The sequence below is a fragment of the Gossypium hirsutum genome, chromosome D11, assembly GCF_007990345.1.
Source record: "Gossypium hirsutum isolate 1008001.06 chromosome D11, Gossypium_hirsutum_v2.1, whole genome shotgun sequence".
In the NCBI taxonomy this organism is placed as follows: Eukaryota; Viridiplantae; Streptophyta; class Magnoliopsida; order Malvales; family Malvaceae; genus Gossypium; species Gossypium hirsutum.
The window spans coordinates 56089137-56233315 of record NC_053447.1 but is presented as its reverse complement, the minus strand read 5'-3'; the positions used below and the strand labels follow the sequence as shown (position 1 = coordinate 56233315).

Sequence of the window (144179 nt, the reverse complement as noted above, 5' to 3'; positions counted from 1 at the left end):
AAAAACTCCTATAGAGATGTGGACTGGTAAACCTGCTACTGATTATGATTCTTTACATGTTTTTGGTTCCACTGCATATTGTCATGTAAAAGAATCTAAGTTAGACCCAAGAGCAAAGAAAGCATTATTCGTAGGTATAACTGGTGGAGTAAAAGGATACCGTCTCTGGTGTCCTAATATAAGGAAGATTGTTTTCAGTAGAAATGTGACTTTTGATGAATCAACCATGATGAAGAACAAGGATTCACAAAAGGATGACAAAACTAGTAGTACTTTACAGCAGGTGGAGCTTGAAAAGGTTAATGATGATACAACTAATATTGAAGGAACAAACGATGAAGAAGTTTTAACCCAACAACTTCTACAGCAACAAGATTCAATTGCATATAGGAGGCCAAGAAGAGAGATTCGTATGCCTGCTCACTTTGATGATATGGTGGCCTATGCACTTCCAATTGCAGATGATGATGTTCCTTCTACTTACATAGAAGTAAGAAGTAACATTGATGGTGTAAAGTGGAAGCAAGCTATGAATGAAGAAATGCAGTCTCTTCATAAAAATAGGACTTGGGAGTTGGTGACACTGCCCAAAGGAAAGAAGACAATTGGATGCAAATGGGTATATGCAGAGAAGGAAGGATTTCCTGGTAAAAATGAAATTTAATACAACGCTAGATTCGTAGCAAAAGGTTATGCTCAGAAAGAAGAAATAGATTACAATGAAGTGTTTTCTCCAGTTGCGAAGCATTCATCTATTCAGATTTTGCTAGCTTGGGTTGCAAAATATGATCTCAAACTAGTACAGCTCGATGTGAAGACAGCGTTTTTACACGGTGATTTTGAAGAGTAAATCTATATGACTCAGAAGATGAATTCAAGGTTGCTGATAAAGAAAATTGGGTTTGCAAACTGACAAAGTCACTTTATGGATTGAAACAATCTCTGAGGAAGTGGTACAAGCGATTTGATCAGTTCATGAAAGGGCAAAGGTACATAAGAAGTAAATTTGATCATTGCATGTATTTTCAGAAGCTATAAGAAGGAATTTTTATATATTTGCTCTTATATGTTGATGATATGTTGATAGCATCTAAGAGAAAAGTTGAAATTGAGAGATTGAAGACTCAACTCAACCTTGAGTTTGAGATGAAAAATCTAAGTGAAGCTAAAAAGATTCTTGGAATGTTAATATGTAGAGATAGAGCTCATGGAAAAGTTAGCTTATCTCAGAAGCAATATTTGAAGAAGGTACTACAACAGTTAGGCATGAACGAGCAGGCAAAACCTGTAAGTACCCGTTGGCTTCTCATTTCAAGCTTTCTGCACAACTATCTCCTTCGACGAATAAGGAACAAGAATACATGTTACAAGTTACGTATTTTAATGTAGTAGGTAGCTTGATGTATGCAATGGTGTGTACAAGACCCGACATTTCACAGACAGTTAGTATAGTGAGCAGGTATATGCATAATCCTAGAAAAGGACATTGGCAAGCTGTGAAATGGATTCTACGGTATATTTAGAAGACCATGGATGTTGGATTACTGTTCAAGCAGGATATTACACTTGGTAAAGGTGTTATTGGGTACGTTGATTCTAAATATACCGGTGATTTGCACAAACGAAGATCAACCACCGGTTATGTGTTTACACTTGCTAGAGGACCAATAAGTTAGAAGTCTACATTGTAGTCTACAGTTGCATTGTCAACCACAGAAACCAAATACATGGCTGTAACAGAGGCTGTAAAGGAAGCTATTTGGTTACAAGGTATAGTTAAAACCTTGGGATTGGTTCAGGAGCATATTAACGTGTATTGTGATAGTCAAAGTGCTATTCATTTAGCAAAGAATCAAGTCTATCATGCACGTACTAAGCATATCGATGTACGATTCCATTTTATGTGGGAAATTATTGATAAGGAGAAAATTCATCTTCAGAAGATTAAGACTGCAGATAATCCTGTAGGTATGATAACCAAGGTAGTAAGAACAACCAAGTTCAAACATTGGTTGAACTTGGTCAATATCCTGCAAGTTTAACAGCTGAAGAAGGCACTATCAAGTATTGTTGCCAAAGGCAGAAAGAATTGTGTGAAGATAAGATTATCCTAATCAAATCTTCAAGGTGGAGATTATTAGCAACCGTCCATATTTAGAAAAGTCAAAGATATGGGTATCAAAATGTTGGCATTGGAAATAAGAGATTTAAGGCACTGAAAGTGGGATTGAAATTTGGCATGAGATATTTGCAATTTTTGGTCCCTAATTGTATAGTGACTTTGCAGGTTGATCCCTGAATCTCAACTATAAATAGGCTTAACCATTTCTCATTTTCATTCATCCCCCACATTTTCCATTCTCTCCTTAAGGCATTGTTCTCTCTCTTTATTTGTAAATTTTCACTTGTATTTTGGAGTGAAATATATTTGTTAGTGCCCGAGGACGTAGGCAAAATTTGCTGAACCTCGTTAAAATTCTTGTGATCTTTTATTGTTTATTTTGCATATCTTGTGAGTGTGATTGTAGTGATTTATTGTGCAGTCAAATTATGATAGAGGGATATTCTGGCTAGGAAAGACCTGGTACTTAAGTGATCCACGTGATCCACCTCTCTTTTCTGAGAATTGAACTTAGTGTGATATTTCAGTACAATAATTTTACTCCTTTACACACTTTCGCACAACAGACCAGAACTAGAAAATGTACATCATTAACTTGTCCTTTTTTTATAAAATTATATGAAAAAAATAACAATTAATCATTTCATATGCTTATTCATTCCTTATGTTGTAACCCATGAATTCCGAAAATATATACTTCAAAAAAAATTTAAGAATTTTGAGCAAAGGTCTTATAAATATTTTCTCTAATTCATATAATTTGTCTTACATTCTTAAAAAAGTAACATAGAAATAACTTTATTGGCACAATGAAGAAATACTTGAGTAAAGCAGTACGAACAATGGAGGCCTTATGAACTTCAATAAGTTTGTTGGATTGAGGTGTTGTCATCCTCTACCTTCATGCGTCGCGCCAAGGAGCCCGCAACTGATGTGTACATCTGAAACCCTTCATGTCGTCTTGGCGATATTTGGCCTAATAACCACCGCCAGACGTGTGAACGTCTGGTCTAAAAATACTACAGTTAGAAAGCTAATTAATAAAGAGCGTGTCAACAAGTATATGAGTTAAATTGTATTATGGAATAATGTTACAACCAAATACTTCGGGAACTATTCCAAGGATTGTACCTAAGGGATGTTAAATTGAAACAAGACTAATACTCTACACTAGCCAGGCTGAATAGTAGTGATTTAAATTATATTACGAAAAACCAAATTAGATACAATTAATAAAAATAACAGAAATAAACTAAAATTAAAGACAATCAATTTTAACAATCAAAATTCAATTCAATTAAGCAGGTACAAGATTAATCCATTTTAGTGTTCCCAAATAACTTCAGAACTCGAGTTTTATTGAGTTAGCTATTAATTCACAAGCTATTACATCTCATCATCTAACTAATTAATTAATCGACCAATACATGCTTATCTCTTGAAGTTAGTCAATTGCGAGCGGAGGATGTTCTGAAATCGTGCTATTTTGTAAATTAGTTCAGAAGCATTTTCCTCCCTTTATTCTTCGATTTATATTACATTCAACTATTTTATTAATTGAATGTTTGTATATAAATTGGAATGTATTTTGTGCTTCATACTTATTTTAAATGATTTGATTGTTTCGTTAATTAATTGATTAAGTAAAGAATAGCCTAAAATTTAGTTTTTATTCGAGAATACTTAATATACAAGGAAGTGACACCCTAGTAGAAGATCTAGATAGGTGAGACCTAGAGGGTGTCATTTTGAATAGAACTCGTACCAAGTGGTGGGACTAAGAGAGTACCCGTTTGCCTAGCTGAGACCGAGAGGGCATCTTAGGTTGTAATTATCGGTGAAGATGAAACCGAGAGGGTATTCTAAACTAAGGGTAGTAAATACTTAATCAAAGGTCATTGTTGACTTAGTTAATAATTAGGGCTAAAATTGATTCTTGGCTGAGAGGGCTAAAATTGATTCTTGACTTAATATACAGGGAAATGACACCCTAGTAGAAGATCTAGACAAGTGAGACCGAGAGGGTATCTTGTTCAGTAGAACTCGTACCAAGTTATGGGACCAATAGAGTATCCGTATGCCTAGGTGAGACTGAGAGGGCATCTTAGATGGTAATTCTTAGTGAAGATGAAACCAAGAGGGTATTCTTAGCTAAGAGTAGTAAATACTTAATTAAAGGTTATTGTTGACTTAATTAATAATTAGGGTTAAAATTTATTCTTGGCTGGGATGGCTCACGTTGTCGAAAATAGGAATAGGAGAAACGAATAGTTGACTTAGGGTTAGTTTTATTTTTAGGTTAAAATAATTAGTTAATTTTATTATTGTTTTGGATTTACACCACTATGTCATATCTCGACTAGATTAGTACTTAATTTATGTAAACCAATCAGTAATCCTTTGGGTTCGATCCTCAAAATATTTACTAAGTATTTCGTTGTAAACAAAACTATATTACAATTAGACATGTTCACCTTTAGATACCACACTTAACTCTACATCTTTTTTTTGTGCAATTTTTAGCCAAAATATTCACACGTTGGGCTGCGGTCAATCACAACTTAAGGAATGATTTATAAACCATTTAGTTAAATGACTATTATTAACATTCTGATGGCCCTTTTGCATTTTCTTACATTTATATAGTTTTTAGTTAAAAGAACTAAATTTACCATACTTAGGGATTGGAACTTGTGTTTAATGGATTTACAGAAAAAATCTTTACCACTATTTTTACAAACTTCATATTGATATATCTATTTAACTCTTAATAGGTATGGCCAGATGTCAATCATCGTGCAGTACAGGACCAAAGAAAAAGAGAAAATACAAATTAACCTTTTTAGGCTTGGGGTTTGTAATGAGGTTCATCAAGAAGTGTCAACAAGCAAAAAAATTGGTACTAAAGGTGAAATACAAAAAGGTCAACTTTTTGGCTCTGTATGTGTTTCAAACAATGCCTTAGGTCATTCTTGAATATCTCAATATGCATAGACTTAATCAACCAAACAAACTCAAATTCAACCATTTATCATTCATACTAGCATGCTCATTTCCTTGTATTTTCTATATCATTTGGTACATTTGATTGTTTAATACCTATTTATAGTGTAACATATAGAACTTAGTAGTCTAATGATAAAAAAATTTAAAATCACCTACCATCATTCCAAATTTATTTGTAAACACAAGCAACCTATGTACATGCTCCTAACCAATCAATTGTATTTCTACAAGCTCAGGCACACTCAAGACAAGACAAATCAAAAAAAAATAATAACAAGTTTTCTATGTTACCCTCTACACTTTATTTGACACATTTTCCTCAATGTGTAGCCTTTAAAAAAATAAGGAAAGAAGTTACCCGATTGATCGTGGTCACTTCAGCTCCTATTGATGGGTGCTTCCTTCTTTGATCGTGTAAAGCTTGAATTGTTTGTGTCTCATTCATGTTGGGTTCCTATATAGAAAACTCAAACAAAATACAGTAAAAACAATCTACCATTAATCCTACTCCTAAAAGGTCTAAATTAGAATCATCCCAAAAGTTAAAACTAGTCTTTCTAAACACAAAATAAAAATGCTCAATCATCCTCCTCAAAATCCATCTCCTTACTTCCTTCATCCTCTTCACTCTCTTTGCTTTCATGCACCTCTTCTTATTATGCCAAATTCCTTGGCCCAAACGTGTCCGGTGTATAATTGGGGACTAAGATGTTGTTTTGCCTAGCAAATTCTTGAAAAATTGGTCTCAATTATTGCATCCACTGAATCATCCAATCTAACTTTGGATGACCACTGTCATCAACTTCCTGTTGAGCTCTTGCCAACATTATGACGAAGTTGATGGAACTATAACTTCTTGTTTTTGCTTGTTACAAAATTTTATCTGTTTGGCTTGTAGCTCAACGTATTGTTGGAACAAGGTGTCCCCGATGATACTTCAGGAAGGTTTGAACAACTGATCCATGGATGTCATAGGTACACCTACCTTTTTTCATAAGGCCGCCACTAGATAAGGAAACAAAATTCCTAACTTTTGGCCACTAATACATGTCTTCATGTTCTGATGGATCCATTTGCCAATACAAACTTGTTTTTTTTATACAAAATAGCATAGAGTAAAACTGCTTTAAAAGTATTAACATTAAAAACATTTAAAACAAGTATTACTCTTATGCATATAAATTAAATCCACATCTTAGCCTCTGAAAACATAATAGCTTTATGAAAGGACACGAGAATGTTGGTACCTGAGTGATATTTTTGTTCACCGCTTCATCTAGTTAAAAATTTTATAATGTTATCCATATCTATGTCTTAGAAATATTCTAAATCAATTTCATTAATAAAATCATTCTCATAGTATAGAGCATTATAAAAGTCGAAAATAATTCGAGGGCTTACTCGTACCTCTTTCCCTCGTAGAAGTACCGATTCTGACATATGACCTTCAGTGCTCTTAGGTTTGTGGTCCCATAATGATGCATAAATTTTTTGAATAATGGGGACGACAACACTATCTTTAGGGATTGCCTAGAAACATTCCCATCTTTGATATCTAACAAAAGGCCATATTTCCTTACACAGAATCATAGACAGATCAAATCCCCTCTCTTGAATAAAGGTTTTTCCTTGAAGTTCAATAGAATATTTTCCAATCTCTATGTTTAAAAAATTAGAGGGATTTGGAACCGTTGATAGTTCTAGTTCATTAGTTCGTCTAACTTTTCTAAGTCGCATGATATCTAATGTTAATACCTAATAAACTAATTGAGCAATTTGTTTCAATAGAACAATAAAAATGAATATAGGAACCCTTAGCCTTATAGAAGTAGTTGGATTCCTTGTCACGTTCTTGTTTCCTCGTCGTTCCTTAGAGTAGTTTTGTTTTTTCCCTTCACAAGTAAGATTGAAAGAAGCAATTTTGCCAAATGAATCAAAAAGAAAAATGGAAGAATGAGTGTTAGGGTTTAAGGGTGTTGGGAGATTTAAGATATTAAAAGAGTTAAATGATATTTAAATAAGAGTTAATGTGTTTTTAGGTTAAGAAATAGGTGTTTTTGGAGTTTAAAATTGGGTAAATTAAGGGTTAGGTTGTTGGGTTGCGCGAATGGGTCAGGTTAACCCTCCATAAAATTGTAGTGACATCTCGACATCCCTGACAATTTACCGTTATTGCGACATAGGGGTTCCGTCTTGGGACACATCTTTCAATTTGGAAATTTGGGAAGACTGTCCTTTATGTCTCAGTTTAGAAGTGTGGTGTCACGACATCGGGTTTGTTTCTTCAGTTCTGCTGTATTAGCTCAAATTTTCATCTTTGAGGATGTCTCGGTCATGAATGAACATCTATCAAATAAAAGTTAACATCTAAACTCTATAATTAGTTTAAATATACAATAATTTACAATAGTTAGGCCATTCAAATATTTTTAAGTTTTACTGCCAGATTCATCCTACAGTATCATTAGTTCACTGATAGATGATTCTTTTGTTCTGTCAGTATTGATCCATCATCCATCGTGCCATTCCACCTGTGCTCTCTTGTCCCTTTCCCTAAACCTGTTTATTTTTTCTGCATGCATAAAAGGAAGTGTATCCCTTGACTCGGGAAGGTTAGAGATTAATAATTTTTTACATTATTCCCTTAATTTTCTCCTATCTTCCTCGTTTGGTTGATGACCACATTTAAAAGTTTTAGTCTCACCATTGATTTTCATAGTTAATTAATTTTTCTCTAAATCAATGGTTGATATGAAAGTGGCTAAGAAAGGCCTACCTAATAAGATCGATATCTCATGATCTTCCTCAAAATCGAGCACCTCAAAATCTTCTGGTATGGTGAAATTGCATACTTTGACAAACTCATCTTCTAATATACCTCTTCGATGTATTGAAGATCTGTTAGCTAACTGTAGTGTTATGTGAGTCTTTTAAAGGTCCCTAGCCTGAGTTTTTCAAAAATTGACGAGACATTAAATTAGTACTAGCTCCTAAATCACATAGAGCTTTATTAAAATGAACGCTCCCTATCTCTATAGGAATAGTAAAAATTCCGGGGTATTTTAATTTTTAGGGAACCCGTCATATTATAATAGCACTACAGGAAGCTCTTATTGTAATGCCCAAGAATTTGGGCCTAGAAGTATTGGGCCTTGAGAAAGGGAACGGTTAGGAAATTGTGCATAAAAGTATATCTACTTTAGTGGTTAAAGGTCCTGAGAGGAGTTGGAAAAGTCATGGGTTCAAACCTGGGCTTTAGCAAAAATTTTAGTTTTAAGTGGATAAAACCCTGGATGCTTGGATGTAGGCCTTTTAAACTACTGTGGTAAAAATTATCATAAGGAAGCATGTGGTCTAGTGGTTGTGGCGTCATTAAGGTTACAAGGGAGCCTAGGTTCAAGTCTTGGCTCTTGCAATTTATTTTGGTTTTTCTTTTAAGGGAACCTGGACTTTGGCCTTTAGACCTTTTTATTAATTGAAGATAAAATGTAACACAAAATAGCTTGTGGTAAGGAGGCAAGTGGCATGTTGAGCTATTGAAGGGGGCTTGGGTTCGAATCCCATTACAAGTAAAAAAGATATTTATAGTATGAGGCGACAGGAGTTTGAGGTGGTTTTGGAATCTGTAAGGTGAAATTTGAATTGGTCTTGGATGGAATTGTGGAGCAAATCAAGGAGAAGATTGGGGAGACAATCAAGGAATTTTGAATATGGGAGGTTGGTAAGGTGTTGCAACCGAGTCAGATTCTAAGGCTTTAGAATTCGACTAAGGGGAAATAGGGAGCATTTTCGGCAATTTTCTTTGTTCGATTTTGTGGGGTTTTAGAAGAGAGTGCCTAATTTTCTTTGGGTTTTTACCATTCGGGGATTTCCTTTCAGGTTTGCATTTTAGTTATTGAAGTGATCAAAATTTCCATTAGTTCTCCTCCTTACAATTGCCGAATAGGTAACCTTCTTTTAGGTTTCTTTTTCTTTCTTTGCTTTGCCGAAATCCCTTTCCTCTCTCACTCTTGGTTCTGCTTATTCTTTTCCTTCTGAATCCTTTTCCTCTTGGCCTCCCTTCTAAACCGAACATACGCTTCATCTTCTTCTTCTTTGCTTCTCACTCTCTTCTTCATAAGGCTTTTTGTGTACATTTAGTTTGTCATCTTTCACTATTGTGTTTGGCCGAATATACCTGAACTATTCCAACCCATCCCATCGTCATCAATTTTGGGTTCTAAAATCTCTAGAAGGGAAGTGGAGGTTTCCGTTAATATGTTGCATAAAGAGATATGAATGGTAGCGAGTAGTAGCCATTCTAAGGGAGGATCAGGAATGGTGCTAGCTGAGAATGGGAACTAGCCCCTACCCCCAAATTTAAAAAGCGTAAAGTGTTAGTTGTTCGGGATTTTTTGCAGGGGTGCGGCAAGTTTGCTGCACCAATCTCTGGATCAAATCGGCAACCACAACCGACTAATCTAGTCAAGGGAGAGGTAATCTGTTGGACAAGTATTTTTTTCGGTAGAGGTTGTTTTGATAAGTTATTTGGGATTCGATTAACCCAATTGATAGGTGATTAATGGATTGCCTTGATTGAACGTAGGTTGGAGTTCTCGTCAGTCATTCACACATTTTGCAGTAAGGTTTGTATCTGTACACCGTAGATCATTACTGTCGCAAAGCTAAAAGAGTATGCGTAATCACATTGTCTCTTCTCTGAATCGGCAAAAGCTGAAAAGCCAGTGATTGAGGCCACATGGGCGTGCGAACTCTCGTGTGGTAAACTGAGCTCACGAGTATGGGCGTTAGACTATAGAGGCCACCACGAGCATTCTCGTGCTCTTGGGTCGTTATGGGCCTCGTTTGGCAAAAATAAGTCAGGTGGGCCCAATAGGCTCGTGGGCCCACACGGATAAAATTTACGAAAAGTGGAAGAAATTTGATTGAGCTATGTAGTTCGCATAGCCGTCATTGAATTTGGGCCAAATGGGCCACACGAGCGTGTGGGCCCACTTGGGCCGAATATTAGCCATTGGCCCATTTGCACCGTTGTGACCATTTAAGATATTTGTGTCGCTCGAGGCGACTGTAGGCCTTCGAAAGGGTCGTTAAATGACCAAAATACCCTCAAAAGGTAAAATGACTGAAATACCACCAAAGGTTAAAATGACCAAAGTAACCCCGAAGGGTAAAATGTCTGAAATATCCTCAAAGTGTAAAATGACCAAAATACCCCTAGGGTAAAATTACCGTTTTACCCCTAACTGACGAAATGACCGTTACACCCCTAGTGGTAGGTTGACTAATGTATGTATGAAAGTTATATGTCTGATACTGAGCATGATATCCTGCATTCATGTATATTACTATGGCATGTCATCTTGCATGGGTTGGGTTAATATTGACGGAGGAAGTGTATGGCTTGTAGCCGTTCTATTCAAGGTTTACTGCCTTTCTGATTATGATTTTTAGCCATTCTGTTATCTGGTAATGTTGCTACAATATTTATGGCTTTCAGCCGTTCTGTCTATGGTGTCGAGTCGTTTTGTTGACTTAGTGTCGCAACCAGTGCTAAGCTTATTGTGTTGGCTGGGTGGGTCTATTTTATCCCCACATGGTGTGTTGGTTGGTATGGGTGGTCTATTGGTTGGTTTGGGCTGGTTTTCTGTCTGCATATCTGCACCTGATATTGATTCTGTAATGTGCTTAGGTCTACCTGGTATTGTTATTGGGCTAAGGCTTACCTGATACTATGCCTATGAAGGGCTCACGCCCAGTCTGTTTCTGCATACCGTTTATCTAACTGTTTGTATTATAAGGATTACAAACTGAGTTTTTGCAAACTCACCCTCCTGGTTAACTGTACAGGTAATCCCCAGCTTTAGGCAATTTGGAGCCACGAGAGACTCGGAGAGGGCCACACATCTGCACATGTTTTATTCTGTTTTGCTTATTTACTTAAGCTATTTGATTTTGTTTCGGGTTGTAATAAGGCCTCTATAATTTCTAGATTTTAAATTTGGGTTTTGATGTGATTGTGATTTATATCTGCTAGAAGTAGAACATGGTATTCCAAAAAAGTAACTGTTTTTTTAACACTACGTTTTCGCACCTCAATTTCTAAATATCACGTTTTCGTAAATCATTTGAATTAAATTAAGCTTCCACAACAAGGTTTTGAAGGTAATAACTTTTTAATAAACCTCGATTGAAAATAAACAAATGCAAACTGAGGTTTTATACAAGTTTTAAATGACAAGAAGTTTGAAATTTCAAGAAGGGTTTTAATGAAAACATGGTTTTCAAGAAACACTTCAACGTGACATGCCAGATTCGGGCCTAACTTCTAGGCCAAATTTGGGGTGTTACACTTATACTAACTTCTCCACCTACCTTAATTTTCCTACACCTAGACATAATTTCTTTTAAAAATTTGGCGTACTTACGAACTTTTTGTATAGATTCAATTAAGGCCAGGTTAACATTTAATGTTTTGAACAAGTTTAGAAAACTTAGAAATTCATCTTCATCCTACTTTTGTTTTTCATCTAGTCTCGAAGGGAATGAGTTTTTTGTAACGATAGAATCTTTAGTTTTTGCTTCTCTGTCTACGTTGCCGGTGTGGTTACCTCCTCTGGCTCTAGCTCATCTTTAGCCTCTAGGAATTCCTCTTGAGGATCATCGTTTTTCTCAACAATTGTTTTTGGAGTAGTGGTTTCTGGGCTATTCAGTACTTTGCTCGATCGGAGCGCAATCACTTTCACATGTACCTCACCTTCCCTCTGTGGATTATCTTCTATATTGTTGGAAATACCTATGTCAATTTGTCTTTTGATGTCACTCATCATAATCATTAATTGGCTCATTTGATCCTCGAGCTTAGACAATATTCTTGTTGAAGTGGTGCACTTAGACTGCACCTGCTTGACATTCATTCTCGTTGACTGCATTTCTCCCTAAATTCTATCCAGATGTTGACCACATATAGTATGACCACTTGGGTTGACCCTATCCTAGGGTTTCTACAATTAAGGAGGTTAATAGTTAGTATTTTTAGCTTTATTTAAACTGTTATCTCATGCTTAATTTCCTCCCTATCTCAAGTTTGGGTGATCTCTCCAACTAAGATTATATATATTCGAATAATGGTTTCCACCCTTATTCTCGATGTAATTCACATCCTCGGTAGGATTATTAATATTATGGAAGAGTGGTTTGTCTCCTCCATGCATAGACGATGTAGAAGCAACTTTGATATGGTTGAGTCTATCCAATATGTGCTTATACTTATCATCCTCTTAGATAGCTTTGACCGTAGTGGTTTTTTGGCCATATGTGAATCGTTTAACCGGCCATAAACAGGAGTTTAATTTAATATTTTTAATAATTTTGTATGCATCTTCGTACGTTCTATTCATAAGGGCTCCTGCTGCTGCTCCGTCTAATCTAAATCATGTTTTCGCATCCTACCCCTTATAAAATACCTGTAATAGCATCCACTCAGGAAATCCATAGTGTGAGCATTTTTGAATCAACAATTTGAAATGTTCCCATGCAAACTTTCTCCCTCCATCTATCTGAAGACAACAATCTCTCTTCTTAGTGCATCCCGTGTCGTGATAAATTTCGGTGCCTATGAGTCTAACCAAGAAAAGGCATTATCAATCAAAGAGAAGGGGAACAATCAAAGATGAATAGTGTCATCAGTGACCCCCTTATACTTAAAAGTATCATAGAGTTGGAAAAACCATTTTAAATGTTGGTTAGGGTCCTCTGTCTTCGTTCCTCTAAACTACAGATTATTCTAGATCATCTGAATCATTGCTGATTTGATCTCACAATTATTAGCTATAATCGTCCGCCTTGTAACACTTTCTTGAACCATGTCCAGACTAGGTAAGGTATAACCCCTTAGGGTTTTTTCGTTTCAAGACATCTATATGTTTGCAGGTTCCTGTGGTACTGGTGGGTTTTGTAACAGTCCATTTTTAGTGGTGTAGGAAATAGTGGTTTTGAGACCACAAATCCGACGAGTAAGTTCGTATAATTGGTATTAAAATTATACAAGTTAATAGTACTTTTTATATAGGATTTTTATTTTATAATTTTAAATAATTGACTTAAAATTTAGTGTAAGTAAGTGGATTCAAAAGTCAAGTGGTTATTGAAAATGTGGTATTCGGACCTTGTTTTTGAAATATATAGCCGTAAGTATTTTTATTAAATATTTACTGACGTATTATATGTGAATAGAAGTTGGGTCCGGTGATGTTGATTATTTATTACATAATTAAGGAAAAATAATTAAATTGTAAAAGAGGTAAAAGTTAATATCTGTAGATTTAAAATAGAAAAATGTTAATTGCTATAGATTAAATCCACTAACGTTTGGGCTATTTGCTCATTTAGTTCTAATTAGTTTAGGATTAAATTGTAAATAAGCTTGATTAGTTAAAATTTAAAATAATTGAAGGACGAATGGTGTAATCGGACCCTCCATAAATGACCTAATAATAGAAATGATATGAAATTCTCTAGATTTTGGTAAATTGCAATTAATTCCTAATTAATTGAGGATTTACTAATTAATTCATTTTCTTGCATGATCAAAAATGGTGGTTTCGGGCCACAATTTTGATGTGTCAAACCGTAAATATTAATTATTTAATATTTATAGGGTTATTAATGTCATGTTAAAATTTAGATATAAAATTTTATTGTTTAGATTGTTAATTAAGTGAAAATGATTGAATCGCAAAAACTGTAAAAGTGGAGTTCTATAGATTAAAGGCATCAAATGATAATGGGAATGTAAGGCAAGGCCTTTAAATGTAAATATACCATTTCAAGGGATAGTGGACGGTTTTGGTTTCCTTTTTGCTAAAATTTTAAGTGAAATTAAAGGGTAAAATTATAATTATGTTAATAAGTTAAATTTCATCAAAATAAGATGACATTTAATCATCTTCTTCACTTTATTCTCTCCATTTTTAGCCGAAACCCTAGTGTACAAGGAGAAAACCATTCGGCCAGGCTTGTCTCCATAATAGGTAAGTGAAATCACACCCGTTTTTAGTAATTTTTATGTTTTCGAGCTCGTATTAACTTAATCGAGCTAACCTGAGGACCAACTTGTGAAACTTTTAAATGTTTTGGATTATGCCATTGTTGAGTTTGAGTTATTCTTGAAAATTTTTGTAAGAATATTGATTTTGGTTGTTAGATAGGACTATTTTTAAATTAATTTTTAATGATTTTAAGGTTTAAGGACTAATTTGTTTAGGTGATAAAGTTGCAAGAACTTGAAGATAAATAATTACAAATATGGGTTGTATTGAGGTTATTGAATATTCGCCCATGGATGTTTTCAAATAAAAATGGTTAATTTGCATGATTAGGGCTTAGGGACTAAATTGAATAAATATAGAATATTGGGGCCATTTTTGTAAAAATGCCAAATAGAACTTAATTGCATAAAATGAGTTAATTTTACTGTTGGAATTAATTGAGTGGAAATATTATTTTAGATCATGAACGAGTGGAAAACTGAGGGAAAGAGAAATTACTGAATAGTCCCTGTACCTTTGGCATTGCTGCAATTTAGTTAGGTAAGTTCGTACGGTTTAATTTTAGTACATTTTTAAATATATTATAGGAACTTAATTGTATAATATTGGATTACATTGATGTGTGTAATTGGAAATGGAAATAAGGAATTAAAATGACATTGATCATTAATTGAGATACTATGAGTCGTTACTACAAATTAATATTTTAAGTTCATACATTTAATTATGATTCCAATAATCCTTATACTCTTTGTTAATATAATTTTATTGAATGTTATATTATATATCGAATGAGATAAGCAAGCATTATCCATTGATATACAGATTGGTGCTTAGAAGATCCATACCTACTAAATATACTGAAACACATGCATTTTCGATCCATACTTATTGAATCTACTAAAACGTATGTGCTTTTGAGCCAAATCTATTGAATCTACTGAAACATATGTGCTTTCGTCTATTGAATCTACTGAAACATATGTGCTTTCGAGTCATACCTACTGAATTTACTAAAAAGATTGCTCTATCGATTAAAAGAAATCTACTGGTATATTGAATAAAGCTCAAACGAGCATTATCCACTGAATATACTAAAATACTGTCTGATTGTTAATTTATGATAAAGGTTGCGTGTTATGCAATTTCAACATTTAATTTTAACTTAATACTATTTTTAGTTGGAAAGGTTTATCAATATATACAAATGAACTTACTAAGCTTTATTCAAGCTCACCTGTATTTGTTTCATTTTCTAGATTTACGTTTTAAAGGTTTAGAAGATCGAATCAACGCAAGAAATCACACTATCCAGGAGGTCTTTGGTAGACTTTGTTTTGTTGGTATATATGGCATGTACTAGGACTCTTTTGTATGTGTGATATTGAATCCTAGTTGTGAAAGTGGTATCTTTAAACTTATGTTGCTAGGTTGAATAACTAAGAATTTATGCTTGTTTGCTTAAGTTGAAATGAATGATTTAAGTGAAATCAATGACACTATATTGACTTCTGGTAAATGATGAAATGGAAGTAAACTTCACTATGTATGTGTGCTTTGTATATGTTAGTATGGGAGTGTTTGTTCATGAAGTATTAAGGTATCAATGTTGACACACTGGTTAGCCATTTGAATTGATTCTATTATATGTTTTGAATGCCATTAGGGGTGTCTAATGGCCTATAAAATTGTATGCTGGAAATTTTTTATGTACCTAAGCAAATGGATGAAACTTGTGCATGGAATGGGTCATTTTTGGGCTCACATAGGCTGTCACACGGCCGTGTAAAGTACACAGGAAACCCACACGAGCGTGTGCCCATAGCATGTTATTAAACAGTATATGTACAAATCTCACACGGAGCAAACACACGGCCTGCGACACGATCGTGTAATCCAAATCAGAGATGGACACAATTCATGCACATGGGCATGTAAGGTCACACACAAGCATGTAGGTTAAACACACGACCATGTGTGGAGCCACATGGCCTGGGCACATGGCTATGTGACCCCTAACTTGAAAGTCTTTGAATTTTTCTTGAATGTTCTGATTTGTTCCAATTTGGTCCCTGAATGGTCATAACTTATTTTCGACCTTTGAAAGCTCAATTTAAGACCAAAAACCGGATGATCTCTTTTGTATCAAATATTACTTGTAATTATGGAATTGAATTGATTATAGAATGTAAATATTATTAACTATTCCTACTTGACTGGTTACCTTGGGTATCCTATTTGGGCAACGGAAACAAGATATGGATGTTACATTTAGTGGTATCAAAGCTACGGTTTAGTCGATTCTTGGACTGAATGTAATGTGTTTAAAGATTATAAGCTTGTGATAGTGTGATATTGGTTGGTTCGATCTAAGCCATGTTTCATTGTAGATTTTAATGATGTCATTTGATTTTAAACGTGATGAAATTAGTGAAGTTAACAGCAACATTCTAATTGCTGATTATGGTGCAAGTCATAGTATACTAGTTCTACAACTGTCTAAAAATGAGGGTAAGAATATTTTCTTCTAGATTTAGTAAATTTTAATAGAATCCGATCATATTAACCTTGATGAGGAAAAAGGTAAAGGTAATATATTGACTTTTAAAGAAGAAGTAAGTTCATAGTGATTGTTACTCAGTGTAATTCACTTGTAATTTATTGTTGTTTTCTAGTTAATTGATTGATATATATATGTGAAATTGTTTTAGTTATTTATATAAAAATGAGAGTTGCAAGCATTTACGTATATATATATATGAAAATGAGGAGAGATTATTAGTAGTGTTTCTTGAAATTGTATTAAATTTATATGTGTATGAAATGAATTTTAGTATGTATACAGAAATGAAGAAGTCCCCCTAAATGCACATCTGTTCGCCTATTTGCACTTCGGTGCCTCTAAATATATGCGGGTATGTCTAGGCAACCAAAGGGGTTTCTTTTCCTAGTTAAAATTTAATTACTAGAAAGGTACTTTAGGTTTACCTAGTACTGTAAGTAGGGGAGAGGCGCCATCACACAATCTTTGATACTTCTAATTTAGTTTCTTTTTTTCTTTAATTTTTAGTTTACTTTTTATTATGTTCGCTTAATCTGGAAAATCCTATTCCGAAGTTGGTCGATCGTAAGCGGAGGATGTTTTGAAATTGCTCTATTTCATTGATTAATTTATCAGCATTCTAGTCCCTTTATTCTTCTATTTATATTGCATTCGATAATTTTATTACTTTAATGTTTGTATAAATATTAAAATCCATTTTGTGTTTCATACTTTGTAACACCCCTATCCCGTATCCGTCATTCGATTAGGTTACGAAGTATTACCGATTAAACGTAACTTAAACTCATTCATTTCCAAACATTTCAATAACCATAGCATAACCTAATAATATACATGCATATCATCCCTTACTCGAGCCCTCGACGCCTTAGAAACACTTTAGAAACGAATCAAGACTGAAATGTGAACATGGGCACGTAGGTGCTATTCAGGGGCACCGAAGTACAAACAGGGGCACCAAAGTACAAATAAAGGCACATATGTCCAATTTAGGGGTACGAAGTATAAATATGGGCACGTATGTGCAATTCAGGAAACAATTAGGTATAAAAAATTAATCACATAACTATATTGTGAACATACAAGTAGAAATTCAACTACATTTAGAAATGCTATGAACTTACCTTAACAACTAGGCTGAAGAAAATACGATCAAGCTAATCTGTGACTTTCGTCTTCCCTCGGTTTAGGTCTGACTAAGATTTATCTTGATATAAACAAAGAATTATATTTAATTAAACGTTTCAATCAACCTCATACATTCAATTTAATCCATAATCCATATTTATACATAATTATAATTTTGCCCCTACCATTTTAACTTTTCACAATTTAGTCCTTAAGCTAGTAAAAAGATATCTATGCAATCTCGTCCACATATCATAATTGCCAATTTACCTAAGGACTCATATGAACCCATCCAAATCATCAATTCACAATTTCATCATGGTATTTTACTATTTTTACAAAAATATCCCTAAATGATAATTTCATCAAAAATCACTTTAAAAAGTTGTTTATTTAACAACAAAGACTCATATTCTTTCATCAAACTTCAAGAACTATACAATGTCATTCACAGAAAAAACCGATTCTTTAACAATTGATAAGTTATAAAAGTAACATATTTTAATCTCATTCTTAATGCGTTTTTGGATGATTAATTATGCAAATTTGTGAATTTAGGAGTGAAAAACGAGCCAAAATCAAAAAAATAGAGTTGTCATCAGGATCCACACAGCCTGGGCATTTCCACAAGGGTTGGTCACACCCCATGTGCCATCCCGTGTCAATTTTGCACCCTACTTCCTAAATACGTGGGAAAACCCAACTTTTAGGCTTTCTGAGCCTTCTAAAGTCTACAAATACCCATTAGAAGATGACATAAGGGGGCAATTAGAGAAGATCAAAGAAAACACTCGAAGAACGCCATAAGAACCTACTCAGAAGTGGATTTCCATCAAGATTGAAGATCTCCCTTTAATTTCTTTCGAGGTTTTATTGACTTTCTTTATGTCTTGTGGTTATTCTAAGTTTGAGATGATTTCTATTCAGGATTATGAACTAAATTCCCTAGATACGTAGGGTTGATGAAATATATGTTGAATCCTTTTATTTAATTTTTGTTTTTACCCGATAAATACTTGATTCTTATTCTCAATTATGTATGATTATTTCTTGTTTTAATATTTTTGGGATATTAATTCATGTTTAATATGCTTATTTCAGCGGAGGAAAAGTCCTTATTTAAGAGTATATCTTGCATAATTTAGTGGAGTTGTATGCAATCCTAAAAATAGAACAACATAAAACTATCAGATTAGAGTCAAATCTAATAAGGGAATCCATAGATCAAGTTAATGTGACGATAAAGGGGTTTTAATTAGAAAGAGATTTTAATTAATTAACCTAGAGTCTTGTTCTTACTCTTGAAAGAGATATGACAATAATTTAGGGATTTTTGTAATGCCCCAAAATTCTAGTATTTAATTTTCGTATGTTTTGACACATATTTCCTGTTTGCTTTAATTGCTAAGTGATTTGGGTGTGTATGGGAGTGTTTGAGGAGCTTGGGTTCAAGTCTTGGCTTTTGCAGAATTTTTAATTTTTTGCTTTTAAGTGAATTTGGACATAGGCAGGTAGGCCTTATAAATTTTATAGTTAGTTTTATGTTAAAAAAGAGCTTGTGGTCTAGTGGCAAGGTGGTGTGTGGAGTTTCCTTAAGGTCTGAGGTTCAAGACCTATGTTGTGCAATGGGGTATTTATTTTGCTGCTTGAGCCGTGTAAGTGGTAGAGTTGGAGTGAAATACTATCGAAGGAAATTTGAACTGGTCATGGAGGGATTTGGGGATGATTTGATGGAGAAAATTAATGAGGTATAAGGGGAGAGATTTTAGGAGAAAATTAAGGAGTTTGAGAGTGAGAAGGAAGTGTGTGCCGTTTGGGGGGGTTGAAGTCTTTGGAATTCGGCTAGGGGGAAAAGTTGGCATTTTCAGTTTCTGGAAGTACTTTTTGGGGTAGCTTGTAGCCGAATTTGGACTTCTCCAACACTTCCAACTTTTCCTAAATCACTTAACCACTGAAGCATACGTTTAGTTATGTCATTTTCTTGCACGTATAAATTTTTATGTGATCCCACGCTTAAGCCCTATTTTCATCTAGGCCCAAATTTGGGGAGTTACACACACGACCGTGTCCCATCTTGTGTCTGTGCTCGTGTAACTCTCTGACATGGGTCACACGGCCAAGCCACACGCCCATGTATCAAGTCGTGTAACTCTTAGAATGGCCTCACACGCCCGTGTGCTAGGCCGTGTAATTGCTCGACCTGCAACCCTTTGAAACCTACAGGGGACACTCGACCGTGTTTCATAGCCGAGATAGAAGTCTGTGTCTTAGGTCGTGTGGACAAGAAATAGGCCATTTTCAAGCCATTTCCCTCACCCAAAACATGATCTCATATAGAAGCCATTTACACCTATATTCAAGCATTCAAAATGTACAAATTGTCATTTTTATTAACTCCCTTTTTTTTGAAATTTGATTTGGTTAGTTTCCTAACTATGTTTCATTATTTGAATTGTTGAATTTAATTTTGTTCTCCAAAAGATAATACAAAAAGAACGAAAACAAAAAAAAAACATAAAAAAATTGATTCATATTATGTTGATAAGCTCAGTGTCATTCTTTATTTATTGTTGATGTAAATTCTTTTAATTCAATAATTGATTTTTTCTTTTTAGTTTGGTCACTTATCAACTCGATCTCAATTCTAACCAACTTGTCTATCCTTTTCCATACCCTTAACCTAAACTCCATTACAACCTTATAAAAAACTCTTGATTGGTGTTTCATCACATTTTATAATGGTGGAGATTTGATTTTCAAGCAACCATATGGTAATAACATTTCTCGTTCGACTGTTGAGTGCATATTACTTCAACCATAAACACTTTAGGTGCTTTGAGTGATCTTTTATGAGGTTGTTAATTCTTGTTATGTTTGAATTTTAGGTAATTATTGAGATAAGGGAAGTGCCTATGTTTTTATGCTTTAAAAATCACTGCTTAGATTGTTTGTGTTCTTTAATGTCATTTTGGTTGAATTTCCACTGCATGATTATCTTTGGGTTGTCCTAAAACATTATTGGTGAAAACAATAAATTGAGGAAAGTTAACTTGATTGTGGGTTGAGGATTTTGTTTGAGGACAAGGAAACACTTAAGTGTGGAAATATTTGATAATTGTTAAAAGTAACATGTCTTAATCCTATTCTTAATGCGATTTTGGATGATAATAGTGAATTTTATGCTTCTAATCCTTTAAATTCATGTTTTTATACTTAGAAGAGCATTTGGGAGAAAAAAATAGTGAAAATGGAAAATCAAAGCGACCTACATGAGCCGCACGAGCTGACCCCTTCCACATGTCCTAGCCATACTGCCATGTGATAGATCATGTCGATTTCATGATTTGCACTATAAACCTATGTCAAATTGTATTTTTTAGGTTTTCTGAGCATTCTAAGACCTATATACAACAAAGATAAGAAGATAGGCGTGAGTTCTCATAGAATACTTAAGAAAACAACTCAAGAAACACCATTGAAGTCGATGCTGAAATAGGCTTCCATCAAGATTGACGATTCAGATTTGATTTCTTTGGAAGCCATCATGAGGTTATTTGTTTCTTGTGGTTATATTATGTTTTGGATGTTTTTATTTACAAGCATGAATTAATTTTCTAAATACCTAAGGGTGATGAACCCTATTATGAGTTCTATCTTTTGATTTTTTTTACGCAATAAATACTTAGATCTTATTCTCAATCGTGTCTGCTTAATTGTTGGTTTAATATTTCTAGATTATTATTCATGTTTGATGTGCTTAAATTAGAGGAGGAATAGACCCTATTTAAGAGTAGATCTAGCATAATTGAGTGGAGTTGCATGTAATCCTAGAAATAGGGAGGCATGAATCTACCAAATTATAGTCAAAAGTAATGAGAGGATTCATAGATCAAGTTAATGCGATAATAGGGGTTTTAATTAGAAATAAATTTCAATTAATGAAGCTAGAGTCAGTTGCTCTTACTTTCAAATGAGATATTAGCATAATTTAGGGATTTCTACCGATTAAGATACTGTGTGAAGAAATTGTGTAATTTACGTTGATAGTGATAGATGAAATCTAGATGGATTCTTTCCTGGTTATTGTTTCGCTTCTTGGTTGTTTACTCGATTATTTTCCTAATTTGTTCTTTATTATGTTCTTTAGTTAATTTAATAGTTAATTTTAGTTTTAACCAATCACTCCAATTATTCGGTTAAATAATATAAAGATAGTAATTACTAGTACTTTTAGTCCTCGTGAGAACAATATCTTTGTTCACTGTAGCTATACTATTAATTCATAGGTGCACTTGTCTTAGTCAAATTTATAATTAGTTTTACGACGCATCAAGTAAATGACTTCTCACCTATTCTCAATGAACATAGATGTCTACATGTTGCAATATGACCATTCATGCAACATGCACACTTGGTGAATTCTTTGAGAGTGGCGAGCTCACAGCACAATATGGACACATATGGAAATTTCTCGTTTCTTCTTTGCAATTATATGCACATTTGGTGAATATATAAAGCCTTAGTAGACAATTTTATTGTTAAATTTCTCATTTCTACTTTGCAATTATTTCTTTCTTGGTTTTGAAATTCCAACAACTAGTATTAGACCTATCTTCTTAAGGATTGTTGTTCCTTCTATGTTATACATGGCTTCCGTGAATTTCTCACCACCTTCATCATTTGTTTTCAATAGTGAAAACTATCATATAAGGTTTGTGAAGATGAAGACTTACATACAAGCTTATAACTTGTGGAAGGTTGTGAATATTGATGTTGAGCTCGCACCATTAAGGGACAATGCTACTGTTGCTCAAATTAAACACTATAGTGACGAGCTAGCTAAAGTATATAAGGTGATGTCCTATATACAGAATGGTGTCTCAGATGTCATATTCACACGTATTATGGCCTGTGATACTCTAAAATAAGCTTAGGATAAGCTAAAGAAGAGTTTCAAGGTTTTGATAAGACTAGACAGTAAAAACTCATTGATCTCAGAATAATTTTTGAAAATTTAAAGATGAAGGAGGCTAAAATAGTGAAGCAGTACGTAGACAAGATTATGGAAGTATTTAATAACATCATGTTACTTGGGGAAGAGCTCACAGATAGCAAGGTCTTGAGAAGGTCATAAAAACACTTCTTGAGAGGTATGAATCTAGGATTTCCTCACTTGATGACTCAAAAGACCTATCGGCAATCTCTCTATTAGAATTGATAAATGTCTTGTATGTTCAAGAGCAAAGAAAAGCATCAAGGTGAGAGGAGCATGTGGAAGAAGCATTCCAAACCCTATGTATTGATGGTGTGAACCCTCAAAAATATATGATAGAGAAGAATGAGAGGGCGAAACAAAATGGTGAAAAGAAGAAATATTCACCATGTTCGCACTGTAAGAAAAATACTCACCTTAAGAAATATTGCTAGTTCAAACCAAATATAAAATGTAGATCATGCAAGTAGTTGGGACACATGGAGAAGGTATGTAAGAACAAAGGGAGAACCCCTCAAAAGAATGTGCAGACTCAAGCAGCTAAGGGAGACCACATTTAGGAGGAGCAGGTGTTTGCCGCAATATGTTTTTCATCAAAAAATAGTCACGAAAGGTTGGTTGATCGATAGTGGATGCACCAATCATATAACCTCAGACGAAAGCAGTTTCAGGAAGATTGACAGGAGTTTTGATTTTAAGGTAAGGATTGGTAACGACAAACTCTTAGAAGCTAAGGGCAAGGGTGAAGTGGTGATCAGTTCGCCATCATGTACTAAAGTAATTTCAGATGTTCTTTTAGTATCTCTAATAGATTATAATCTCCTTAGTATTGGTGAACTGCTTGAGAAAAAATAAAATGTAATTTTTAAGAATTAAGCCTACATTATATTTGATTCATTGGGAGAGGAAGTTGTAACAATCTCGATTAAAAATATAAGTTTTATGTTAGACTGAAACTTGGCGAACTCAAAGGCCTACACTAGTTCTGTTGATGATGCGAACCTTTGAATAAAATAGTAATAGACATGGTGAGGTGTTAGTTGTTCGAAAGCAGGTTACAAAGAGAGTTTTGGGCTGAGGTAGTGAACACATCAGTCTATTTGCTGAACAGACTACCAACCAAGGCTGTAGAAGAAAATACACCATACAAAGCTTGGTTTGGAAATAAACACTATATTTCTCACTTAAAAGTTTTTGGCTGTGTTTGGTTCTCATATGCCATAGGTGAAACGAAGTAAGTTAAAGAGGAGGTCACAACCAGGTATTTTCTTTGGGTATAGCAACAATATGAAGGGTTATAGAATTTATGATCCTTCCTCCAAAAAAGCTTTGTCAGGTAGGGATGTGGCACGACGAAAATGTGCAAGTGTACACAATCGCAACAAGTAAAGTGACAAGTAAATGTCGAGTTATCGTACCCACATGGACTGTAAAAAAGAATATTTATGAAATTAATGTTAAAACACTTTGGTGATGGAAAATATTTTGGTTTAAAGATGATTAAAAACTAAGGGTTAAAAACTAAGTAAAAAAAATTTAAAAATAAAAAGGTTCTAATGCACGATTTCAAATAAGGTTTAATCATGATGATATAATTGTGTTGGATTAATTACATTCCTTTAACTTAGAATTATTAAACTTATGTTTATACTGCTACAAACAAATTCACGGCAACTCGGTAATTTGCTAACTACTGCTCATACATACTTATTAAATTAATCAATCTCTTAAACAATTTTCAATGTCAATCCAAGCAATTAATGAATCTTCACAAGCATATAAAAGATCAAGTGAGGTAACAGAGTATTTCTACCTTCAAACAGTTTAATCACAATAATCTTGCAAGTTATGCAAGGCATATGTATCGCCAAATACAATGCTAAATTAACTTCAGCTACCTTAGAAGAATAACATGCACTGATTAAGTATTGTGTTGATTAATTACAATTTCAATAAAATTTAATAATTAATTCATTATTTATCTAACAATTAATATTACAAGGATAACTTAGGCATGATTTTACTTAATCAAGCATCTTATCGATGCCTATAACAACACAAACACAATTTCAATAATTCAAGCAGGCAAAATATAATCGACCCAACATGGATTAAATTCAAGCTAGATTGATTAAAATAACCATTTCAATAGAAAAAATATTCATAAACATGTTTTTCAAAACAACAACGAAATTTAAAGAGATAGGGAACAAGAAGCAAATTCGATATTTCTCTGTGGCTTGACTGATTTCTCCATTCTTCGTTCTCCGTTGTCCTCGGCTATCAAGGTGGCTTATGAACACTTTAATTGCTTCTCAATAATGGCTGATGAGGACCTCTTTCCCAAGAGAAGAAATCGGCACTTGAACAAAAGGGAAAATGGGAATGAAAAGTTGAGAGAAAGTGAGAGAGGAGAAGAGAGAATGAGAGTGTGAGGGAGAAGTTGAATGATCAGCAGAGGGTGGCTTTCATAGCTGATTTTGGCTGCTAAAAATATCAAATTCCATCAGCCAAAGAGACCCCCCTTGGCTGGCCATACACATGGCAAAGTTCAGAGATTCAACTTCGCTAAAAATAGCCTAGGGCAAATCCATAAAGCCACATTTTTTGGAGGGGTTTGAATGCAAGGTTGAAAGTTCTTCAAGGGCTTCTTTGCAAGCTTATCTAGTCAGATAAAATGATGATTTGGTTCAGCATATGGACGGTTCTTGGCAGCCCAATTGGTGGCTGGTTCGGTTCACTAGATTCGGTTCACCCAATTCAGTTCAACTGGACCCTTTTTTTCCATAATTAATTAATAATAATTTATTTAGCCCAAATTAAATTAGGACTAAATTAAAATTAATTACATTATGAATTAACACACATTTTTGGACCATCTTAGGCTGAAAATAAATTTTCCTCGATGCTTCAAATTGCTTCTTGGTTTTATTCTTCGAGCATTGTCTGCCGAGCCAATTTTCGCCCTTTGTGCGAATCTGTCGAAAATAGTCAAAATTAATCAAAATTAACTATAAAATTAATTAAAATTCATCATGTTCATATTTTTAACATAATTTAATTATTTTATAATATTTAATTATTTTTCGACAAGAATTTAACCTAAATAGCATGATTTTAAGTCAAAAAGGGCATGTAAAAACACCTAAATTTTCATGTTTCCAGGATGTCATGTTCAATGAAAGTAGAAAATGGAATTGGGACACTATTGAAGCTGAGCAAAGAATATGCGAATTGAGTTTGCAAAATTATGATTATGGCGAGCTAGGGTCGCAATCTGGTGACGAGATAACTGATGTAGACTTCGGTGACACTCCAGTAAGAGGCATGTGATCGATTGGCAAGATCTATCAGCGAGCTAACGTAGCGCTACTTGAACCTATGAGCTTTGGATAAGCTGAAATCATTGAAGGTTGGAAAGAAGTCATGCGATAGGAGTTGAACATGATTCAAAAGAACCAGACCTGAGAGCTCGTTGACAAATCATCACACAAAAAGGTCATTGGCATCAAATGGGTGTTCAAAACCAAATTAAATGTTGATGGTTCACTCAAAAAGCTAAAGGCGAGGTTGGTTTTGAAAGGTTTCAATCAGCAATATGGAATTGATTGGTCGGAGACCTTTGCGCCAGTAGCAAGGTTGGACACGATCAGACTATTGTTGGCCTTAGCAGCATAGATGGGCTGGAAAATTCATCTGTTGGTTGTCAAATTAGCTTTCTTGAATGACTACTTGCAGGAAGAAATCTATGTAGAGCAACCTCCTAGGTTCACAATTAGAGGAAAAGAAAAGAAAAGAAACTATATAGGCTTAAAAATACCTTATATGAACTAAAATAGGGTCTGGGAGCTTGGTATACGAGGATAGATGAGCACTTCGTGAGCTTGGGATTTCAAAAGAGTCTTAGCGAGGCTAACCTAGAGTGAAAAGGATTGGCAAAGTCAGTTGATTGTCTCATTATATGTTGATGACCTACTTGTGATTGGAAGCAGCGAAGTCTTAGTAAATAAGTTTTAAAAGCAATTACAGAACATGTTCGAAATGCCTGACCTTGGAGAAATGAGATACTTCCTTGGGATGGAAATACGACAAGGACATGAAGGAATCATCATAAGTCAACAGAGCTTGGCACTAAAGATTTTAAAAAGGTTCTACATGGAGAAATGTAAACTAATCAGCAAGCCAATTGCACTTGGAGAAAAATTTAGCAGTAGCGAAGATTTTTAGAAAGTTGATAAGAGGAAATATCAAAGCCTTGTGGGTTGTTTGTTGTACTTAACAATAGCACAACCAAATATTGCGTTCACAGTTGGCTTGTTGTCAATATTTATGCACTATTATGTTACTTCTCATTTCAAAGAGACAAAGAAGATGTTGAGATATGTCAAAGGCACAATCGATTTTGGTGTTTGGTTTGCAATGGTGAAATCATTAAAACTTGTTCGATACACTGACAGTGATTGGGATGGATTTGTGGATGATATGCAAAATACCTTCGGATATTTCTTTTCACTTGGATCTAAGGTATTCTCTTAGAGTTCAAAGAAGCAATCAACAGTTGTTCAATCCATAGTTGAAGTAGAGTTTGTAGCTGTAACAACAACATTCAACAAAGAAAATCGGTTGAGAAAACTATTGTCTGACATGAATCTTGTGCAGGATGAAGTAACCCAAATTTTATGTGACAGCCAGTCCACCATAGCAATTGCGAAGAACCCAATCTTCTATGAAAAGACAAAGTATTTCAAGATCAACTATTATTTTTTGAGAAAAGTTGAACAGAGAAAAGAAGTGACTCTGGTTAATTGCAATACTGAAACTTAACTTCGAGACGTTCTAATCAAACCACTTGGAAAGACGAGGTTTGAAAAGTTGAGAAATAAAATCAGTGTTTGCGAGATGACCATTCATGCAACATATACACTTGGCAAACTCTTCGAAAGTGGCGAACTCACAGCACAAGATGCATACATATTGAGGACTGAACTTGGCAAACTCCCCCATATTGGCGAACTTACAAAAAGTGGCGAGCTTATTACTTTGGTGAACTAAGAATACAAATTGGATTTGAAGAGCTTGCATGCAAGTTATGTTTATAGGTCATGTTTTCTTTCTAGAAGATTTAGTATTTATTAGCATAATATATTTGATATCTATTAGTATAAAATCATTGTTATTTCCTTCCATATTTAAGACTTTTTCTTGTTATGAATACCCCTGTTACATTGTTCAAATATAGAGTGGAAAATATGTAAAACTTTAGCAAACAATTTTGTTACTAAATTTCTCGTTTCTTCTCTGCAATTCTTTCTTTCTTAGTATCGAAATTCGAAAAATACATGTTTCTTCTTATATCAAATTTATTCATCTAAAATAAATAAAAGATTAATTCAAAAATTCTTTGGGATATTTTGCTATTGGTGGACCATTGTTTCGATATATTTGTTACAAAATTATGTGAAGCTATTTTAACATATTACAATAGCTGGTTTGCTAGGTATATTTCTTTCCTGAGATACATATGCATGTGCTAATGAAATTTGAAACTAAAGCCAACTTGACCTTTTCTTACATTCTGTACTGAACTTGATCCTTCATTCTTTTTTGCCTTAAACAATGAAGAAAAGTATTCCATCCAGCCTATGCGTTTTACTTCACTTCTAAAGATGACTAGTGAAGGTAACTATGTAATTACATTTTTTAGCTTAGTAGACACCTTACCATAAAAAAATTCATTTGTCTAAGTACAGTGGCTTGTATGGCTTTATCTTGATGTCTCTCAAACTACTCAGTGCCTTCTAGAAATGATGTGTGTTCATTCAAATGCAAACTTATTTCTTAGGCTTTAATTATCTTTCAGATTTCCTCTTGATTAGTTTCTGGAGTATATTGTAAATTGTCAACTTACACTTTTATGGATGAAGTACTATTTTTAATCTTTTAATTGGATGTCTATGTGGTTTGCCATTATATTTGATGTCTTTGACTTGCATCTTATGCATTATTCTTTTGGATTGGATTACTAGTTCTTTTCATCAACATAATGTTGTCATTTTATGTCTTTTAGTTTAGGTTTATGATAGCATTCCCTCACTAGTTCCATTAGTACCATCTAGAGTGATTGGGTTTCTATGCTTTGAACTACTATCAATTTGGAGAGCATCCTTGCATACCTATTTTCTTGCACTCTCAGTATTTCTTTCTGGAACTAATTTTTTATGTTCATTGTTGTAAGATATTCATTCTATAATATCTTAAGCATATTGTGTTGGAAAGTATGTAATTTTTGGACACTTTAACGCATATTGTCGATTGGTAAAGCTAGAGAGTTGAATCATAAAATTATGGTTTTATTATTCTACTTAATGAGACCTTTACAATTGTATATCATATGCTCAAAACGGTTGGCTGATGAATGAGAAATTGATGCTCAATGTAAGCTACATGGGAATTATGTTGAGAAAAATGAAAAGCTTGGATCCCACATTAGTTAAATACCAAGTGTGAGATATATATATGAGAACCCACTTGAAAATTTATTGAATGACTAAGCTTGAAACCCTGTCTTGCACGCAGGGGGGTGCAGGTCCAAACCCGTCGGGGATGGAGGTGCACCCGCCCAACGTGGCTGACGCGAAATTTTCAGTCCGGTCGGCCCCAAAGAGGGCTTGTAGACAGTTTAGCCAAATACATATTTTATTTTTCTCAGCAGATATTATACATAATCTATATTAAAAAGAAAAATATCTCAATTTGATTTTATCCCAATCAAATTGATTTTCAATTTGATTTGATTTTATTCAAATTGATTTAAATGCTCATTTATTGAAAATATTTGTATCTTTATTCATGGAGATATCCAAAATTCCTCCATATTGAATGCCTATAAAAGCCTAAAGACTTCTACACACACACACACAAACACAAAAATAACGAATTTTCACTCTAAAAAATTATTTTCTTTCCTCTCCAAATTTTCAAACATTTCGGTGATAGAAGAAGGCAAGGTTTCTTCGTTGATCACTGGAAAGGTACTACTGTTGTGATCAATTTTTTTTCTCTCCTAGGAGACAGTCGATCAACATTTCTCCAAGTACCAAAGGAGTGGACGAATCTATCTTAAGGAAATTGTGAAAGCAGGCCTCAACATCTAGTAAAACTTGATTCCCTTTATTTGATTTTTGATTTTCCAAAATCTTGTTTATTTAATTTTTTTTAAATATGATGTTTTAAATAAATACAAATATTTACTTAATTTGTTTTATTTAAATCTAGTGTTTTTACATTAATATAAATATTTGCTTATATTAAGTTGTTTTATTTGTTTATATAATAATTTATATTTATATTTCTTCGCTAACGTGTTTTGTCCAACAATCTTAAAATAGGTTTTATCATTTTATAATTCTCTAATCTGAGTCGAACGAGACACCAAGGAAAAAAATTTATTATGTTTGAGAATAAAATTAAAATTGAATAAAATCTATTTCGAGATTTGTTCTCACTGTTCAATGGATTTTATTCCTTTTTTTTGTTTCCAAACAAGAAATAATTGAATAATCTGTATCGGGATTTATTCCTACCGTTTAACAGGTTTGATTTGATTTTGATTTTGTTTCCAAATGAAGATTTAATTAAATAATTGTGTTATGGGATTTATTCCCACCATTTAACAGATTTCATTTTGGTTTTGTTTTCAAACAATATTTAATTAAAGAATTCTATTTCGGGATTTATTCTCACCGTTTAACAGATTTTATTTTGATTTTGTTTCCAAACAAGATTTTATTAAATAACTTTGTATCGAGATTTAATCTTGCCATTTAACAGAACTAATTTTGATTTTGTTTCAAAATTTAAATTCTGTCGTTTACCAAAATCAAAGGGTAATATAAATTGAAAATTAAATTTTCTATTTATTGTGGCCTTAAATTGTGAAAGCTTAAATTGTAGCTTTACAATTTGTGACATCAAAGAAAAAAAAGTTATTGACGGGGAATTAAAAAGAAAATATGAGGGTGCATGTCTAGGATTGGTTCTTTGAAAGGCTTGGTATTTAAGCATGTTAAGTGAACCAACTCTCTTTCAGGGTTACCTACCTGATGCATTGTTTTATTGTGTTTTCGATTAGACCGTATAAACTGTTGTTTCGGGTTTTATTAAATTCCTATCGTCTAAAAAAAGTTAATAACTTTTCTAATTTTTGTTTCATTTCTGAAATCTTAACAGAAATATGGAAACTCCCACCAATTCAACCAATTCACAATCTGAAGCTTTGGTTTAAATGTAATCTTCGATCCAAAACTCAGTGTTGCCAGTGGTGACTGCTGTAAGCCACAACGACAAACCTGTAAAGTTCTCAGGAAAAAAAATTCAAGACTTGGAAATAGAAAATATTGTTTTATTTGACAATGTTGAACTTGACCAAAATTTTTAAACATGACCCTCCTACTGTTAAAGAGGGGAGGTAGATGATGTTACCGCTTTCCCTGGTGTTGAAGCTTAGGAACATTATGATTTCCTATGCTAAAACTACATCCTGGATGGATTGTTGGATGCACTGTATGAAGTGTATAGTGTTAAGAAAACAACTAAGGAATTATGGACATCATTAGACCATAAATACAAAACCGAATATGCTGGAGCTAAAAATTTTTTAGTTGCTAAATTCTTGAATTTTGTAATGATTGATTCTAAATTAGTTGTGAATCAAGTGTAGGAACTTTAACTAATCATTCATAGAATTCTTGCTGAAGGGATGGTGATAAGTGAATCATTTCAAGTGGTAGCCATTATTGAGAAGCTGTCTTCTGCTTGGAATGACTTCAAGAATTACCTAAAGCACAAAAGAAAGGAAATGTCAGTGGAAGATTTAATTATCTGACTTCAGATTGAAGAAGATAACAGAGGAACCAAAAATAGACTCAACAAAGCAACAAATGACAATGGTGCTTGGGCAAACGTCATAGAAGTCAAAAATGACTTCAAGAAGGGAAAACAATCTCAGAATGGGTCTAAACTGAGGCCAAAAGGTTATGTTTCCAAGAAGCAAAAATTTCAAGGGAAATGCTTCAATTGCAACAAGATGGGGCACAAGTCATCTAATTGTAGTATTCCAAGGATAGTTAGAGCTAACGAGGCCAATGTTGTGGAAGAAATTTCCAATGAAGTGTTTGACATGGACTTAAGTGTATGACATACTTAAGAATCATGTTTCTATAACACTCTTAAGTTTACAATGTTTTAAGATGGTGTTTGAATGCCAAAAGCTCATTTTTTCTAAAGGGGGAGTGTTTGTGGGAAGGGGATATGTATTAAAATTAATACAATCTCTGTAAAAGCAAAATTATGAATAAGAATGTTGCTTCTTCTTCTGTTTAAATGCTTGAGTCATTTAATTTATGGCATGGTAGGCTCGGACATGTAAACTAAGATACTTTACGTACAGTAATTATCTTAGAGCACAATCCTTTGTTTCACATTAATTATAGTCATAAATGTGAAACATGTTTTGAGGCAAAATTAACAAGGTCTTCATTTCAAATTGATGAAAGAAGCACAAAACCACTTGACCTAATACATAGCAATGTTTGTGAATTAAAATTAGTTCAAATGAGAAAAGGGAATAAATATTTTATTACCTTCATAAATGATAACACAAAATATTGCTATATATATTTGCTTAAGAGCAAAGACGAAGCTATAGAAAAAATATATTCTCTATAAGTAGGAAATTGAAAACCAACTTAATAAAAAGATTAAGATGGTAAGAAGTGATCATGGTGGTGAATATGTTGAATTATTTAAATAATGTACACAACATGACATTATTCATGAAGTAACACCACCATACTCTCCTCAATCAAATGGAGTAGCCGAATGGGAAAATCGGACTCCAAAGGAAATGATGAACACCTTGCTAGAAAGCTCTAGGTTATCACAGGAAATACCGGGGAAGCTTTTCTATGAACTAATTACCTTTTAAATAAGGTGTCTTGTAAGAAAAGACACAAGATACCATATGAGTTATGGAAAGGTAGAAAACCATCCTACAACCACTTGAAAGTGTAGGGGTGTTTTGCTAATGTAATGGTAAGTCAGGACATATGCATCATCGACACAATATCATTAGAAAACTGATCTCAAATAGAGATATCTCTATTGGTTTTGTAAAATCAAAAGATAACATTGTCGATCCGCTAACTAAAGGCTTAAATCGAGATCAGGTTGACAAAACAGCGAAAGGAATGAAACTAAATGCCATAAAGATAAAAGGCGCTATGTGAAGGAAAATCCTACCTACTTGACTAGAGATCCCAAGATCTAGGTTCAAAGGGAAAACCTACTTGCATAGACCTATGAGGTCATTATGGGGGTGGAAACATGAAAATATACACACATTTTCATGCCCTTTTTAACTCAAATCCATGTAGTTTTGATAAAATTCTTGTCAAAAAATAAATAAGAATTATAAATTAATTAAATTGCACTAAAATTATGAAATTTTTGAATTTTAATTAAATTTATATAAAATTTTGATTAATTTTGATTTTTCTTGACTGATTTGCACAAATGGCGAAAAACGGCTCGGTAGATATGCTAAAAGTGCAAAACCGAGAAGCAATTTTGAAGAATCAAGGCGAAATAATTTTTCAGCCCATGACAGTCCAAAATATGTATATTAATTCATAATATAAATAATTTTAATTTTAATCCAATTTAATTTGGTTTAAATGAATTATTGTTAATTAATTATGAAAAGGGGTCCAGTTGAGCTAAACCAAGAAAACTGATCCAACCGAGCACTGGCCAGCCCAAAACCATCCCACATGCTGACCCAATTAGCTTGTTTGGATGATTATTTGGCTTGATGGCCCTTGAATACTCCTTCAATTTGCATTCAAACCCCTCCACTATTCATGCTTTCTAAGATTTGCCCTTACTTAAAAATAGCATGTTTGAAATCATCAAACATGCCACATGTGTGGCCGGCCATGGGGGGAGTCTTTAGCTGCTGATTTTGGCTATTTTTAGCAGCCTTCTCAACCTATAAATACCTCATTTTCTGCTCACTTCAAACACATCTCAAACCCATTCATTTCTTCACTTCTCTCTCACTTTTCTCTCTTTATTCCCTTCCAATCTTCTTCAATTTCTTCGCCTATTCCTTTGCTGATTTCACATCTTGAAAAAGAGTAATTCAACCACCATTTGAAGCAGCATTCAAGTATTCATGTAAGCCTCAGTTCAACAAGGACAAGCGGAAAAGGAGGAGCAAAGCAACTACTCAAGCATCGGAGAAACATCGAATTAGATTCTTATTCATTATCCTTTTAATTTTATTGTTGTTTCTATGAACATATCTATGAATATTTGTGATGTTGATATGTTTAATTTAATTAATATGACTTAAATTTAATTCGTGTTAGGTTGATTGCATTTCATCTACTTGAGTTATTAAAATTATACTGTGTTGTTATAGGCCTCGGTAAGATGTTTGATTAAGTAAAACCATGACTAAGTTATTCTTGCATTACAATTGTAAGGTAACTAATAAATTAATTATTTAAACAGATTAAAATTGTACTTAATTGACATGATACTTAACCAGTGCATGTTTAATCATCTAAGATAGCTAAGAGTTAAATTAGGAACGGTATCTAACAATACATTAGCCTTGCATAGCTTACAAGATTATTGTGATTAAATTGTTTCAAGGTAGAAATACATTGTTAACTCACATAATCATTTATGTGCTTATGAGATTGAATAAATTGTTTGAATTGGCATAGAGATATGTACAAGAGATTATTTTAATTTCATAGGTATCTATGTGCATTAACACATTTTCTTATTAAAATTTGTTTAATCGGTTGAATTGACATTGAGATATAGTCAAGAGATAAATGGATTTTGGTAGGTAAGTATATTCATAAGTTAGCAAATTACTGAGTTGCCATGAATTTATTCGTAACAACATAAACATGAGTTTAATAATTCTAAGCTAAAAAATGTAATTAATCTAACACAATTATGTCATCTTGATTAATGTCATATTAATTAAAATCATCTTTTGAAATAGCGCACTGGAACTTTTATTTTAGTTTTATTTATTTTACTTAGTTAAAATCTTAGTTTTTAATCACCTCCTCAAATCGAAATATTTTTTCTTCACCAAAGTGTTTTTAATTGCATTCATAAATAATTATTTTCACAGTCCCTGCGGGTACGATAACTCAACATTTACTTGTCACTTTATTACTTGTTGTGATAGTGTACACTTGCACATTTTCGTCATTCCAGGTTTTTGGCGCCGTTGCCGAAGACTGTTTTAAAAAGTCATTATTTGTGAATTTTTTAATTTTGCATTTTGGTTTATGTTTTTTGTTCAATTTTAACTCAATTAATGTTTCTGTGTTTATTTTAGGTGTTTATGAGTATTGACCAAATTATTGGTTCACTCCCCATAGAGCTTGAGATAGAAAGAACTTTTTGACAAAGAAGAAGATAAGCAAGTCATAGAAGGACCGAAGAGATGAACTTCAAAAATCCAAGTCAAGGAAACGGAGCAAACCCTACTCAAAATCCTATCCTTATCGCTGATGATAAGGATAAAGCTCTAAGACAGTATGTCGTGCCAGTGTTTCATGATCTTAATCCTAGTATTAGGCACAACAGTTTGAGCTAAAGCCAATTATGTTCTAGATGCTTCAGACAGTGGGCTGATTCAGTGGAATGCCTACCAAAGATCCTCACCTGCACTTAAGATTGTTCATGGAAGTGCGCGATTCTTTCAAGTTAGTCGGAGTACCTGAAGATGCACTACGATTGAAGTTGTTCTCATATTTTCTAAGGCACAGAGCTCGAGCCTAGTTGAACTCATTGCCACCAAATTTAATTTCCACATGGCAAGAGTTAGTAGAAAGATTCCTCATGAAGTATTTCCCGCCTAACAAGAATGCTAAGTTGAGGAACAAGATCACTACTTTCTAACAAATGGATGATGAGTCCTTGTATGAGGCATAGGAAATGTACAAAGAATTATTACGAAATTTCCCTCATCATGGAATCCCACATTGTATCCAACTTGAGACGTTTTATGATCTTTTCAATGCTTACACAATGATGATAGTGGATGCTTCAGCTAATGGTGCTATCTTTTCTACGTCTTATAATGAGGCTTATGAAATTATCGAGAGAATTTCGAGTAATAATTATCAATGGCCAACCAATCGAGAAGCGTTAGGAAGACGAGTCACTGGAATACATGAAGTAGAAGCTCTCACTTCACTCGCATCTCCAGTATCCTGGATTTCCTCAATGCTTAAAATTTTACCACTAAAGGGTTTAATAGTTTTGTAGCACAACCACCGAATCAATTTGAAAATGTAGCCTGTGTCTATTGTGGGGAAGGGCATTTGTTCAAAAAATATCCATTGAACCTAAAATCCGTGTATTACATGGGTAACCAGAACCAAAACTAAGGAAGGCAATAACTACAATCCAATTCCTATAACACATTGTGGCGAAACCACCTTAATTTCTCCTGGAGTAACCAAAGGGCTGGACCTAGTAACACATACGCCCAACCTAGACTGACCCAACCACCTATTTTTATCCAAAAAGATTAGAAACAACCTCAAGTTGAGGCATCCAATGGCTTAGAAAACTTGTTGAAGGCATATATAGCCAAGAATGATGCCTTAATCCAAAGCCAAGCAGCTACATTGAAAAACCTGGAAAACCAAATGGGCCAGCTTGCAACTGAACCTAGAAACCAACCACAAGGTGCTTTACCTAGTGATACAGAGAATCTGAGGAATCAAGTAAAGGAGCATTGTAAAGTATTGACATTGAAGAGCGATAAGACATTAGAGCCCAACAGCATCGAAGTTGAAGAGGAGCCAAATGATGCTCAAGACTCAGAGGAAGTTCAATTGAGTGTTGAAATTTTAGTTTCACCGGAACCAGAATCTACAAAACCCGATAAGGTAATTTCTGAACTAATCAATTCTGATAAACTTATAACTTCATTAGATGCAGAATTGCCACAGAAGATGAATCAACCAGTTCCAGTAAAGAAGCCTCCACCACCCTACCCTCAAAGACTTCAAAAGCAGAAGCAAGAAGTTTAATTCAATATGTTCCTAGACGTACTCAAGGAACTTCATATCAACATTACATTTGTTGAAGCACTTGAACAAATGTCGAACTACATCAAATTCATGAAGGATATCCTGTCAAAAAATGAAGACTTGGAGAATTTGAGACGATAGCCTTGACAAAGGAATGCATTGCATACCTTCACGACAAACTACCCCAAAAGTTGAAGGATCCTGGATGTTTTACCATACCTTGCAACATTGAAGCAACATATTGTGGTAAGACATTATGTGATTTGGGTGTGAATATCAACTTGATGCCTATGTTAATATTTAGGAAGTTGGGGATGGGTGAAGTTAGGCCTACTACAGTTACACTTCAATTAGAAGGAAAAATCGAGGACGTATTGGTACGTATAGAAAAATTTATTTTTCCTACTGACTTTGTTATTCTAGACTTTGAAGCAAACAAAGAAGTGTCAATCATCCTAGGAAGGCCTTTTCTATCAACCAGAAGGACCCTTATTGATGTACAGAAGGGCGAGCTTACTATGCGTGTTCAGGATGATCAGGTAACATTTAATGTTTTTGTTTCTTTACGATTTCTAGACACAATTGATGATTGTTCTACAGTGTCCAATTTAGAGGAATTAATCTTGGAAAAGGAACTCAACTATGTTGAGGACCCATTGGAACAAATTTTGACATCAAACCCTCCAAATGATGAAGAGGATGATGAATACTTAGCTTTGCTAGAACCTAATCAAAGGGGATTTAATCTATAATCCCGCTTTGAATCTTTGGAGTAAGAGAATAGGGATTTGTTAGAGTATGCCCAAAGATTAATCACAAGATGGTTGTAATAACATACTTGATTTATCATGTTTATTAATATAAGGCGTTACCATTATTATTTCAGTTTTTTTTCTGTGTGTATAAATAAACTGCTTTGTAATAATGTCCTGAGAATAGTATGATTATTCTTAAAAGGTTCTTAGTCAACTATTATTGTTGGATAGGACAACAATAATGCATTAAGACTAACATGTTTTTGATTGATGATAAAGAGTTGTCATTGATATGGAGTGTCAAAATCGATGCATGACTATGTGTGTTACAGAACAACATATTGGACTGACCCGTTATGAGTATGTTTCTTGGATTATTATGTAATTGTCACAACATTACTCATAGTGATTAATATGAATATGATTCTCAAACTTGGGATCATCATAATCCCAACATCGTGAGTTGTATATTTTGATACTGTCATATGTACACATTAACTGGTTGTTCTACAAAGGCTAATGTTGGATATACCACGATCTATGTAGAGGGATATGGTTGATCGATATGGGATAAGTCCCTCCTACATAATAGGAGTAATATCTTAGGCCACTTGATTGAGTGAGACTAGAAATGCATTGCCATGCTCAAATAAGCTGATATGAGATGTCATATTTATTTGTATATCAAAGTCTACTTAAGATATCAAGGAACATCGAATGAATTATGCAAGTGTGACTATTTCATGACTTGTGTTCAATCCAGAGATAAAGGACTTAAGGATTAGTGCATGAAAGGTTAATCATAAAAAGGTTATGTCGAATCATGATTTCTTGTGACTTAGGTAGCAATGATGTATTGCTAGGTGCCACTCATTTTTTGTAACATTGGAATCATTCTAATATTATTGCTAATGTTACAAGAACTTACAGGGCCACATCCTATAATTGAAATGAACGGAATAAAACATAATTGGTTTTGTGTTTGGTTGTCGCATGAATTAAATTAATTATAGAATTAATTTAATTAGGTAATCAAATATCGAACACATTATATGTACAAGGTTGTTGTACACATAATGAGAACATGATTTTGGTTCATATATAAATTCAAATAAATATAGCTTACCGAATTTATTATTATAATTAATGTAATTATAATTTTTTGTTTTTAACATTATTATATTTATTCAATTTTGAGAAACCCTAAAAAAGATTTAGATATAAAATCTTGTTTTTCTTTGCTTGTTGGGTCTAGCAGCCATCAAAGCAAAGTCTTCTCCAAAATAGTTTTGGGAATTTTTTCTGTTCATTGTCAGCTGGGTGGATTACGTAGAGGTCAGAGTCATCAAAGATTGCGGCATGATTGATAGTAGATAGATTACTCGTTGCCGAAGCATCACTGTCTACTCGAAAACACGATTTGGTAATTTTGAAACCCTTATTTCACCCCAATTTGTTCCTCACACATGGATCCATGCTTAGGATCACTGGGTGTTTTCTTTTTTCGCTGCGCCGGAAGGGTGCCGACGTTCCAACAGTGGTATCAGAGCTTGTTGTGTGATACGGACTCTGGTTTAAATACTTGGGTGATGCAATTGTATAAGATGCATGCTTTAATTTTATTAAGTTTCTGACTGTTTAAATCGTTTAAGAATAACAGGATAACCATTCCTTTTGACAATGAATTAAATGTTAATCATGGTGTTATGGCATATTCGCTTTTATGTTATTTCTGTTAAGTATTAACAGATCTCTAATAGTGCGACGGTGGTGTTGATAGTTTCCAGTAAGAGTTAATTGGTTAGTGGAACAAGGGTTGTTCTGGCATGAAACCTCAAGGATTAAAATCCCAAAAACACGATTCTGTTGATAAAAGTTATTAAATCGTGAAGTTTCATTTGAATGGGGTATGCGGTTCGTACCGCGGGGGCTCCGCCCCACACCCTCCGACCGCCTCAGACCCCATCTTCTTAAGGTATGTTTTATAATAAATAAAACTTAGTGGGCCATAAAAGTTGAAAGGATATGTTTTATAATAAATTCACCTTAACAAAATGTTGAATTATGTATACTATTTTTGACATGCACGGTGTTTGAAATGCATAGTTATAGCCCCCGATGGCCCATTTGATAAAATGTTGTAATTTTATAAATACGGCTTGCGTGTCGTGCCTTACTACTATTCTCTTGTATTTCTCTTTTCATCTTACTCCTTCGTATGTAAAACGAGTTTCTGTATATTGTAATTTGCAAGAGTGGATGTAGGCTAGACGAGAAGGAAGATGGGCCAACTAGTGTGGACCGATAGCTTGTGAAACGGCTTACAGCTTTAGGTTTCCTTTTGGTTCTCCCATTGGCTTGGGTTGCACCACCTTAGTTTATGGGCTATAACTATTGCATTTATTTATTGCTTTATGTATTCATGTATGAGATGTTATGGATGTCTAAAGCATGCCAAATTTTAAATATGTTAAAATTTGATAATCATGAACAACATTAATTGATGAGATCAATTAAATGGCTAAATGGACTAAAGTAAACCATAATTGGTGAGATGGAACAACCTTAATAAAATCTCTCTATTAAAATTTTAAGTCAACATAGCCTTCCAATTTTGCCTTCGTTAAGGCCTCGATCAATACTGTGTAGGTTATGCTAAAGCGAAGTACTAGTATTTATCTTGGTTAAACGTGAAGAATAAACAAGTAATATTCGCTGGTTAAAATTGGTTAATGACTTAACTAGGTTATTCTAATAGGATTAGAAACCTAGAGGCAAGTAATTTGGATAAATCATAAGATGATTAGAACAAGAGTTGTTCACCAAACTTTAGGAGTTACATATGATGTAATTAGTAAGTGTTGCTTACCTAGATAACGATAATCTTGAGAGTAAAGCCAAAGCTGACTTAAGAGGAGGTGAAACATGGATCCTTAACCCACTAGAAATACTTTTTGAGAAAGTCTTTTCGAAACTAATATATGAGGGTTATTAATTTTGTAATAAAATAGTGGGAACATCATTTAATAAAGTCCTTTTAATGATTGTTATAAACTATGTAAATTTACACACGCATATTTTATTCTTGTAGATATATTATAGCTGCAAACACTAATACACTCTCATTGTGATTGGTCCTTGAAAAGGACAAATTGAATGGTTTGAATTTCTTTGACTGGTTCCGTAACTTGGGGATTGTCCTCAAACAAGAACTAAAATTATATGTCATTGAACAACCACTTCCTAATGAACCACCCGCTAATGCCTCGAGGGCTGATAGAGATGCTTACAAGAAGCATCTCGAAGACATGGTTGACGTTGGATGTCTTATGCTTTCCACTATGAATCTTGAGCTTCAGAAGCAACATGAGGACATGGTTGCTTATAAAATGATTGAGCACCTGAAAGAACTTTATCAGGGGCAGGTTCGATACCTCTAAGGCCCTATAGTAGGACCTCATGTCCTTAAGATGATTGGCTATATTGAAAGTTGTCTAAGCTTGGGTTTCCATTGAGCCAAGAGTTGGCCACTGATGTTATTCTGCAATCGTTGTCGGATAGCTACGCCAGTTTGTCCTCAATTTCAATATGAATGAAATTGACAAGACTCTACCACAATAGCTCAGTATGTTACGAACTACTGAAAGTAACATGAAAAAGGTTGGACCCAAGCCCATACTGATGGTCCGTAATAATAAGGGCAAGGGAAAGGCCAAAGTTCAGACAAAGCCCAAGGGCAAAGGTAGGCCCAAGCCTGGAAAAGTAAAGGCTGCATTGAAACCTAAAGGTGGGGTGGCTAAGGAAGGAAACTGTTTTCATTTTGGTGTGACTGGACATTGGAAGCGAAACTGCCCTATTTATCTTGAGGAAGTCAAGAAGGCCAAAATAAGCGGAACGTCTACTTCAGGTATTTATGTTATTGATATTAATTTATCAACTACTACTTCATGGGTATTAGATACTGGTTGTGGTTTTCACATTTGTACTTCTGTACAGGGACTACAAAGGAGTAGGACTTTGGCTAGAGGAGATGTGGACTTGTGAGTTAGAAATTGAGCAAAAGTTGCTGCATTAGCTATGGGAACATATTATTTATCTTTGCCTACTGGACTTGGTTTATGTTTAGAGGATTGTTATTTTGTGCCCAGTTTGACTAAAAACATTATTTCAATTTCTTGTTTAGACAAAATTGGTTTTGAGATAATTATTAAGAATAATTGTTGTTCATTTTATCTCAATAATGTTTTCTATGGTTCGGCATAATTGATTAATGGCCTCTATATTTTAGATCAAATGAATCCCATTTACAACAAAATACTAAAAGATCGAAAATAAATTACTCAAATCAAACTTATCAATGGCATTATCGTTTGGGCCACATAAGTGAGGAACGCATATCCAAGCTCCATAAAGATAGTCTCTTAGAGTCATTTGTTTTTGAACAATTTGAAGTATGTGAATCTTGCTTATTGGGAAAAATATCTAAATCTCCTTTTACTGGTAAAAGTGAACGAGCTAGTGATTTATTGGGCCTAATAAATTCTGATGTATGTGGGCCAATATATGCACAGGCTAGAGGTGGATTTCACTACTTCATTACCTTCACTGATGATTTCAGTAGATATGGGTATGTCTATATCATGGGCCATAAGTCTGAGTCCCTTGAAAAGTTCAAGGAATTCACTAATGAAGTACAAAATCAACTAGGCAAAACTATCAAGACACTTCAATCTAATTGAGGTGGAGAGTATTTGAGCCAAGATTTTGATGATCTTTTGAAGGAATGTGGGATTGTCTCACAAATTACTCCTCCTGGTACTCCTCAATGGAATGGAGTTTTCGAGAGGAGAAATCGAACTCTGTTAGACATGGTTCGATCCATGATGAGTCATGTTGATCTACCGACTTCCTTTTGGGGACAAGTACTTGAGACAGCTGCTTTCACACTAAATCGTGTTCCATCTAAATCAGTTTAAAAGATGCCATATGATATGTGGACTGGGAAACATCCCAAGATGTCTTTTCTGAAAATTTGGGGTTCCGAAGCTTATGTTAAATGTCAGATGTCTACTAAGCTTTAACCTAAATTTGAAAAGTGTGTTTTTGTTTGGTATCCAAAAGAAACCAAAGGATATTATTTCTTTAATCCCACTGAGAATAAAATACTTGTAGCTCGGACTGGTGCCTTCCTAGAGAGAGAATTTGTTTCTAGAAAAGGAAGTGGGAAAAAGATTAAACTTGAAGAACTTCGAGAATCACAAAATACCACTGAACCAGATATAAAACAACAGCAAATTCCACAAGAAATTGAGGAACAAGTAACTGCTGTAGAAACACAACCATTGTGTAGATCTTTAAGAGAACACCAAGCACTTGAGAGATATGGATTTCTCATTACAACGCATGGTGACGTTCTTCTTATAGATCAAGATGAGCCTAGGATTATCAAGAAGTGGTGACGAGCCCAGACTCTAAGAAATGGCTTAAGGCCATGAGATCTGAGATGGATTCCATGTATGAAAACCAAGTATGGACTTTGGTTGACCCACCCGAAGGGGTTAAAACCATAGGGTGCAAGTGGGTTTTCAAAAAAAAAACCGACATGGATGGTAATGTACAAACATACAAGGGGCGATTAGTCGCTAAAGGTTTTCTCCAAGTTCATGGTGTTGACTATGATGGAACCTTTTCTCCTGTAGCTATGTTTACATCCATCAGGATCTTGCTCGCTATAGCTGCATTTCATGACTATGAAATCTGACAGATGGATGTCAAAACAGCTTTCCTTAACGACAAAACTTGAAGAGGATGTGTACATGACACAACCTGAAGGTTTTTTCAATCCAAAGGATGCTAGAAAGGTATGTAATCTATAAAGATCCATTTATGGATTAAAGCAAGCTTCTCGAAGTTGGAATCTTCGTTTTAACGATGCAATCAAAGAGTTTGGTTTTATCAAAAATGAAGATGAGCCATGTGTTTCCAAGAAAGTTAGTGGGAGAACTATAACATTCTTGGTACCGTATGTGGATGACATACTAATCATAGGAAATGACATACCTACCTTGTAGTCTATTAAGACTTGGTCAGAAAGTTGTTTCTCTATGAAGGACTTGGGCGAAGCCACTTACATTTTAGGAGTGAAGATCTCTAGAGATATATCAAGACGACTACTAGGTCTAAGCCAAAGTAGATACATAGATAAAGTATAGAAAAGGTTCAGTATAGAAGAATCTAAGAGAGGATTCCTACCTATGAGATATGGTATTTCACTCTCGAAGGAAATGTGTCCTTCAACTCCACAAGAGAGAGAACGCATGAGTAAAATTCCATATGCTTCCGCTATTAGATCTATCATGTATGCCATGTTATGTACCTGTCCAGATGTCTTATATGCCTTAAGTATGACGAGTAGGTACCAAGTAGATCCCGGTGAAGGTCACTGGACCACAGTCAAGAATATCCTTAAGTACTTAAGAAGAACTAAGTATACATTCCTAATATATGGAGGTGAGGAAGGGTTAAGTGTAAAAGGTTACCCTGATGCTAGCTTCCAAACCAACAAGGACGATTCTCGATCACAATCACGTTTTGTGTTTTGCCTTAATGGTGGTGCTGTAAGCTGGAAAAGTTCAAAGAAAAGTACAGTAGCCAATTCTACAACAGAGGCCGAGTATATTGCAGCTAGTGAGGCAACAAAGGAAGTGGTTTGGATCAAGAAGTTCATTACTAAACTAAGGGTTGTGCCTAGCATATCAAATGCTATAGAACTCCGATGTGATAATAATGGAGCCATTGCACAAGCTAAAGAACCCAGATCTCACCAGCGATCCAAACATATACTTAGATGCTACAATCTTATTCGAGAGATTATTGATCGAAGGAATGTAGAGATATGCAGTGTGACTATTCCATGACTTGTGTTCAATCCAGAGATAAAGGACTTAAGGATTAGTGCATGAAAGGTTAATCATAGAAAGGTTATGTCGAATCATGATTTCTTGTGACTTAAGTAGCAATGATGCATTGCTAGGTGCCACTCATTATTTGTAACAATGGAATCGTTCTAATATTACTGCTAACGTTACAAGAACCTACAGGGTCACACCCTATAGTTGAAATGAACAGAGTAAAACATAATTGGTATTGTGTTTGGTTGTCGCATGAATTAAATAAATTATAGAATTAATTTAATTGGGTAATCAAATATCGAACACATTATATGTACAAGGTTGTTGTACACATAATGAGAACATGATTTTGGTTCATATATAAATTCAAATAAATATAGTTTACCGAATTCATTATTATAATTAATGTAATTATAATTTTGATTTTTAATATTATATTTATTTAATTTTTAGAAACCCTAAAAATGATTTAGATATAAAATCTCAGTTTTCTTTGCTTGTTGGGTCTAGCGGCCGTCAAAGTAAAGTCTTCTCCAAAATAGTTTTGGGGATTCTTTCCGTCCATTGTCAACTGAGTGGATTACGTAAAGGTCGGAGTCAACAAAGATTGCAGCTTGATTCGATAGTAGATCAGATTACTCGTTGCCAAGGCGTCGCTGTCTACTCAAAAACATGATTCGGTAATTTTGAAACCCTTATTTCACCCCGATTCATTCCTCACACATGGATCCATGGTTAGGATCGTCGGGTGTTTTATTTTTCCATTGCACCGTAAGGGTGTCGGCGTTCCAACAGGATTATGCTCAACCAAAACCGTCAATCGAGAAGCCACCTAAATTAGAACTGAAGGTACTTTAATCACATTTCAAATATGTTTATTTAGGTAAGGCTTCTACTTTTCATGTGATTGTTTTTGCGGAATTAACCGTTGAACAAGAAGAAAAACTCATACTAGTATTGAAATAATTCAAGAAGGTAATCAAGTGGACCATAGCTAATATTCGTGGTATTAGTCTGTCTTTATGCATGCACAAGATAATCCTGGAAGATGGTGAAAAAGGGACGACTAATGGACAACGAAGACTAACCCCATCATGAAGGACGTGGTAAAGAAAGAAATCATCAAGTGGTTAGGTATGAGTATAATTTACCCCATCTCAGACAGTTCGTAGGTAAGTCTGGTCTAGTGCGTGCCAAAGAAAGGAGGTATTACGGTCATTGAGAACGAGAATAATGAGTTGATACTTACTAGAACGGTTATAGGATGGAGAATTTGCATTGATTACTGGAAACTAAACAAGGTGACTAGGAAATATCACTTTCCTTTTACCTTTTTGAATCAGATGCTGGATAGACTCGTAGAGCAAGACTATTACTGTTTTCTTGATGGATACTCGCGGTATAATCAGACTACAGTAGCATCAGAAGATCAACACAAGACAACATTCACCTACCCGTACCGTACATTTGCATTTAGATGCATGCCATTTGCTTTATGTAATGCACCTGCTACATTTCAAAAATGTATGATGTCTATGTTTACTGAGAAATACTTGGAAGTATTTATGGATTATTTTTAGTATTCAGAGATACAAATGATGATTGCCTAGCTAATCTAGCCAAGGTACTATGGCGATGCAAAGAAACAAACCTCGTACTCAACTAGAAAAAGTGTTATTTCCTGGTACGAGAAGGTATTGTTCTAGGGAATCGGATAACGATACATAGAATCGAGGTAGATAAAGCAAAGGTAGACGTTATTGAGAAACTCCCACCTTCAACATCTATAAAGAGGTTTAGGAGCTTTTTGAGTTACGCCTGTTTCTATAGAAGATTTATCAAGGACTTCTCCAAAATTGCTAAACCCTTATGCAAATTATTGGAGAAGGACACGGCGTTCCAATTTGATGAGGAGTGCTTAAGAGCTTTCAAAGATTTGAAGAGTCAGGTAGTTTCAGCACCCATAATCATCATGCCAGACTGTGATTTGCCATTTGAATTGATGTGTGACGCAAGTGACTTCGCGATAGGAGCTGTCATGGCCAGCGAAGGAACAAAGTTTTTCATCCCATCAACTACATAAGTTGGACTCTAATAGGAGCTCAACAGAATTATACGGTAACAGAGAGAGTTACTTGCTTTTGTGTTTACTTTTGACAAGTTTCGATCCTATCTTGTAGGTACTAAAGTGACTGTTTATACGAACTATTCGACAATTAAGTATTTACTTGCCAAGGAAGACACTAAGCCAAGATTGATTCGATGGGTACCTCTACTTCAAGAGTTCGATCTAAAAATTCAAGATCAAAAGGGAGTAGAAAACCAAGTAGCAGGCCACTTGTCCAGATTGGAGCTGCAAGAAGGGAATTCTCCACTTATACCCATTCAGGAGACATTTCTAGATGAACACATACTGAAGGTAAATCATGTCCATAATACCCCTTGGTATCCTGATATTGCTAACTATTTAGCTTGTGGTTTGATACCGATTGATAAGACGTATCATTAAAAGAAAAAGTTTCTTCACGATGTGAAGTACTATTTCTGGGAAGAACCATACTCGTTTAAAAAGTGTGCAAATCAAATGATCAGGAGATGCATGGAAAAAGATGAAGTACATAAGATTCTATATCATTGCCACTCAACTTTGAGTGGGGGACACTTCAGAGGTACACATACTGCGACTAAAGTATTGCAAGCCAGTTTTTTTGGCTAACACTATTCAAAGACGCATATGCTTACGTAAAGAGTTGTGATTGAAGTCAAAGGGTTGGAAACGTCACCAAAAAGAATGAGATGCCCCGAACAAACATCATTGAGGTAGAATTATTCGATGTTTGGGGTATTGACTTTCTCGATCCTTTCCCTCCATCTTTTGGTCATAGGTACATATTGGTAGTAGTAGACTACGTGTCTAAGTGGGTTGAGGCCAAGGCATATCTAACGAATGATGCTAAGGTTGTGATGAAGTTTTTGCAGAAGTATGTGTTCACAAGGTTTGGAACCCCAAGAGTTATCATTAGTGATGAAGGGTCCCATTTTGTGAACAGATGGTTGAAATGGTTACTCGAAAAACATGGAGTGAAGCACAAGGTTGCCACAGCTTACCATTCGTATACAAATGGGAAAGCTGAACTGGCAAACAAAGAGATCAAAGGCATACTCGAAAAGGTAGTTTGTCCGAACCGATGAGATTGGTCCAAAAGATTAGACGATGCTTTATGGGCCTACAGGACAGCATACAAGACACCTTTAGGGATGTTACCCTATAGAATGGTCTTTGGGAAACCTTGTCATCTGCCCTTGGAGTTAGAGCATAAACTTTGCTGGGCTCTCCAACAATTCAACTTGGATCTTAAGGTTACTAAAGAGAAATGGATGCTCCAACTCAACAAGTTAGAAGAATTTTGAATGTTCTCATACGAGAATGCCAAATTACTCAAGGAAATACATAAGAGATGGCATGACAAGCACATTCATGTTTGGGAATTTGAAGCAGGTCTGCAAGTCTTGTTATTTAACTCTAGATTAAGGTTCTTTCTAGGTAAGTTAAAATCACGTTGGTCCAGTCCATTTATGATTCACCAAGTTTATCCATATAGAGTTGTCGAACTTTAAAGTAAGGGAGGTAATTTTCGAGTTAATGCTCAGTGCTTAAAACATTATTGAGGGGATAAAATTGAACGGGATAAAATCACGTTCATTGATATTTAATTTTTCTTGTGTTTTTTTTAAATAAATGATTTAGGGTATACTTTCGGAATTAGTATGTTTAAATAAATTCTATCTAGGAGATTGGAACTTAAGCAGGACCGCTTGTGACCCTCCAATCTTTCCTGGGAAATGATTTTAACATAATCTTCCTAGAAATTATTCCCAAAATGGAAAAATAAATTTTTAATGTTTTAAATAAATGGGTCAATTTTGATCAAAGTTGTAATTGCAACTCAATTTCAAATTTTCTTTAAGTCTAGGTACTTAATTGAACTATTTTCAAAATTTGGTTGCTTTTTTTGTAAATATTTTCAAAAGGCATCTAGAATAAATGTTTTTAATTTAATTTAATAAAAAAGATGATATTAACTAGTATATAATTATATTTATTATAATATAGATTAATTATTATCAACTTTGCATATATTAGGATTAGTTTAAATTTGATCATATTTTAGTTCATAAGTTTTTATTTTAATAGCAAATAATAATTTAATTTGCATTATATTAATTATTAATTTTTTCTAAAAATTCAAATTAAATTCCTACTCCCTTCACTATAAATTTCACCCACCTTTTCCTTTTTTTCACTCATCACTCCATCAATCCTAGCAGCCAAAACCCACCAAGTACTGAATCACTTAGTGCCAAATTCTCTAGCCGCAACACTGCCCAGCTCCACACGGTACCCTCACGCCTAGCAGCAACCCCATTTGGCCAACCCACACACACACCCAATAGCTCATGCCACTACTGCCACTCGAGCTAGACCTGCTCTCATCCACCCACTCCCGTGCGCCAACACACCAGCCCTGCTACTCGCCCGATAGTGTTGTCTTTTGCACGCGCATCTACTCACACTATGCCTTGCTACTCGCACCAACACCCTTGCCGGTCGCACCACACCATCAAGACACCCTATAACCATCCTTAAACTGACTTCTTTTGATTTATATTTATTTTCTTTTAGTTCTTAATTTTTATATAAAGGTGGTAAGACAAATTTTTCTCCTAAATTTTAATTTTATTTAATTATTTAAGTTTTCAATTTATTGAATTATTAATATTTTGTACTAATTAAATTTTGAGAAAATATTTTTTCTATCTATTGATCAGGTTAATCATGCCTCGCAAAAGAACTCGTGCCTCTGCCCAAATTGAAAAATCACAAAACAAATTCCCTATGAAGAAGCCAAAGCAAGATACGAAAGTGTTTTCAAAAATCAATAGATGCACCCAGAAAAAGGCTTTACGTTGAAAGAAAGCAACTATATTGATTTCATGGCGCGCATTCGACAAATTGCTGAAGCTCTTAATTAGGAATTATTTTGTGAGAAAATACCTAGTGCAGATGAGGAGTTAGTTCATGAATTTTACGTGAATTTGACCTCAAGCGAATTGACAGAAGTTTCTATTCGAGGAATCAAGGTACTAATAAACTCAAATTCTATTAATGAATTCTTTGAATTACCTAATTTCGAAGACGATGAATATTCTTCCTTAATGAGAAATATTGAGTCTGAAAATCTATAACAAATTCTCGAGGAACTTACAGTTCCAGGTTCTAAGTGGACTATGTCAAAATAAGGAATTCACACTTGTCGCAGAGAATATTTGACACCACTAGCAAAGGTATGGTTCTATTTTATTCGGTTTAGCCTTATGCTTATTTCACATAGGACTACAATTTCATCAGAGCGAATGGTCTTGTTATATTCAATTTTAACTGGAAAGACCATTGATGTGGGAAAAATCATTCTGAGGGAAATACAAAATTGTGCCGCCAAATGTTCTGGCCCAGCTTACTTTCCCTTTACGATAATAATTTTGTGCTTGAAAGCTCAAATTCTTACAAATGTAAAGAAGACAGGTTATAGCCACGGCACAATCATATATTGGGACCTCTACCAAATAACCGGAGATTCTATTTTCTAGCAATAAGTTGGAGAAAGTGAGGATCCCGAAGAAGAAGAAGAAGAAGATCCCATAGAGATTGAACCAATGCAGTCCATTGAAATCCTTGATAAGGTAGAACTAATGGAACTAGTAACTGAACTTGATGTCGAAACTTCAATGTTCAGGACTCAATCACCTCGCTCAGGTATTCAAGCTGAGCTGTGAAAGTTTGATGGACATAATGCAACATATGCAGTGGCAACAACAAGCTTACTGGAGATATTAAAAAATACGGAATGACTCAATAAGAAGTGCTCTTACTAAAATATTCAATGTCTCATTTATTTTTTGTGCCTGAGTTTCCAAATTTCATATTTGAACTATGGAGTCCACTATCGAAGAGAGACCGAAGCATTCATGCAAAAACAAAGATGATGGAGCAAAAGATCAGTCGAATTCAGAGGGATCTACAAATAAATAAAAATGGGGGATCTTGACTTTATTTTATTTTTATTCTTAGGTTATTTAATATTTTAGGATTAGATTTTATTAGGAATTTTTATTTTCACATAATAAAACAAGAGGTGGAAATCATAAATAAAAATGAACAAGTTGCAAAGTACAAAGTGTGTCAATAAATATATACATGTCTAGGATTGGATCTAAAAAGAGCGTGGTACTTAAGTAGTCAAATTGACTCACCTCCTCTTTTATAAAATCCTACCTAGTGTATAGTATCTATTCACTTTTTACAATGAGGACATTGTTCATCTTAAGTAGGGGGGCCGAAAATTTGAAATTATTTCCTCTCAGAATAAATTTTTCTTTTAGTTATGATTAGGTTATATTTTTCTTCAAAAATTTGAAATTTTGTTAAGTATGCTAAACTTCAGCATGAATAAAGTTTGATTATTTCAATAATTGTTATATTAGCTGAATTATGACATAAATGTATTCATAATAAAGCATGCAAATCATACCATAAAATTTTTAGTTCCTTAGGAAAGTTAGGCATGCATGAAAGTTTAAGTCTCTAGAATTGACTTAGTAGTTTCTTTAGGCGATATCCTAGGAAGCATGAAATATTGAAAATGATCTAGGCAACTTTTGTTTGGACCGCTTGAGCCTTTCATGCCAACCTTGATGAATTTTTACCCTTTGAAACCCAACTTTGAGACTATATGGCCTAATTTTATTTGAACCCTTGTAATATTTAGCCATCACTTTTCTCTTCATTATCTTATAATTGTACTAAACACTAGACTCGGTACTATTCAAAACATTCTTTGAAAATAAGTTTGGGGGAGTTAAAAAGAAGTATCAAATGCACAAAAAATTGTAGTACATAAAGCAAAATGCTCGTGAAAAAAAGAGAAGAGGATACGTACTTGAAAGAAAATAAATGTACAAAAGAGCATGTGAAAGCAAAGTAAGTTGGTGTATTGAAGGTAATTATTTCGAAGGTCTGATTGAAGCTTAGTATAGGGTTTTTAGCCTAAATTTATCTATCTTTTACTTACCCCTAGCCTAGCCACGTTACAACCTTTTTAAAGACCTATTGATTCAAGTTTCTATGCTACCTACATTAGTGGAGGGAAATTGCTATGTTAAACATATGAAGGCATAAGTTAAACTTAATGATTGCAACTTAATCTTGAATAAGGGAATAAAATCAAATTGGTAGGAATTTAGCATGTCTTTATTGAGAAAGCATTTAGTCTATTTTTGCTATCATAAGAATAATTGAGATTAATTTGAATGATATGTATACATAAGTAGCATAAATATCAAATTTCTTGTTATTGACCATAAGTATACTAAAATTATAATTTTTGGAAGAATGTTGTTCTGAAGGAATTTTTCAAAGGTGTTTCTGAGAAATTCTTTTCAAATTTGTGCATTACTCGGGACAAGCAATGAATTAAGTTTGGGGTGTAGAAACACAAAAATATACACACTTTTTCATGCCCTTTTTTAACTCAAATTCTAGCAGTTTCGGTAAAATTCTTGTCAAAAAAATAAAAATTATAAAATAATTAAATTGGACTCAAATTATGAACATGTTAAATTTTAATTAATTTTATATCAAATTTTGATTAATTTTGATTATTTTCGACAGGTTTGCACAAAGGGCGAAAAATGAATCTGCAGACACTACTAGAAGAGCAAAATCGAGAAGAAATTTTGAAGCATCAAGGCAAATTAAATTTTTTAGCCTAATACGGTCCAAATTATGTGTATTAATTCATAATATAATTGTAACGCCCCAAAATTCAAGTCTTTAATTTTTGTATGTTCTGGCAAAGATTGTTTGTTTTGTTTATTGGCTAAGTGATTTGTGTGTGTTTGGGAGTGTTTGAGAAGCTTGGGTTCAAGTCTTGGCCTTGGCTCAATTTTTAGTTTTTCTCTTAAATGAATCTTGACACTGGCACTTAGGCCTTTTATATATTAATACTGGTTTTATGACACAAAGAGACTCTTGGTCCAGTGGTAGGTAGCGTGTGAGGAATCCTTGAGGTCTAAGGTTCAAGTCCTGTGATGTACAAGGAAGTAATTATTTTGCTGCATGAGTTGTGTAGGTAGTAGTGTTGGACTGAAACACAGTAGTGGAGAGTTTGAACTGGTCATAGAGAGGGAGTTGAGGAAGATTGGTGTAGAAAATAAATGAGGGATAAGTCGAGGATTTTTAGGAGGAAATCAAGGAATTTGATTAGGAGGGGGAAGTTGTGTCATTTGGGGAGTTTTGAGTGTGGGGATTTCGGCTAGGAGGAGTTTTGGGGTCTTTTTCAGCTTTTGAGGGATTGATGGTTTTTATTTTATTTTATTTTTCTCTCTGTCTGCTTCGGTGTGGGTGAGCATTTTTGTTTTCTCCTTTTTCTTTTGGTGCTTAACCTTGCAAAGACTTCAAAGTATCTCTCGGGTTTGTTCGTTTTGTTTTTCTACCTTTCCCTTTATGCCCTTTTCGTTTTGGCCGAATAGCCTTTGGTTCTTTCCTCTTTCCCTTGTGGCTGAATATTGGCTTTCTTTCTTCTTCTCTCTTGGCTGACTACTACTTTTCTCTCCCTCTTCATCTATTCAATTTTGTTATGAATTGACAACTGTTTTCTGACAGTTCAATTTCCACGAAGAGTGAAGGAGTATCAAGTGATATTATAGTCGTCGAGACCTCTCTCCCATCACTCGGTCAAGGTAAGTATGTGGGCTAGTGTTTTTCCTAGGTGTAGATCGTATGTCCTATGGTTCTGAAAATTATCATGTGTGGATTTCAACCACGTGATTACGCAATCTTGTTTAATCCATCCATTTGCAATGCAGATATCCGTCAAGAAGAGTGCAGTCAACTTTCATCAGTGGATTAGGTGGGCTAAGTCACTATTGCCAGTCAAGGCAAGTATTAGTTCAATTTTTGGTTAAGGTTGCAAAGGAAGGAGAATACCCCCATTTTGTTTAGCAACTAATGGAAAACTTGTTTGAATGTAGGTATTCGTCGATTGTTGTGCATTTACATAAACAGGTGTGTAATCACCCACTGCAACTGTAGTTCGGTGAAAAGCTGAAAGGCAGTTAACACGACATTTGAGACCACACGGGCGTGTGACCGCTTGAGTGGTAAGCTCAACGTGCAAATCATGGGCAAATGATCGAATTACCCTCGAAGGGTAAAATGACCGAATTACCCCCGAAGGGTAAAATGATCGAATTACCCCTGAAGGGTAAAATGATCGAATTACCCCCGAAGGGTAAAATGACCGAATTAGCTCCGAAGGGTAAAATTACTGAATTACCCTCGAAGGATAAAATGATCGAAATACCCCTATGGGGTGAAATGACTATTATACCCCTAGGAGTTGACATATGTGTATGACCGATTTGCTCTATGATACATATATATGACAGTTACTGAGTATGACATACTGCATACACGTATAATACATGACATGACATACTGCATGGGGGATTCTGATATAGTGGAAGTATATTGTACTGGTGGTTTTGCCACATATACTGTACTGGCAGCTTTAGTGCATCTCTATTACTGGCAGCTTTGCTACGATATTGGTGTGTTGGTTGGGTGGGTCGATTTTATCCCCACATAGTGTGTTGGTGGTACGGAGTGGTGTGTTGGCTGGATTAGGATGGGCTGCATTACTGCATTGTATTGATTACTGTATTGGGCTAAGGCCCACACTTTGTCTATAATGGGCTAAGGCCCACCCTGTACTGATATTGTATAGGGCTCAGGCCAGACTGATTCTACATGTTGCATAGTGATTGATTAGTAGGGGATTACACACTGAGTTTCGTAAACTCACCCTCTCCTTTTAACTGTGCAGGTAATCCTCAACCTTAGACGATTCGGGGCTGCGAGGGACTTGGAGGTGGCCACACAACTACTACTGATGTTTTCATTTGCTTTTATTTAAATTTTATCAATTTTTTGGGTTTTTTTTGTAATAAAGCCTTTAAGTTGGTTTTAAATTTTTAATTGGGCTTTTGCTTACATAATTTATACTGCTAGTTAGGTGAAAACAAATTTTCAAAATGTTATTGTTTTCAAAGACATGAATTTTAAACGTTAAAGTTTTCAAATGCTTCCGCGTTTTAAATCAACTTAATATAAAAATAGCAGTTAACAAGGCAAACGTTTCGACTAGTGATTTGTTAATTAATAATAAAGGGGTTTATTTAAAACCTAGAAACAAATTTTTACCAACGAGTCTGATTTTCGAAAGACATTCAATGTAACACTCCAGATCTGACCATAATGTCTAGGCCGAGTTTGGGGTGTTACAATAATTAATTTTAATTTTAGTCCAATTTAATTTGGGTTAAATAAATTATTGTTAATTAATTATGAAAAGGGGTCCAGTTGAGCTGAACCGAGAAAACTGATCCAACCGAGCACTGGGCATCGTAAAACTGTCCCACATGCTAACCTAATCAGATTATTTGGCTGGTTATTTGGCTTGGAAAATGGCCCTTGAAGACTTCTTCAATTTGTATTCAAACCCCTCCACTATTCATGCCTTTCAAGATTTGCCCCTACCTAAAAATAGCATGTTTGAAATCTTTAAACATGCCACATGTGTGGCCGGCCATGTGGGGAGTCTTTGGCTGCTGATTTTGACTATTTTTAACAGCCTTCTCAACCTATAAATACCCCCTTGGTTGCTCACTTCAAACACATCTCAAACCCATTCATTTCTTCATTTCTCTTTCACTTTTCTCTCTTCATTCCCTTTCATTGTTCTTCATTTTCTTCCCCTATTCCTTTTTCGATTTCACCTCTTGAAAAAGTGTCCTTCAACCACCATTTGGAGCAGCATTCAATTGTTCAAAAATAACAAATGGAGAAGGAGGAGCGAAGCAACTATTCAAACTTTGAAGAAACACTGGATTTGATTCTTATTCCTTATCCTTTTAATTTTATTGTCGTTGCTATGAACATGTCTATGAATATTTGAGATGTTGATATGTTTAATTTAATTAACATGGCTTAAATTTAGTTCGTGTTAGGTTGATTACATGTCGTCTACTTTAGTTATTAAAATTATGTTGTGTTGTTACAGGCCACGGTAAGATGTTTGATTAAGTGAAACCATGACTAAGTTATTCTTACATTACAATTGTAAGGTAACTAATGAATTAATTATTTAAACGGACTGAAATTGTAATTAATTGAAATGATACTTAATCAGTGCATGTTTAATCATATAAGGTATCTGAGGGTTAAATTAGCAACGGTATCTAAAGATACATTAGCCTTGCATAACTTGCAAGATTATTGTGATTAAATTGTTTCAAGGTAGAAATACATTGTTAACTCTTGTAATCTTTTATGTGCTTATGAGATTGAATTAATTGTTTGAATTGGCATAGAGATATGTACAAGAGATTATTTTAATTTCATAGGTATGTATGTGCACTAACACATTTGCTTATTAAAATTTGTTTAATCGGTTGAATTGACATAGAGATATAGTCAAGAGATAAATGGGTTTTGGCAAGTAAGTAAGTTCATAAGTTAGCAAATTACTGAGTTGCCATGACTTTATTCGTAACAACATAAACATGAGTTTAATAATTCTAAGTTAAAAAATATAATTAATTTAACACAATTATGTCATCTTGATTATAATCATCTTTTGAAATCGTGCATTGGAACTTTTATTTTATTTTTATTTATTTTACTTAGTTAAAATCTTAGGTTTTAATCACCTCCTCAAATCAAAATATTTTTTCTTCACCAAAGTGTTTTTAATTCCATTTATAAATAATTCTTTTCATAGTCCCTGTGGGTACGATAACTCGACATTTACTTGTCACTTTATTACTTGTTCCAATTGTGTACACTTGCACATTTTTGTCATTCTAGGGGGTTATTATCTCAAGTCCATTCCTATGATGTAAACAATGACAAACAATGGGATAGGTTAATCAATGCTTTTAATGATCGTTGTGTGTTTCAGTGAGCCGATCAACATAAGTCACCTATTTAAGAGTGAAGTGGGGCGTCTTCGAGGAGACTATTGGGGCATAGTTCTCTCAAACTCTTACAGAACCAGGAGATGTTTATGACTATATGAACATACCTATAAGAACTAAAACTTTGTCAGGGAGGTAGTTGTGTAAGGTATATCATCGTTTATACAAAAGGCAAAACAGTTCAAGGACATCGCATCTACTAGTCAGCTAGTAAAGTAAATTTACTTTCACAAGGAAAGGTTCAAGGGTGGATGCCTACCTATCCTATGCAACTATCAATCGTAGATTTTATCACCACATCAAGTCAATGTTTTTGTTAAAACTATCAATTTTCATTCATGTGGGGATTTTTGGAATAATTTTTGGAAAATTGAACGCATATTCTCGATTGGTAAAGGTGGAGAGTTGAGTCATAAAATTATGGTTTTATATACTACTTTATGAGACATTTACAACGGTATATCATATGCTCAAAATGGTTGAATGATGAATGAGAAATTGATACTCAAAGAAAGCTACTTGTGAATTATGTTGAGAAAAATGAAAATCTTGGATCTCATATTGGTTAAATAGCAATTGTGAGATATGTATATAAATGAGGACCCACTTGAAGGGTTATTGTATGACTAAGCTTGAAACTTTGTCTCACGCTGATGTCACTAAACTAACTATAAATATGACAAAGGTAAGCACACATATCGAACAATAGTATAGCTCTGGTGAGTAGAGAATATCATATCCACGAGGACTAAAAGTACTAGTAATTACCATCTTCTTATTATTTAGCCAACAAATTGGGATGATTTTTTTAAACTAAATTTACTAAACTAACTTACTAAGAACGCAACAGAGAATAAATTTAAGAAATAATCGAATATTAACCAATGAGATAGACAATACCCAGGAAAGAATCCACCTAGATTTCACCTATTATTATGAATCTGAATTAAACAATTTATTTACTTGTTACTTGATCCGTAGAAATCCCTAAATTATGTTAATATCTCTTTCGAGAGTAAGAACAACTGACTCTAGGTTGATTAATTGAAATCTCTTTCTAATTAAAACCCCTATCGTCGCATTAACTCGATCTATAGATTCCCCTATTAGATTTGACTCTAATCTGGTAGATTTATGTCGTCCTATTTCTAGGATTGCATACAACTCCACTCAATTATGCTAGATCTACTCTTAAACATAGACTTTTGCTTCAGTGAATTAAGCACATTAAACATGAATTAATATCCCCTAAATATTAAAACAAGAAATTAGCACACATAATTTAGAACAAGAATCAAGTATTTATCATGTAAATTAGAAATCAAATAGTAAGATTCATCATAGATTTCATCTTACCTAGGTATCTAGGGAATTTAAATACTTAAAAACCCTAAAAATTAGATTTTTTACGTATTTCAGAAGTATGGTGCAAAATTGACATGGGCTGACACATGGGCATGTGTCTAGCCCATGTGGCTCACACGGGCGTGTGCCCAACCTGTATAGAAATGCCCAAGCCGTGTGAATCCTAAAAATAACTCTTTTTATTCGATTTTGGCTTGTTTACCACTCCTTTCACTCCCAAATGCTCTCCTAAGTATAGAAACATGAGTTTAAAAGATTAGGAGCATCAAATCACTAGTTTGCATAATTAATTATCCAAAAATGCATTAAGAATGGGATTAGAATATGTTACTTTTATAGCTTATCAAATATCCCAACACTTAAGCGTTTGCTTGTCCTCAAGCAAAATCCCCAACTCTCATTAAAAGTAGTCTTTCTCAACTTGTAATTCCCATCAATAATGTCTCAAAATAATTCACAAATAATCATGCATTGGCAATTCAAATAAAAGAGCATTAAAGTTTCAAGCAATCCAAGCTAACATTTTTAAACACGAAAACATAGGTCTGTCCCCTTATCTGAGTAATTACATTTAATTTAAAATCAACAAGAATCGACATCCTCACTAAAGATTCACTCAAATCACTCAAAGTGTTTAAGGTTCACGAATAAGCACTCAATAGTCAAACAAGAAAGGTCATTACCATAGGCTTACATTAAAATCAAATCTCCACCACTATAAAATGAGATGATACAAATCAAAAGGTCTTTAAGAGGTTATAATGGGGCTTAAGTTAAGGGTGTTGATAAAGGCCAAAAAATTTGGTTATTATCGAGATTAAATTGATAAATTACCAAACTAGAAAAAATAAACAAATGATGTATTAAAAACAAGTGCATAAATCAAGAACTATTAAAGAATAAAAACGATCTTATTCTCAAAATATGAATTTAATTGTTCAAGCTCACTCAACATAGAACTAACTAATAATCAATATTTTTATATATATATTTATAAAAATTAGAAATAATTCAGCAAATCAAATAGAAGAGCATAGTTAAGCAACTAACTATATCAAATCTCGACAAACAGGGAGTCAATAAAAAGGGAAAAAGTCTCAACGAACAAAAAATGAGTTATGTGTTAACATTAATGGTTATATCAAGAAATGGTGTGTAGGCTCAATGGGGTTCACTAAGGGTTAATTATGAAGGTAGGCTTTTTATGGGATGAGTGGGTTAAAACCTAAGTGTCTTTATCATCTCAGTATATCAAATCAAAGGTGTGTTCTCGACATGTATAATCGAAACAAGTTCTAGAATAACAAATCAAATTGACATACTCATAACCAATAAGAAAAATGTATGCTCTAAAGATTCAAAATCTCACAAAAAATCATAGTTTTTTATATCAAACTTGCAAATCTCAAACTTCAAGATAATACTTCAATTTAGGGAAACAACCTAAAAATTTTTAATTTCTAAAAAATAACTTATCATGTTTGATTCTCCCACGTCTTAAAATTTAAATCAACCAATACACAAATATCTATAAATTAATCCAAAACACATCAACAAAAATCTCAAATTGATAAAAATTTCTTAAATATAAGACAGAATTCAGGAATTTTCTAATAATTATATAAATAACCTCCCCACACTTAAGATGTACATTGTCCTCAATGTACAAATAGATATAATCACAGTATAAGCAGAATATCATAAGAGAGGGAGAAAACAAAAATTGCCCTGAATATTGGATGAATTTGCCAGGATGGTGAAAAGCAAAATTGTAGGCAAATCTAAATGTAATGCATGATTCTGAGCAAACTAATAAGAAAATAAACATAAATAGTGAAGAAGATTAAAGGGTTACTAACTTGATTAGAAACAACCATAAAATATAAAAATATAGTTCAAAAGATAATAAATGAAATAAATCTAAGAAAATAAAAAAGAAGCAGCTAAAAACAAAATTAAAAATAAAGATAAAAATAAAAATAACTAAAACGAAAAACAAAAGAAATAAACTCAATGATACTGATAAAATTAAAGGTAATAGTAAGAATAATAGTAAAAAATATTAAAAATAATAGAAATATAATTAATTAGCATAAATAAATTAAAATAAAATTAAAATACAAGCATAAGAATAATAAAACAAACAAATAAAATAAGAAAATATATTATTCAAATAAAAATAAATAATATAACAAAAAATAAAATAAACAAAAGGGTAAAAGGGGAAGATCGACGGAAGACGGTAGCCGGAGTTACGACGGGGGGGTCGCATGTGGGAGGTGGTGTCGTGCATGGGTGGGGCGGGGTTGTTCATCTACGGAGAGAAGGAAGAGGAGGTGGGTGATAGGGGAGAAAGGGGTTGGCTTTCTTAGGGAAGAAGAAAAAGATAAATTGAGGAAGAAATTTTAGGGTTTGGGCCATATGACAGTGTCACACGGCCGTGTGGGGCCTTTTCAGCCCATGTTCAATTAAATAATAAGCCCAGTTTTCACACGGCCTGGGACACGTCTGTGTGTCCAGGCTGTGTGACGTACTATCGATTACCCCATTTTGCACATAGTCTGGGACACGCCCGTGTGCCTAAGTCGTATGGGTCAAAAACACACCAATTTCTTTTTTTAAGATTTTAAATTAGCATGCAATGGAATTAAAAGAATTAGAAAAAGTTAAACACTTGGGTTGCCTCCCGAGAAGCGCTTATTTAAAGACCGACGGAAGACGATGGCTGGAGTTGCGACGGGGGGGTCGCGTGTGGGAGGCGGTGTCATGCATGGGTGGGGGTCGGGTTGTTCATCTACAGAGAGAAGGGAGAGGAGGTGGGTGATAGGGGGAAAGGGGTTGTGTAACAACCCGACTCGTGTCCATCACCGGATTAGAGTTACGAGGCATTACCGATCAAAACCCAACCCGATTTTTTTTGTAAAATTATACTAACTCAACCACAAAATTTCCTCCCAAATATATATATATTTAAGCACATAATCAATTAAAATCAAGCATGCATCATTAATCAAATTACATATATCAATTATGTTTCAAACTTCAACCATATCATTACCATTTACCTAATCAAAATTTGAAATAATTCAAATTCTTAAAACATTTCCAAACCTATATGATTATATATCATAAATCAAGCATGTATCCAATTATTTATTTGTACACATTTATTTCATTTAAATTTACTAACTATACTACATATTACAATATAGATAATCTACCTTGTTTGGACAGCTTTTATACATCAATTTGGACAGCTTATATACAACAAATGGGCAACATATACATACCAAATTTAACAACACTTTTACACCAAAATTTAACAGCATATATACAACAAATGGGCAGGATATACATGCCAAATTGAGTAGCATTTTTACACCAAAATTTAACAGCATATATACAACAAATGGGTAGCATATACGTACCAAATTGAGCAGCATTTTTACACCAAAATTTAACAGCATATATACAACAAATGGGCAGTGTTGAAACCATTTTTTTATTTTGGAAAAAAAAACAAAAATTAGTTGTCGATGAAAATTTGGAGTCGCCACCAATCTTTTATTAAGGTGTGATTGGGTCACCTAAAAATGACTTTGGTCTACGATTTTTAGAAAAACGGGTCCGGGAATCGGTTACGTATGAGGAAGGATTAGCACCCTCATAACGCCCAAAAATTGGTACCTAGTTAATTAATTAATGTCTTAATGTCGAAAATTTGAAAAATATAATCCTTAGCAAAAACTTAAAAACGCTACGCATTAAGACCCTTATCATTTCAGAGAAAGAAAATGTCACACCCAATGCGTTAGGGCACGGCATTCTAATTTCCTCAAAAATGAATTAGGCCAGAATACTCGTATAGTAAAAATTTAAAAGAATATCCATTTATTCAAGATTTAAGAAATCGCGGCCCAATACGTTAGGGCACAATTTCTCCAAAATCCAAAACTTGGAATATTTCCTTTATTATTTTTTAGAAAAAATCTTCATTTCGAGAAATCAATGCGTCACATCCAATACGTTAGGACACAACGTGTTGAATTCCTAATAATGAGTTCTTATTTTTTGATTAAAGAGAAATGCTCGATTGTTAGATTTAACGAAGAAAATCGGAACCCAATACGTTAGGGCTCAATTTCCTTGAAAATCCTAAATACAAGCATTATCTCAATTTTGAAAAGTTTGAAATCGAGTAAAAAAATGATGTGAGGCTACATTAAATATACAATGCAATAATAAATACACAATGGCATAGAAATAATGTAAATAAATGAATAAACAAAATCGATAACATGCAAAGTATCAAATAAATAAAAATATGAAAACATAAATCAACAAAATAATAAATAAATAAATAAAAGAGAGCGCGTAACATATACATTGAAATTATGAGAAATAAAATACATGATTTACATATAAAATTTGAATTATAAAATTTATATAATGCATTTATGAAAATAAAGAAAAATATATAAATATACATATGTAAAAATTTTAAATATATGTGTTAAAGATATAAATATGTGTTTAAGCATTTTCGAAAATATAAAGAAATGCGCGTATGTATATGAAAATATAATAGAATATTCGAGAAAAATAAATATATATACATGTAAAATATATTAAAAATAATTAAATAATATCTACATTAAAAAAATATATATGTATGAAAATATTAGTTAAAAAATAAATATGTACATGTATAAAAAATAAATATACATGTATATATATATTTAAAAAATAATACTTACTTTATTAAAATTAATTAATTTTAAGAAAAATATTAAAAGAGACTAAATTGAACTACAAATATAAAAATATCGGGTAGATTCGCAAATAATTGAAGACTGGGGGGTATCATTGAACACGCTAACAATTCAGAGGGGCTGGAAAGGAAATTATCTTTTCTCCTTTGAAACGGCGCCGTTGCAAATTAGACCAAATTAAAATTGAAACAAATAGAATGGTAAATTTTTTAAAAAAAATAAAAAAAAAACTTAACTGGAAATATATTAAAAGGCGGAGGGGCTAAAAATGCAATTTTCCCCTCCGCTCAAAAACACGCGGATCCTAGGCCGGGTCGGGTCGGAGTCGGGTTGGCCTCCCTAAAACGACGTCGTTTTGGGCCTCTAGGGTCACTCCAAAACAGTATCGTTTTGGTACCGTATAAAAGCCCCCATTCCTCCAAAAAAATTCATTTTAAAACATTTTTAAGAAAAAAAACCAAAATCCCTTCAAAAAAACTCTCATCCCCTCTGTATGCGGTGGCCGAAAAGCCGAAAATCTCAGATCCGACCCTTTCAAAACCTTTAAAGCCGAATCTAGCCTCGAAATTTCCAAAATATTGACGAAGGGGGCCCAAATCTCGAGAAACCTTTCGGTTTTCGGCCGTCAATCCTCGGTGACGACTTCCTCGGCCATCCGCGGCGGTTGGGACTCGAATATAGGTTGTTTTATTTTCTTTTTGTACTTATATTTATACGCATGCAAATAAGAAAAAAACAGTAAACTAAAATATAGCAAATAAATATAGACCTTTAAATAGATTTTCTGCTTTCTCTGTATTGAACTCGTTATTCGTATTTGTTGTGAAAATAACTATTTTTTTATTGATTTTTCGGATTCGTATTACAGTTTTTTTGTGGCTCTTTATAGCCGAATGAAAACATAATAGCAGAAACCAATCTAAAAAAGAAACAAATCTGTTTATTTATTTGTTTTCGAATATTTGATTGTGTTTCCTTTTTGTTTCTCTTTGATGCGTAGGTATGAAGATCGGGGATGCTTGTGGCTACGGTGCAAAGGTCTTATTCGGAAACCCAAGGGTTTCCGCAAATGATTTGGGCCACTAAGCATTGGGCCCTTGTTGTATTTTGGGTTTTGGGCCATATAGGCCTGTTTGTAAAAATGGACTATTTGTTTATTGTGGGCCGGGTAAAAATTTGGGTATTACAGGCAGCATATACATAATACATCATATACATATAATACACATATTACTTTCGAAATAGGCTTAAATATAACTAATTTATACAACTATTAACAATTATGCTAAACACATTACACTTCTATATATATAACCGAAATTTGTATAAACTTAAACATCATATATATATATATATATATATCAATAGATCAAAAACATAAAACCAAGCTTAACCAAAATGAATAAGTCATTTTCGCATGGCTCATATTCACATATCCCAAAATTAAACATATTAACTAGACTATACATGCCATAGGTTCAAATTCAAATTTATAAAATACCAAAGACGGTCGCTAGTGTTATAGACTATGCTGACGATCCCCGAGCTCGTAATGCGACTCCAAAATCTATAAAACAGAAGTAAACAAATACAAACACCCATTAAGCTATTAAAGTTTAATAAGTCATAAGCAAAAATTCATATATGTATATATATTAATACTTATTCCATCATTAAGTTAAATAAACCAAATATCCTAATATTTTGTACCATATAACACTTGAATAAAGATCACATTGTATTTTCATATAAACAAACCATATGGCCAAATACACATAAATATTTAGCAAAACCGAATATTCAATAAATCATTATGCCAAAACATGTTTATACTCAAATGGTTAACTCATACTCTATATTTCATTTGAAACTATTATCAATTAAAAATAACCAACTTACCTTATCATCAATTAAGCAAATTGCTAACACATACCTGAATAATTTAGCTTTCTTAACACATTTATTTGTTTTTACTATTGCTCACATAAGATTTATAGAACATAGAGCCTTGTATAAAACACCGGCATAAAGCCTGCTAGGCACAAAGCCCGATACATTTCACCCGCACAAAGCCTGCTAGACATAAAGTCTGATATAATTCACTGGCACAAAGCCTGCTAGGCATAAAGCCTGCTAGGCATAAAGCCTGAACTTACAAAATCGGTCTTTCACATAATTCATATCTAATTTATTCATTCTCGGAATATAATCAATTCTCAATATTACATTCGTTACTGGCTTATATAACTTCAAATAATTCATTTCAATACATAACAAATATATATACCATAGTTAGTTCAACATTTAAATGCTTATTGACTTACCTCGGATGCTGTCGACCGTTAAATCGGCTACTCGACCACTTTTGTCTTTCCCCGATCCAAATATGATTTCTTTAATTCTTGATCTAAGCATATCTAAATTAAGCTTATTTAAACACCATTCTATTCAATTTAGCATAAAAACACATAAATAGGCAAATTATAATTTTTCCCCAACATTTCACACTTTTTACAATTTAGTCATTTTTGCTCAAAACACAAAATACACAAAATTTGACTACACTCCTTAAGGGCCGAATATTCCTAGTGTCCATACAAGCCCACACATTTCATTTATTTCACATTATAGTCCCTCAATTTTATTTTTACAATTTAACCCTAATTACTCAAATTCATCAAAAATTCAAAGACAAAACATGTTAATCTTTCACATATCTTTCATATTTCATCATCAACTATCAAAAAGCTTAAGCATTCATCAATGGCATTTATCAAAATCATCAACAATTCACAAAATTAAGACATGGGTTTTGAAGTATTCAGAGCAACGATCTCAAAAACGTAAAAATTATCAAAAACCAAACAAAAACCAACCTTGAATTAAGCTTCAAAATGGCCAAATGTTTCAAGCTTTCAAACCTTGTTTTTTCTTGTCTACATTCGGTGAAGAAATATGAACATAAAAAAATGGTGGCTTTTTAATGTTTTGTTTTATTATAACATATATTATTATATTATTATTATTTTAACTTTTATTATTTATTTATTTTTTATATATATAAAAATCACATATCATCATTATGCCATTTACTACCTATTATTATTGGCTTAATTACAACATAAGGCCTCCAACTTATAAAGACAACAACAATTAGGCACTTTCTTAATTAACCATCAAATTTTCATTTTACGCGATTAAGCCCCTTTTCTCAAATTAAGCACTCAAACAATAAAATTAACTCACGAAACTTTCACACATGTAATTCACACATAATAAAAACAGAATAAAAATATTAAAATATTTTTTAGACTCGGATGTGTGGTCCCAAAACCACTGTTCCGATTAGGGTCAAAATCAGGCTGTTACAACTCTCCCCCCTTAGGGATTTTCGTCCCCGAAAATCTTACCAGTAAATAGGTTTGGATAATGCTCTTTCATTGTATCTTTGGACTCCCAAGTTGCTTCTTCAACTCCATGTTTATGCCAAAGTACTTTGACTAACGAAATTTTCTTATTTCGTAATTCTTTAATCTTACGAGCCAGAATGCTAATCGGTTCTTCTTCATATGACATATCAGAATAATTTCAATCTCGGTCGGACTAATTACATGAGAAGGATCGAATCTATATCTGTGAAGCATCGAAACATGAAATACATTGTGAATCTTTTCTAACTTAGGTGGCAACAACAATCTATAAGCAACCGGGCCGATACGCTCTATAATCTTATACGGTCCAATGAATCTTGGACTTAATTTGCCTTTGCGACTAAATCTGAGTATTTTCTTCCATGGTGAGACTTTCAAAAACACTTTGTCCCCGATTTGAAATTCTATATCCTTTCTTTTCAAGTCCGCATAAGATTTCTGACGATTCGATGCTAATTTCAGACTATCCCAAATCACTTTCCCTTTCTGTTCAGTCTCTTTAATCAAATCTACCCCATGTATCGTAAGGTGCCATTTTGATACTAGATTGAAAGCTATTATTATAAGCAAATTCAATCAAAGGTAAGTATCATTCCCACGTACCTTCAAACTCGAGAATGCAACATCTCAAAGTATCCTCAAGTATCTGAATGATTCGTTCGGATTGACCATCTGTTTGCGGATGGAAAGCTGTGCTAAAATGTAGTTTCGTACCTAAAGCATCTTGTAGTTTCTTCCAAAACCGCGATGTGTACCTCGGGTCTCTATCCAAAACAATAGAAATAGGCACACCATGCAACCTCACAATTTGAGAAACATACAATTCAACAAGTTTATCAAGAGAGAAATCTGTGCGAATCGGAATAAAGTGTGCCAATTTTGTCAACCTATCAACAATAACCCAGATTGCATCTTTCTTGTTCGGTGTCAACGGTAAACCGGATACAAAATCTATCGTGACTTGATTCGATTTCCACTCTGGAATCATAATAGGCTGAAGTAATCCAGACGGTACTTGATGTTCGGCTTTAACTTGCTGACAAATTAAAATTTTGAAACAAAGTCAGAAATGTGTCGTTTCATACCGTGCCACCAATAGTGCTGTTCCAGATCGTTATACATTTTCGTGCTATCCGGATGAATAGAAAATTGACTATTATGAGCTTCATTCAAAATCATCTGAATTAAATTTGAATTTTTCAGAACACATAATCGATTTCTGAATCTCAAACAATCCTCAGAATCAACATTTAAGTCACACTGAGCTCGTTTTGTAATTAAATCATCATCGACTTTCTGAGCTTCACAAATCTGTTGAACAAATAACGGTTTTGCTTTTAACTCAGCTATTATCACACCATCATCAGACATAGCTAAATGTGCTTTCATTGTATGCAAAGCAAACAGTGATTTTCAACTTAAGGAAAAGCAACAACATTAGCCTTTCGCGGATGATAGTCAATCACAAGTTCGTAATCTTTTAACAATTCTAACCATTGGCACTGTCTCAAATTCAGATCTTTCTAAGTCATCAAATATTTCAGGCTTTTGTGATCGGAATAAACATGACATTTTTTGCCAAACAAATAGTGGCACCATATTTTCAACGCAAACACAATAGCGGCCAATTTTAGATCGTGCGTCGGACAGTTCTGTTCGTGCGGCTTTAACTGTCTCGAGGCATAGGCTACAACTTTTCCTTCTTGCATCAAAACACAGCCCAAACCATTTAAAGATGCATCACTATAGATAACAAACTCTTTACCCGATTCTGGCTGAACTAATACTGGAGCTTCAGTCAAAAGAACTTTTAACTGATCAAAACTTTTCTGGCAGTTTTCTGACCACTCAAACTTAACATCTTTCTGTAGTAACTTTGTCATCGGGGTCGTAATCATAGAGAACCCTTTCACGAACCGTCTATAATAACCAACAAGTCCCAGAAAACTTTGAACTTTCGAAACATTTCTCGGAGGTTTCCAATCAAGTATAGCCGAAATCTTACTCGGATCAACCCGAATACCTAGTGCTGATATAACATGGCCCAAGAAACTAACTTCGTGTAACCAAAACTCACACTTACTGAACTTTGCATACAACTGTTTATCTTGTAAAGTTTGTAACACAAGTCTTAAATGTATATTTAGAAAAATCAGAAATAATTCAGCAAATCAAACAGAAGAGCATAGTTAAGCAACTAACCATATCAAATCTCGACAAACAGGGAGTCAATAAAAAGGGAAAAAGTCTCAACGAACAAAAAATAAGTTATGTGTTGACATTAAGGGTTATATCAAGAAATGGTGTGTAAGCTCAATGGGGTTCACTAAGGGTTAATTATGAAGGTAGGCTTTTTATGGGATAAGTGGGTTAAAACCTAAGTGTCTTTATCATCTCAGTATATCAAATCAAAGGTGTGTTCTCGACATGTATAATCGAAGCAAGTTCTAGAATAACAAATCAAATTGACATACTCATAACCAATAAGAAAAATGTATTCTCTAAAGACTCAAAATCTCACAAAAAATCATAGTTTTTTATATCAAACTTGTAAATCTCAAACTTCAAGATAATACTTCAATTTAGGGAAACAACCTAAAAATTTTTAATTTCTAAAAAATAACTTATCATGCTTGATTCTCTCATGTCTTAAAATTTTAATCAACCAATACACAAATATCTATAAATTAATCCAAAACACATCAACAAAAATCTCAAATTGATAAAAATTACTTAAATATAAGACATAATTCAGGAATTTTCTAATAATTATATAAATAACCTCCCCACACTTAAGATGTACATTGTCCTCAATGTAAAAATAGATATAATCACAGTATATGCAGAATATCATAAGAGAGGGAGAAAACAAAAACTGCCCAAAATATTGGATGAAATTGCCAGGATGGTGAAAATCGGAACTATAGGCAAATCTAAATGGAATGCATGATTCTGAGCAAACTAATAAGAAAATAAACACAAATAGTGAAGAAGATTAAAAGGTTACTAACTTGATTAGAAACAACCATAAAATATAGAAATATAGTTCAAAAGATAGTAAATGAAATAAATCTAAGAAAATAAAAAAAAGTAGCTAAAAACAAAATTAAAAATAAGGATAAAAATATAAATACAAATAAAACGAAAAACAAAAGAAATAAACTCAATGATACTGATAAAATTAAAGGTAATAGTAAGAATAATAGTAAAAAAATATTTAAATAATAGAAATATAATTAATTAGCATAAATAAATTAAAATAAAATTAAAATCCAAGCATAAGAATAATAAAACAAATAAATAAAATAAGAAAATATATTATTCAAATAAAAATAAATAATATAACAAAAAATAATAAAAAATAAAAGAAAATAAAATAAAGAAAAGGGTAAAAGGGGAAGATCGACGGAAGACGGTAGCTGGAGTTACGATGGGGGGTCGCGTGTGGGAGGCGGTGTCGTGCATGGGTGGGGCGGGGTTGTTCATCTACGGAGAGAAGGGAGAGGAGGTGGGTGATAGGGGGAAAGGGGTTGGCTTGTTTGGGGAAGAAGAAAAAGATAAATTGAGGAAGAAATTTTAGGGTTTGGGCCATATGACAGTGTGACACTGCCGTGTGGGGCTTTTTCAGCCCATGTTCAATTAAATAATAAGCCCAGTTTTCACATGGCCTGGGACACGCCTATGTGTCCAGGCCGTGTGACACACTATCGATTACCCCATTTTGCACATATTCTGGGACACGCCCATGTGCCTAACAGTTTTAACAGTTGCTAAAAAGGGCGACCTAAAATTAAAGGTACCTCACTACTCTCATCCATGTCTAACACAACAAAATCAACAGGGAATATGAATTTATCGATTTTAACAAGCACATCTTCAATAACATCCCTAGGATATCTAATGGTTCTACCCGTTAATTGAATACTCATCCTAGTTTGTTTGGGTTTCCCAAGACCTAATTGCTTAAACATTTTATAGGGCATCACATTAATACTAGCCCTAAATCAACCAAAGCATTATCAATATTCAAACTACCAATTAAACAAAGAATAGTAAAACTCCCTGGATCTTTCAATTTGTTGGGTAGTTTATTTTGCAATATGGTCGAGCAAATTGCATTTAGTTCCACAGTCGACGAATGATCTAACTTTCTTTTGTTTGCCAAAAGCTCCTTTAAAAATTTGATGTAATTGGGCATATTCGAAAGAGCTTCAACAAAAGGTAAGTTAATATGTAATTTCTTTAAGAGTTTAAGAAATTTACCAAATTGTTCGTTCTTGTGGTCTCTCTTTGTAACATTAGGATATGGCACTCGAGGTTTATATTCCTTAACAACTGATTTTTTCTCTTTCTGGCTTACCCCAACCTTATCGTTATGTACCACAATTTCTTGCTTTGGTTCTGGTTCAAATTCAACTAACCCTTATTCATCTCTCACAGTAATTGCATGAAGCTGCTCCATTAGGTTAGTTTGTGTATTACTAGGCAAACTACCTTATGGTCGTTCTGAAAATAACTTAGCAAGCTGACCTATTTGGTTCTTAAGCCCTTCAATCAATGCTTGTTGATTTTTAAGTGCTGCCTCAGTGTTTTGAAAGCGTATTTCCGACACCGAGATAAACTTCGTCAACATCTCCTCAAGGTTTGACTTTTTCTCTTACAAGTAAGGTTGTTGTTGGAAGCATAGAGGGGGTTGTCCTCTTTGATTTCCTTGACCACCCCAAGAGAAATTGAGATGGTTCCTATAACCTGCATTATAGTAATTACGATAAAGGTTATTTTGAGGCCTAAAATTATTGCCCATATGATTGATTTGTTCATTCTCTGTGCTAGGAGCGAAGGGTAAACATTCTAGGTTATGTATTCCACCTCCATTTGTTTTTTCATCAACGGATGTACCTGCGTAGAAATATATAAACCATCAATTTTCTTATTTAATTATTCTACCTAAATCGATAACATGGTGACTGCATCTAAACTGAAAACACCGGCTACTTTCACCACTGATAATTATTCAGTACCATCTCCTCAATAAATTTCTAAGTCGATCCGGGTGTTTTATTATTCATAGTTCCACCAGTTATTGCATCGATCAACTGTCTAGTTGATGGATTCAAACCGTTGTAGAAAGGTTTGAACTTGTAGACATAGAGGTAACCCATGGTGAGATATCGTACAAATTCTCTAAATCAATCTAAACAAAGGAAGATATATCATTCCTCTACTTGGCAGTCTTAGCTGGTAGGAAGTACTTCAGTAGGAATTTCTGGGTCATTTGATCCCATGTAATGATGGAACCTCGTGGTAGAGAGTTCAACCACTATTTTTATTTGTTCCTTAACGAGAAAAGGAATAGCTATAAATGAATGGCGTCATCAATGACGCCATTAATCTTGCAAGTATCGCAGATTTCCAGAAAATTGGCTAAATGAGTATTTGGATCTTCGTCTTACAAACCATCAAATTGAACAAATTGTTGTATCATATGAATAGTGTTCGACTTCAGTTTGAAATTATTTGCAGCAATGGTGGGTCTCACAATACTCGATTTAGCCCCAGTCAAAGTAAGCTTCGCATAATTGTACATAGTGCAAGGAACAAGATCTGAATCTGCAACAACTATAGGAGGTAGCTTTTTATTCTGGTTATCACCCATCTCTTCAGTAATAACAATGTTTAAACTTTCTCAACTTTGCCTTGCTTCTCTATGATTTCTACGAGCTGTACTTTCAATTTCACTGTCAAATAACAATGGTCCCGACGGGTTTCTTCTAGTCATAAACTAAAGGAACCTGCCAGAAGCAAATAAAATAAAAATTAGAAAATAAAAATTAAACTAAAAATGAAAATTATAATAAAAATAAAAATGGCTAAATTATTCCTAATATTTTAGTCCTCGGTAACGGCACAAAAAACTTGATGGTCACTAAACTAACTATAAATACGACAAAGGCAAGTGCAACTATCGAACAAGAGTATAGCTATGGTGAGTAAAGAATATCGTATCCACGAGGACTAAAAGTACTAGTAATTACTATCTTCTTATTATTTAGTCGACAAATTGGGATGATTATTTTTAATATAAATTTACTAAACTAATTTAATAAGAATGCAACAAAGAATGAATCAAAGAAATAATTGAATACTAACCAATGAGATAGACAATACCCAGGAAAGAATCCACCTAGAATTCACCTATTATTATGAATCTAAATTAAATGATTTATTCACTTGTTACTTCATCCGTAGAAATCCCAAAATTATGTTAATATCTCTTTCGAGAGTAAGAACAACCAACTCTAGGTTGATTAATTGAAATCTCTTTCTAATTAAAACCCCTATCGTCCTATTAACTCGATCTATAGATTCCTTTATTATATTTGACTCTAATTTGGTAGATTTATGTCGTCCTATTTCTAGGATTGCATGCAACTCCACTCAATTATGCTAGATCTACTCTTAAACATGGACTTTTGTTCCACTGAATTAAGCACATTAAACATGAATTAATATCCCAAAAATATTAAAATAAGAAATTAGCATACATAATTGAGAATAAGAATACAGTATTTATCATGTAAATTAGAAATCAAATAATAAGATTCATCATAGGTTTCATCTTCCCTAGGTATCTAGGGAATTTAGTTCATAATCCTGAATAGAAACATCTCAAAGTCAGAATAACCACAAGACATAAGAAACTCAATAAAACTTCAAAAGAAATTAAAAGGAGATTTTCGATCATGATGGAGATCCACTTCCGAGTTGATTCCAATGGTGTTCTTCGAGTGTTTTCTTTGACCTACTCTAATTGCCTCCGTATGTCTTCTTCTAATGGGTTTTATAGACTTTAGAATGCTTAGAGACCTTAAAAATTAGGTTTTTTCGCATATTTGGGAAGTAGGGAGCGAAATCGACATGGGCTGGCACATGGGCGTGTGTCTAGCCCATGTGGAAATGCCTAGGCCGTGTGGATCCTGAAAACACTCTTTTTGTCTGATTTCGGCTTGTTTTTCACTCCTTTCACTTCCAAATGCTCTCCTAAGTATAGAAACATGAATTTAAAAGATTAGGGGCATCAAATTTACTAATTTGCATAATTAATCATCAAAAATGCATTAAGAATGAGATTAAAATATGTTACTTTTATAGCTTATCAAAAGCGTAGGGGGTGCAAGTCCAAACCCGTTAGGGTTGGGGCCGCACCTACATGACGTGGGCGACGCGAAATGTCCGGATCTATTTTGCCCAAAAAGGGTCTGTAGATATTTTAGCCCAATACATATTTTATTTTTCTCAACAAATATTATACAAAATATGTGTTAAAAGGAAAAATATCTCGATCTGATTTTATTCCAATTAGATTGATTTTCAATTTGATTTAATTTTATTCAAAGTAATTTAAATGCTCATCTAATGGAAAGATTTGTATCTTTATTCAGGAAATTTCTAAAATTCCTCTATATTGAATGGCTATAAAAGCCTAAAGAATTCTGCAGAATTCTTTACACACACACACAAAGAAATAAGAAATTTTCACTCTAAAAAATTCTTTTCTTTCCTCTCCAAATTTTCAAACTTTTCGGTGATAGAATAAGGCAAGGTTTGTTTATTGATCACTGCAAAGGTACTACTGCCGCAATCAATTTGTTGTTGTATCCTTGGAGACAATCGACCAACGTTTCTCCAAGTACCATAGGAGCGGCAGAATCTATCTTAAGGAAACTGAAAACATGTCTCAACATCTAGTAAAACTCGATTCCCTTTATTTAATTTTTAATTTTCCAAAACCTTGTTTATTTAATTGTTTTTAAATTTGATGTTTTAAATAAATACAAATATTTATTTAATTTGTTTTATTTAAAACTGGTGTTTTTACATAAATATAAATATTTGTTTATGTAAATATTTCTTATATTAAGTTGTTTTATTTGTTTATATAATTAATTATATTTATATTTGTTCGCTAATGTGTTTTCTCCAACATATTGCATCAGAATTTTCTGATTCCTTGTGTCACTATTTTGGGTTATAGTTCATGTTACATGTCTTTTTCATCTTTTCTTGTTTATTAAAAAATACTTATGGAATTTTTCTCTTAGTCTAATACTCTCAATTGTTGCCAACTTTTGCAGTATACAGTTACTTGGGAGGACTATTGATTTAAGAAGTCTTATTGCTGAAGGGATGAACTAAGTCTTCAGAGAAAATCTAGAGTTTCATTTTGATCATTTGAGTCTCAAGATCTATGTGCCATAGTGGTAAGTAATTACCTTTTTTTTCTTTTTGGTATTTTTATGTGTTTCATAATCCAGTGACAAATATGATCTCTTCTTGCAGGAATTAGAAAAGTTGGTAGACATATTAAAGCATTCCCATGAATTGCTTTCAAAAGATATTTCAATAGACTCCTTCAGGCTCAAGTTGAATGAGATGCAGGAGAACATTTCTCGTGTCATTTTCTAGTGGACTAGTTTCACAGGTTCAACAGAAATTTCCAGCTTAGCTCATAGTTTTTGGATTATGGTCACCGAATGCTTGGTTTCCACTTCTGTCTGTTATATTTGGTCTAAGATGCAAAGTGATTTCCTTCCAAACTTTATCATTTGCAATACTACTCAGCAATTCATTCGATCTTCCAAATTACTCTTGTTCCTGTTCAAAAACCATCACACTACATTTGGTTGGATGGAATTTCTATTCCATTCCGCCCTAATTCCACATGCTACAGTAAAATAGCCGTTTGGTTCACCGTTTAGGTGATTCCACGGAATTGCTATTACAGTCTCATTCCCTCAGCTCACCGTTTAGGTATTCAGGGTTTGGGGGTCTAAATACCTATTCAACACAACACTGTTTAGGTTTTTAGACCAAAATAGCCTGCCTCTATTCTTCCCAAAATTCTCTCAAGATTTCTTCCTCCCCAAATCAACCATCCATTCGCCCTTCATCTTCATCTCCCCAAATATTGTAAAGGGTACATTTTCTTTTTCTTTTTCTTCCTGAATTCTTTTAGTTAAAGTTCTTTCACCTCTTTCAACTTTTCTTTTCCCCTTTCAATCCTAAGTTCGATTGAGACTTTTTCTTTTTAATCTTCATTAATTTTTTTTTCTATTATGTGTTTCTCAGGCTGCTCGCAAGTCGGCACCGACAACTTGAGGTGTGAAGAAGCCTCACCGATATCGCCCTGGAACTGTAGCTCTGTGGTTAGACATCAAATCATGTTTTCTTAACCTTGTTTACACGAATTGAACTTATGATGTTTCCATTGGATGCAGTGAAATCCAGAAGTACCAGAAAAGTACTAAACTCCACATCATGAAACTGCCTTTCCAAAGGCTCGTTCGTGAAATTGCCCAAGACTTTAAAGGTAATACCATTAAATTCCAAGTTAATTTTACCAGAAAAGTACTGGTAAGTTAATTTTACCTTAGCACACCATTGCTGCTTTACGTTTTCTTATTCTTGTTTACCTTAGCACACCCTCAGCAAAGTTTTTGTAAATTTGATTTAGGGGTTTTTTTAAGGTTACTGTTTTGGCCAAGACTTTGTTACTGTAAATTTCATTCTTAGGGTTGATAATTAGGTCATTTCTTATTTATTTTATTTGTTAAATATATGAATATATGTAAGTGTGTGCTTCATACCAAGGGTGGAGTTTGTGATTCTGACTTTAGGTCTGCATAAGGCTATCAATGCATGTGCAGCAGCAGCAGTTGCAACTTCTATGGATGTCCTCTTTCTCCAGTTGGAAGATCCTTATCTTGATACATTCCTGTTAGTATGAGGTCCGAGTTTGTTGTAGCTACAAGTGGAATCAAGATAGTGAATGATGCTTTCAATGCCTATCCCATTAGCACCAAATCCGGCATCGACACGTTGAAAAACATCAATTGTGACGGAAAAAGAGTTGCTATTCTTGGGGACATGTTTGAACTAGGTACTCATGAGATAGAGTATCATGAGGATGTATTAAACTATTGCCTTGAGGATGTATTAAACTATTGTCTTGATGCTTGTATTGATGTAGTTGCCATTGCTGGGCAGAGGTTTCATTTAGGAGTTGATAATATGAATTTAATGAAGAAGATAAAGGTTGTACATGCAGTTGAAATAGAAAATCTTATTCCTAAAATCTTGAACTATTTGAATATGAATGATGTAGTCCTCATGAAGGTGGGTGTCAGATGCAAATGGTGAAAGTTGTGGATGCAATTAACACAATGCCGAGATTCACTCAACCTTCATGTTCAGGTTCGGAGAATTGAAGGCAATAACAAGGATGACAAATCTGATAAAAACAATTGATCAGGAGTCGAACTCTTAAAACAGAGTCATTACCATGTCTTAAAACAACTTTTTGTGTTTGTAATATTTGGATGGTATAATGACATGATAAAATGTCATTACAATGTTGTAACTTTTTGATGTTATAAAATTTTATAACATATGGATTATGACATGTAAACTAATGAAATCATGTAACTTTTTGTTAATATATGAATATTATGTTTGGATGTGAAATATAATTCTCAAGTTATCTATTACTTTTAATATTTTTTTATTGTAGAATAATTAAATTATTTGTTTCACTAATTATATTTTAGCACATTAAATATGCATTGCAGTTTAAAAATAATAAAGTAGATTATATATTATCTTTATAGTATTATATATTATGATTTTAGTAAATTCATATAAGAATAATTATATTAAGAATTTTATTAAATTATATTTAATAATAATTATGTTAAAATATGATTAAATTATTTATTATTTTTATTAATAATCTTATTAAAATTTAATAACAATAACAATAATTATCTAACTACAAAAAATTCTGGTATTCTAATCATTTTAGTTTTTTTCCTTATGCTAGTACAACATCATTCCATTCAACCAAACACAAGAATACTATTACAGTTCTATTCCATTCAATTCAACCAAACAATTGAATTACTTATTACAACTCTATTCCATTACAGCTCTCTTCAATTACAGCTCTATTCCATTACAGCGAACCAAACGTGACCTTAGTTTCACATGCCAAGCCAAACTTCTACTGTGGTACTCAAGTAAGAAGCTATTATTGATTGTTGTTTTGCTTGGTTCTACATTTGTGAGCATTTTTTTTTGTTCAATGCAAAAGAAATGAACTTTGGTGAACTATTTTCCTCTTTACTGGGGCTGGCATATTAGCAAATACAATGCTAAAACATTTTGGCTTATTTTTACTGTCTTCCCTTTTACGGTAATTGCAGGATTTAAATACTGTAAATCAAAGCTTTGCGCGTTTGCATAGTGTCTTTTTTTGGATTCCACACATGATTTCTATTGTTAAAATTTTAGGATCAAGGTCTGTAACACTCACATGCCCGACTTGATTGTTGGATATCAGTATTAAAATGTTACATTAGATGTCAAAGCAACAATAATCAAATTCAGTTCATTTAAAGCTTATGATCATTACACGTATCTTACATATCTCACACTACAGCAAAACAGGTTTTTAGCGGCGCTTTTTTATACGGTGTTTTTTAGCGCCGCTGAAAGTATTTGTAGCGTTTTTGAAAGCGCCGCAAAAAATGCCGCTGTTATCAATGCCGCAAATGTTTGCGGCGTTTTTAGAAATAAACGCCACTATAGATCATGACCTTTAGCGGTGCTTCTTCCAGAAACGCCGCTATAGATCAGGACCTTTAGGGGCGCTTTTACACAAACGCCATTATAGCTCAAGATCTGTAACGGCACTTTTTTCCAAAAATGCCGCTATAGATCAAGACCTTTAGCGGTGCCTTTCCCACAAACGCCGCTATAGATCAAGACCTTTAGCTGTGCTTTTTCCACAAACGCCGCTATAGCTCAAGACCTTTATTGACGCTTTGTTTACAAACGCTGCTATAGATCATGACCTTTAGCGACACTTTTTCCAAAAACGCCGCTATAGGCCAAGACCTTTGGCGGTGCTTTTCACACAAACGCCGCGAAAGACTATGACTTTTAATGGTGTTTCTTTTGAAAATGCCACTAATTTTGGCAGATTTGTAAAAGAAAATTTTCCATATTTTCGGCCCTCCTGTAACAACAAATCGAAAGAAACCAAATCTAAACCAACTGAAAGCAATAAATCTATATAATATTTAAAATTAAATGAATAATATATAATATCAATATCAATAAATAAAATATAATTCATATTATTCTTACAAAAATGTTAAAAGTTAAAATGATAAAAATATTTACACGATAGTCTAAGACGGTGGATGTTGCGACTGTTGAAACATCTTCATCATATTCTGAAGCTGCTGTTGGAGTTCGCCGTACTTTCTGCTCTACTCTGCTTCCCTCACTGTAGCCTCTGCTTCTCTCACTGCTGCCTCTGCTTCCCTCGTTGCCGTATCTACTTTAAGTTGCAGCTGGAGTTCTTCATACTACTTTTAAACCTCAGCTGCTACATCTGCTTTAACTTGTAGCTAGAGTTCTTCATATCTTCTTTGAACCTTAGCTTCTCTCGATGCTGCCTCCGCTTTAAGTTGTGTAATTTGCTCAACTCTGGTCGCTTGCATCTGAGCAATCTGGTCTCTTAACCTCTGAACTTCAGCTTGAGCCTGACTCCCCGAAGGCATGTATTATTGCAAGCTGGATCCAAAATATTGGGTTGGGTTAACAAAATATCCTTGAAATCGAACCTGACCATACCTTTCAGGAACTAAAACTTCAGTAATAATCCGGTTATCAATGTCGTCAATATGAACAGAACTATTACTAGAAGCAATCGGTTCGTACTCTGCCTTTTTATCCTTTAGTTTTTCCTAACAAATATATCACATAGTTAGGAACGCAATATATATTAAAAAAACAAATGCAACATAACTTAACAATATTTGCATTACAAGCAATGAATTGAACCATTAGAAAATAAACACTATAAATAATTAAAACAAGTCAAATTGTATTAAGCAAACGTACCATAATTTATGCAGCTTCAAGAGTAATAGGAGATCCATCTTTCTTCCAATGTGTAATGTCAAAAAGTTGAAGGCGTCCAACTTTTTGACAGGACGACAGTTCCTACAATATAGTAGTAAAAATATTATTTAATAGAAAGTCATAAATATTTGACAGTATTAAAAACTTCAAAATACCTCGGCCTCAACTACACAAGCAAAACTTTTTGACCCAGCTATGTGATTAATTTTTGTTTCTGCCTGCTGCTCTTTCCAACTCGTTCACGATCCTACGTTATGAAATTATTAATACGTAAATAGTAAATACTATAAACCAAAATAATTACAAGATTTTTGTAGTAACACATACCTCTCCTTTCTTCGAATTCCAAAATCTAACTGCCTCTTCTCATTGGTACCTCAGCATTCTCGGCGGGACATTTTGTAATTTCTCGTCAAGGGTTGTTTTTGTCTTATAATAATCTTTATTTAAAGTACTTTTATGGTCTCTCCATCTTTTTCCCAATGCCTTCTTTACATAAAAATCCAAGACCTCTAGAGCAAACCTCGCCTACAAAAAACACAAGTTAAGAAAGTAAATATAAATGAAACTTAAACCCAAGTATTATAACTGACATTAACGTTTTGTTACCTTAATATTATCGAGAGTTTGGTTTTTGTTACTATCGGGCATTTTATGCCATGACTCGTAGTTGATAGGTAACATATTTGCATTTCGTGCTAGAATGCCCAAATATCATGCTAAAAGTCGAGCTTCTGATCCAACAGGCTGACCAAAACTATTACTACATACTTTGACACACTCGACTGGATCTAACTCGTTTAAATCCCTATGTAGAGTATGTCCTCGAACTCTGTGCGTCCCACCACTTTCAGCTAAAAAATGTTATATTATAATATAAGAATTTTAAAAATAAATAAACAATAAGTCAACATGCATGTAAATTAAATGTTAAATTACTTTGAATTTCTGTAGGTTCGTCAGGTGTAATCGGAACATTCGAAGATCCAATAGCAGTCTGTTATTCACTATTTGTTTCTGCCGAGTTTGGAGTATTTTGAGCAATGCTTAGATGTCGCACTTTTCTTCTAGGTATTTTATCTGCAATACACATAAAATAGTTGAAAACTTAGTAACCAATTACAGCAATAATAGCTCATATAAAATAGTTGAAATATATAATAAGACCAAGATTTATATTATGATATTACATATAATTAAACAATCGTAAAATCTTACATCATAATTCGTAAATATCTTCATTCGTATCCTGGCGGACCCATTGAAATTGTGTACTAGTACTAGGGATATTTTCGTTTCAGTTTTGTTCAGGAAAGGGCAAAGTTTGTGTTCTGTCATCGATGTTATCACTACTTCCACTGCCAATGTCAAACAAGTTTCTAGGGATGTTACAGAGTACAACGTACCAACCCTCATCAGTTGGATCTTTTGAGTAAAAAACTTGTTTGACTTGAGAAGAAAATACATACGACCCATCAATCAATTGTTGTCCTGTGTGAATCAATCAAGCGAAGTTCACCATTGTAAAACCAAATTGATCTTACTTAATTCCACGAGCAGTATTAACATCGGCCCAATCACCTCGAAATAAGACAACTTTCCATTTGCCGTAGTAATTCAACTCAATTATGTCAGTAAAAAGCCTAAAATATTCCACATTTCCCTTGACAGGATTATTGTCCCTAGCACTAGCATAACTTGTAATTGAGGAATTAACAACTATTCCACAATTTTGCGTTCTCCTCAATCTCTCGCAATATTTTGTATGAAATCTGAATCCGTTGATGAGAAACGCATTATATCTTTTAACCACTCGATTCAGACCTTGGGAAAGCCATTTAACTTCGTCATTGACATTCTTCCCACTCCAAACCTATTGAATGGAAAGTAAACTGAGTAATTAAAAATGTTATGAGAAAACATTATTATTTGTCGATGAAAGCTCCAATTGCATATCGTTTGGCTAAACCATTCATGAAAAGATTATGTGAACAACTTATTGATATCTCGATGTGTTCTTCGGGAGCGCGAACGAAATCTCAATATTTGTTTGTACTCACTATGTTAAAAAATTTCACTTTGTTAGAAGATAAACAATTTTTATGTATTATGTATATTTACCGAATTTCTAGAACTTACTTCCGTAAAGGTATCATTGATTCATGGTAAAACAGAACATATCGATGTGCTTGTACCCACGATAAATCATTTAATTCTTCAATTTCAACTTTGTCGATTTGTTCTCCAAAACTTTGGAACAAATAAGTATCGGCGAAGTTATGATCCGTGAGTCCAGTATTTCTATTTGGTCTGTTCAACCTTGTTTCAACATTTTCCAAATATCTTGAACAGAAGGTCATACATTCCTCTGCCAAGTAGCCTTCAACAATCGATCCTTCTGGATAACGCTTGTTACGGCAGTAAGACTTTAATTTGGATAGGAACCTAAACACGATATGCAACATTATCAAAAGTTGTAACTAAAGGCATATTGGTGAATGAAGGAAAATTTTAAAAATAAATTAACATTTTTCTATGGGATACATCCATCAATAGAAAATGGGTCCGCTAAGAATTGCTTCATGCGGGAGATGGATTATCAAGTGAACCATAATAGTGAAGAAAGAAGGTGGGGAGATTTTCTCCAAGTTGCATAAAGTCAAAGTGACTCGATCCTGTACCTTCTGAAGTACTTGAACATCCAAAACTTTGCCACAAATGGCTTTCATTATATTGGATAGTTCAATTATACAAGACGTCACCTTCTTCGACATACAACATCGTAGAGCAACTAGCAGTAAATCTTGCATCAAGATGTGATAGTCATGTGATTTTAGAGAATATAGTCTTCGATCTTTAACACTAACACATCGAGATATATTTGATGCATACGCATCTGGAACCTTTATATCCTTCAACACCGTGCAGAACACTTCTTTCTCCTTCTTCGACATTGAAAAAATAGAAGGCGGTAACCAATATTTCCCATTCGGAAGTGGATTGGGATGAAGATCAAGCTGAATTCCCATGTGAACTAAATCAAGTCGACTCTTAAAATTGTCTTTTGATTTTTCGTCGACATTCAAAATTGTACCGACAATGTTCTCGCAAACATTTTTCTTAATGTGCATAACATCAAGATTGTGTCGTAAAAGGTGATGCTTCTAATAAGGCAACTCAAAAAAAATACTTCTTTTTTTCCACAAGTCCGCCTCATTAGGATCATCCTCTTCATCAGAGTCATCATCAGCTTCATCATTTGATCTTCTATTTCTTTGTGTGTTTGGCGGTTGGTTCATCTTCCCATAACTAAAATTCATATCTTCCAACATGAACAAGATTTCAGATCCACTGCTCTGCGAAGGAGCTTCTCTGAACTCTTCAGTACCGTCAAATATAGAACTCTAAAATCTAAATCTATGATTTTTCGGTAACCACCGACGATGCCCCATGTAAGACAACTTCTTCCCATTATTTAACCATTGCAAACATGTTTGCGCAGCACAACAAGGACAAGCATAACGACCCTTGGTACTCCAACCGGATAAATTTGCATAAGCGGGGAAGCCATTAATGGTCCACATCAAAACTGCACGTAAATTAAAGTTCTCCTTTATGACTGCATCAAATGTCTCAACACCAGCCCATAATTATTTTAACTCTTCAATAAGTGACTGTAAATAAATGTCGATATCATTCACGAGACCTTTCTCTCCAGGGATAATCATAGATAAGATAAGGGAAGATTGCTTCATGCAAATCCACGGAGGCAGATTGTAAGGAACAAGCACTATTGGCCAAGAACTGTACGCAGTGCTCATGATCTTGTAAGGATTAAATCCATCGGATGCTAGCCCAAGCCTCACACTCTTAGGATGCTTGCAAAGCTTGGAAATTTACTGTTAAATGATTTCCAAGCTAAAGAATCTACCGGATACCTTAGTAATCCATCATCGTTTCATCCAACATGGCACCACGTCATAGACTCCGCTGTCTTCGACGACATGCAAAGCCTTTGGAGCCTTGGCATTAGCGGAAAATACTGTAAAATCTTGACTGGCTTCTTCCTTAACTGTGCATCATTTTCATCGCCGTTCCCATCTTCTGTGTTTCTATTTATCCAACGGGATTGACAGCATACATGACAGCACTGTTCATTTTTCTGATCGCCTCAATACAACATGCAGTCATTCGGGCAACTATGAATTTTGTTGTACCCAAGACCTAAATCTTTTATCATTTTCTTCATATATTTGCATGACTGAGGGATTTTTGCAAACAACATCTCTCTCAAAAACTCTAACAGCATTGTCAAAGAGCTTCTGGTCCACCCTCCCAAACATTTTAAATGAAAAAGACGAATACAGAAGGACATTTTTGAGAATTTTGATCCCTTATAAAGTTCTTCGTTCATGTCATTAAGTAGCGCGTAGAACTTCACCGCTTCTCCATTCGGCTCTTCATGAGGTACACTTGTTCTCGATTCGGTAAAAGTATTTCCACCAACATTACAATCATCAGATTCCACAAAGTCGGCTGGGAACGACTACAAACCATGATTGTGCATATTAAATGCATCCTGCAACATACCTTCCATGTCATCCCCTCTATCAGACTGATGGTAAGCAGTAGCAGGATAAGATACATCCATCGTTGAAGAGGAAGTACTAGGTTGGCATTCTCCATGAAAAAACCATTTTTTATAACCCCGAACAAACCCATCAACAATTAGATGCTCATATACAACCTAACGATAATACCACTTTATGTTGACACACTTGTTACACGGACAAAGAATCATGTTCTCTTGGCTTGCATGTTGAAATGAAAAATTGAGAAAAGTCTGTACTCCATTTCGATAACCGTTGCTTACCCTTGATAAATTCATCCAAGACCGGTCTATTTCTTAATTCTTGAAGTCTGATCTTGTCAATAAATTGCACGAGTTTAGGATTTATGAATAAGTATAATTAAGCTATGTAAGTTATGTATTATGTAAGCTATGTAAGTTGTGTATTATGTAATCTATGTATTATGTAAGTTATGTATTATGTATGTTATGTATGTTATGTAGAATGTAAGCTATGTAAGTTATGTAAGTTCTGTATAATGTATCTAAGTTATGTAAGTTGTAAGTTATGTAAGTTATGTAAGTTATATAAGTTATGTATTATGTAAGTTATGTATAATATTAAATAAGTTATGTAAGTTGTGTATAATGTAAGTTATGTACGTAATGTATTATGTAAGTTCTATATAATATTAATTAAGTTATGTAAGTTGTGTATAATGTAAGTTATGAAAGTTATGTATTATTAAGTTATTTAAGTTATGTAATAAGTTGTGTATCATGTAAGTTATGTAAGTTATGTAGGCTATGTATTATGTAAGTTATTATGTTATTATGTAAGTTATGCAAGTTTATATATAAGTTTATATATAAGTTATGTAAGTTATTATGTAAGTTATGCATTATGTAATTAGTTTATATAAAAATTTTATTAAAATAGCATAAAATAAATAGAAGATACAGAAGAAGGAAAACATAAATATGTATGTATTATATTTAAATTATGTAATTTATGAAATTTGAATCGTAAATTATGTAAGTTATGTAAATTTGAACTTTAAAATAAATAAAAATATTGAAGAGGTTTTCTGTGATTAAAATTAAATAAAATATATAACATATAACTTTAAATACATGAAATTAGGTGCTGTAATTAAAAATAAAAGAGAAGTAAACAATATATTTTCGTGATTAAAATAGCATAAAATAAAGAAAAAGGTAAATAATTAAGATGGAAAACCTACAAATAGTTATGTAAAGTTTGGTCCCATTTAACCAAATGTTAATATTATTTACACATTTAAAATCGAGATTTTGGAAATGAATTACTTGACAAATTTTTTACTTGAGAAATGTTAATATTATTTACACATTTATAAGATTATGTAAATAAATTACTTATTATATTTGGGTCCTTAGAATCTTATGCAGTATTTGATGCTGTAATTAACAGCAATGGTGATGGTCGGACACGTGATAACGTCATATTTTAAATTGGTTTCGTAATTTTTAACTAACGTATAATCATTAACTCCCAATTTGTTAAATAAAAAACAAATTATAATCGAAATCCCACTACAATTTATGAATTTGGATTTATTTTATTCAACATTATATTTACTTAGTGTATGGCTTCTATATTGTCTTTGATTTATGAAGGACGTCGAATCTCAATATAAATAAAAATACATACCAAACTAGATGCCAGTTACAGCAGAAAACACAAGGCAGCAGATTAGTAGATGGTAAAATTTTAAATCATATAGCATTATTAAAAAACTATCAAAATGAATATTTCAATGCTGTTAATAAAAAAAATAAAAAAAATAAACTTTGAAACTAAAAATGAAATTACAGGGAAAACATTTCGTTTAAATTTTAAATGTGATGGGAAAAAGAAACAAAAGCAAATACCTTTACGAAGGGGGAAAAACAAACATGTTAAATGAATATTAATGCAACCATTATAAGCAAAACCCTTTGAAGATTGTCTTTATAAAAATATTCGATTTCTGTAATTCTACAATATCTGGAAAATAGGAATGAAAAACAACCATTATCTATAGTCTGTACCAGGTATTAAAAAGGATAACGCACCTTGGCAAAGAACTGCAACCTGCACTGGAACAATATAGTTATTTGCCAACTAATGCTGATAACTTAAATGTTTCCACAAACCAAGACCCTGCAAGAAAACAAAGTAACATTCATAAACCCAGTACAGTAGATACCCACATAGACTGATAGCAAATATTTACATAAACCAGCTTGCAAATAGAAAACAAAATTAAATAACCTTAACCTCGACGACATAAGAACCAAATTATCACCCACGAACACTACCAATGTTATCACCCAAACAACACCCACGAACACCACCAAAATTAAATTACCCAACAACAACAGATTGGGAACAAAATCAAGAAAAGAACAAAATAATTGAAACCCAATTTCCGCATACTCCACACGAACAAGAAAGAAGAAAACAATAGAATAGGAGAATGAAAATTAGTGCAATGTCGGAACAAATTTTAACAAGCAGAATAGGATAAAGAAAATGCCAAAACCTAAATCTAACAAAAAATTCAATTTTGCAAATGGCGAAACTGGCTGTCAAATGATTTTTGCAAAGGGAGGACGCGGGCGACAGAGGAAGCGTCTAACAGAGGAAGCCGAAGTGGAGACGACTGCAACGGCACCGGCGTTGGACACCTCAGTTCGAAATTTGGGGAAATGATATCGGGGAAATTGGGGATTTGAAATCAGGGAAATTGGGAGAATATGAAATGGGAAATTAGGGAAATCAATTTGGGGAAATTGAGTTGGGGGAACTAAGGAAAATCGGGGCTAAGTAAACTACCACGTTTAGAGTGATTTTACTTAAACTCTACGCGTTTATCAAAAGCGCCACTAAGGCTGCTAAATTCACAGCTATAAACGACAGCGTTTAGAAAACAATTAAAACATAATTGCAGCGTTTATAGAGCAAACGCCACTAAAACATGCCTTTTGCTGCGTTTAAGTAAAAACGCCACTAAGAAACGTAGATAAAATGGCACCTTTAAGCATTATTTTAATTTATTTTTGCAGCGTTTTGGGCGAAAATGCCACTATTGCTCAACATTAAAATTATTTTAAAATTATTTAAAACAATTGTATTTTAAATTTTTTCATCTTTAACATTTATTTTCCTATGTTTTTAGCTAAACCCTAAATATTAAACCCTCAAATATAAAATTTAAACCCTAAACCATAAGCCCCTAACCCTTACACCCTAATCCCCTAACCATTAACCCCTAAATCGTAAACCCTAAACTCTTAAAACTATATCCTAAACCTTAATCTTTAAACCGTAAATGTACACCCTAAATCGTAAACACTATATAAGAAGATCCAATAACCCCTAGACCCTAAGCCCATAACTTTAAACTTTTATACCCTATACCCTAAACCCTAAACCCTTAAACCCGTAACCTTAAGCCACTAACCCCTGACCCTAAGCCTATAACCCCTAAACCTTAAGCCCTCACCCCTAAACACTCAACATGTAAATTGAAAACGTACACCATAAACACTAAACCATAAACCTACACCATAAACCGTAAACACTAAAGTAAATTGAAAATGAATCTTATTGCTTACCTAAAAACTAACATAAATTGATTTTTTATTATTTTATCAATAACCCTAACCCTTAAACCATAATAGCCTAACCTGTTAAACCATGAATAATAACTAAGACCTTAACTATAAAATAATTAACTCCAAACCACAAGCTCTAAATTAAACCGTAAACCCTAAATTCAAAACACTAATCAAAATATAATAAACATTATATCGTAAACCTTAAACCCTAAAATAAAATGTTTTTATTTGTGGCATTTTTTCAAAAAGCACCACTAATTCTAGACCTACAGTGGCGTTTATTTCAAAGAGCCGCTAATGACACTGAAGTTCAACCCCAAACGATGCCGTTCAGCCAAGCTTATTTGCGGCATTTGGCAAAAAACGCCGCTATATGTGGAGAATTAGCGCCACTAAAACCACTAAAGCTCAACAAAGAACGACGGCGTTCTGGTTTTCTTTTGAGGCGCTTTTCAAAAAACGCCGTTAAAGATCGATCATTAGTGGCGTTTTTTGATAAACGCTGCAAATGCTAGATTTTTACCGGCGTTTCCATATAAACGCCGCTAGTGCCACTAAAGGTCAAAGCTAAACGACAGCATTCTGCTTAATTATTTGTGGAGCATTAGTGGCGTTTTTATGGTAGCGTCGCTAATGTACCGAGCTTTAGCGGCGTTTTTCTATAAGCGTCACAAATGCTAGATCTTTACCGGCGTTTTCATATAAACGCCGCTAGTGCCGCTAATATTATCAAAGTTAAATGATATCATTCTGCTTAATTATTTGCAGAGCATTAGTGGCATTTCCAGATAAACACCGCTAGTGCCACTACAGGTCAAAGTTAAACGACAGCGTTCTGCTTAATTATTTGCGGAGCATTAGTGGCGTTTTTTGGTATGCGCCGCAAATGCTAGATCATTACTGGCGTTTTTAGATAAACGCTACTAGTGCCACTACAGGTCAAAGTTAAACGACGGCGTTCTGCTTAATTTTTTGTTGAGCATTAGTGGCGTTTTTTGATAATTGCCACAAATGCTTGATCTTTGGCGGCATTTCCTGATAAACGCCGCTAGTGTCACTACAGGTCAAAGTTAAACGACGGCGTTCTGCTTAATTATTTGAGGAGCATTAGTGGCGTTTTTTGATAAGTGCCGCAAATGCTAGATCTTTACCGGCGTTTCCAGATAAATGCCGCTAGTGCCACTACAGGTCAAAGTTAAACGAAGGCGTTCTACTTAATTGTTTGCGGCGCTTTTTGCAAAGTGCCACTAATGACAGGTCTATAGTGGCATTTTTATAAATGCTGCTAATGTTTGATCTTTAGCGGTGTTTTTTAGGTTGCGTCGCTAATGCTCCATATTTAGCGGCGTCTTTTATTCAAACGCCGCGAAAATCGCCGCTAAAAGTCAATATTGGTGTAGTGTCAAATTCATTTTTGAATTTTTATACAAGCTTATTGCAGTTCTCTAAATGTTCTACGGTTGAATAGGGACTAAAATATAAATTTTTTAAAAATTTCAGATCGACATCGCAATATTAAAGGTTTCACATGGCCACGTCACATTCTGACTTGAACTCGTCGTCACAACGTCGACTCTGTTTCCATCCTTCAGGCTCTTATTACCTTTAGTCATACTTATATATCCTAATCTAGTCAATTCAATCATTATGCCATTCATATTAGCCCATTTTTAATCTCAATATCATATATTGTACATTTATAAATTTTCCAAAATGGTTAAAATTTTACAAGTGCGTCCATTAGAAGTCTCACACTCACAACTTGATTTTCCTTTTTATACATACCATTACTATTACCAAAATGTATCAATCAATTTATTTCTATGAAGTACCTTAATTTATCAACTGAAAACTCATTAATACTTCATACAATATTTACTAAATTAATGTCTCAACAATTCATTTAAACTTTATATATATATATAAATAATTCCATCATTTTAAATAACTTCTTAATATTACAACTCTTCTATTCTTTTTCCTCCTCCTCTCCGTTCCACATCCTCTAAGTGCATGTATATATATGTATATATATGAACCTTTGATTTTGAGTATAATTTGTTTATATGTAACATTAATTATGATTTCATTAACTCCATATTTTTGGTAAGGATGTCCACTTGGGTAGCAGTAATTAAATTATTTATATCTTGACCTAAAAAATTCAAAATTTGGTTTCACTTGTTACTTTTGAAACTAGACTCAATGAATTTTTTTACCAAAAAATTTCATAATTTCCAATAAGCTAATTAATACAATATATATTTTTTAAAAAATTTCCCCTTGTTCTACTGCTAGGTAGCTTTGACCCTTCTTCACTAAAAAATAGTTATCTTTCAATACAATATAAATATAATATTTCCATTTGTTTCCCTTAAAAATAGACTCATCAATATTTTAATCATATAAATTTCATCTCAACATTTTTGTACAATTTGTAATAATTTTTCAAAGTTAGAGTAGGAAAACTCGAAATCATTCAAACATTGTTTCACAAAAATTCATATATCTCATAATCTACAATTCTATTATTTACACAATTTTTTTATGCTAAACTAGACTTAATAGACTTTAATTTCGTATTTAATTCAACCTATAAATTAATCGATACAATTTTTGATGAATTTTGAAAGTTAATTTGTTGTTGTTGTCGACATCTGTTTAAGTGAAAAATTTTGCTCTTCCATGGTTTCATTATTTAAGTTCTTACACTACAACAAAACAGGATTTTAGCGGCGCTTTTTTAGGCCTTTAGCGGTGCTTTTTAGCGCTGCTAAAGGTATTTGCGGCGCATCTCAAAGTGCCGAAAAAAACGCCGCTAAATCCCGCGTCGCTAACTTTAACGGCGTTTCTAGGAAAAAACGCCGCTAAAGGCCAAGACCTTTAGCGGCGCTTCCAACACAAACGCCGCTAAAGACCAAGACCTTTAGTGGCGCTTTCCACACAAACGCCGCTAAAGACCAAGACCTTTAGCGGCGCTTCCCACACAAACGCCGCTAAAGACCAAGACTTTTAGCGAGGCTTCCCACACAAACGCCGCTAAAGACTAAGACCTTTAGCAGCGCTTCCCACACAAACGTCGCTAAAAACAATGACCTTTTTAGCGGCGCTTACACGACAAACGCCGCTAAAGATCAAGACCTTTAGTGGCGCTTTTCTCACAAACGCCGCAAAAGACTAAGACCTTTTAGCGACGCTTTTTCCACAAACGCCGCTAATTTTGGCAGATTTGTAAGAGAAATTTTTTTATATTTTTAGCCCTCCTGTAAAAACAAATCAGAAGAAACCAAATCGAAACCAACCAAAAGCAATAAATATATATAATATTTACAATTAAACGAATAATATATAATAAATATCAATAAATAAAATAAAAATCGTATTATTCTTACAAAAATGTTAAATTTTAAAATGATAATTAAAATTCAAAATTGAAACATATTTACACGATAGTTTAAGACGGCGGCTGTTGCAGCTGTTGCGACTGCTGAAACATATTCATCATATTCTGAAGCTGCAACTAGAGTTCATCGAACTTTCTATGCTGCTCTGCTTCTTTCGCTACCGCATCTACTTTAAGCTGCAGCTGGAGTTCTTCATACTTTCGTTGAACCTCAGCTTCTCTCACTGCTGCCTCCGCTTTAAGTTGTGTAATTTGCTCAACTGTTGTCGCTTGCATCTGAGCCATCTGGTCTCTTAACCTCTCAACCTCAGCTTTAGCCTGACTTCCCGAAGGCATGTATTGTTGCGAGCTGGATCCGAAATATTGGGATGGCTAAGAAAAGATCCTTGAAATCGAACCCGACCGTACCTTTCAGGACTCAAAACATCAATGATAATTCGGTTACCAATGTCATCAATATGAACAGAACTATCACTGGAAGCCATCGCTTCGTACTCCACTTTTTTATCCTTTAGTTTTTCCTAATAAATAAATCACATAGTTAGGAACGATATATATATTAAAAAAATAAATGTAGCCTAACTTAACAATATTTGCATTTCAATAAATGACATAAACCATTAGAAAATAAACACTATAAATAATTAAAACGAGTCAAATTGTATTAAGCAAACGTACCATAATTTCTGCAGCTTCAGGAGTCATAGGGTTTCCATCTTTCTTCCTATGTGTAATGTCAAAAAGTTGAAGGCTTCCAACTTTTTGACCGGACGACAGTTCCTACAATACAGTAGTAAAAATATTATTTGTTGGAAAGTAATAAATGTATGACAGATTTACAAAATTAATACTACCTGGGCTTAAGCTACACAAGCAAAACTTTTCGACCCAGCTGTGTGAGTGAATTTCTCCTTCTGCCTACTACTTTTTCCAATGCGTTCATGATCCTACGTTATGGAATTATTAGTTCGTTAATTAGTAAGTACTATAAACCAAACTAATTACAAGATTTTTGTAGTAACACATACCTCTCCTTTCTTTGAAGTCCAAAATCTAACGACCTCTTCCCACTGGTACCTCAGCATTCTAGGCGGGACATTTTGTAATTTCTCGTCCAGTGTTGTTTTTGTCTTAAAATAGTCTTTCTTTAAAGTGCTCTTATGGTCTCTCCATCTTTTTCTCAATGCCTTCTTTACATAAGCATCGAAGACCTCTAGAGCAAATCTCGCCTAAAAAAAACACGTGTTAAGAAAGTAAATATAAATGAAACTTAAACCCAAGTATTATAAATGACATTAATTTTTGTTACCTTAATGTTATCGAGAGCTTGGTTCTTGTTACTATTAGGCATTGCTCGCCATGACTCATAGTTAATTGGCAACAAATTTGCATTCCGCGCAAGAATGCCCAAGTATCCTGCTAAAAGGCATGCTTCTAATCCAACAGGCTGACCAAAGCTATTACTACAGACTTTGACACGCTCGACTGGATCTAGCTCGTATAAATCCCTAAGTAGCGTACGTCATCGAACTCTCCGCGTCCCACCACTTTCAGCTGAAAAATATTATATAAAAATATAAGAATTTTTAAAAAAATAAATAATATGTCAACACGCATGTAAATTAAATGTTAAATTACTTTGAACTTGTGTAGGTTCCTCAGGTGTAACCGGAACATTCGAAGATCCGATAGCAGTCTGTTATCCAGTGTTGTTTGTTTCCGCCTAGTTTGGAGTAGCTTGAACAATGCCTAGCTCTCGCACTTTTCTTCTAGTCATTTTATCTGCAATACAAATAAAATAGTTGAAAACTTATTATACAATTACAACAATAATAGCACATATAAAATAGTTGGAATATATAATAATAGCAATATTTATATTATTATATTACATATAAAAAAATAATTGTAAAAGCTTCCTACATTATAAGTCGTAAATATTTTCTTCCCTATCCTGGCGGACCCATTGAAATTGTGTACTAGTACTAGGAATGTTTTCGTTTAAGTTCTGTTCTGGAAAGGGCAAAGTTTGTGTTCTGTCGTCAATGCCATCTCTACTTCCACTGCCCATGTCAAACAAGTCTCTAGGGATGTTACGGAGTAGAACGTACCAACCCTCATCAGTTGGATCTTTTGAGTAAAAAACTTGTTTGACTTGAGAAGAAAATACATACGGCTCATCAACCAATTGTTGTCCTCCGTGAATCAATCGAGCGAAGTTCACCATTGTGAAACCAAATTAATCTTGCTTGATTCCATGAGTAGTATTAACATCGGCCCAATCACCTCGAAATAAGACAACTTTCCATTTGCCGTAGTAATCCAACTCAATTATGTCAATAAGAAGTCCAAAATATTCCACATTTCCCTCGACAGGATTATTGTCTCTAGCACTAGCATAACTTGTAATTAAGGAATTAACAACTATTCCACAATTTTGCGTTCTCCTCAATCTCTCGCGATATTTTGTATGAAACCTGAATCCCTTGATGAGGAACGCACTATATCTTTTAACCACCCGATTTGGACCTTGGGAAAGACATTTAACTTCGTCAGTGGCGTTCTTCCCACTCCAAACCTATTGAGTGGAAAGTAAACTGAGTAATTAAAAATGTTATGAGAAAACATTATGAATTGTCGATGAAAGTTCCAATTGCATACCGTTTGGCTTAACCATTCATGGAAAGATTCTGTGAACAACTTATTGATATCTCGATGTTGTGTTCTTCTGGAACGCGAACGAGATCTTAATATTTGTTTGTACTCACTAAGTTAAAAATATGTTCTGTTTGTTAGAAGATAAACAATATTTGATTGATGAATATTTATCAAATTTGTAGAACTTACTTGCGTAAAGGTTCCATAGCTTCGTGGTGAAACAGAACATATCAATGTGCTTGTACCCACGATAAATCATCTAATTCTACAATTTCAACTTTACCGATTGCTTCTCCAAAACTTTGGAACAAATAAGCATCGGCGAAGTTATGATCAGTGAGTCCAGCATTTCTAATTGGTCTGTTCAACCTTGTTTCAACATCTTCCAAATATCTTGAACATAAGGTCATACATTCCTCTGCCAAGTAGCTTTCAGCAATCGATCCCTCTGGATAACGCTTGTTGCGACAGTAAGACTTTAATTTGGATAGGAACCTAAACACGATATACAACAATATCAAAAGTTGTAACTAAAGGCATATAGTTGAATGAATGAAAATTTTAAAAATTTTAATTAACACCTTTCTATGGGATACATCCATCGATAGAAAATGGGTCCGCCAAGAATTGCTTCATGCGGAAGATGGATTATCAAGTGAACCATAATAGTGAAGAAGGAAGGTGGAAATATTTTCTCCAAGTTGCATAAAGTCAAAGCGGCTCGATCCTGTACCTTCTGAAGTTCTTGAACGTCAAAAAATTTGCCACAAATGGCTTTCATTATATTGGATAGTTCAATTATACAAGACGTCACCTTCTTTGACATACAACATCGTAGAGCAACTGGCAGTAAATCTTGCATCAAGATGTGATAGTCATGTGATTTTAGCGAATACAATCTTCGATCTTTTGCACTAACACATCGAGATATATTTGATGCATACTCATCTGGAACCTTTATATCCTTCAACACCATGCAGAACATTTCTTTCTCTGTCTTCGACATTGAAAAAATAGAAGGCGGCAACTGATATTTTCCATTGAAAAGTGGAATAGGATGAAGATCAGGCCGAATTCCCATTTGGACTAAATCAAGTCGACTCTGAAGATTGTCTTTTGATTTTCCGTCGACATTTAAAACTGTACCCACAATGTTCTCGCAGACATTTTTCTCAATGTGCATAACATCAAGATTGTGTCGTAAAAGGTAATGCTCCCAATAAGGCAACTCAAAAAAATACTTCTTCTTTTCCACAAGTCTGCCTCATTAGGATCGTCCTCTTCATCAGAGTCACCATCAGCTTCATCATTTAATCTTCTATTTCTTTGCGTGTTTGGCGGTTGGTTCATCTTCCTATAAATGAAATTCATATCTTCCAACATGAACAAGATTTCAAAGCCACTGGTCTGCGAAGGAGCTTCTTTGAACTCTTCAGTACCGTCAAATACAGAACTCTGAAATCTAAATCTATGATTTTTCGGTAACCACCGATGATGCCCCATGTAAGAGAACTTCTTTCCATTGTACAATCATTGCGAACATGTTTGTGCAGCACAATAAGGACACGCATAACGACCCTTGGTACTCCAACCGGATAAATTGGCATAAGCGGGGAAGTCATTAATGGTCCACATCAAAGCTGCACGTAAATTAAAGTTCTCCTTCCTCAGCACATCATATGTCTTGACACCAGCCCATAATTGATTTAACTCTTCAATAAGTGGCTGTAAATAAATGTCGATATCATTCCCGGGCCCTTTCTCTCCAGGGATAATCATAGATAAGATAAGGGAAGATTGCTTCATGCAAATCCACGGAGGCATATTGTATGGAATAAGCACTACTGGCCAAGTACTGTAGCAGTACTCATGATCTTGAAAGGATTAAATCCATCAGATGCTAGCCCAAGCCTCACACTCCTAGGATAGCTTGCAAAGCTTGGAAATTTATTGTCAAATGATTTCTAAGCTAAATAATTTGCTTGATGCCTTAATAATCCATCATCGATTTGTCCATCATGGTGTCACATCATAAACCCCGCTGTCTTCGACGACATGAAAAGCCTTTGAAGCCTTGGTATCAACGGAAAATACCGTAAAATCTTGGTTGGCTTCTTTCTTGACTGTGCATCATTTTCATCATCGTTCCCATCTTCTGTATTTTTATGTATCCAACGGGATTTGCCGCATACGTGACAGCACTGTTGGTTATTCCGATCTCCCCAATATAATATGCAGTCATTCGGGCAACTATGGATTTTGTTGTACCTAAATTTTTTATCATTTTCTTCATATCTTTGCATGATTGAGGGATTTTTGCAAATGGAAACATTTCTCCCAAAAACTCTAACAGCATTGTTAATGAGTTTCCAGTCCACCCTCCCAAACATTTTAATTGAAAAAGACGAACACAGAAAGACATTTTTGAAAATTTCGATCCCTCGTACAGTTCTTCATTCATGTCATTAAGTAGCGCGTACAACTTCGCCGCTTCTCCATTCAGCTCTTCATGAGGTACACTTGTTCCCGGTTCGGTAAAAGTATTTCCACCAAGATTACTACCATCATATGCCACAAAGTTGGCTGGGAAGGACTGCGAACGATGATTGTGCATATTAAATGCATCCCACAACATACCTTCCATGTCATCCCCCACAATCGACTGATGGTAAGCATTACCAGGATAAGATACATCCATCGTTGAAGAGGAGGTACTAGGCGGGCATTCTCCATGAAAAAGCCATTTTTTATAACCCCGAACAAACCCAACCACAATTAGATGCTCATATACAACTTCACGATAATGCCAGTTTGTGTTGACACAGTTGTTACACGGGCAAAGAATCATGTTCTCTTGGCTTGCATGTTGAAATGCAAAATTTAGAAAAGTCTATACTCCATTTCGATAACCGTTGCTTACCCTTGACAAATTCATCCAAGAACGGTCCATTTCTAAATTCTTGCAGTCTGCTTTTCACCAAAAATTACAAGGGTAAGTTGTTCAGTTATAAGTATCTATGAGTTATGAAGGTTATGTATTATGTAAGTTGTGTATTATGTAAGTTATGTAAGTTATGTAAGTTAGATATTATGTAAGTTATGTATTATTTCTAAAATTATAAAAATTATTATTGAAAATATAGGTTTTATTATTTAAAAAATAACATTTACAATTATTTTTTAAATTAAAAATTTATTATCAATAAAATTTAAATATAGCTTATATACATAAATTAATATATGTATAATATTAAAAATATAGTAATACATATGTAAGTTATCAATTTATGTCCCAAATTGATTACGTTTTTTCACGAATGATTGCGTGATTTTTTAAAAATCTTCTCAAAATTTTTTAGAAAAATAGGTTATATATGTGAAAAATAAAATAAGGTTAAGCCAAAAAGAACGAGATCAACTGGCATATTAGAGGTTAAAATATAATATTACAAGCAATCTTTGCTTTTAAACTAATCTTCCACTGAATTAGGGATGGAAAGGTATATGTGTTACTGATTTGACAACAAAATAAACACTACTTTCTGCAGTATATGTTTGTTGATTTTGTTTGCAGAGAAAAGATAAAAGCAAATCTAATATAAAAGCATAAAAACCGTGGATTCTAAAGTTGCAGGCTTTTCTTTTTTATTTCTACAAGTTTAGCACTAAGGTCTTTTCATCATTTTTAAACTTATTTATCTTCAAACTATAAATGACAGTATATCAGTTTCATACTAGCATTTCTTTATTTTATAACTAATCATTGATTTTCAAAGTGTAATTACAATTATAAATCATATATATTACTATGAACAACAAGTAATTATATCTTAATATTTTTTATGTATTTCAAAGATAGTGAAATTGTATTGTTTATGGAACCATATTAAATAATACTAGTATTAAATAATACTATTTGAATTGGCTAAAAGAACTATTAGCACATAAACAAAGTCCACTTGCTTAAAACCATTTGGGGATTTGCATAATACATGTCAAGACGGTGACTAAATGCAACGGCTATAGCAGTACCTCGAACAGCAAGATGATTAACTACCAAACCTTTTGTTTGCAACAGAAAATTTTCCTTCAGAAAATTCTGTTCTTTCAATCAAACTAAGGCTGATAGATTAAAACAGAAGAATAAATATTTACCTCCCAGGCAAAAAAGTAGACAAGTTCTGCAGCGAAATACGCAGCAAGCTAGCGGCAAAAAATTGACCTTTCACGCCAAAGAATAGCGTTATCCTTCCAACCCAGCAACCTAAGCACAACAACGCAAACAACAATTATGAACGGTTAGAAACTACTGTAAACTACAAATAGGATATAAACAAATTATGAACAAAAATTTGCAACGAGAAATGTTATTAGATTTATATTATTTTATAAGCTATAGAGTAAGAATTATTTGATAAGCTATAGAGTGAGAATTATTATGCAACGAGAAATGTTATTAGAAATGCATTACTTGACAGCCTATGGGACCAAATACAGCAATTATTTGATAAGGTATATTCCAACGAAGTGTTCAAGAGAGCACTGCACAAGGTTTTTGTCAAGAGTTAGTTCAAATGTGCCAAATTTCTGGCATGGTGAATTTTCCTAACCTTTGTTTTCACTAACCAACTAATTTATCTATATAACAGCTTCCAATGGATGCCGTTTGGTGCCTGAACCTTTGATCAATTTGGTCTTTTAAATGCAGGAATTCGATCGAGACCCCATAATTCCTATCTATTCAGCTACACCAGATCAACTTAACAAGGCACTGAAATACGTATACCATGCTGCTGCAAACAAGCTTGAAGGAAAATAACTTGAATTACTCATTGCCACTTTTCCAGACAACAATAGATCCTTATATGGTATGTCCCTTCTTGCAACTATATTAATTGTATGAACAAATTTTTTCATGATTAGCAGGATAACAATGTACAACAAGACGGAATATACTACTTAGTTTGCTTTGATTTTTGTTTAAAAATAATATTTTTTTTCATGCGTATGACATGAGATATGGTACTTTTGGTTTCAGTAAGAGCAATTATGGGACCAAATATTATCATTTCCTATCATACAAACAGGAGAGTGAAAATGATGAAAAAAATTATGAACAGTTCCAAACTATTTGGAACTACAAACAGGAAATAAACAAATAATGAACTAAATTATGCAAAGGCTATAGATAAAATTCTAAGAACAAATTCCCGGTCTTTTCTGTCCCAAACAGGATACTGTAAAATTGTCTGAAACCCATCAACAATTTGCGCATTTAGTTAACATTATTAGGTGTAAAATAATGTATGTGAGGTTGTAACCTAAACCCTAAACCAGGTGCAAAACTATTTGAGCGCAGAAGAAAAAGAGGAAAACCTTACCGATCGTTTTACCCAAGCGACGGCAGAGGAGTTCGGTGGTACACGACTGTCACGGTCGACGGTCAACGAGCAACAACAGAAGGGTCAGTAAATCGCAATGTAGCAGTGATGGTTGGGGCACAGTAGACTAGGGTTCTAGATTTGGGGGATTTTTGGGGAAAATTTAGGGGGAATTTTTGGGGAGAAAAGTGATTTGTCGGCAAAGGGATGGGACTATTTGGGATGAAATACAGACACTATAAAACGACAGTGTCTTAGCAGAATGAACATTTGCGGAGTTTCTAATATAGCGCCACTAATTCCTTTAACGTGTCATGTAAAACGACAGTGTTTCTCTAAAATGGGCGGAAAATTTGCGGCGTTTTATTTGATAGCACCGCTAAAACCTACCTTCAGTGGCATTTTAAGCGTTGCGCCGTTAAAGTCGAAAAAAATTCCAAAACAAAAATTACATCGTTTTGCCCAAACTAATAATATTTTTCCGGCGTTTATGAATAAAACGCCGGTAAATCAAATTTTCGTGGCGTTTTATACAGAAACGCCACAATACATTAATTTATTTTATTGAAACGCCATCGTTTTCAGAAATTTTAAAACATTGTTTTTTTAATTAATATTTAAAAAAACAATATAAAATTAAAAATTGCGGCTTTTTCACCTGAGCGCCGCTAATACCGTTAATATGCCACACAAAATGTCAACGTTTTAATTACAGACTACAGAGCAACTTTGCGGCGTTTTCTTTCTAGCGCCGCTAATTCCCAGATTTAGTGGTGTTTTCACTGTTACTCCGCGAAGGCAGTTAAATTCCCAACCAAAAACTACACCGTTTTCTCCAAATTATTAAAAACGTTTGCGGCGTTTTTGCTGAAAACGCCGCTAAATCTCACATATTTTATTTATTTATTTATTTCTTCTATGTTTCATTAAAATTTTAATTAAATAATTATTAAAATTTTAAGTAATATTTAAAAGTTTTTGATAAAATTATAAAATTTAGTTTTTTTATTTCATTTTTATATTTTTTAGTTTTTCTAATATTTTGATCCTATCCAAATTCAATAATTAATTACCTATATATATATATCCATATAAAAATATCGAATTGTTAAGGTTAAATATTTTTAAATATAAAAGTATTAATTAATTGTATCATTTAACAAGTCTCAAATAAACCTTAAACCCTAATTTAACCATTCAATATACATCTTTGAAATATCTTAAACCCTAATATATATATTATATCTCTTAACTAAATAATATAAATTAACTATACATATTTGAAATATCTTAAATGATCACTGAGCCTCCACGTACCAATTCTAGGATTCTTGACATGTGCTATCTGTGCCCTAGGAACATTGCCAAAAAACCGAAAGGGGGCTTCTAGCTTCCAACAATCCAAATCCCGTCATTCATCAATAAATATATTTAGAACAATCCTTTCTACTATAAAGAAGGGTGAACTAGATTTTGTAGAGTACTGACAAAAAATTTGAGAAACAAAACCGGGCAGTCACTACTTACTCGACTGCTAGCACATACTCAAGGCCGATATTAAATTTATCATTATATATTTTACAAACATATAAGAACATATTTAATATATAAATTAATTAAACTAATTAATCTAAGAAACCAACCCTAACTTGAGTACCCTTGACACCCTAACCCCTAAATCTCTAACCCCTAACCCCTAACCCCTAAATCCCCCTAAACCCTAACCCCTTAAATCACTAACCCCTAACCCCTAAATTCCTAACCCCTAACCCTTAAACCTTAATCCCAAACCCTAATCCATACCCCTTACTCCTTAAAATACCTTCCAAAAAATTCCATAAATCTTTAATAATCATAAAATATAGTTTAAATCGATTAAACAATAATTAATAGTTAAAAATTTTGTATAAAGTAGCAATAAACAATATTAATCTTTATAAAATTTATTTTTTATATAAAGTATGGAATTTTTAATATTTTATTTTATTGATAAATGAATAAATTTCTCTGATTAACAAATTTGTTATATTCTTAATTTCTCAATTAGATAAATGAAAACAAGAAGGACGAACAACTATATATATATATGGCATTTTATTTTTAATATTGAAGTGATAACAAAAGGAATGATAGTGAGTTAGGTATATGCATATATTTTAATTTGAATGATTTCAATTCAAATTCACAAATTTATTTAAGTATTTAATTAAATGTTTGTCATGAATTATTAAAGTATTACTATTCCAACCTTGAATTTAAATTAAATAATATTATCCATCGAATATTTTACATATTCTAGAATTAAGTTGAATTTTATTTAATTAATCTAAATAATATTAAACCAATTAAGATAAAATGTATTTTGCAGTGTTTCCATCAAAACGCCGCTAAAACTCCAACATTAGCGGCGCTTTACAAACAAACGCAACTAAAAACCTTAACTTTAGCGGCGCATTATTAAAAATGCCGCTAAAAGCCCTAAAATTAGCGGCGCTTAGAAAAAAACGCCACTAAAAACCATAACATTAGCGGCGTTTGTTTAAAAACGCCACTAAAGCCCTCTAAAGGTCACCAAACGACGCCGTTGGGTTTGGAGTTTTTGTGGCGTTTCAGCAGAAGCACCGCTAATGCATATTATTAGCGGCGTTTTTTTATAAGTGCCACTAAAGGCCTATTTTTTGTGGCGCTTTCTCACAAACGCCGCTAATGCCTGATTTTTACCAGGCGTTTTTCCACAAAACGCCACTAAAAGTGCCACTAAAAGCCTATTTTGGTGTAGTATTATCGTTTCATTATCAAAAATTCAATTACACACTTATATTCCATACATTTATGGATTATTCATGAATTTCACTCAAATTATACACTTTCACTTACTATTACTCTTAACACCAATTTCATCATTTTGATATTTATATCACTTTAACATATATTGATATTTAGCACAAAATCATTTGATTATACAAAACATTACACTTTTAATTACTATTCAATTTAGTCATTTAAGCTCAGATATTATTAACATGTGAATTTATTTACATCCTCTCTTCTCATTTGAAATCGTATAATTTCTATACATCATAACTCATTATTCACTTCTCATCACTACTACTTCAATTAAAATTCACACACTATACATTCAATCATGAACATATATTAACTTAAATCTTTGAAATATATAAATAAGGGTAGTATGAATACTTACCTCTTTTCACAAGAGCTTCCTCATCTTTGTTTCTCTTTTAATTTTTTCTCACTTCCATCACTTCCATTCCTTTCTTTTAAACTTTTATCACTTCTAATATCTCATTTCTTGCTTTTAAGATGATAATCTAACTCTCTAGTATCTCTTCATCACTTCTCCTTTTGGGTGACTATGGGAATCTTCAAGGAACTTGGAAGAAAAAATAGAATTTTATGACAAGGGACCAAATTGTAAGAAAAGGAAATCCCCTTCTCATTTATATATAAAGTGACGTGAGAAGTATGAAGAGATGAGTGAATTTTTCTACACTTTTTTATAGAAATGTCTCATTTTAATTCATTTATTAAAATATTAAAATATCTTATAAAATAATAAAATATTCAATCAATCATAATTTAACACTTTTCATCTTTAATTATGACACAATATAATTAACTAATTTAGGTAATGATCATTTTACTCTTTATGTTTCTTCAAATTTTCATCCTTGAATTATTACTTATTTTTGGTAAAATTACGATTTAGTCTCTCGTATTTCTCAACTTATTCAAATTGGACCTTGCACCCCAATTTCATGTCATAAGAAATTAGGCTATTTCCGTTTTTGCTTCTTCTACTTTCTCATTTTTATACCTTAACCCCACAATTTTGAATAGTTATTCTTGAACCTCAAAATTTTTTACATCTTTACGATTTAATCCTTATTTTAATTTAGTATACCACAACGTACTTTTCAATTTAACTTTCTTTGATACTCCTCAACTTTCTCTTTAATCACGTTCATTTCCTTATTTTACTTTAAGAAATCAATTGTACACTCTCGATTTATAACTGCTTTTCAAATATAAAAATTTTAGCGGTGTTACAAGGTTATTGACATGGCTTATTTGAGCACTACTATATAATATATCATAATATTAAACAAGATACGTATGCAATATTTGCTGCAGTTATACTTCTTTCGCAATGATCAGAGCTTAAATTTCTTAACTTATTAAAGTTCAACATTTTACTTGAATTGCTTTATGCCTTCTTTTATTTGAACCTTTGTACTTAATATTTGAAATATTATTGAGTTTCAAGATATTTGTTGAAAATGTGCCTTAGACTTGCTTAATAATAGGTTTGTAGACCAAGTCTTTAGGGATTTTTAATTTTTGAACTTTTTGTCACATGATTTTAGGAGTAAGTTAAGTGTTTGTGGCATGATTTTAGGAGTAAATTTAATAGGTCTCTGTTATTTTTTTTTCTATATAATCTGAACAATACAACAGATTATAGTGTGCTTCCAATATATCTTTCTTTCACATTTTTTGTGTTTCATATTTTCTACTAAAATACCAACAATTGGCATCAAAGCTTTTATCTTAAGGGATCTGTGAGTTAAGAGAAACACATAAACTTTAGACATGGAAGCTGACACAACATCATTTTCTCATATTATTCCACCATTTTTTTTATGGTGATAACTATCAAGCTTGGGCTGTTAGAATTACAGTCTATCTTGATGTGATGGATACTTGGGAACTATTAGAAGAAAACTACAGTGTTCCATCTTTGCCAGTATATCCAATGATGAATCAACTGAAGACTTAAAAAGAGAAAAAACAAGGAAATCCAAAGCTAAAGCATGTCTTTTCTCTGCTGTTTTAAGCAAAATATTTACAATAATCATAAATTTGGGGTTAGCAAAAGAAATTTGGAACTACCTCGATAAAGAAATACCAAGGTAGAGGTGATCATGGGTTGGGCTACTCAGTCTGGCCCGACGGCTCGCCCGAAAAATGGGAGGGTTCGGGTAAAAATATAGGCCCGAAATATGGGTTTGGGGAAAAAAGATGCCCGTTTAGAAAACGGGCTGGGCCTCAAGTAAATTTTTTTTGGCTAGGACCCGACCCGGCCCGAATTATATATTAAATATATATTTTTATTTTTAATCAAATATACTTTTTTTATTATTAATTTGGCTATTATTTTAGTTCTAATTTGTTTCAATTTTAATATAACCACTTTTATTATATTTTTAATTTGTGTATTGTTTTAAGAATTATTTTAATATTTGTTTTAAAATTTTTTATTTAATGAAATAAGCTAAAAAATTTTAATATGGACCGGCTCGGGCCGGGCTCGGGCTTAGCAATTTTCTTTCGGGCCTGGCTTGGACAAAATTTTAGGCCCGTTTTCTAGGCCCGGACCCAGCTCAGCCCAAAACATAGGCCTAAAAATTTATCCAAGCCCGGCCCGAACCCGACCCGACCCGGCCCATGATCACCTCTATACCAAGGCAATGAAAAAACAAAAAATATGCAATTGTTTAATCTGATCGGAGGGTTTGAAATGATGAAAATGAAGGAGATAGAAACCATTAAAGACTATTCTGACAAGTTGGAGGGCATAGCAAATAAGGTAAGATTGTTGGGTCAGGATTTTTCCAATGATCGAATAGTTCAAAAAAGTCTTGTCAATATACCTGAAAAATATGAGTCTAAAATTTATTCATTAGAAGAATCTAAGGATTTTTCAAGTATATCCTTAGCAAAAATGGTAAATGCATTGCAGGCTCCAAAACAAAGGAGAACAGTGAGACAAGAAGAATCAGAAGAGGGTGCTTTTCAATCAAAGTTTGAAAATTCAAGAGGCAAAAACAAGAAAGATAATACCAGCAGTAATAACAACAACGATACATATCCACCATGTTCACATTGTAAGAGACAAATCACTTGCCAAAGAAGTGTTGGTGGAGGCCCGATATCAAATGCAAAAAATGTGGTAGTATTGGACACATAGAGCGGGTTTGTAAGTCTCAACAACATGAAGAGACAAAAGCTACAATTGAGCAACAACAAGATGAGTTTCTTTTTGTAACACCCCTTACCCGAGACCATTTCTGGAGTCGAGCACGAGGCATTACTTGGCTTATCTTACCAGTTCGGAGCATAAAAACTAGGTTTGAAAATTTATTTCATTATTCGCAGCAAATCTGTCTAGTCGCGCAGCAGTTACTAAATTAATTATAACTTGAGCTAAAGAACTCGAAATTTAATCCCGTAAATTTTCCCTGAAACTAGACTCATATATCTACTCACCATAAAATTTTTAGAATTTTTTGTTCAGCAAATTAGTACAGTTTATTAGTTAAAGTCTCCCCTGTGTCACCACCAGACTGCCCTGACCTCTAGTCACTAAGAATAAGTTTTCTCGCTATAGGATTTTCATATGAAGTTCTTACTTGTTTCTATAGAAAATAGACTCATTAAGGAATCTAAGCATGTAAATTTCAACTCATAACCATTTTTTTACAATTTGTAATTATTTTCTAAACTCAGATTAGGGGACTCCAAAAACAGTTCTGACCCTATCTTACTAAAATTCACATATCTTAAAATATAAATTTCTTTTTCCTACACCGTTATTTTTCCATGAAAATAGACTCAACAAGCTTTAATTCCATATATCATTCACCCTCTAATTCATTTTATACTATCTTGGGTGATTTTTCAAATTCACGTCACTGTGCTGCCTGAATTCTGTTTCTTTGCAAAATTTTATCCTTTTATGATTTCCATGCATAATTTATCACCTAATCTTTCATAACAACAAACACCTTCATCCTTAATCATTTTAATAACCATACATCATCAACTACTTACACATCACTCATTATTCATATTATACCAAAAGTAGCTAAGTTTCTATACATGCCATACACAAAACAAAACGTCTAATTATACCGAGTTATTTCTTTGATAGTGTGATCGGCCTCCGACGTTTCCTTCGATCCCCGAGTGGCTAGATAAGTACTATAAGAAGAAGAAAATAAAGAGATTAAGCACTAGGCTTAGTAAGCTTACAAGCAAATAAATCACAACATTCAACATAATGGATAATTATGCATAATATCATCTAACATCATAAATTTCTTTACTTCTCAATTTCTATCTTCTTCTTTATTCCCTTACCTTCTTTCTTACCTGACCTTTCCGTTTTCATAAATATAATCTACTTTTCCTTTGCTGTTAATTCACTGTAATTTAACTCGTACCCTGACCCGTTGAACCACTCGGAATACTAAGGATACTAGGGTCGTTCCTGTCTATCAATATCCTGCCAATGCCATGTCTTTAACATGGACTTACATGAATTATTCCTGTCTCCAATGCCATATATAATATGGACTTACATGGCTCAATCCTGTCTCCAAAGCCATATTTCTAATATGGACTTACATGGCTCATTTCTGTTCTGTCCTGTCAACCCTAATATCCTAACATTCCTAGGGTTCAACCGGAGCTTTCTAACACTTTTCCTCTGTCACTTCACCTTAAATTCGACTTTAAATATTTTCATAACATAAATATATAAATGCTGGAAATTGACAATAATAATGTAAAATAAAAGAATATTGCATTTATTTACTGTAAACTTACCTTGATACAAAATTTGACTAAACTTTACAATTTAGTCCTTTACTTTTTCTTTTCCCCGATCTACTCCCGAATTTCGTTCTTCTTGATCTATAATAGCAAATTTAACTTATTTAATATTCAAATTTATTAAAACAGTCCTTGACCCAAACTTTTGCAAAATTATATTTTTACCCCTAAACTTTCACATATTTGCACTTTTGCCCCAAGGCTCGTAAATTAAACTTCATCCTATTTTCTTATGTTTTATGACATGCTGATCATTTTTCCCTTCTATGGCAATATCAAAATCACACTCTAACATATACTTATGAATATTGGTATTTTTTTCCAATTTAAGCCCTATCAATTCAAAACTTATATTTTATTTTACAAATCAATCTTTTACTAACTTCTAACTTAAAATTCAATCATTTTAACCTCTAGTTCATCAATTAATTCAACATAACTCATGTCTAACAATCTACTAACTTTCAAAATATCAACATAAATCAAGTAGTATTATCTCTAGGATTCCAAAAACTCAAAAATTATAAGAAAAAGACTTAATTTGACTTACCAATTGAGCTTGGAACCTTAAAACCTTAAATTTCCCTTTTTCTTTTTCTTTCTTTCTTTCTTTCTTTCCTTCCTTCTCTGCCCGTTTTGCTCTCTGTTTCTTTCTCTGTTTCGTCTCTTCTATTCTCTTTCTTTTCTTTCTTTTTTTCTATTCTTTCTTTTGTTTTATGTATATATATAATATAATATAATATATTAATAATAATATAATATAAAAACATAATCATTACTATAATATAATATTTTTTTAACACATAAAAATCTCAGATTTTTATACTTATGCCGCCTCAACTTTGGAAAAAGGCATAATTGCCTATTTGGTCCTTTTAACTTTTCTTTAATCTATAATTAAACTTTTATCCCTATTGCAATTTAATCCTTTTTCATAATTAACTATCGAAACATTAAAATTTCTTAACGAAACTTTAATATTATCCTATTGACACTCCGTAAATATTTATAAAAATATTTACGGCTCAGTTTATAATATCGAGGTCTCGATACCTCGTTTTCGACCCAATTTACCTAATAATTTCTTTTAAATCACAAAATTCACTAATTCAAAAATATTTCTAACTTCTTCATCGAATTTAGTGATCTCAAATCACTGTTCTGACACTACTGAAAATTGGGCTGTTACAACTCTCCCCCCCTTAAAAAAAATTTCGTCCTCGAAATTTCTCACCTGATACAAGCTATTAAGTCAAATCTTTCTTCACCCCTTTCAATCGAAGTCCATAAAAATTAATCATAACTCATATCACTTCCGAACTCATACCAAAACTCATTTTAGAAATTGATACTATGCCTGAACTTAACTGAGCAGCTCTGATGTTTTCTTGCCATCACTTTTTCACTAGTAGTATGACTACCAAGAAATGTCCAGTAATTGTCTGTCGAAACATAACTGAGAAACCCGAATTATCTTATTTAATACCTTTGAACGAAGATCTTGGAAACCCATCCAGCGATAAGAAAACAGATAATTTAAACCCATTGTGGAGACCCAAGATGTACTGATTCCATCACTGATTATAACTCAATTAACTTTTCAATGAATAACCCACTCTGATTAAAACAACTGAGTCGATTTTATCTATCAGATAATAACATTTCAGAATAATCCAATCTTCTTGTTGTCAAAACAATCCAGATATACCATATATCATAATCCTCTCGGAACACCAATCGAAAATTTCCACAAATAGCATTTAACTCAAACGAATTTTGACATTCCATTATTGACTTGTTGACATAATTTCAGAATTACCTGAGAAGTGAAAACCAAAATACAAGTTTGAGCTCAATCTTCCTCCATCTACACTTTTGCCGATGTCAACCCCTTTCACGAAAACTAGAAAGGAATTATATATAATAAAAATATTTCAATCATTAACATCGAAGCTTTAAACTATACCGAAGCCACAACCATCAGATAGATTAAAAACCATAATGCCATAATAGAACTGACGTTCCAACCATATAGATAGAACAATACTTCAACATCAATAATGCACTCCATGTAGTCTAACTATCTCTGAAATGTATAACTCGGCCAACTTGTCAAGTGAATAATCCATACGGATTGGGATAAAATGAGCCGACTTAGTTAGCTTATCAATCACAACCCATACTGCATCTTTCTTTTTCAGTGTTAACGGCAATCCTGTCACAAAATCCATAGTAACTCTGTCCCATTTCCATTCCGGAACTAGCACAGGTTGCAATAATCCTGAGGGTACCTGATGTTCGGCCTTTACCTATTGACAAATCAAGCATCTAAAAACAAACTCTGAAATATCTCTTTTCATTCCTACCCACCCATACAATTTCTTCAAATCATTATACATTTTTGTACTGCATGGATGAATAGATAAAAAACTGTTATGTGCTTCCTGTAAAATCTTTCGAATAAGCTCATCATTCTTTGGTACACAAATTCTGTCTCTAAACATCAAACAACCATCAGAACCAATCCAGAAATCTGATTCTATGCCTGACTCACATTGAACTCTTTTAGCTTGTAACTCATTATCATCTTTCCGAGCTTCACAAATCTCTTCAAGAAATACCGGTTTAGCTCTAAATTCAGCTAAAATAGAACTATCATCTAACATGGCTAAATTGGTATTCAAAGCTTGCAATGTAAATAAAAGTTTCCTGCTTAAAGCGTCAGCAACTACATTTGCCTTACCTGGGTGATAATCAACCACTAACTCATAATCTTTAAGCAATTCTAACCATCTTCTTTGCCTCAAATTCAAGTCTTTTTGAGTCATCAAGTATTTCAAGCTTTTATGATCGGTAAATATCCGGCACCTTTCACCATACCAAGAATCACATCAAACTCATCAAATGGAAATAGCATGAGATCGGCCGGAAAACAGTAGCCTCTAATCATTAAAGGACAATTTCTACATACTTTATCTACTAATACATGCTTGCCTAATGGATTCGATACTTTAATCACAAATTTTGTAGATTCTATAGGCATACTTATACTAGGCATCAATTTCATACAAACATAAGAATGAGTCGAACCCGGATCAATCAGAGCAATGACATTAATATCATGTAGAGAAAATGTACCCGTAATCACATCGGGGAAGGATGCCTCTTCGCGTGCACGAATAGCATAAGTCCTTGCAGGGGCTCTAACATCTGGTCTCACAATTGAATCTCCAGAGGTACCTCTGTTACTTGCTCCTACTCCTAGTTGCCTCGGTGATCTGCCTCTAGTAGGAGCATTTCCGAATCTAGCACTCTGTGTTACCTCTCGGTTAGCCATTTCTGGACATTCTCGTACAAAATGATCTGGAGCACCACATTTATAGCAAACATTTTCGCCTGCCCGACAAGGACCATAATGAAGTCTACCACACCGTGGACACCCTGATCTACCCTGTCTGACATTACCTACACTCGTAGTCGATGTGGTCTGAGCCTTCGGATCCTTAAATTTGCTACCTCTATTCTGACTAGATTGCCCTGCCGAAAAGCTAAATCTGGTAGAAAACTCTTTGGGCCTCTTGGATGTAGCCTGAAATTATCTGCTCATCTGTCTCTTCTTTGTATCTTGTGTCTCTGTCTCAACTTTGCCTTTTCTTTTTAATAGCTCCTCTGCCTTACAGGCTCTCTCAACTAAAATAACGAACTCTTTTATTTCTAGGACACCCACTGACAGTCGGATATCATCATTTAACCCATCCTCAAACCTTTTACACATGATAGCCTCTGTGGACACACATTCTTGAGCATATTTACTGAGCCTAACAAATTCACGCTCATAATCGGTCACCGTCATATTGCCTTGTTTCAATTCCAGGAATTCCTTTCTTTTCTGGTCAATAAACCTCTGACTGATGTACTTTTTACGAAATTCTTCCTGAAAGAAATCCCAAGTGACCCTCTCTTTCGGTACAACTGATACAAGTGTCTTCCACCAGTAGTAGGCTGAGTCTCTAAGAAGTGATACTACACATTTCATACATTCCTCGGGTGTACAAGATAATTCGTCGAAGACTCTGATAGTATTTTCTAACCAAAATTCTGCTCTTTCTGCATCATCATCTTTTGTTGCTCGGAACTCTTCTGCCCCTTGTTTCCTGATTCTATCAACTGGTGGCTTTTCTCTTACCATTGTACCTGTGACTAGGGAAGCTTGAGCTGCATGGGTAGCCTGAGAATCATGAGGGGGTGGAGGTCTAACTGCCGGATTCGTACGAACGAACTCGGCAAACAAATCATTCAAAGCTCGGAAGAGAGCTTCTCGAGTCACTCCTCCCTGATCAACTATTACTGGCCTATTCTCAGATGGCGCTGCCCCTTCTGTGGAAGCAGGCGCATTACTTTCTACATCATCATCACCAGCTCGCCCGGGATCCATTACTATAAAACAAAATGTTTATTAAAAAAAATTGTCAGGAGTCGCCACACTATCAAAATACAAGTATGGCATGTATAGCTAGACTTTTTCTCACACTAACTGTTCCGAGAACCGACTAAACCTGCTCTGATACCAATAAATGTAACACCCCTTACCCGAGACCGTTTCTGGAGTCGAGCACGAGGCATTACTTGGCTTATCTTACCAGTTCGGAGCATAAAAACTAGGTTTGAAAATTTATTTCATTATTCGCAGCAAATCTGTCTAGTCGCGCAGCAGTTACTAAATTAATTATAACTTGAGCTAAAGAACTCGAAATTTAATCCCGTAAATTTTCCCTGAAACTAGACTCATATATCTACTCACCATAAAATTTTTAGAATTTTTTGTTCAGCAAATTAGTACAGTTTATTAGTTAAAGTCTCCCCTGTGTCACCACCAGACTGCCCTGACCTCTAGTCACTAAGAATAAGTTTTCTCGCTATAGGATTTTCATATGAAGTTCTTACTTGTTTCTATAGAAAATAGACTCATTAAGGAATCTAAGCATGTAAATTTCAACTCATAACCATTTTTTACAATTTGTAATTATTTTCTAAACTCAGATTAGGGGACTCCAAAAACAGTTCTGACCCTATCTTACTAAAATTCACATATCTTAAAATATAAATTTCTTTTTCCTACACCGTTATTTTTCCATGAAAATAGACTCAACAAGCTTTAATTCCATATATCATTCACCCTCTAATTCATTTTATACTATCTTGGGTGATTTTTCAAATTCACGTCACTGTGCTGCCTGAATTCTGTTTCTTTGCAAAATTTTATCCTTTTATGATTTCCATGCATAATTTATCACCTAATCTTTCATAACAACAAACACCTTCATCCTTAATCATTTTAATAACCATACATCATCAACTACTTACACATCACTCATTATTCATATTATACCAAAAGTAGCTAAGTTTCTATACATGCCATACACAAAACAAAACGTCTAATTATACCGAGTTATTTCTTTGATAGTGTGATCGGCCTCCGACGTTTCCTTCGATCCCCGAGTGGCTAGATAAGTACTATAAGAAGAAGAAAATAAAGAGATTAAGCACTAGGCTTAGTAAGCTTACAAGCAAATAAATCACAACATTCAACATAATGGATAATTATGCATAATATCATCTAACATCATAAATTTCTTTACTTCTCAATTTATATCTTCTTCTTTATTCCCTTACCTTCTTTCTTACCTGACCTTTCCGTTTTCATAAATATAATCTACTTTTCCTTTGCTGTTAATTCACTGTAATTTAACTCGTACCCTGACCCGTTGAACCACTCGGAATACTAAGGATACTAGGGTCGTTCCTGTCTATCAATATCCTGCCAATGCCATGTCTTTAACATGGACTTACATGAATTATTCCTGTCTCCAATGCCATATATAATATGGACTTACATGGCTCAATCCTGTCTCCAAAGCCATATTTCTAATATGGACTTACATGGCTCATTTCTGTTCTGTCCTGTCAACCCTAATATCCTAACATTCCTAGGGTTCAACCGGAGCTTTCTAACACTTTTCCTCTGTCACTTCACCTTAAATTCGACTTTAAATATTTTCATAACATAAATATATAAATGCTGGAAATTGACAATAATAATGTAAAATAAAAGAATATTGCATTTATTTACTGTAAACTTACCTTGATACAAAATGTGACTAAACTTTACAATTTAGTCCTTTACTTTTTCTTTTCCCCGATCTACTCCCGAATTTCGTTCTTCTTGATCTATAATAGCAAATTTAACTTATTTAATATTCAAATTTATTAAAACAGTCCTTGACCCAAACTTTTGCAAAATTATATTTTTACCCCTAAACTTTCACATATTTGCACTTTTGCCCCAAGGCTCGTAAATTAAACTTCATCCTATTTTCTTATGTTTTATGACATGCTGATCATTTTTCCCTTCCATGGCAATATCAAAATCACACTCTAACATATACTTATGAATATTGGTATTTTTTTTCCAATTTAAGCCCTATCAATTCAAAACTTATATTTTATTTTACAAATCAATCTTTTACTAACTTCTAACTTAAAATTCAATCATTTTAACCTCTAGTTCATCAATTAATTCAACATAACTCATGTCTAACAATCTACTAACTTTCAAAATATCAACATAAATCAAGTAGTATTATCTCTAGGATTCCAAAAACTCAAAAATTATAAGAAAAAGACTTAATTTGACTTACCAATTGAGCTTGGAACCTTAAAACCTTAAATTTCCCTTTTTCTTTTTCTTTCTTTCTTTCTTTCTTTCCTTCCTTCTCTGCCCGTTTTGCTCTCTGTTTCTTTCTCTGTTTCGTCTCTTCTATTCTCTTTCTTTTCTTTCTTTTTTTTCTATTCTTTCTTTTGTTTTATGTATATATATAATATAATATAATATATTAATAATAATATAATATAAAAACATAATCATTACTATAATATAATATTTTTTTAACACATAAAAATCTCAGATTTTTATACTTATGCCGCCTCAACTTTGGAAAAAGGCATAATTGCCTATTTGGTCCTTTTAACTTTTCTTTAATCTATAATTAAACTTTTATCCCTATTGCAATTTAATCCTTTTTCATAATTAACTATCGAAACATTAAAATTTCTTAACGAAACTTTAATATTATCCTATTGACACTCCGTAAATATTTATAAAAATATTTACGGCTCAGTTTATAATATCGAGGTCTCGATACCTCGTTTTCGACCCAATTTACCTAATAATTTCTTTTAAATCACAAAATTCACTAATTCAAAAATATTTCTAACTTCTTCATCGAATTTAGTGATCTCAAATCACTGTTCTGACACTACTGAAAATTGGGCTGTTACACTTTTTGTGGCGACACGTTTCTCTACAAGTAATAGCTCTAGTAATTCCTGGTTGATCGATAGCGGCTGCGTAAATCACATGATCAATGACCAAACACTTTGCAAAGAACTTGATAAAACTATCATTTCCAAAATAAAAGTTAGACATGATGAGTTTATTCCAATTAAGGGAAAATGAACAGTGGCTATTGAAAGTTTAACAGGTTTGAAACACATAACTGATGTTCTATATGTGCCTAACATTGACCAAAATCTTCTTAGTGTTGGACAGTTGATTGAAAAAGGTTTCAAGGTCATATTTGAAGATAAATGGTGCTCGTTCAAAGACTCAAAAGGCAAAGATGTATTCAAAGTAAAAGTGAAAGCAAAAAGTTTTGCTCTAAATCTAATGGAGGAGAAACCAACAACGAAGCAATTGCTAGAGACTCCTCAATACTTTGATGACAACATAGATGATGTTCCAGATCGTGACAACAGATCTTTATCTGAAATTTGTGAAAGGTGCAATGTTGCTGTATTTGAGTGTGCTGAGTTTAAAAAAGCTTAGAAGGATGACAAGCGGATTGAAGCAATGAGAGAAAAGTAGTTCGAGGCATTCCAAGTCAAGGGACAGGAGGAAGTCAAGGGACAGGAGGAGAAACTCTGCATGTTAAACAAGGCCTCATATGGTCTTAAACAAACTTCTAAGGCCTGGTACAACAGGATTGATGGATATCATTTGAAAGAAGAACATAAGATTGGTAAAACTAACTGGGTTTTTTGCAAGACTGGAGATCAAATTGCAAATATGTTAACTAAGGCTCTTCCAAAAGTTAGATTTAAAGTTTTAAGAAATAAATTAAGCTTTTGCAATTACTAAGGCAATGAGGAGTGTTGAGAATGTGCCTTAGACTTGTTTAATAATAGGTCTGTAGACCAAGTCTTTAGGGATTTTTAATTTTTAATTTTATCACATTATTATTTTAGGACTAAGTTAAGTGTAATTTGTGGCATGATTTTAGGAGTAACTTTTACAGATTTCTGTTATTTTTTTACTATATAATCTGAACAATATAATAGATTAGAGTGTGCTTCCAATATATCTTTCTTTTCACATTGTCTGTGTTTCATATTTTCTACTAAAATACCTACAATATCTGTCATGATAATTTATTCCAATCCCTGCATGTTATAATCTCGAGACTCAAATATATCATACAGATTGCATGCTTAGTGGAAGTTAAGTCTAACATTTGAATCACTGCATGTTTCAGATTGCTACACTTGAGCCTATGATCACAGGCTTGCAAGAAGCACTGCCGAAATCTATTGGACTTCTTCCTTTTGATAGGGGCGTGACAGGTACAAGCTGGTGTCATTTATATTTTCCTTCTAGCATACTTCTTTCTGAATACATTGATTGTATGCAAAAAGTATTAAAAGAATACTCCTTTTATGCAGTATCAAAATGCTAAGCCTCATTTGATATAAAAACTATAACCTTTCATCTGATTGCAGTGAAGTTATGGATGCCAGAGAGCGGTGTTTGGAATTACATGCTAAATTGTTTATTTTCATTCAATTAAAAATATACAAATGTCTGATATATTTAAGAACATTTTATGATGTTGAAGCAACTTATTAATGTGTTGATTTTCTGAAATGGTTATTGATGCCAAGTAGAGAAACTTTCCAAGAAGTATTGCAAGATACGCATTTTTAATGAGCAACCGTAGGAGTTTTTTATCACTTGGAGCAAGAAAGCAAAGCGATTTTGGTGACCTTTATTGTGTTTCACGAAATGATTCGGTGGACTTTTCTTTATTCCTGTTCCTGAACTTCAGTGATAAGCCAAAAAACCACTGGTGGGAAATATGTGTGCAAATAGTTAAGGAAACAGAACGGAACTCAATTCATGTTAAAAATAAGTTTAACTCATTTCATGTCAAAAATAAATTTTCTTTAAGAAAATGTTTACTTTCATTCTAGATTCAGATGATCACTGTGCACTGCTAGTTATTCTTGGACTAGATAGACTGTAAAAAGAAATTCCAAGGTTCAAATCTAGTCCTGTCTTGTGTATGGTATTGAATTTTTATATGCCTCATTATTATCTCCGTGTTCTTTCTACTAGTAATTCTTGGGCTAGATAGGCTGTAAAAAGAAATTTCTAGATTTAAATCTAGTCATGACTTTTGTTTGGTTTTGAAATTTTATATGCCTTATTATTATCTCTGTATTCTTTTTAGTGGGTGGGAAAATGGGTGTAAATGGTATCTCATGTTGTCAATTCACTTATATACAGATTTCTCTGTGTAGGATGTATGAGGCTTGTTAAAGTGCAACTCAGCTGGGGAAGAAAATCAGAGCTCGAGGTAGAAGTCCTTCGCGGAATAAACGAGACTGGAAGTGTATTATATTGGATGGGGCTCCTTCATATTGTTTTGGTTAGTTCCAGAATTCTTAGTAATTGAGTGTTACCCCAACTACTTGCAGAGATAAATATGACTTAGAAATCCTTGAAGATATAGCTAACTCTTTCGAATGTAAGGATAACTATTTGAAGTAATACATCTAGCCTAGAATAAATTTGTAATAGCCTGATAGGTGCCAAAGCCTAATCTAAATAGAAGGCCACAATATACTTTAAACTTATGTAGTATTAACTTATCGTGCAACTTAGTTGTGAATATACTTGCAGTTCCATGATAATTCAGTCTTCGTTTTCCTGTTGGGTATTTCAAGTATGAGACAGTTATATGATAGGTTCATGCCCTTTCTAGAATGCATAGAAGATTAGTATATGAGTTCAAGGATGTTTTAGTATCATTATACTAGTGTGTGTGGGTATATAAGATGGTGTTTGAGTATACTTATGGGGATGGTGAAGTCTTCTTCCTTACCTTTTCTTCTGGGTCCTTTCAGAAACCTGATGGAAACATCGATATATTGTATCTTATTACGTTCAATCTTACATGGTGTTGCGTGCGCATTATAATAAACAACTCATTGCATCAGTTTCTGATTTGATCTGAACTCATGTTGTTTTTGGTATCTAACTATTGCAAGCTTCCTTTATAGAGAGAGCTGGATACCACACATTTCATGCAAACAGCACCTTGGTTGGGCTTGCTTCCTGGTGCAGATGGGCAAATTTTTCAGAAAATGGTGGAGAGAGTCCTGTTGTCAACCTCTTCAAATCTTCTACAGCTGCATTTGTGTCAAACCCTAGGTGCCCAAATCCAACCTCTTTTTACTCAATGTCAAAGCAGGCAGAAGCTTCGGGTAGTACCTACAGTTTAGTATTCCTATGATTTTCGTTTTTGGCCAAATTTCCGATGATTCATTAAGGCTACTTAACATTTGCTAAACAAAAGAAATTTATCAATTAATTGAATCCAGGAACAATTATGTGCCCATGTCCCCGTCAAATAGGAAAACATGCAAAATCCTAACATTTTTGTAACTGTTAAGAGATGTTATTCTGTCCGTTAAGTGTTGGGTTTTCTTATGGTCTTGTATTAAAGTTAAGCCCCTCCTAAAGCCAATTGATTTTAGGTGTGATGCTTTACTTGGTATCAAAGAATAGGTTTTGTTATGTTGTCCTATTGCCTAACCCCATCTGAAGTTGAAGATCCCTGGTGAGGTTGTCCACGTGGGGGTCCCGTGAGCTACACGTAAGGGAAAGTGTTAAGTGGTGTTATCCCATATCCATTAAGTACTGGGTTCCTATGATGTTATAATTAAAGTTGGGCCCTCCACTTAAAGTAAATTGATCTGATCAGTTGGATGCCTAACGATAACCAATCCAAAGTTCATATCTCAAACCATTCAATGAAACATGTTGAATGTATTCGATGTGGAATAGCTTGTCAAGCAGTTATGATGCATTAAGTGTGTTACTCATATTTCACTCTAGGTTTGTGAACTCCTGTTTTTGCTTCTTGTTCTAAAGGTTCTTGTATCTTCCTTGTGCTGCGGATCTTCTGTATAAGGCTAACTAAAATACCGGAAGTGTGTTAGAATACGCCCTTGCATTTACAAGTGCAGCCTTATACATGTTCCTTTCCCAAGTTGATTCCTTTTTTGTCTCAACCTGGATGTTGCTTTCCCAAATTGCATCCTTTTTTTGTTGAGATATGGATGTTGTTTTCCCATGTTGCTTCCATTTTTATAATTTTTTTTTATTGGTTTCTTCCAATTAGCTTGTCTTTTTATCCTTCCTGAATATTATCTAGATCCATTTCTTCAATTTCATCTATATGTAATGAATCAACTGATAGTCTTAATGAGTTCCAATTTTCTCACATATTTTTTATTTCTTCTATTATATGTGATGAAAAATCATCAATCTTCATGTCACCTATCTTTTCTAATAGTTTAACGGATTCTTTATTTCTATCATCCTGAGTGTATTCAACTCCAGTATCATATGCCAATATTCTTATTCCATCAGTCCGGAGACAATAAGATTTTTGTTGAAATAAATATTGGGCTTTGGTCATTAAATATATTCCTGCTTGGATCTGATAATAACTATTATTATTGTAACTCTTATCAATATTTTTTGTCAATTATTCTTTCTCCTTTTTAGCTGCTGAAAGGTTGGGACCTCCAATCATTTTTTTAATGATTCATATTTGATATGGCTGATAAAATTTTTCTTTTCCAGCTATACCAATAAGACGGCTGATTTCAATATGAAAAGAATAATAAAAATCATCTTCATCTACCATAGTAATAACATAGTTTTAATAAATGCAGAAAAATTTTTTAATGAATGAAAATAAAAATTTTCAACTGTTATTTCTTTAACAAAACCCCATTCAATATTGCTTATATCAAATGGTTCATGATCAAGTCTAAACTTTATAGTAGGGAATTTTTCATTTAAATCGTTTGTGAAAACATAAGTTTGTAGAAAATATTCTGAAAAAGCTTTTTGAAATTGAGCTTGCTGATTGCACATAGCTTCATTTATTTTTGTAAATATTTCTACAGGCAGAATATTCCTAGCCTTATTATATAAACATAACCTAAACATTTTATTTATAACTACGTTATTTGTTCCCTTATTAATAAAATACTAAAATATATCAAGAAGATTGTTTATCTCCTTAATATCTAAATAATTAATTTCTAGTTCTTCCCAATCTCGATATAAAATGGATTTTAATAATAAATTATGAGCTTATTGTTCGTTAGTTGTTTTTTCAACTAAAAATTGTGAAAGCTTAGTAAGAGCTCTTCTAAAATTAGCTATTTGCTCAGTAATATGGGTTTTCCATATTTTATTAATAAAATTATATAATTTCGATGGTAAGCCTAGATTATAAAAATATTTTATTTCCTGAATTTGTTGTGGTTTCAACAAATTTTTTGATGCACAAAACTTTTTTGGTCCTTTTATGATTTCAGCATAAATTGCTTAGTATGTTTAATTTGGATCTTGAGACCAAGGTAATTGACTTACCAGTTGTGGTGTAAATGATAATTGAGTTCCAACTGGTTGTCTTACCTTTGGATATGGAATGCAATATCCTTGGTTAGGATCAAAGATACTTGATGTCGAAACCATTTTTTTGAAAAAACAAGAGTCGATTTTGAAAAGGAAAATGGAGTGGCCACCAATTTTTTTTTGAGGTGTGGTCGGGACACCTTGAGATATTTAATTTACTAAAATAACAATTTTGGTCTACGAAGTTTGAGAAAATAGGTTCGGGAGTCGGTTACGCACGAGGAAGGGTTAACACCCTCGCAACGCCCAAAATTGGTACCGGATCGAAAGTTTAATGTCTTAAGGTCTAATGTCAAAAGATTAAAAAACAATTTCCTTTTTAAAATCTTTATTGAAATTTATTATTTTGAAAACTAAAAAATTTGGTCACCTTGCTTCAATGAAGAAATCGAAACCCCGTGAGTTAGGGTACGATTCTTTGAAGTTCCGATAACAATATACGAATTTGCTTTCATTAAAACCCTCGTCTTGAGATAACAAAATGTCAGATCCAGTGAGTTAGGATATAATATTTCGAATTCTCGAGATAAGATTGGTTTGAAATTTTTATCAAAATTTTGTGTATTTGAAAACTGAAAATGTTTAATCATCTTAGTTTGACGAGAAAATTGAAACCCCATAAGTTATGGCACATTTCCTCAAATTTCCAAAGACGACATGCAGCTTGCCTTCAATTTTATTTAAAAACATATGCTTTTGGAAAAGGTCATTTCGAGCTAACAAGAAAATCAAGACTCCGTAAGTTAGGATACGATTTCCTGAAACCTCGAAACGCATTATAAAGCCGACTCAAAACGTATCTAATCGATTGGCTTGACATAAAGAAAAACAATTAATAACGATTTCATGCATTGAAATTTGATTCACAATATGATAACGGGAAATAAGAGCGTAATTGTATGCATGGTATAATAATACATATCAAGAATATAAAATAATATGTAAATGCAAAAGAGCAAATTAAGGTATTCATATATATAACAATAGCCTCACATCATATATTATGCTAACATTCAAAGGCTAATGTATTAAAAGTCAATCAAAGCACTAAACAAATTAACACACATGAATTTATATAAGATTTTAAATAATAATAAAAATATTCACAAAAGGAAATTTAAAAAATCACCCATTCAAACAATACATTATATGCTTGGAATTTCAAAATAAATAATATATATGAATTTGAAGTAGATTTAAAATGAAAATATACTATGTGAAAAAATAATATCTAAATAAATTTTAAAATAAATATATTATAAGAAGAGAATTAAGATAAATACATGCAAGATAATATACATATATACATTGATCTAACTAAATAATGCATGAAAACTTTATATAAATAATAATGCGTACATATAGCCATATATATAAAAAGTTTAAATAAACAAAACATATAATAAAATGGGGTCTTGAAGTAAAAATTATATAAAATGGATTTTTATTAAAAACAAAAACATATTTAAAAGGAAATTTATAACTACTAAATATAATAATATGAAATAAGGAAAAAAAATATAAACCACGTATGTATATATAAAATAATATTATACAAGAATATTATCATATAAATCCTTTAAAGAAGAAAAAAAGTGAATTTATAAAAATTAAAATCATTAAAAATATTATATTGGATTTTTTTAAAAAAATACATTATAAAATTAAATAATAATACTTGATAAAAAACTAGGATAATAATACATAGTAGAATAAAATTACATATAAAAAAAGAATTAAATAAATTGTCATAAAAAAATAGTACTTACGCTAATAATAATAATAATAATAATAATAAATTAAAAAAACCAAATTACAAAAAGGATTAAATAGCCAATAAAACCAAGTCAACAGGAAATAAATGAAATTAAAACAAAATGGAGGATTAAATTGCAACACGCGAATTACATGGGGGCCAAATTAAAAGAGGAACAACGGGTTTAATTAAAACGCGTCGCAAAAAGGGAGGCCTAACTGCGGAAATTTCCCATTTAGGGCAAGAATGCGCAGACCCTGCTAGCTGGTCGGGTCGACGCGCGGATCCTGCCCTCATCCAAACGGCGTCGTTTTGCTTATATTCTTTAAATCAGTTTTTTTTACAAACAGAAATATCGGCAACAAAAAAAAACAATCTAAAACTCTCTGCTAGGGTTTTCCCTTAACACAACCCTAGCCGCCGCAGCCAAGCTATTCCATGGCCTCCGATCCTCACCCACCTCCGATTGCGACGGAGGGAACTAAGGTTCGACCACCAGGTAAAACTCTCCTCTTTTCACTGTTCTTTTTTATATACAATGAATAAACAAAAAATGAATCAAGAACAGAAGGGAAAATCGTTGAAGAAAATCACCTTTAATAAACTACTATCTTTATTCTCTTGTATTTTTTTTGTATCAAATCAGTGTTTTTTTATCCCTTTTTCGTCTCTTCCCCACCATTACAGATTTGGAATCGGCCTTATATAGCCTAGTCAAAAAATAAATAAATAAATAAATAATCATCTATATTTTCTCTGCCCTTCCATTATTCTATTTCCTTCTGTTATTCTATCGTGCCTCTCTTTGTGGTTCGTTGCAGGTACGTGGAAGACGTGCGTTGTGCGGGGCTGCTGTACGTTCGTGCGTGGAGGAGAACGTATGGAGGGGGCGACGCTCGTGGGAAGCTGGAGGCAGCAGGTGAAGATTCTAGGGTTTTCTGATTTTTCAGTTTTTGGCTGATTTGGGTTTTAGGGTAATTGGGCTGGTGAAATTGGGCCACAAACATGTAAAAATGGACAGTTTATTGTTTTATTTTATATTTAGGCTTTAGTATTTGGTTTTTTATATTGGTTTTATTCATTCAAATGGGCCCGGGCAATAATTGGGCATTACACTTGAGAATGTATTGTCACAAATCTTGATTAGGATTTATTGATTTGAAAGTGTTCCATTTATTGGGCTTTTTATGAACAGTATTTCATTCACTAACTTTTTTTAGAGGTTATTTACCTCTATCCATCTAGCTTGCTAAGACAATCAGTAATAATATTGTCAATTCTTTTTACATATAAAACTTCAAAATTAAAAGTACATAATTCATTATACCATCTAATTCTTCTGGGTACAGTTTCCAAACTTTTATTAGTAAGGAAATGTTTAACTGCTTGATTATCAATTTTTATGATAAATTTTTCAGGTGCTAAATATTTAATTTTATTATCAGTTTTTATTCCTTTCTTTATTGCTAATAATTCTTTTTCATATAGGACATAATTAATTTCATTCGGTTTAAATTTTTCCGAACTATATCCACATATTAATTCTTCAATATTTATTGTTCTAGCTTTTAAAATACAACCCCAATGATTTTGTGAAGTATCTGTTTCTAAAATTAGTTTATCATCTTATTTAGGTAAATAAACTTTTGGAATTTTATTAATTTTAGATTTTAAATTTTTTATAATTTTTGAGTCTATTTTAGACGAGATAAAGGGTTTATTCTTTTTAAATTTTCATATAAAATACCTATTTTTTCAGATAAGATAGGAAAGAAATTTCTTCCATAATTAATAATTGCTAAATATTGTTGAAGCTGCTTTTTATCTTCAATTTTTTTAGGAAATTATTTTATTTTTTCTATAATATGATCTTGTAGTTTAAGACCATCTGCAAATAATTTTAATACTAAGAATTCTATTTTTTTCTAGCTCTATTTTCTTAGGACTTAGTATGATTCCATGTTTTATGAATTCTTGAGAAATTATATTAAATGTTTTCCATGTAATTTTAATGTGTTTGAAAATATCAAAATATCATATATATATATATATATATAAGCTACATTAAATATAGAATCCATCCATCTTTGAAAGATTTGTGGTGCATTACATAATCCAAATGACATTACTTTCCATTGATAATGTCCATTAGGTGCACTAAAAGCTATCAAAGGTTTGGACTCTTTTGTTAGCATGATTTGCCAGAATCTTGATTTACAGTCAAATTTACTAAAATATTTTGCTTGTTTAGCTTGATTAATTAAAACATCCTTTCTTGGAATAAAGTAACCATCAGAAATAATATTTTGATTTAATCTTTTATAATTAATAACCATCTAGCTTTTCCTCTTTTTATTTTGGCATGATTTTATAAAGGCTAGACTAGAATGTGGACTATTAGTTTTTTTCTATTAAACCTTTTTCTAATAATTCTTTAATTTGTATGTAAATTCGTCTATATCTTGTTTAGTATAGATCATTGGTTTAACTCTAATAATTTTATTGGGATTTTCTAATTTAATATCACAGTATCTAGGGCTATTTTGCCATAATTTTAATGGTTCTTCACTAGAATTATTATCTAATATTTTAAACAAACAATGACTTGTTTCAAGGTGTTTAATTTGTTCTTTTCTTGGTGGTGTAAATTTTTTATCACAAACAAATTTATGATTTTCTACTAAAGGTATTTCTATAAAAGTTTTTTTCTACAAATAACATAATTAAATTTTTATCACTAGAAAATGGTAAATGTTGATATATAAAATTATTACCTAATAATATATCTCCATGCATCTTTGGAAAGTATAATATTTTAGATATCACAAATCATACATTATTTTTGTAGATTTGTACATTTCTAACTTTATATTGAATTATGGTTTCATTACCATCTATTCCTATGACTCTTATTGGATGCTTCATAGGTTCCCATTTTTCTAAAGGAATGGCATTTTTTCTGCAATTATTAGTTGTACCTCACTACACCAAAACTAGTTTTTAGCGGCATTTTTTTAGGCCTTTAGCGGCGCTAAAAATTTGCGGTGCTTCCACAAGCGCCGCAAAAAACGCTGCTATTGACAACGTCGCTAACATTAGCGGCGTTTTTATGACCTTTAGCGGCGCTTTGAAAAAAACGCCGCTAAAGAACAGGACCTTTAGCGGCGCTTTACCCAAAAACGCCGCTAAAGAACAGGACCTTTAGCGGCGCTTTTATCACAAACGCAGCTAAAAAGCATGACCTTTAGCGACGCTTTTATAGAAAACGCCACTAAAAGCATTTTTATTAAATGAATCTTTATAATAACAAATAGAATGGTCAAATTTTATTTTGAATGTATTACTTTTCATTAACAATAAAAGTAAAATAAATTATAGTAATAAATTTCAACATTCACCTATAATATGGCAATAAAAGTAAAAGAACATATATTCTTTTCATTAATATATAACAAAAATCAGTACTACAATACACGGTTATTATACATTCGCTTCCGTTTTCTTGCAGCGCTGAATTGATTGAACTGTACGAGTATATGTTACTTACAGGGAACAAAATTTTGGCTACATGTCGTCCTTATTTTTAGTCTAATAATAAAAACATCACCTTAATTTTCCGTAGTGGTGAAACAACAAAAGAAAACTTTACTTATCACTCCATGTGTGACCAAAGAAAAATACATCCACGGCTTCTTGCAAATCCTCAGTAGCATCTGCCCTCTTTGAGTAACTACATGACAAAATTAGTATTATTTAAAAAGATAACTACAATTGTGTAGCAACTTATGCTTGGTGGTTTACATAGACTAGAAATTGCTGTTATATTATTATAATATAATTGAAATTCAGAAAGTTACTTTTTATTGGAAAAAAAAGTCTGAAAATAAACAATTAGTCTAGTTCTTCATCTGTAAGAAAAATTACTTCAACAACAATGTTCAAGAGGAGAATCCATGCACGCAAATGACCATTTTTGTGTGTGTGAGAGAGATAGAGGAAACGCAAATGGGTAAATACTATCTTGTGATTGTGCCAAAGATGACAAGAAACAGAACTAACCTGAAAGTGCAGTTTTGTCGTCTGTTTCTAACCCAAGTTCCTGCACCAGAAAAAAAATGAAATTCATTCCAATTTCTACAGAGGAAAGGTTGGAATAAAGAATAGAGACAAGAGTTCAAAGAAAATAAAATGATTATATGGGGGCATATTAGACTATATTTAAAGATAAATTGGTAAAAGCATTAGCAAGAACATACATAATAATAATATATTGGAATAAAAATACCTTCTTTATTGCCTTAAGTTGCTCATTCAACAAGTATCAGCGTTGTTCATCACTTATCTTTTCCTCGATTACTTTCGCAATTGAGTCCTAAAAGTATGCTTCAAATGATTTAGACCTACTCAAATCAAACAACAACAACAAAAAGGTTTAAATAACGTAGAGGTGCAAGGAGATTCAATGGCATCAAGTACCTGAATCTTGCTGATTTCCATTTCCTTTTTTACTAATTCCAGTGTAAGTTGCAACCGCTTATGCACCTAATGAAAACAGTACAGAACAGTTTAACAAGAAAAAAGATAATTACTCCAATCTCCAAATATATAAAATCAAACAAACAGGTCAATGCCTATTCCAGGATAATTCACATACTAGATGTTTGAGACTTGTGATATCCTAATCAAATATAAAACCAACTAAACCAGAAAAAGATCTCAAAAAAGATCAGTAATCAATAGTACATTGTATCCAGTGCACTTACATCCAAATCTTCAATAACTTGCTGGCATTGCAATTTGTTTGCACCAGATATTGCAGCTCCAAAATCTGCTAACCTTGGAAAATTGAAATCAACTATATGTTGCAACACATTAAGAAGGCAAAAAAGAAGAAAGATTTCACAATTAAGTCGCTAAAGTTAATTGAACAACCCAACAAATAGATTTTGATAGTGATATGATGTACATATAATTCATTAGAAGCAGGAAAAAGTGCTGCTGAAGACTTTGCCCTTGCATTGTCTCCGTTCTCTGCCAGAATTACAGTCAAAATACAAGTATTATCATCTAAAGCCTTTTTTAACAATACTAGAAATGAGCTACTGGTCTAACGTACACGCCCACTAACTGGAAAACCTCAGAAGCGGGAGCAGTAGGTTCTGAGATTTCATTGCTGCAAGGTAAGCAATGTTAATAACTTCTTTCTCTCAGCTGAACATTAGAAGAGTTACACTAAAGGAAAATATCCATTCAACATAGAATTTTTAAGCCAAACTAACCTTGCTAAAGTTTGTGAAGTCCCTTGCTAAAGTTTGCTTAATAAAACCTCCATGTTGTTTATAACAATTTTACTTCAAAATAGAAGTGTTCAGTAGGTATAACAGACAAGAAGACATAGTCCAGACTAAGGAGAAATATATCAGCACTAAAGATGAAATAAAAGACCTCCCTAAAATCCACCGAAATAGGAGAAGGGAAAATGAAAGAAAATCTCTTGGAAAGCACCCAAAATAGCTTATTGAACCCAAGAACCAAAAATAAATTATGAGATCCAAAATCGACGGGGGTGAAAGGATAAATTTAACATTAAACCAAGAACCAAAAAACAGAGATCTCAACAAAACCTATAGGTTAAAAGTGCTTTGGGGAAAAGAAAAAAAAGGGTCAAAGCTGTAGGGCTTATACCTTGTAAGCAATCACAATTCTCAGCCTCTTTCCTGAAAACATCAAGAACAGAATCAATGAGCTCAGCTCCTTCCGTGTAAGAACCCTTGGCCCAGTTGTTGCCAGCACCAGACTGTCCGAAGACGAAGTTATCGGGGCGAAAGGTTTGTCCAAAAGGACCAGATCTGACGGAATCCATAGTGCCCGGCTCCAGATCCATGAGAATAGCGCTCCAGATCCATGAGAACAGCGCGTGGGACATACCTTCCACCACTGGCTTCATTGTAGTAGACATTGATGCACTCCAACTGAAGGTCGGAGTCACCGTTATATTTTCCAGTGTTGTCAACTTCATGCTCGTCGCATATGACTTCCCAGAAATTAGCCCTGATCTAGTTCCCACATTGACCACCTTGGATGAACGAACCATCCGATCTGCTCAAACTTCAAAGTGAAGAAGAAATTGGGAGAGGCGCACTTTAGGGTTTGGATTTGGTTGAAAAATGAAAGCGGGTTGTTTACGCGCTTTTTTTTTAAAGTAAAATGATTTTTTGTGGCGTTTTTAATAAAAACGCCACTAAAAATTAAAGTACCGAAAAGAGACAGCCCCGTTTTACTAAATTTTAATGCATAATTCTGGCGTTTATGTAAAAACACCACTAAAAATTAATTTATTGAAGATAAACGGTGGCGTTTTGATAAAAATTTTACCTAAATATCCATATCAATCTATTATTTTTTTAACTTATTTATTAATTCTATTTAAACTAATATTTAAATATATCAAATGGTTTAGATTAAAAAAATTTTAAATATAAAAACATTAATTAATTGTATAAAATTTTATCATTTAATAAATCTCAAGTAAACCTTAACCTTAAACCCTAAATTAACCATTCAATACATATAAAGTCTATCTAGTATATATCTCTTAAATAATTTAAACTATACTCATAATTTCAATATATTAAATTTATTATTATCTCTTTTACAATTATATAAGAACATATTTAAAATATAAATTAAAAAGCTAATTAATCTAAACCCAAAACTCTAACCCGACCCCTGGGGCCTAAACTCTAAATCCTTAACTCTTAACCTCAAAATGTCTAACCCTTGAACCCTTAACCCCTAATTAACCTCTAAACCTTAAATCCCAACCCTTAAACCATAATCCCCATTCCATAATCCCTAAATCCAAACTCCATAAACCTTAAAATAGTAACTCCTAAATCGGCCTTAAATTTTAAATTAATCATATACCCTAAACTAAAAACCCTAAACAAATTTATTGTTATCTCTTTTACAATTGTATATATAAGAACATATTTAAAATATAAATTAAAAAAACTAATTAATCTAAACCCAAAACCCTAACCTGACCCCTAAATCCTTAAACCCTAAATCCCTACCTCTTAACCCCATAATGTCTAACCCCTAAGCCCCTAACCCCTAACCCCTAAACCTTAAATCCCAACCCTTAAACCATAATCCCTGATACATAATCCTTAAATCCATACTCCCTCAACCTTCAAATAGTAACTCCTAAACTGGCCTTAAATCGTAAATTAATCATATACTCTAAACCAAAAACCCTAAACTATAGTGATAATTAATTCAATATTTTAAAATTAATACTATTTCTTTTACGATTATATAAAAAAATTTAATATATAAATTAAAAAACAATCAGTAATCATATACCCAAAAAACTTTAAAATTATTTTAAATAATAGTATTTTATTTTTTCCATGTGTTCTATTTTCAAATTATTTCTACGTGTTATTATTTTTTCTGAAGATTTTAAATATTCAATTAGAAATAAATTGAATTTTATTTAATTAATATAAATAAATCAAGTAAGATAAAATATTTTTAGCGGCGCTTTTCCAAAAACGGCGCTAAAGCCCTTATAATTAGCGGCGCTTTTCCAAAAACGCCACTAAAGCCCCTACCATTAGCGACACTTTTTCCAAAAACGCCGCTAAAATCTAGGCATTAGCGGCGCTTTTCCAAAAACGCCGCTAAAGCCCCTATAATTAGCGGCGCTTTTCCAAAAAGCCACTAAAGCCCCTACCATTACGGCACTTTTTCCAAAAACGCCGCTAAAAACCAGGCATTAGCGGCGCTTTTCCAAAAACGCCGCTAAAGACCCAGGCATTAGCAGCGCTTTTCTAAAAACGCCGTTAAAGCCACGAAAGGTCAGAAAACGACGCCGTTGGGCTTATGTTTTTTGCGGCGTTTTTTTTAAAAACGCCGCTAATGCTTATTTTTAGCGGCGTTTTTTGAAAAACGCCACTAATGCTCAATCTTTAGTGGCGATTTCCATAAAGTGCCGCTAATGCTTGATTTTTACCGGCGTTTTTTGTCCAAACGCCGCTAAAAGTGCTGCTAAAAGCCTGTTTTGGTGTAGTGCCTCCAATATCTAATAAAGCATGTACAGAATATGTTTTATATTCTCTAAATTGAAATGTAATTTCAATATATGTGTAATATTTTCTGGATTGGAAATTTGAAAATGTAACTACATCACTTGCTCCAAGTTTTATTTGTTGGAGTATTATCGAAGTTTGTTTATATTCCATTCTAGTGTTTTTAGAAGATACACAGTTTCTATTTGGTTCTATGGGAAAAATTGGAATATGAACTGTTTTCATCCCTATCGGTGGATTTTCCTCATATTCCTCTATTTGAGTATTTAAGGGTAAAACCAATTTATCATTTGTATTTGTTATAGTTGTATTAAATAGTGGGATTTATGTTAATCCACCTCTAGTGTCTTTGGCAACTTTATTACCACTTATATTTTCTCTGTCTTTCACACCATATCTTATATTTAGATATTTTATAAATTTCTTCTTTAGAAATATGATTTTTATTAATTTTTTTCTATCTTTTCATCAGAAAAGTCTTTTTCTTCTCCAATTATATTTCCTAATTTTATATATTGTAGTTCATTCTTAAGAATTTCTTCTAACTGGTTATTTGAACTGCTTCCTATATTAAACATAAATATATATTCTTCTTCATTTGTATCAAAATCTGTTTCTGATATTAATTCATAAAATATTTCCTCAGGATTTATTTCTTCTTCTGAACATATTTCTAAATCATGTTCTTCAAGTCTTTTAATAATTTTTCTTGCACTTTTTCCTTTATTAAGACAATTTGGTGCTATATGACCTTATTCATCACATATGAAACACTTACATTTTTGTTTTTTAGGATTTTTAGAAGTTTTTCTTCTAATAAATTTATTCTTTTTATTATAACCAGTATTTTTTTTATTTCTGGATTTCCATCTAACTAGCTTATATCTTCTATTTTTCTTTTTATGTTTTTTATAAGTATTTGGACGTACTGATTTACATCCAAATTTACATTCATTTTTTAGAATTTTTGTATAATGTTTAGTACTTAGTTTATGCTTAATTTGTTTAGAGGCCTTACTTTGTAAACAATAAATAGTTATTCTCTCTTTTTTGCAAAATTAATTCAATTTCCTATAGAATCTATGATTTTTTATTCTACCCCTGATATTTCACTATGCTTTTCTAAATAAGAATCGTATTTTTTTTATACAAATCTCATCCCATGGTGGTGATAATTTATGGAAATATTGATTTTCCATAAATTTATATTTTCATTTTTTAGTTTTTGATATTCATGAAGAAAATTTTTAGAAAATTCTTCTAGATATCTGATATCACATAATTTAATTTTTGACAATACATTACTAGATAGACAATCTTGGTCTTTTTTATCAGTATATCCACAAAATTCTATTTTTAAAATATAAGTTAACCCTTTTAATAAATCTTTAGGAGTTTGAATCTGGTTGATTAACTACCCATTTTGTTCTTTTCTTTTTTCTAATTCTTCTCATCTTCTTAGGAATTGTAGAACATCCACATAAAATGTTCCAACAAAGTAGTTTAAAAAATTTCCGTTGACCACATGTTGTTGTTAACTACTATAGTCATAGATTGTGCCCAATCATCTATGATTTTTTTCATAGTCTGCTATAGGAATTTTAGTTAGATCTAAATATATTCCTCTTTGAGCAACATTTCTTTTATTTAGATCATCTATTCTATGTGGGATTGATTGAGTAGATGATTCGCCTAAATTTTCAAATTTTATTTCATTAGTAGCAATATTTTTGGTTTGATTACCAAAAATTCTAGTTGTATTTTCATCTTGTTCATAGTTTTTATGAAAAGATCTTAAATAATTATCTTTTTGAAAATCTGACTCTAATTTTCTTTTTGCATGAAGATCATGATCTGTTTGATCAGTATCAATTGGTTCTGGCATTTCTATATTTTCTTCTTCATCAGTTAAAGTATTTTCTTAATCAAATTTGTAACTTGTAACATTTTGTATCTTCCAAGTTTAGAGACATCACAAGTGCTGTCCCAAAGACTGGGTTCATTGACATCACAACCTCAAAGAATTTCTATCGTATATATAACCATATATACAAGAACTTTAAGGAATATGAAGAGCTGGAGTAGCAAAATTACACCTTGCTCCCCCTTAAAAATGTATGTTTTTAATACCTTCTACTAACACTTCCTTTTTTCTTCTTGAACCACGGGTATCTATAACAGTCTGCTCAATTACAGCCTAACAATCATGATATGCTGGGGGATTCAGTTGCTTGGGGCGGCTGTACCATAAAATACTTGCTCGGCAAACAGCTGCATTTCGAGCTATTTGATTTTTCATACAAATCCTAAATGTTGCGGAAGTTGAAGCTGCATCAATCATGCAAACCCATAAAAGTCCTCATTCTGGCCAGGTACAGGATCCAAAAGTCCTTATTCTGCATGATTGCTTTAAACCGAAGGTTTATCTGTTAATGTATATTGAAAACCAAATTCACAGTTTTCTCCATACTTACGACTCATTTTGAGTTGAGATCCGAGCTCTACGGCCAGGCTAAATAGCTATTTCAGAAATGAGTCTACTGATTATCACTACAGTTTTGGTTTTGAGTGACGTGATAAAATGAGGCTTGTGTAGCCAAAATGACCTGAATTTATTTTCACACATGCTCGTTGGTTGTTCATGTATAACTTGTTGCTTCTTGATTGGTCGTTGATTGTTCATGTATAACTTGTTGCTTCTTGGTTGGTCAATCTTTAATGGCATTACTATTTGAAAAGGGATGGGGTAGCATGTTAGAAGCAATGAAGAAAGCGAGGAGGTTGAACACTCACGTATTTTCGATGCTGAAAGCACGTTGCCCTCTGGAGGACAAAATGGCTTGTGCTATAAAGCAAACTGGTGCTCCTCTGCCTCAGATTAAGTTTGAGAATACTGTTTCTGCCTTCAAAACACTGCCGCAGAAAGGTACCTGAGTGAGTTCATATGTGCTGTTGAAAGAAGAAAATTTATATGGATATTGCCTGATCGATCCCTCGTGCCTTCAGCGCGTTCTATTTCAGTCACAGGCCACTCCTTTTTAATTTATTTGCGATTTAGACCCCCAAAGTTCTGTTTTCAGTTTAAATTAGTCCCTTTTTGTTATATTTTTGCTATTAAATTAATTAATTTCAATAATGTTATCATTATTTTTAATATTATTGTTTTTAATATTGTTATTACTATTATCATGCTTATTATTATTTATACCTTTGTAATTTTAGATTTAATTATATACATACATACTTGGATCTATATACATATGCATACTTCCATACTTCATATACTTTATAATTATATATACATACACTTTTATAATATATATACATATATACATGTACGTGTACATATTTTTATAACTTATCTATATATGTGTGTATATACATATTTATATTTTTATGTTTTATAATTTATATACATATCTATATATCTATATACATATTTTGTTTTCATAAATATATATATATACACACTTATATATATGCTTTAGATTTTAAAATATAACCTCTTTTACACATTTCTTTTATATTTTATAAATCACATATACATATATATATTATCCTATATTTTACAACTTACATATACATATATATATATCTACATATATATATTATACTTTATAATTTTAATATACGTACATATATACATATATATATTTTTATAATTTTATTCATTTTCTTTATCGTTATTATTGCTTTATTTGGTGTTCATTTAGTTATTTATTTACATGCCCATTATTATTATTATTATTATTATTATTATTATTATTTAAGTGCTTTAGTTTTTATTTGTTTATTTACTTGTTATTGTGTATATATGATTGATTTTTTTATTATATATTCGTCATCTTATTTATTTATCTTTTTATCTGCTCGTATTATTTTTACTTGCATTATCATAATAGTTATTCCGTTATATATAATTTTTATCCAAATTCAAAAGGAAAATTTTTCTAAATAAAGGCAATACTCGATATTTGGGATCTTCGAGAGGATTGAGCCCTAACGTATTGGGTTCCAATTTTCTTCGTTGAATCTAAACAATCGAGAATGCTCTTTAATAAAAAAACATAAATAAAAAGCTCATTATCGGGAATTCAATATGTTGTGTCCTAATGCATTGGATATGACACGTTGTTTTCTCGAGATGAGGATTTTTTTTAAAATAATAATAAAGACAATATTCAATGTTTAGAATTTTGAGAAATTGTGCCCTAACGTATTGGGCTGCGATTTCTTCATCTGACTTAAACAAATTGAATATCCTTTTAAATTTTATTGCACGAGTATTTTGGACAAGCTCATTTTTTAGGAGGTGAAATATCATGCCCTAACTCATTGGGTGTGACATTTTCTCTCTCCGAAAAGAGAGGGTCTTAACGGGTAATTTGATTCATACAAGTTTTTTTAAAAATCTCTTTAAAGTTTTCAATTTTCGACATTAAGACACTAATTAATCAACTAGGTACCAATTTTTGGGCGTTACGAGGGTGCTAATCCTTCTTCGTACGGAACTGACTCCCGAACCTGTTTTTTTGAATTTTGCAGACCAAAAGCATTGTTTTAATAAATCTAAACCGTTTATTAAAAACAACCGTTTTACGAGGTGACCCAATCACACTTTATCAACAAAGATTGGTGGCGACTCCCGTATTTGTTTTCATTGTCAAAATTAAAGTCTGCCCGTTTTAATAATAATAATAATAATAATAATGGATGCAAATAAATGGGAGATTTCTATTGGGTTTCTCTTCTTTTCTATTATTATTATAATTAGTATATTCCTATATATATATATATAGGGAGATTAGACTCCTCATTTTTTAATATATAAATATGAAATGAGTTACAATAAGATAAAAAATAAAAGGTTTATCATAATGAACATCCATTTAATAATATTTATAACAATATATACTTAAATTAATTAAAAATCAATAATCATGCATGAAAGAAATTGATAAGCACTACAAAATCCGCTAAATATAAGCGTGTATAAGAAATTAAAAAAAGTATATGCATCTAACTTTGTGATTACAATAACTTATCCATTCAATCATAAATAGTGATTGCAATAGAATTTCAAAATTAATATACACGTAGAAATTTTTTTTTGAAATAAGATTTTTTTAATAATAAGTTAATAATCTCCAAATAGTCTTAGGCTACAAAAATGTTCATGTTAATTATAAGTTGAGAATATTTTTTTTGAATAAATAAGTTAAGAATATTTTAAGTGTAGTAATTATGTTGAATAAACTATTAATTACTTCGTAACACTGTTTACTTTAGAAAGTGTAAGAATTTAAATTATGAAAACTTTTAAATAATTTAAAGTAAAATTTCAAATTAAGAACTAGAATTATATTGATAAAATAGTAAATATAATTAATCATATATATTTATTTATTTTATTTTTCCTTCTAATAATATATATGATTTATATACTTAATATAAATATTGATTAAATTGATATTTTAAATTATTTTTAAGTTAAATATAATTTGAATGTGTTGACACATTTAGAGGCAAGTTTGTTCCTGTGGCTAAAACAATTGTCACAATTTCAAGTATTGTTTTATTGCCCTACTTGCTTGTTTTAGAGTGTTGGTAGATTTTAGAACAAAAGCATTAAGTTGTTTATTTTGAACATATTTGGACGTGTAAAGCACAAAACTTGAAGATCAATTGAGTTGAAATTGAACACATAAAAGATTGATCTCCTACAACCCAAGACAGATTACTTGTTGAACAAGAAAAGTCACTTTTAATGTTTTGAAGGCATTGGATTAAATTGAAAATCTTATGAAAATAGTATATTGTATTGAGTTTTAGCCTTTTTATTAGAGGAATGATTATATTATAATTCTTATACAAATATAAATTATCTAAAATACATGTTTAAGGTTTCTTAAATTTTAGCAAATATGTATTAATAAATAATAAAAAAATTATTTAATATTGAATCTTCAAAATTGGAATATAAATATACATGAAGATTTATTAGAGTGTCAAATGACTATATATAACTATACCACGTTTCCTAATCTATAAGAAAATGTCCTCCTTCATATCAACTGAATCAATTTTTTTTTGTGAAATAAAAAATCCCTTATTTCAAAAATAGTGAAATCTGTTTTCTATTTTCAAAAATGTAATTCACTTGGGAAGTAATATAAATTTTCATTTAAATATGTACAATATCATAACTAAATAAATATTAAAAATTAAAATTTTAATTCTTTGAATCAATGATAACACATATTTAGCATGTATCAATTTTGAACATTGCAAGATATTAATACCATTCTCGCGCATAATCAACTTCTGGGCATAAATTTTCTTTAAGTTTCCAACCTAAAATCTAAATATTACCTAAAAGAATTTTATAGGTGAATGATTGCATATAGTAAAAAAGAAAAGCATTAGAACGCACAAAAAGCAGAAAAAACCAAAAAAAATTAAAAATAAAATACTTTATTCAAGGATATGTTTCTGGAATGCGTGGGTCACAACAATAAGGAACAAATCAACATACGAAACAACTAATTCTTCCTTTTATTTTGCCCATAAATTATTATAGATTAGATGGGAGGGAGAAGTCAATCTTGTGCGTGGTATTTTAAGTGCATTTTCCGATTGTGGTAAATGAAGGATGGTGAATTAGGGACCATGTCGGCATCTTTCGACCTCTTCACATCCTCTATTATAACCAGAGGAGGGTTTTGGCACACAATTACCCATCCCTTGTTTGCATGGCTGTTCAAGATTTTTTCCCATTGCTCCGTTGCTAATTTCTTCCGCATTTGCACCCTCTTCCATCAACATTGAGCTTACCAGCATTGCACAAACCCACAGCACCATGATCTTCTTCTCCACACCCATTTTGTTCCAATGAACTTATTTAAATAATTATTTAATTAAAACTCTGTACTATCCTTCAATCACAAGAGAGGGGATTATATAGTTTGGCAATACTTCTAAACTTAGTAAAATGTTTAACCAAAACTACAAGATTGGAGAATTTTTCTAAACACTTTTAGTAAATTAGATTAGGAATAACAGAAAAGGACATGTTAACATCCCATCCTTCTATTTTACTTACCCTTGCAACTTTAATCGGTATCCACAATTATAGATATGACTTTGTCGAGTAGTTTAATGGAGAGTTTACAAAATTAATCTAATAAAATTATTTGAGATAGTTATGTTTGCAATTTAAATCTTATACATTACCGACTTTGTTCATAAAGATAACTGAGTGATTAAATTTATTTGTTCAAGAGAGAAACTGTGCTATTGGGCGAATTTAATATTTGAATGATTTTGTATACCTACTAAATGATTGAGTAAGTAGGTACGGAGAACTACAATTTATGAGTTAAGGGTTGAAATTAAATTGTTATTTTTTTATATTAGGTTGATCTAAGTGAATTAGTTCTCAAAGTAATGCTCTGCCGACCTAGGTTAAATTTGAAATTGTTAATTATTCTTGTGTACAAAGTTTACTTGTTTCAACTATTATGGTCGCAACTCTTACACGACATAGCAAAACGTACTTTTACTTTGTATTTGTATTAGATTATGTGATATGTCAATACATGATTAATTTAATTTCTTCCTATTACTATTTAATGGATGAATAAATTAAATAATTGAGTTCATAGTGAAAATTAAATTAAGTAGTCTTTGTAGTTTATTTTTATTCAAAATATTAAATAAACTTATACATAGATTCTAATACAATAAAGTCATATGATTTTAATAGAATTAGAATAGGGTTGTGTAAATTATTTAATTAATTATGAGAGAATATTTAATTATTAGATTAGATAATTATATGAGGTTGATTTTTTATTAGGTCATGTACTTGCGGGAGAGTATTTCTTTTGGGAGCCTCCGACCAAACTTTAAATCTTCCAAATTAATTAATTGATGTACTCTGAATAAGAATATAAGTCTTGAAAATGATTCTCTATAAATTTAACACCCCTTATCTAGTTTAGGAGTTTTGGCTAAATCGCAGATGTTACATTTGATCATCAAAGTGATCCTCGAAATCTACTAGTCTATTTTGTAAGGAAATTGTTCTTTTGATTTTAGGAAATCATTTATTATCTTTAAGTCGACTTTATTTAAAGATTCAATTTCATTATTATTTAAAGATTTATAAAATCTTTTATTTAAAAAAACAACGGAAAATATTTATACTAGTTTTCTAAACCAAAATAACATGCAATTATGAAATTTAAACAAATCATGCTTTAGATACGAAAAAAAAACTAAACAGTTCTAATCCTACGATGTAAAAGACAAAATAAATGATAATTACAACCCCACAATTAAACTGATTAAAGAAAACTTAAAAGAGAGCTTGTAAATAAATAAAAATAGTTGTCTAGTCTAAGTCCCTCCAATGTTATTCAAGTCCTAATTTTTTGTATTACCTGAGAGGGAAAGAAAGGAGGAGTGAGCTTACAACGGCTCAGTGTGAATAAGAATAATATATGATGCAATTTATATTTTTAAGTTCCCACCCACCCATCCTATCCGCTCTCGAGCATTGCTCGACACTCCAAAACCCACTACAATAACTAACCATCCCGAGTTTAATTTCTAGTGATAATGGTCGTTCACTTGTCACCTATGATGATGACTTTTACCATAATAACTTACCATGCCGGTTTCCCAGTTTTGATGACTTTTTAAACTATCATCCTGGTTTGGTTTGGTTTTGATGGTGTTTTAAACTACCATCTCATCATGTCTGGTTTAGATGACATTGCCACCTACTTCGTGCAATACTAACTCTCGGTGTGGTCTTAATTTTCCAGTGTCTCCTACGGAACCCCTCCATCCTCCATACCTGATTTCATGTAATTATGCACATAAACTTAGCATGTTTTATGCTTTTTATCATCATTTGATGCTACATTCAATATTTTATACTAAGTGTTATATGGCATGTGTTCATGCATACATTCATATCAACATCACATATACACACTACACCAAAACAGGCTTTTAGCGGCACTTTTAGTGGCGTTTGGACAAAAAACGCCGCTAAAAATCGAGCATTAGCGGCGTTTTTCCAAAAAACGCTGCTAAAAACCTAAGCCCAACGGCATCGTTTTTTTGACCTTTCGGGGCTTTAGCGACGTTTTTGAAAAAGCGCCGCTGATGCTCAGATCTTTAGCGGCGTTTTTGAAAAAGCACCGCTGATGCTCAGATCTTTAACGGCGTTTTTGAAAAAGCGCCGCTAATGCTCGGGCTTTTAGCGGCGTTTTTGAAAAAGCGCCGCAAAAATATTTTATCTTTCTATTTACTATTTAATTTGTTTATTTGTATTAATTAAAATTTAATTTATTTTTAATTGAATATTTGTTAAAAATGGAAAAATTAAAATACTATTATTTAAAATAAGTTTAAAATTTTTTGGGTACATGACTGATTAATTTTTAATTTATATATTAAATAATTTCATATATAATTGTAAAAGATACGATAGTGTTAATTTTAAAATATTTAATTAATTATCATTATAGTTTAGGGTTTAATATATATGGTTTAGGGTATATGGTTAATTTAGGATTTAAGGCCGGTTTAGGAGTTACAATTTTAAGGTTTATAGATTATGGAATTAGGGATTATGGATTAGGGATTCTGGTTTAAGGGTTGTGATTTAGGGGTTAGGGGTTAGTGGTTAGGGGTTAGAGATTAAGAGTTAGTGATTTAGGGTTTATGAATTCGATGTTAGGTTAGGGTTTAAGGTTTAGATTAATTAGTGTATTTTAATTTATATTAAATAAGGTTTAGGGGTTAGGGATTAGGGTTTAAGGTTTAGATTAATTAGTGTTTTTTAATTTATATATTAAATAAGGTTTAGGGGTTAGTAGTTAGGGGTTAGGGGTTAGGGGTTAAGGGTTAGGGGTTAGAGGTTAAGAGTTAGTGATTCATGGTTTAAAGATTTGGGGTCGGGTTAGGGTTTAAGGTTTAGATTAATTAGTATTTTTAATTTATATATTAATTAAGTTCTTATATAATTGTAAAAGAGGGGTTAGGGGTTAGGCGTTAGGGGTTTAGGGTTTATGTTTTATGATTTAAGGTTTAGGAGATAGGGGTTAGGGGTTTAGGGTTTAGATTAACATTATGATTATAGTTTAAATTAATTAAGAGATTATAGATAAACTTTATATATATTAAATGGTTTAGGATTTAAGGTTTACTTGAGATTTATTAAATAATAAAATTTTATACAATCTTTTATATTTAAAAAGATTTAATCTAAACCATTTGATATATTTAAATATTAGATTATAAAAAAATTGATAAATAAATAAAAAAAGTAATAGATTGATACAGATAAGTAACTATCTATTTTGGATAGGACCAAATTAGAACAAATAAAAATGAAATACAAAAACTAAAAATTATAATTTTATCTAATTCTTTTAAATATTACTTAAAATTTAAAAAATCATTTATTTAAAATTTATATGAAAGATATAATAATTTAATATAAAAATTGTAAGAAATAGAGCGTTAGCGGTATTTTTGAAAAAACGCCGCAAAATGTAAGAAATAAAAACGCCACAAAAAAGAGCAATAGTGGCGTTTTTCTTCCAAACGCCAGTAATATTTTTGCAAAATGACGTCGTTTTGTGTTTATATATATTTTTTATCCCAAAATTCAAAATGAAATATATATTTTTCCCCCTTCTTTTTCCCAAAATCGATTCCCTTTATTTCCCCCAATTTCTCCCCTACCCCGATTCCCTTTATCTTTCCCCCCAATTTCCCCAAAGTGGCAGCCCTCTCCATCTCCTCAAAGGGTACAGATTCATGGAGACCTTACAAGAGTTTTTCAACCAAATCCAAACCCTAAACTGAGTCTTTCCCAATTTCTTCTTCACTTTGAGGTTTTCTTGCAAGAGTTTATAGAGAGGTGAGACCAAGTAATTTTGGGTTACAACAGAGGAACCAAAGTAACGAAAAAGGTGGATATAGATGGGATCTTGGGTAACCGAGATTCGAAGCTACGTAAACCAAGCATACCCAGGAGATGACAATGGGTTAAAAGAAGAGAAACATGGCTGGTTATACTTGGTGTCATCCTCTATGCCGTTTACATGTTAAGCATTTTCAACATCTACTTCAAGACCCCCATTGTTCATGGCATGGATCTTGTCTCCCCTCGCTTCTCTCCTCCTGCTAAACGCCTTGTTCTTCTTGTTGGTAAACCCACCTTTCTTCTCTTTTTAGGGTTCAACCCCCTTGATTTTTTTGAATAGGATTGATAGTGAAAAATGGCTTGTTGAGTTTGATGCAAATCTGACGATTCAGGTAAATAGAAACAAAGAACCTTTTGGGTATGTTAGTTATTTACTTATTTTATCTTTATATTAAAAGGCTAAGTTTTTTATATGAAAAATGAAGAACTCAATGATGGGCTGTTCATGATTATTGTGGTGCATCTACAGTTTAATGTTTGAAACATTTCATTTCCTGAAATGATTACTCATTTTTAATGTTCAGTGTAATTACTAATTGCTACGTCTTGGTAAAACCATATCATTGCAGTGGATGGTTTACGTGCTGATAAATTTTTCGAGCCAGATTTGGAAGGGAATTTCAGAGCACCCTTTTTAAGAAATGTGATTAAGAATCAATCAAGGTCGCTGGGGAGTATCTCATGTTCGGCCTCCAACGGAGTCAAGGCCTGGAAATGTTGCTATAATTGCTGGATTATAAGGACTGGTATGCCAAAATTATTCTGGATTATTTAGACGCCCACGTGGAATGTATTTCAGTGCAAAGGATAAAGGAGAGATAATGTCTATGATATATAATTGGCCTGCTCAAAAGGTAAGTTTGTGCATGTTATGAATTATTGCTTACTGCACATTTTGAGTATATGTCTATGAATCATTGCAAGATGGCAGTAGCTAATACCTATATAACATTTTGAGTTTCCTCAACTCCTAACAGCTCTTTGATATTCGCTTGCAAAATTTTAAAAACCATGAATGATTTTGTGAATTACAAATTTTAAAATTTTCTCTCTTAGAAAAAAAATATTAAAATTAAAATAACTAATAACTTAAACATTCAGAAAAACATGATTTCTCTCTCTCTCAAGTAATCACCTCTAGATTATGGAATAAAAGTTAAGAAAGGAAACAAAAGTAATTAATTCTAATTTCGATAACACATATAATGAAGTTATTTACATGCAAAATAACATTAAAAACAAAAACAATGGAGCAGTGTATAGATGGTGAACTCCTAAAAATAGAGTCTATCACACAATCTAGACATTCTATTTCTTTGTATTAGTTGGAATTTATACGCACACATGTACATATGTATACATATTACATATATTCAGAGAGGGGTGGAAGAAAGAGCAGTGGAATATTGAGCCAACTCATAGGAAGTAATACTCAACCTTTTGCATCAATAATTTCATTAATTTTTGGTGTTTTGGATACATTGATTTTAAAAGATGGTATGCCTGAAGGGTTGGGGTTGGAAGCAGTTCTATTTATTTTAAGAATCTGGAGATGTTTAAAGGAGTTGATATGTTGTTGTTGCATAAATCAAATCTTAGAATGTCGATAGCTATATGTTCTGAATTTTTTTGGTCTGAATTTTTTGTGTCAATGCTGATTCTTTTCCTTTGTTTTGCTGCATTTGAATTTCTGATCGGGTGGTTTTGTGTGCTTGAATATGAAGTTTTGTTTTGGATGATCATGTTATCTATCAGAGTGGTGGTGTTTAGGCATATGGTTGTATTATGTTTATTAATGCTCCTTAGCTATAAAGTGTGCTGCAAAGGCATACTGGTTTAAGATTCTAGGTATTATTTGTAATCACTAATCTTTGTTGATGATATCAAGGAGTTGGTTTTTCACACTAAGGTTGAAGTCTTTGAGATGGTGATGGAGGATCTTGATTTTGATACCAACAGAATGGCTAATGCTAGGGCGATTGTTGTGATTTGATCTTGTTTGTATGTTTTATGCGTGGTGGTGATCTTTTGCTTGGTTCGCCTTTAGAGTTGTTGGTTTACTGGTGTTTTCCTATTTTTATAAGGGTGTTTTTGTTTTTTGTTGGTGTTTTATGTTGTTGTTTCGATGATGTAATTCTAGTGGTTGACTTAATTTTATTAAATTTTTATGGCTAAGCAAAATGTGTGTGTGGATTATATCTTGTTGAAAAAGTTTGCTCCATGTTATTATCATATTTTACATTTTCTTGTGATGGAAAATCTCTTGTCTTGTGTTAGAACTTTAATTATTATATCAATATCTGTCACTGACAGATACTCCCAGTTATGCTAGATGTTGGTACTAACAATCTAAAGCTAATTGAAGACCCACTTTGTGAGTAAAATATGTGCTTATTTACTTTGTTATTCATAGAATGGAACATATGAAATGCTTGGTGGTACTTTGTTTTATTTACCGATTGTGGAGATTTCTTTTGACATGTTTCTTTTTGGGGGTTTGGACAGATTTAAGACTAAGACAACCAAGGTTAGAAGGGGAAGAATATTTATCAATTATTGATGAGTTCATCAAAGCAGTTTTAACAAGTTGGCCTAAGGCTATTGTACAGGTTTCTCTCTTTCAGAAGTGAGACTTTTGTTTTATGCTCATGCCATGATGTTTATTTGATGGTTACCCCATTCAGTTTGAGGTTTTCAAATGAAGTGGGCCTTTGAAACACTAAAACGCTATCGAGAAAGGTTTTGCATGTTTAATGATGACGTACAAGTGAGCACTTGGCCTATCAAGTTGCTACTTTTATGGATAGGATTAAATTCTAGTGTAACTTAGATTGTTGCAGCATCACTATGAATGCCACCAATATTAGAAAGTTGTGCTTGCTTAATTCTCTTAGGGAACTGCTGGAGTTGCACTTGCTGGATTGTTAGGAACTGTAAGAGCACAAGGTCCATCTTTGGATGATTTTCCAAACCACAAGATTGTTGTGGTGGGAGCTGGAAGGTATTTGGCTGACTTATAGATAAAGCTTGGTCTTTCAATCTTTCACCGTAATTTTTGTACAGCTCCTTGCATCCATTCCCTCACAATTTCTCATAGAAACTTTTCTTTCTGGCTTCTAGTGCAGGGCTTGGTGTTCTTAGCATGGCTGTTCAAGCTGTTGTAAGGATGACAGGAAATGCAGAAACAGCTGCACTTAACTTCTTCCTACTTGATAAAGATGTACAATTTTGTACCTCCTTTCTAGCTTCTTTCATCCTATTTGTGCAAAGCCTTTTATGGTCTTTTAGATATGTAAAGTCCTTTCTCGTGTAATGAAGATGTGGATTTTATGACCTAATCATGTAAAAATGTTTTGCTAGAAAATCATTTGCGGATTTCTTTTTATGATTTTGTACTTCATTCATATTTTTCTTTTTCTTTTTAGTTTCTTACTTCTACCATAAAATCATTATTAGTTTTCTTCATTCATAATTTTTATATTTAGTTAAAATTTTCATAGAAAATTTAATTTAAATAATATTTTTTTATTTATCCTTAAAAGTATATTTAAAGTTCAAATTTAGAAAATAAAACATAATATAATATTTATCATAAAAATAAATATAATTTGATTGAAATGATTTTTTTTAAAGGCTATGTTTTTAGCGGCGTTTTTGCGAGAAGCGCCGCTAAAGGTCATGTTCTTTAGCGGTGTTTGTGGGAAAAGCGCTGCTAAAGGTCATGGGCTTTAGCAGCGTTTGTGGGAAAAGCGCCGCTAAAGGTCTTGGTCTTTAGCGGCCTTTGTGATAAAAGCACGGCTAAAGGTCTTGGTCTTTAGCGGCGTTTGTGGGAAAAGCGCCGCTAAAGGTCGCGGTCTTTAGTGGCGTTTGTT

General features: G+C 32.9%; 2 protein-coding genes, 4 long non-coding RNA genes, 1 other non-coding gene and 1 pseudogene across 32 annotated transcripts; 3 read left to right on the top strand and 5 right to left on the bottom strand.

Moving 5' to 3' along the window:
- Positions 1-26903: 26903 nt before the first annotated feature.
- LOC121223206 (protein PIR-like) lies at positions 26904-132383 on the top strand (annotated as a pseudogene).
- LOC121223867 (small nucleolar RNA R71) lies at positions 35826-35932 on the bottom strand. The gene has a single exon (XR_005921333.1). It is a non-coding gene; the product is annotated as a small nucleolar RNA R71 (small nucleolar RNA).
- Positions 78456-79560, bottom strand: LOC107928734 (uncharacterized). The gene is made up of 2 exons (XR_001692691.2): positions 79297-79560; positions 78456-79139 (listed from the first exon to the last, which is right to left on the bottom strand). It is a non-coding gene; the product is annotated as an uncharacterized lncRNA (long non-coding RNA).
- LOC107928719 (uncharacterized) lies at positions 79641-86858 on the bottom strand. Of its 2 annotated transcripts, XR_005921295.1 has the most exons (5): positions 86455-86792; positions 85985-86072; positions 80257-80397; positions 79927-80171; positions 79641-79845 (listed from the first exon to the last, which is right to left on the bottom strand). It is a non-coding gene; the product is annotated as an uncharacterized lncRNA (long non-coding RNA). The 2 variants fall into 2 exon arrangements; XR_001692685.2 differs by having other exon boundaries at positions 79645-79845; positions 85985-86858.
- On the bottom strand, positions 92064-92355 carry LOC121223830 (uncharacterized). Its single transcript, XR_005921296.1, has 2 exons — positions 92245-92355; positions 92064-92164 (listed from the first exon to the last, which is right to left on the bottom strand). It is a non-coding gene; the product is annotated as an uncharacterized lncRNA (long non-coding RNA).
- LOC107917514 (uncharacterized) lies at positions 121329-122379 on the top strand. Its single transcript, XR_001689737.2, has 2 exons — positions 121329-121702; positions 122025-122379. It is a non-coding gene; the product is annotated as an uncharacterized lncRNA (long non-coding RNA).
- On the bottom strand, positions 124622-127476 carry LOC107928755 (tubulin beta chain). 15 transcript variants are annotated; one of them, XR_005921292.1, is made up of 6 exons: positions 126320-127383; positions 126170-126234; positions 125967-126039; positions 125489-125745; positions 125263-125302; positions 124622-124933 (listed from the first exon to the last, which is right to left on the bottom strand). XR_005921292.1 is itself a non-coding variant. In XM_041106540.1 (6 exons), the coding sequence occupies exons 1-4, from the start codon at positions 127295-127297 to the stop codon at positions 125598-125600; spliced, it is 546 nt and encodes a 181-aa protein (XP_040962474.1). In that variant the 5' UTR covers positions 127298-127455; the 3' UTR covers positions 124622-124933; positions 125263-125302; positions 125489-125597. The 15 variants fall into 15 exon arrangements, 10 of the variants coding, with proteins under 10 accessions (XP_040962474.1, XP_040962471.1, XP_040962467.1 ...); XR_005921291.1 differs by having other exon boundaries at positions 125967-126234; positions 126320-126376; positions 126483-127383; XM_041106540.1 differs by lacking the exon at positions 126170-126234 and having other exon boundaries at positions 125489-125603; positions 125680-125745; positions 125967-126031; positions 126889-127455.
- Positions 132384-140018: 7635 nt separating the features above from the next.
- Positions 140019-143693, top strand: LOC107941853 (NAD-dependent malic enzyme 59 kDa isoform, mitochondrial). 11 transcript variants are annotated; one of them, XM_041104082.1, is made up of 6 exons: positions 140019-140639; positions 140877-141161; positions 142621-142681; positions 142813-142916; positions 143202-143308; positions 143428-143693. In XM_041104082.1, the coding sequence occupies exons 2-6, from the start codon at positions 141096-141098 to the stop codon at positions 143618-143620; spliced, it is 531 nt and encodes a 176-aa protein (XP_040960016.1). In that variant the 5' UTR covers positions 140019-140639; positions 140877-141095; the 3' UTR covers positions 143621-143693. The 11 variants fall into 11 exon arrangements, 3 of the variants coding, with proteins under 3 accessions (XP_040960016.1, XP_040960017.1, XP_016730966.2); XR_005920471.1 differs by having other exon boundaries at positions 140020-140531; positions 142992-143308; XM_041104083.1 differs by having other exon boundaries at positions 140020-140531; positions 143433-143693.
- Positions 143694-144179: the final 486 nt, after the last annotated feature.

Excerpts from the sequence above, each read along its gene's own strand:
- LOC107928755 (XM_041106532.1), bottom strand. The coding sequence starts at position 127,297 with ATGGTTCGTTCATCCAAGGTGGTCAATGTGGGAACTAGATCAGGGCTA. Across the intron at positions 126,059-126,888 it reads GAATTGTGATTGCTTACAAG|TTGATTTCAATTTTCCAAGG; the intron begins GTATAAGCCCTA and ends TGCAACATATAG. Across the intron at positions 125,746-125,966 it reads AAGTTATTGAAGATTTGGAT|GTGCATAAGCGGTTGCAACT; the intron begins GTAAGTGCACTG and ends TGTTTTCATTAG.
- LOC107941853 (XM_041104082.1), top strand. The coding sequence starts at position 141,096 with ATGTATTTCAGTGCAAAGGATAAAGGAGAGATAATGTCTATGATATAT. Across the intron at positions 142,682-142,812 it reads GCTAATTGAAGACCCACTTT|ATTTAAGACTAAGACAACCA; the intron begins GTGAGTAAAATA and ends GGGTTTGGACAG. Across the intron at positions 143,309-143,427 it reads GTTGTGGTGGGAGCTGGAAG|TGCAGGGCTTGGTGTTCTTA; the intron begins GTATTTGGCTGA and ends TCTGGCTTCTAG.